Source organism: Phalacrocorax carbo, chromosome 15 (assembly GCF_963921805.1).
Source record: "Phalacrocorax carbo chromosome 15, bPhaCar2.1, whole genome shotgun sequence".
NCBI lineage: Eukaryota > Metazoa > Chordata > Aves > Suliformes > Phalacrocoracidae > Phalacrocorax > Phalacrocorax carbo.
The window spans coordinates 8,207,613-8,345,092 of NC_087527.1; the positions used below are offsets into that span (position 1 = coordinate 8,207,613).

The 137,480-nt window shown below is 48.1% G+C and overlaps 8 protein-coding genes across 29 annotated transcripts in view; 4 read left to right on the forward strand and 4 right to left on the reverse strand.

Annotated features, from left to right (window-relative positions):
- The first annotated feature begins 1,346 nt into the window (after positions 1-1,346).
- On the forward strand, positions 1,347-17,099 carry FOXN4 (forkhead box N4). Its single transcript, XM_064466313.1, has 9 exons — positions 1,347-1,500; positions 11,616-11,779; positions 12,643-12,758; positions 12,856-12,969; positions 13,136-13,263; positions 13,624-13,720; positions 13,808-14,015; positions 15,037-15,420; positions 16,039-17,099. The coding sequence occupies exons 1-9, from the start codon at positions 1,418-1,420 to the stop codon at positions 16,287-16,289; spliced, it is 1,545 nt and encodes a 514-aa protein (XP_064322383.1). The 5' UTR covers positions 1,347-1,417; the 3' UTR covers positions 16,290-17,099.
- A 1,548-nt stretch (positions 17,100-18,647) lies between these two features.
- ACACB (acetyl-CoA carboxylase beta) lies at positions 18,648-45,815 on the reverse strand. 11 transcript variants are annotated; one of them, XM_064466211.1, is made up of 53 exons: positions 45,606-45,815; positions 44,689-45,111; positions 41,227-41,359; positions 40,579-40,717; positions 40,188-40,297; positions 39,930-40,011; positions 39,360-39,458; positions 38,932-39,041; positions 38,562-38,672; positions 38,181-38,390; positions 37,753-37,923; positions 37,287-37,448; positions 36,879-37,042; positions 36,253-36,403; positions 36,071-36,174; positions 35,333-35,414; positions 34,669-34,814; positions 34,441-34,591; positions 34,179-34,313; positions 33,512-33,658; positions 33,206-33,394; positions 32,797-32,897; positions 32,625-32,713; positions 32,422-32,546; positions 31,899-32,012; positions 31,700-31,813; positions 31,212-31,301; positions 30,993-31,111; positions 30,633-30,770; positions 30,073-30,172; positions 29,874-29,981; positions 29,618-29,674; positions 29,152-29,193; positions 28,859-29,074; positions 28,603-28,758; positions 27,821-28,024; positions 27,126-27,281; positions 26,623-26,745; positions 26,135-26,404; positions 25,724-25,821; positions 25,436-25,556; positions 25,121-25,231; positions 24,427-24,570; positions 24,223-24,343; positions 23,962-24,058; positions 23,673-23,769; positions 23,294-23,429; positions 22,800-22,977; positions 22,219-22,331; positions 21,400-21,554; positions 20,974-21,144; positions 20,209-20,345; positions 18,648-20,079 (listed from the first exon to the last, which is right to left on the reverse strand). In XM_064466211.1, exons 2-53 carry the CDS (start codon positions 45,051-45,053, stop codon positions 19,953-19,955), a joined length of 7,089 nt encoding a protein of 2,362 aa, XP_064322281.1. In that variant the 5' UTR covers positions 45,054-45,111; positions 45,606-45,815; the 3' UTR covers positions 18,648-19,952. The 11 variants fall into 11 exon arrangements, 9 of the variants coding, with proteins under 9 accessions (XP_064322281.1, XP_064322280.1, XP_064322282.1 ...); XM_064466210.1 differs by having other exon boundaries at positions 44,689-45,116; XM_064466212.1 differs by lacking the exon at positions 27,126-27,281 and having other exon boundaries at positions 44,689-45,116.
- A 368-nt stretch (positions 45,816-46,183) lies between these two features.
- UNG (uracil DNA glycosylase) lies at positions 46,184-51,023 on the reverse strand. 2 transcript variants are annotated; one of them, XM_064465998.1, is made up of 7 exons: positions 50,838-51,023; positions 50,012-50,212; positions 49,843-49,938; positions 48,960-49,057; positions 48,442-48,530; positions 48,012-48,190; positions 46,184-47,500 (listed from the first exon to the last, which is right to left on the reverse strand). In XM_064465998.1, the coding sequence occupies exons 1-7, from the start codon at positions 50,925-50,927 to the stop codon at positions 47,360-47,362; spliced, it is 894 nt and encodes a 297-aa protein (XP_064322068.1). In that variant the 5' UTR covers positions 50,928-51,023; the 3' UTR covers positions 46,184-47,359. The 2 variants fall into 2 exon arrangements, with proteins under 2 accessions (XP_064322068.1, XP_064322067.1); XM_064465997.1 differs by lacking the exon at positions 50,838-51,023 and having other exon boundaries at positions 50,012-50,381.
- Positions 50,706-53,201, forward strand: ALKBH2 (alkB homolog 2, alpha-ketoglutarate dependent dioxygenase). 2 transcript variants are annotated; one of them, XM_064466000.1, is made up of 3 exons: positions 50,706-51,418; positions 52,043-52,098; positions 52,385-52,516. In XM_064466000.1, exons 1-3 carry the CDS (start codon positions 51,205-51,207, stop codon positions 52,388-52,390), a joined length of 276 nt encoding a protein of 91 aa, XP_064322070.1. In that variant the 5' UTR covers positions 50,706-51,204; the 3' UTR covers positions 52,391-52,516. The 2 variants fall into 2 exon arrangements, with proteins under 2 accessions (XP_064322070.1, XP_064322069.1); XM_064465999.1 differs by having other exon boundaries at positions 51,056-51,418; positions 52,043-52,241; positions 52,385-53,201.
- A 759-nt stretch (positions 53,202-53,960) lies between these two features.
- Positions 53,961-67,667, reverse strand: USP30 (ubiquitin specific peptidase 30). Of its 3 annotated transcripts, none has more exons than XM_064465990.1 (13): positions 67,541-67,666; positions 67,232-67,341; positions 66,089-66,271; positions 64,741-64,844; positions 63,787-63,885; positions 63,002-63,041; positions 62,651-62,745; positions 61,839-61,898; positions 60,755-60,841; positions 60,052-60,132; positions 58,826-59,045; positions 58,041-58,149; positions 53,961-56,952 (listed from the first exon to the last, which is right to left on the reverse strand). In XM_064465990.1, exons 1-13 carry the CDS (start codon positions 67,615-67,617, stop codon positions 56,688-56,690), a joined length of 1,530 nt encoding a protein of 509 aa, XP_064322060.1. In that variant the 5' UTR covers positions 67,618-67,666; the 3' UTR covers positions 53,961-56,687. The 3 variants fall into 3 exon arrangements, with proteins under 3 accessions (XP_064322060.1, XP_064322059.1, XP_064322061.1); XM_064465989.1 differs by having other exon boundaries at positions 63,002-63,044; XM_064465991.1 differs by lacking the exon at positions 53,961-56,952 and adding an exon at positions 56,990-57,153 and having other exon boundaries at positions 63,002-63,044; positions 67,541-67,667.
- A 2,432-nt stretch (positions 67,668-70,099) lies between these two features.
- SVOP (SV2 related protein) lies at positions 70,100-97,452 on the forward strand. Of its 2 annotated transcripts, none has more exons than XM_064465957.1 (16): positions 70,100-70,202; positions 75,610-75,770; positions 77,366-77,451; positions 78,546-78,644; positions 80,685-80,756; positions 81,012-81,136; positions 83,826-83,889; positions 85,115-85,240; positions 86,295-86,423; positions 87,773-87,846; positions 88,162-88,238; positions 89,356-89,463; positions 91,030-91,141; positions 92,441-92,522; positions 92,753-92,842; positions 93,506-97,452. In XM_064465957.1, the coding sequence occupies exons 3-16, from the start codon at positions 77,374-77,376 to the stop codon at positions 93,710-93,712; spliced, it is 1,443 nt and encodes a 480-aa protein (XP_064322027.1). In that variant the 5' UTR covers positions 70,100-70,202; positions 75,610-75,770; positions 77,366-77,373; the 3' UTR covers positions 93,713-97,452. The 2 variants fall into 2 exon arrangements, with proteins under 2 accessions (XP_064322027.1, XP_009511848.1); XM_009513553.2 differs by lacking the exon at positions 70,100-70,202 and adding an exon at positions 70,215-70,885.
- Positions 97,453-98,953: 1,501 nt separating this feature from the next.
- On the reverse strand, positions 98,954-111,505 carry DAO (D-amino acid oxidase). The gene is made up of 11 exons (XM_009513554.2): positions 111,385-111,505; positions 109,999-110,204; positions 109,754-109,868; positions 109,328-109,404; positions 108,822-108,887; positions 107,932-107,986; positions 107,049-107,153; positions 106,381-106,463; positions 104,365-104,482; positions 103,358-103,456; positions 98,954-101,817 (listed from the first exon to the last, which is right to left on the reverse strand). The coding sequence occupies exons 2-11, from the start codon at positions 110,190-110,192 to the stop codon at positions 101,686-101,688; spliced, it is 1,044 nt and encodes a 347-aa protein (XP_009511849.1). The 5' UTR covers positions 110,193-110,204; positions 111,385-111,505; the 3' UTR covers positions 98,954-101,685.
- Positions 111,506-113,147: 1,642 nt separating this feature from the next.
- The window catches only part of SSH1 (slingshot protein phosphatase 1), a 41,217-nt gene continuing 16,884 nt past the window's right edge, over positions 113,148-137,480 (forward strand). For 2 of the 7 annotated variants that reach the window (XM_064465958.1, XM_064465964.1), the window contains exons 1-5: positions 113,148-113,303; positions 118,326-118,366; positions 134,427-134,530; positions 136,349-136,413; positions 137,181-137,302. In XM_064465958.1, the coding sequence (XP_064322028.1) occupies positions 113,238-113,303; positions 118,326-118,366; positions 134,427-134,530; positions 136,349-136,413; positions 137,181-137,302 (398 nt within the window). In that variant the 5' untranslated portion in view covers positions 113,148-113,237. The other 5 variants (XM_064465962.1, XM_064465959.1, XM_064465960.1 and 2 more) reach the window with 5 other exon arrangements.

Genomic DNA, 137,480 nt, shown 5'->3' on the forward strand with positions numbered 1-137,480 from the left:
CCCGCGGAGGGGCGGGGGGTGGAGGCCGGTGCCAGACACGGCGGGCCCAGTGGCGGGGAAGGCGAGCTCCGGCGGCGGGCGGGGAGAGGCGGACCCAGCCGCTGCCTCCCCACCCCTTCCCGCCGCGGCCGAGCGGGGCAGCGGGGTCTGTGAGCACCGGCCGCCGAGGGGGACCGGCGCAAGCTCCCGCCGCGGCGCTGCCCCAGCACCGGCGGGCGGGCGGCGGCTGGCTCTCCGCCGGGACCGCGGCGGCCTCAGCGCAGCCCCCGCCTCGCTCCCCCTCACGCACTTATCCCCCACCGCCTTCAAGCGCCCGTTTGAACGCGCTGGGTGGGTCCCCCTCCCCCTTCTTCTCTCTGGAAAGTTGCAAGAAGTTGGGTTGGGTTTGGTGTTTTCCTTTTTTTGGGGTTTTTTTTTTTTGGTTTTTTTAAGTTCCCCCGCCCAGCCCCTTCGCCCTCCCCACGGCCAGGTCCCCGCGGGCGGGGCGGGGGCGGGGGGGCGCGGGGGGCTGCGGCGGCTGCCGGGAAACGCGGCGCTCCCCCGGCCCTGCCCCGGCCCTGACCCTGCGGGCGGCCCCGGCCGCGCATGCTCCAGGCTGGACAGCTCCTGAGAGGGAAATTTAAAAACGGGCTGGAGCCCGGCCCCGCCGCCGACTCGCCGCGGCTCCATCCCCCCGGGGCCAGCTCCAGCACACACCCACACCCTCACACCCCCTCAGAGGGAGACCCCGCCGCGCCGCAGCCGCGGAGCTCCGGCCGGGCCCCCGGGCCCCGGCCCGCCAGGTTTGTGGAAGGAGCCTGCCCGGGAGGTGCGGGCAGGCCGGGGGTGCGGGGTGTCGGGGCGGCGGGCCGCGGGGACCCTCCTTCGCTGCCGGGCCGCCGCCGCGAAGGGCTCGGGAGCGCCCTCGGGCAGCTCGGCGGGCAGCGGGGCTCGGCTCCCCCGGGCTCCCCTCTTCCCCGGGGACAGCCTGGCCCCGCTTCCACCACCGCACGCTACGGCAGCTTGCTCTTCCTACACGCTGTGCGGGTGCCTTCATGGCAGTGTAAGAGCAGCCCCGAGGCGGGAGCGTTCCCCGGCTGGCTCCGCTGCCCCCGGTACTGACGGGCTCCGGACACCCGAACCGCCCCGCCGTGCCCACAGTCGGTAGATGCTCCCTCCATCAGGGGCCAAGTTCCCACTCTGAGCTGGTTTTTTGTTTGTCTGGGGTTTTTTTGACCCCCTTAAAACATTTTATTGCTATGCCTGGCCCAAATAAAACCAGTGCACCTGGAGGTAAAAGTAGTATAAGTCGGGCTTTACTCTCCCGTAGTCCCGGGATTCAGCTGGGATTTTGCTGTGTCCTGCCCGCTGCTGAAGTGCTGGATAGCTACTCCTGCCTGAGCGGCTCCTGTCTGTTTTCTTGTCTTCTGCCAAGGAGATGATAGAAAGTGATATCCCGTCCATCATGTCAGGAATCATTAGGAATTCAGGGCAAAATCACCACCCTTCACAGGAGTACAGGTGAGGCATTTGTCGATTTCAAAAATATGCACTGTGCTGTCGCAGCCTGCTAACTGATGTTTTCTCGTTATTTCCTAAAAAAAAATAATCCCTTTGCATATAGAAAACCTCTTTTCTTTTTTTTTTTTTTAAAGTTACCTGCATTACTTCTCTGCTCTAAATTAGATTTCTAAGCTGGTGACTGGTTACAATGCATTACTTATTTAGAAGCATTCCTGTTTATAGTATTTTGATACTAACCTATGTTTGATAAATACACTTTCAAAGCCCTGGGTTGACCTCCTAGTAAACTCTCTCTGCAATATGAGTGTTGCCAGAGAAGGATATTCTTGTTAAATAATAATTATTTAAAAGTTCCCTTTCAGATCGCATTTTACATTGTTATGAAGCAGTCATGGAGAGACTAAATCAAGTGCAATAGACACTAGAAGAGCTTTTCATTAAAACAAGTACTTATGTAGCACTCCAGAGCACTGAATTTTGTCAAAGATATTCTGATATCAAACCTGGATTTGTCAACTGCCTTTGATAATTCACCTGTACCGCTGAGCATCGATTTATCATTTAAAAGTATTGTTAGAAGTCATGGGATAGTTCTGCATGAAATACAGTGCACTGGGTTAAGTTAGGTTACATCTTGTCACATGATGCAAAGTTCCAAGAAATACACAACAACAGAACATGATCCAGCTCTCACAGTAAAAAAAAACAACCCTTGTTTTAAAATGAGGAGCGACAGACTATCGCCTTCCTCCCAGACTGAGGGTGCTTTCACCCATTTCTATGGGTAAAATTGGTCAGCCGCAGGTATTCTTCTATCAGCCTCTCTATTCAAAATGCAAACACTGCACTGAAGCCTCTTGCAGCTCAACAAGTGATTTGTTATACTCTCTGAAGCCACTGTGGAAAAAGGTTTGTGGAACTCTGTTTTGCTGTTTATTAAAGCACTGTTTGCTCTAGGCATTTTTGTTGGCTGTATAAATATTTGTAAAAATATGATTCAGTATTTAATGAAGGGTGTGTATGAGAGAGACTTCTGGGTATGTATATTTAAGTCTGCATCTTCAGTGCCCTGAAGAACGTACCACCTTAACAAAGACCCTTTTATGGAGAGAACTATTCTTTAACTCATAGCTGCAGAGAAAAACACTCTTTTTTGAGAAAGATAGGATTTATCTTACTGCCAGTAAAGGAATTGTAAGAGTTTCTTCTTTTATTCAGAAGTCAGCTGCTTTTTAAAACTACTTTCAGTTCTCTGTTAAACATTTTGAACTCAGAGATCCCAGTTCTCTAAAGTTTCTAACCCACTTGTGATTTCTTTAATGCAGCTTTAAAATGAATTATTTGACCTCATTTAATAGTGTCAAATTCTGATAAAAATGCATAAAATCTGAACTGCACCATAAATGCAGAGCAGTATTTGTCCTACTTCATGAGAAAACACTTTGGATTATGTAAAAGAAAATCTTTTAGACTGAATGATTTTAAGAAAAGAATAGACCTGTCAAATTCTATCAGCTCTGTTTACTCTCCTGCTGTCACCACAGTCCAAGACTGGAACCCACAGTCCCGAGTTCTCCATGGGGGAGCATCAAGGCTCCACAAAATGGGGAATGGCCTCCAATTAGTGAGTCCGAGGCTGGGGCTGTGCTGAGAATACTCTTCTGTCTCACTTGGAATCTTTCAATGGGACAGTTGGACTTGGAGGAGACCAGGCTTTCCTGTGAGTGTGCAGGAGGAAACACTGAAACGGGAGGGAGTGCGTGGGCATGTAGGCAGGGGATCAAATCAGCAAATACCGATAAGTTTTCACGCAGCTTGTGCTTACAGTTTGCAACTATGGGATTTTTTTCTTTTTTTATTTTTTCAAATGGACAAGGAAAAAAAATCCCCTGATTTTAGCAGATCTTTGATTTCTGTGGATCCAAAACATCTACAGTAAATTTGATGTAGCACGTAGAATAGTGATAAGGATTAGACTGCTGTGCAAAGTCCAGGGACTATTTGCACCATAGTAAAATGATTTTAGACAAATACCTCTTCCACTGATGCAGCTGTGTGATATGAAACATCCTACTGTCCAGGAATGATTAAGGGCCGTCATATCTTCTCTGATGCCAATGTTTTTATGGCACTGTCACTGCCTGGCTACCAATGCAAAGCAATGCTTCCTATTAGCAGATGCCTTTCACTCTCCCAAAGAAAATACCACTACCTTCAATATTTTCGTAACTGTAGTTGTAACAAATATTTCTGATGATTTAATTTTTCATTTCAGGGAACAAAAGTAGAGAGTTGGAACACAGTGGGATTTTTTAACCCTTAACACTTTATTCTTGTTAATGATAATTAATAATCTAACATTATGTTTCAGTGTAAATATTTTGATGTTTAAATCAAAACAATAAGCAGACTACAAGTTTACTATGCAGTGGCACGCTTGTGCTTATTTCAGCACAAAGCTATGTAAATTATAGGAGCCAACTCAAAGGCTACTAAATGAGTGGAGAACTCCCATGGTCTTCAGCAGGCTTGGAGCTGGTGTCTGAGAAACAACGTTCTTCAGCTCATGAACTCCAAGCAGTATTTTTATTTGAAATCTGCACTCTATCCTTTTGCAGTCTAATTTGATTTAACATACATAACCAGTGCAAGAGAAGTAAAAGTTCTACTGTGATGTACACAAGTGCAGAATGAGATTTAATATGCAGAGCTTGAGCAACAGAGGCCCCGGGGAGGCAGATGCAAGAGCAAGGTGGGCCTGGACTAAGACTGTAAAACCACTTACAGACCTGTAAGTTGTCTCCTGAAGAAGGCTCAATATTATCCTAATTCAGTGTTCTGGGTTTTCAAATGCAGCAGCAAGCTTATTTCTCTCAGGGACTATGCCATTCCCAAACTAAGTACAGTTACATGTGGTTTATTAGATATCATATAATAAATCATGACATGAAAAACAGGCCATTAGAAGGTAGGCAGAGAGTAACTTGCTAAGGATTATTTGGAATATGTGAAAATCCAGATTTAAGGAATCAAATCATCACTCTAGGTAACAATGTGGCATCTATATTTTGAAAGAAATAACTAAAATGTGTAATTCTGTTTGAAGAAACAACATGGCTTAAGATGTAAGGCTATCCCTAGACCAACAAGATAAATTAACTTCATGTTTTGCAGCTCAGTATTTTGTGTAAGGACCATGTTTCTATTTTTTTATATTACTACATATTTCCTGTTGATAGGAGCCTTACATAGTATTTTGAAGGCCTTGCAATGCATTTTCTAGATATGTTAAACAGGAATTCAGTTTTAAATAGATGTCTTTTTGATGAAAAGTTGTTACTCAATAGTTAGTCATTCGACATGTTAGTAGACTATATCCTCCTTCACCCCATTTTAGCCGTCCCTTTGATTCTTAAAAAATTGGTTTATACTCATTGAGTCATTAGATCGCCTGGTGAAATTTTTGTTGTAATAATTATTTTATGCTAGCAGAGTTTAGCGTAAAATCATATTAGAAGCACAGAGACATAAACATGCAACCGCTGTATTCTGTACATTCTGGACGTCACTGCATTACAGTGGCAAAAAAGGTGGAAGTCTTTATCTTTATGACACACAGTGCATTTTAGCTCTCCTAAGTGGTCGTCTCATATCTGGTTTTGCACTTTGGTTTCTGGAGAGCAAGCTACAGCTCAGGACTCCTGACTGTCACCACTGGGGATGGATGGAGTCTGGGAGTTTGTATGAAGGAAATTTCTGCAGACAAAAGGTTACAAATGCATAACTAACGAAACTGTAATTGCTCCTGAAGAAAATGTCAGTGTCCATTCCCTTGACACCGTGTGTGTCTGACAGGGAGTGAGATAATGACTTGATGTGTCGGAGGAATTTCATCACAGTAGTTGCTTCATTCTTTCAAAAAAATGTGAGAAACCTCCTAGGAATCAGTCAAACTCAGGCCACTCTGGATTGATTTAAGTGGATTAGCTCAACTGTTTCCTATACAGTTCCTGAAATGTGTTAATCAGTATTAATAAAAAATTGTGGCCCTTGCTCCTCAAATTGTCTTGCAGTTGCAGGCAGAGATGGGAAGGACCGGTTTGTACCCAGGCAATATCTTGCAGGTTTCTCAGGCTCATCTGCCTCCAGTGAAACCAGAACGGAGTTCATATCTTACCTCATAAATGGTGCTTGACCTCCTGTTCAAAACAAGGAAACAGAAAAGGAATCTGGACTTTTTCAGCACTCCCATGAGATCTCAGATGCTGACGGCACATAGCTCTTATTTTGCCGGTACTTTAACACATTTTTGCGTCAAGGAGAAGCCTATTTGGACATTAATCAGAGGTTTGGTTTTCTTTTTTGTTTTTGTATAAAACAGATTGCAGAGGCAGATACCGGCTGCATTTGGCAAATCTGAACCTAGGGATGGTTATGTGGGCAAAGCACAGCAGGGAGCAAGTGGCTGTGAGTTCAGTGCTGACACGGCTGCTAACTTCCTCTTAGGCTTAAGCAAATCATGTAGGTCACTTGTAATTCAGTTTCCCTTCATCCCATACCAAAATGATGTAATGAGGGGTTGTGAAACTCAGTGCTGAATGTATAAAGGTCTCCAGGAGCACATCTACAGCCTGTTCTGTTAGTGCTAAGTACCTTTCCAGAAGGTTTTTGGAGAATCATCTTCTCTTCTGAACCATGGTGTAAGGAAAGGAGACCAGCAACACCTGACAGGGTAATTGTGTTATTTGCTTTTTCCCCACTGTCTTGGTTCCTATACTCCAAAGTTTCTTGAGCCGTAGCTGAGAATTGACTTTCTGGTTGTCCCTGGAAAGCTGCCTAATTTCTGTTCTATTTCCAGCAAGGCCAGAAATTACTCAACGAACTTGAAGACAGGGAGGAGAAAGACAGGCTGGTGGTTTGGGGCTGGATGGGTGGTGGTGCCTTCGAGAGGCAAAAAAGAACCACAGACTGAAAGCAGCAATGAGAGCTGCTGGCTGAGGCAGGAGAGGAGCTGGGGTAGGAACAGGGAGGAGAGAGGTAGGTGGGTGTGGAGTGTGGAAAACAGGACCCAGTGCGGGGAAAAGCACCTGCAAGGGAGGAAGATGGGAAGAGAAGTGCAAAAAGGGAAAGAGCAGAGCAGGTGGAGCGGGGAGCAAAAGGAGATGGTGAAGCTGACTCCTTCAGCAAAATGGAGAATAGTTCTCACCATGGAGACCACTGAAGAGTCACAAAACATAAATGTTTTCCTTGTGTTGTTTTACACATGAGAAATCACCACACTTGTTCTGAGGACATTATGTAATCCCATACAAAAGAAAAGTTTCTCATCACCACTTCCAGAAGAGTTTTTCTTAGGACTCTTCCTGTTCAGTTGTCACTCACACTGGATAAACCATTGCAAACAGTTAATTAAGAATCTATCACCCCTGATTGCCCCTACTTGTTGAACAGTTGTATTACTTAAGCATAGGCAAAAAGCTCCAGTGTCAGTGCTGGCAATGGTAATAAACATTGCCCATTGAGTGAGAGACATCTTAAAATTATGGTTGAAGTTGAATATGCCAAATGCAACGGCAATGTTTTGGTCTGACTTTGTTTAGAAGGGAGGCAATGCAATGATGAGTTGCCACCACACATTAATCCCTATGAGAGAACCTGTATCATTAGGTTTGCCCTACAACATGAACCAGTTGAGTGCTTTATATCTTTTTGTGCTTATATCTTTAGACTCCAGAGCAAACATGCAAGCAGAGTTGTCTGAAGTGTGAATGGTGCAATATGCACAGAAATATATAACCCTGCACATCATCTCGTAAACTGAAACATGCAGTTATTGACTAAACTATATGGAGATAAAATATCTTAAGGTATGCTTATTATCGCTGCACCCCCCTTTAGTCTTGACAAACTTGTTTGGTAGACTATTCTATGATGATGTTGAAGAGATGGTCCCTATAGTCTCCAGTGACAGGTTCACCATGCTATGGCATTTGCAAATGTAGATGTGGCTAGTTCACCTTGACAGCGGTTTCTGCGGTGATGAACTACCTTAGATCCAGCTCGTTAGAACAATTCAATGTGAGGAAGGATGGTAAAGTTAGATGTATGAATATAGATTCAAATTCAACTGTTATGTTAGTTGCGGATTCCCACAAGGTTATGCCAGGAATGTATTTCATTCCATCTAGCTAGCTGTTGTGCCAGCAGGATGTAATTGATAGGGGAAAAAAAGTAGAGATATCTTTAGGTACACCTAACCAATGAATCTGCAGTGCTGACAGGCTCTAGTGAGCTTTGTCAGATGTGCAACCAGTGCAGGAGTCCCATTTCCCTGGGACTGCAGGCAGGAAGGTCTGGAGCTCAGTATTGGAAGGTCTGGGAAGGGGTTTCATTCCAAGGGGTATTCTTCTTGATTCTGGAAAAGTAAACTTTGTGCATGCTGGCTGGTGGCCAAGATCTATTGCCCTGATTAGATAAATATTTTGGGCAGTGCATGATAGAGCAGATAGCAAAGACTAGTGCTACCACTGAGCATTTCTGTATAGTGCCTATCATAGCTCTCAGGGCACTTTTCACAGGAGGCCAGCATCCTCTCATACACAGAGGAGAACTGGGGCTTAAATCCTCAGCGTCATGTGGATTCTTACCCATGCAGGTGCCTTTCTAGGATAGAAGCACGTAGAAACAGAAGGGTGCTTTCCTGCAGAGATTTGGAAGGAGAGGGGTAAAAACAGAGTTGCATAATTTCACCACACCTTTAAAAATAATATCATGTTTGCAACATACTTGGTGTGACTGTAACCTTTCCTTCAAAGGGGTTTAGTAGTTCAGCGTATATACAGGCAGCCCTGGGGAATGTGCAGCTGGGGACATTTTCAGTAGTGTGCATTAATTATAGCGTATCACTATTTATCTCATTTACATGCATTGAAAGGAAATGGCTGCTTTTACTACAGTGCCCCATTGTGCCAGGGGCTGTGAACACCCATCTAAAGACAGGATCTCTGACTCCTGAAGCTTACCCTCAAATGTGAGACAAAACGGGTGGTGGAGGGGAATAGAATCAAAGTACACACAATATTAACAGTATGTACTTATATATTTGTCATTGGCTTGGCACAGGCAATTTTTCAGGTCAGAAAGATTGAACCCAGTGAGATTAAAGTGTTAAGTATTACTGTGCATAGCTCTCTTTCCAGAGGCAGTTAGATTAGCATTTTTCACTAAAAGCAGGACACACATTGAGCTGTGTACTGTGAGATAAGCTGGTTTTATGCTGCAGAATATATATGGGCATTTAAAACACCTCAGTCAGACAACGATGGGCATACTTTAAGCAGTTTCACCCTCTTAAAGATGTATGAAATTTCAACATTGGTTTTGAAGACAACCTGAAGAATAATCCTTAAATGGGAAATATTTTATTCTGATTAAATATACTTCTTCCCCCATTATTAATGAAAAGAGTTATTCTGACAACTAACAAATCCATTAAAAAAATGTGTAAGTGAACAGCCAGAGGTGATTTTAAAAGAACTGTAAACTCAAATTCAAACAGCCATGCCATTGTAGAAGGGAAGAAAACATCTTTATCTTGGAAAAAGAGCTGACTTGCACACCGTGTCTAGTTATTATGTATTATTGCATCTTCATATGTGTTTAAAATGGAGCTTAATGACTGCTATATCAACTTAAAAGTTCAGTCCTTGCCCCTTCCTTGCCCCCATTTGGATCCACAGTGTTAGTGCAAGAGGGAGAGAGCTATGTGGGCCTGCATCACGAGGACGCTGATAGGGGTACGCTGCGCGATGCTAACTGGCAAGTGGGAGAGTTGTAGTTCAAGCTTCTGATGGCATCCAAACGTGCCCAGGGTCTTGCCAGTCATTCCCACGCCCAGAGAGAGCACCAGGATGAGTGCACCTAGGGTGGGTGTGAAGCAGAGGCCTTTCTTTCCCAAAAAGCTAAAGCCTGGAAGGCTGCTGAGTGCCACTGTGACTCCCGCGGTCCTCCGGTGCGGAGATGCTCGTCCCGTGCAGAGGAGCGGCGAGGGCATGTGGCGGATTCATTGCCTGACAGGAGGCGTGTGCAGTGGGTGCTGACCCTCGCCGCCCATCTGACCCCGTTATTTGTTGAAGGAGCTGACTTGTCTGGGAGGACTGGCAGGGACCGGGGTGCCAGATGGCATGTGGATGTGTGTTGTGTGTCGGCTGTCATTCAGCCAGATTAATGTGAAGTTTGTAAAAAGGAGGAGGGGGGGAAAAACAATTAAGCAAGAATCTCAAAAACAATCGAGGCCACGTGCCGCTGGGCAGCAGTCGTTGGCGGCACAATGGGTTATCGGCCTCCCGTGAATGGGCCCAACTGTTGCAAACGACATGAGCCTGCCCAGTTTTCAAATCATTTAATGCTCTTGTTTACTTCCAATCCAGCCAATCTCCGGGCCAGGAGAGCCGTCACCTGATAGTCTTTTTATGTATTTAAGTCCCAGGCCTCACAAAATAACTGAACAGCGGTAACCATGGTAATGCTAATTATTGCACTATAACTACAGTAGGAGAAAGAAAACAGGGTAGGCTGGGAGAGAGATTTGAAGATGTTTTTTGGCCAGGATTTGAGCTTTTGGCTCCTGGTCAGGTGTTGGGGTTTTTTACCCCCTTTTCTTCTTTTCAAAATCTCTTTACAAACAAATAAGTTACATTCTGCTTTAAAGATCTCCCAGATAATAGTTGGGGGAACTTTGATACGTGTTTCTGGAAATCATGAATAGAGGAGCTGAAAGCTCCTGGGCAGCCAGGCACTAGAGTTCTGCTGTGTTCTTTTAAGCTGATTTAGAATAGTGTAAAACATAAAAGATGCTTCAGCAAGAGACCAGATTTATTTAAGGCTTCTGAATTGTCATTTGGCAACAAATACGTATTAGTACCACACAGCTGGCTTTAACGTATCTATGAGAGAGCTCTTTAAAGCCTTTGTTTTGAAAGCAAAATCAACTACATCCAACTAAACTATGTTCTTCTGAAAGAGAAAGATGTTTTCCTGGGCCTGAATGCCTTTGGATTTACCCTGGGTATCTAACAATAACTTCCTGATGTGTTTTAATTACTGCTTTACTCCTCAAGATACCCATGACTTCTGTAATGCTGTTTAACATAAGTAAAAGTAGTTTAACCCTTCGTTTACCATAGTTCTTTTATTGGCTTTAGTTGGAGTTTTGACCACACATAAATACTGTAAATATAATTCAATATCTCAGTTTTGTACCATGCATTCTACCAAAAGCAAAATAAAACAGGTGGGGTGGAGCGTGCAGAATGTATCAAACGCAGAGCTTTAAACCAAAAGCAGCCTGTCACCATTATGCCTCAGTTTTGTCAGCTAAAGGCAGGCTGGGCGTTACTGTGCGTTCAGTCACTAGTTTTTCATTCTGATCATTTAGTATCTCAAAAACTGCCTAAAAAATTATTTCATATGCTTTGTGGTTGCTTGTTAAGTATCCATAACTTCATATATCCAAATGGAAGAGATCACCAGCTCGTTCTGTAAGGTTTTGTTTATGCAGCAGCTCTCCTCTGATCCGTCCCTCCGTCCCCACTGACGGGATGCAGTGGCTGGGAAAAGCCCTCTCCAGGTGTTCAAGCCAGCAGCACACACAGGTCCTTGAGGAGCGAGGCACAGAGACTCCTTCCAAGGCTGGCTGGTCACTGGATTTCAAGGTTATTGCAAAACTGCCAGGTTAAAAGTCCTTCTACATCAAGGCCAAACAAGTACAAATTTCTGACAAATGTGAAAATAATGAATCAGCTCTGGTTTTGTTTCTAGGCAGTTTCTTCTCCCTGGTTCTTATGCCTTCTTCCCCTACAAATACTGCACAAGAAGTTTTCTTAACCAAAATTTTCAAGTTGTGTGAAGGAACACATGATTAAGTAAAGGGCGGCAGTGACCAGCCAGCTGTGAAACCAAAGTTCGCATCTGAATTCTGCAAGCGGAATTACAGCCTGACATGTTCTCCCTGCTGACCTACGTGAGCTTGGGCATCCCAGTCATCTCCCCTCTTACCAGGGACAGTGTAGCAGCATCTCTGCTCGCCGCTAACCTTTCATGCTATTTTGCAGACTGTTAGCTTCTGACCCCTCCCAGCTGAGTGAAGATGACCTCCCCAGTGACTTACAGTCCTTGTCGTGGCTGACATCTGTTGATGTTCCTCGGTTACAACAGATGGCCAGTGGAAGAATGGATTTTAGCCTTGGTGTCCAGAATGCAGTGCTACAACAGACAGGTAAACTGTTACGATGTTAAATAACTGCTCTTTAAACAATGCAACCTACTGCCTTTCTTTTCCCTCACGCAGGCTAGCTGTCCTATTAGTCGATCCCTTTTAAATGCATTACATTTTGCCTCCCGTCAGAGGACCTGGAGCCTGTTGTCTTCTGATACGGCTATTGCTGACACATTTCTTCAATTTCAAGAGGCAGAGAGCCCTAGCAGTCACGACAGAGATCTTAGGATCCAATTGGCTTTTCTGCTCAGTGTAGTTGCTGGTGTCTTGTTGCCTGAACTTGGGCCAAGGTATTTAAGACCTGCATTTCAGAGGTTTTCAACAGCTTTGAAATTAGGTAATTAGTCTTTCTTGTTTGTTTCATCATTGATAAAATTAAGAGTACCCTATTTACCCCATACCTGTTTGCTTCATACAGACTTACAGCATATGTTCATTGAGCGCTTTTCTTTCCTTTGTGAACATCCTTTAGGTAAATACACTTGTTCCCTAAGGCATTCTGCTGAGAGAGCTCAGCGTATCATCTTGCTTGCTTTAGAGCAGAAATCCTTCTGGAGTACAGATAGTGCTGAATATGTTTTTTTTTTCTTTTGTAAGATACTGTGTCTGTAACACCACTGTGGACTGTTAAACAGCTGTCATCTTTCATTCCCTGCATAACAAGTTTTAGAAGCAGCTGATGTCATCTTTGCAATTTCTGAAATGCTCTGGGTTCTTTTGGGATGGAAAGCCACCGAGAGGTGTGATTATCCACTCCAGAGCTTAGCTGTGTTCAACTGCGTCTATTAAAAATAAATGTCAGCTCTCTTTTCTGAAGTGTACTTTCATGCGAACATTCACTGCTTTTGCTTTTTCCAAAATAGGTCCCGTAGCAAGCAACATGCACTCGACAGGAGCACCTGGAGCGATGATTCATGTCCAGGCCAGCCTGCCACAGGGAATCCTGGGACTGAATTCTATTTCAACACACGGAGCAAATGTAAGAGCAGGCCTTGATGGCTTATTATTGCAACACTTTTTAGGAAAAGATGTTGGTAATTTCAAGACTGACACGTCTGTTGTCTTTTTTTCAGCAGATGAGCCAGTACGCTGTAGGTGGGCAGCCATCTCCTAGTTTACAAACACAGCAACAACTCTTTCCTCCTTCTCATTCACAGCAAGTGTTTGCCCTAGCACAGAACACTCAACAGGTACTGTTATTTGTTTGTTGTCTATGTCTTCAAGTACCTGCCAAGTTCATATCTAGAATTCTTTTAAAAGAAAAACAATAAAATACCCCTAAACCTACATACCCACAGACATTTTGCATCCGACATTTTGCATCCAACATTTTCCTTCTTTTCCTTCTGCATACAGTGTAACCCAGCAGCAATCTACAACACATCCTATGGGACTCAGCCACACTATTCTCAGCCACGCCTGGCTCCTCACTCTGCCCAAGAACTGCATCCAAAGCATTACCCCAAGCCGATCTATTCATATAGGTAAGTAGGGAGCAGAATATTGTATTGCCTACAGCCTGCATTGGGATGACTGTAACGCTGTAGGTGTGGTAGCACGAGAGTGATTTCTTTCGAAGGGAACAAAAATCCCATCATCTGCCCAGGAGTTCTGTGGAAGCTGCCTCTGAGGGGTAGCAGGAATGAACAAGCAAACTAGTTCCTGGACATCAGCGTACAGGTAGAGTGATAGCAGAGAGGAGTAAAGTCTGCAGGATCACAGGGTGCCTTCTGAGCACTTGAGTACAGTAATCCCATGCGCAGCCAGCTGAGGTGGCTAGACCAGAAGAAGGCATGATGGCTAAGTATATGCAATCTGTTATTTCCTGTATTTCTGTCCTCTAGTTGCTTGATTGCAATGGCGCTGAAGAACAGCAAAACAGGCAGCCTCCCAGTGAGTGAGATCTACAGCTTCATGAAGGAGCACTTTCCCTACTTCAGGGTACGCGTACACCTGAAAGGTGCAAGTAGAATATCACAAATACTTTGTTCAGGGCTTATTTCACTAATATCCTCCTGCTTCTTTCAGACAGCCCCTGACGGCTGGAAGAACTCTGTGCGCCACAACCTGTCTCTGAATAAGTGTTTTGAGAAGGTGGAGAACAAGATGAGTGGCACCTCTCGCAAAGGGTGCCTGTGGGCTCTCAATCCTGCCAAGATCGACAAGATGGAAGAGGAGATGCAGAAGTGGAAGCGGAAGGACTTAGCTGCTATTCACAGGAGCATGGCTAACCCAGGTAGGGCTTGTAGTACGCTTTTGTTATGTGTATGAGAGGCAAGGGGCAAAAATGGCTATTTGGAGAGGAATGCATGAATGTGAAGAAATAAGTTATATGGAACAGAGACACAAAGCTCTCATGCTTTGCAGCGGCCACCTCCTCTGAGCTGCTTGGCTGAAATATCCCATGCTCTGCACTGAATGAAGTTATTGCTGCTGACCCGAGGTTGTATGACAGGGCAATACACTACAGCAGGAGGATGTAACTGGACTGACAGCTATTTTTGGAGGCCCTCAGTGCAAATTGGTCCCCAGCTTCAAAATAGATTGTCTTTCCCCCCCCATGCTAAGCTATCTACCACATCTAAGGCCTTCTGAGGTGTTACGCTGCCTCCAGTGTTAGTATTTAGTGTCACATTTTAATGCATTTTTTTGCCTGCTTCTCTGCAAACTCTCACTTTACTAAGATGTTCTCGTTCTTATTTAGAAAGACACATGTTTCTGAAGCTTTCAGAAGCTCAACATTGGCAAAATCAACTGGAGTGTTTTTTGCTGCAAAATCTGTAACATACAATCAATGATGAGTTATTTTCTCCTTTGCTTAAAAACAAAAGTGCCATTGAAACTGTCAGGAGTCTCTTTCCAAATCTTACTTGAGATACAAGCAGAATTCAGAGCATCTCCATGAGCAGGAGACCTACTGAGGATGCTTAGTTCTGTGACTGTGTGCCAGCTGCCACCAGTGGTGGCTTGGTTGCTCAGGAAGTCTCATGTGATCATTTATTTCTTTAGCTCAGTTAGGGGTATCCATGGAAGTCAACAAGGGTAAGGGCTAAGGGTAGGGAAGTAGATGGCATTTCTTTGCTCCCTGAAAGCTTGCCTCTGTGCTGCATCTCCTATGGTGACAGACACTGCCTGTTCGGCTTTATGGCAAAATCATGTGGCTGTGCTTACTTATGAAATTATTTGGCCAGGCTCTGCTTGAAAAAATGGGTTAAACTGTCTCTTTTCTTCCCTGGGAATGGCTATCGCTTCTGCAGAGGAGCTAGACAAGCTGATCACTGACAGACCTGAGAACTGCAGGCGGCCCAGCAAACAGGCAGAGCCTGAGGTCTCCACCCTGAACCACATGGCAGCAGCCCAAGGCCGAATCTCCATCTCCCAGCTGCAGCCTCAGCCGATCATGACACTTTCGCTGCAGTCCATCCCCCTGCACCATCAGATCCAGACCCAGGCCCGCATCGCCCCAGACTCACCAGCACCTGCGCAAACACCTCCTCTCCATACTCTGCCTGACATGAGCCACAGCCCTCTTCCCCACCATCCCATGGGGCGCGCGCCTCCGGACTTCCTGAACATGACAGCAGACATGAACACAGAGGTGGATGCTCTTGACCCAAGCATTATGGATTTCGCATTGCAAGGTATGGGAGAAGGAAGCTGGGGTAGGGGAGGGCACGATTTATGTGGGTATGTGGTCACTGACTATATAACCAGGGTCCTCAGCAGGATGCTCTGGGGTGGGATGTAACCAAGCTAAAAACTTGCGCTGGGTGCTGGCCCTGGCAGTGCGACTTCCCTGGCCTTCCTCGGTGCATTTCTGCCCTGCGCTAGATGGGACAGCAAACTACCTCATGGCTGAAGTGCAGGCACTGCAGTGGATGTAGGCAGGGATGTCCAACGAGCTGGATCTGGGACACACATCCCTCTGCTCGTGGGACACCATAGCTCTACTCGTGCCTTGGTTTTCCCCTTCTGTAAAAGGAGACCTTTCCTGGCTCGTGGTGGTGCCTAGCACGGCCCCTGGGTTTCTGGTTAGCACATAGTAGATAGATGCACCCCAGAAAGGTCTGGACTCCCGCTGGAACCAGGGGGATTTGGGGGGAAGATACTCTTTCTGCCTTTGTGCTACAAGTGGTACCCTCTGCAGGCAGCACTGGTCCTAAGCAGTGGGTGAAGCCCTTTAGTTATGGGCTGAGCCCTGCGTACAGTGCCCGGGTGGGTTGGATGTGTTGCTGTGACCTGAATTTAATCTTTTAAAGGTAATATATGGGAGGAAATGAAAGACGACAGCTTCAGCCTTGACACCCTGGGTGCCTTCAACAACTCCCCGCTCCACCTCTCAGACTGTGACCTGGGCACCCCCGGCCTCACTCCCGTCTCCAGTGGCAGCGATCACTCCTTCTCAGACTTGCAGGTCACCGGCCTTTACACCACCTACACGACACTGGACAACGTAGCGGCAGCTCAGTATATGAACCCCCAAGGCAACAAACCCATCGCTCTGCTCTGAGATTTGCACCGTTCCACGGACCTGACTCAGGGGCTGGTTTCTCCCAACCGTTAAAATCCAACCTGAAAGCAATAAAAGAGCTCCTCCTGCGGACACTTGGAATGTGTTGGCTATTTACTGGGGCACAGCATGTGATGCCAAACTAAATCAAACTGTTACTAGTAGAACCACTCTCACCCGTGGCAAGGCTGAGGAAAGGGCACGGACACTTGTGTTGCAGGACTGGTGAGCTCTCAAGAAGGACCTGGAAGGCATCAGTCAGCAGGAACTTTCACTAGAATGTAACTGAGCTAAAAAATAGCCCAGTTAGGGTAAGTACACTTAATCATCACTGTGATCTCGGCTTACATGCAAACGCTCTTTGGTCACCACCTATACGGAAGCCAACACAAGTCAACAGGCTGGTCAGTGCTGAGTCGGAGTCCAGAATGGTTGTTCATGTACCGCGTATATCTTTTTTCTTAACTTGCCAAATAACATGGGACAATGACCCCACACAGTTTCTGGAGACACTTGCACCACTAACTCTTTCCTGATGTAACTATTGTTAATTTATTGTTGTGAGGTAGGAAAAAAGGAGCAAAACCACTAAAAATGAAAAATCAAACCCATAGCAGACAACTGCTCTGTCTAGGTTTAAAAACAAAGTCCTTACCCCGTGAAGGAAGTGGTACTACTGAATTATTAAACTGATCGCTGGCTAGAAGATTTTAGGAATTATACCTATTTTTAGGATTTTTTAAAAAAAGATTAGGTTTGTTTATAGTTCTGTGTATTGTGCTTCTGTTTATTCTTGTGCTAGGCAGTATTACTATTTGTAAATTTATTTATATTTATTGTTATGAAGAGAAAAGAAATTATGTAAACTGAGCACTGTTCAATTTTTTAAAATGCTGCAGTAACCTGTTTTACATCCACTAAATTATTCATAATCAAAAATGCAACAATTTTAATCACTGTTGTTACACTACATTTCTTTTAAATAAGCACTTTTGATACTGTGAAACTCATGTTTTTAAAAAAAGAATTCAGAGACCAAATATTGTAACTGTACCATACCAATTCCTAATAGTCTTGCTTTCCTAATTAACCACGTAAAATTGATTCTAATGTAGTTTTTAAAATTTTCAAGCTCTGCTTTATACTTGGCAACATACGTTGCAAAAAAGGTGATGAAATCTGAAAACACAAAAAGCAAACTGTATGTTGGAATTTAGCATTTAGTTTACTTATACCTCTGTGACTATGAAGTAATATTTATATCTCATGTTTTGTCTGTTCCTGTGCATTAATAGAACTTCCCGGCCTGTCCGTTCCGGGTGCTGTACCCAGTGCTCGCAGGCTCCTCTCCCCCACACTGGGCATGGCCGGGGCTGGTTGGAGGCAGAAAGCCTCTCCAGCTTAAGCCCATGTACTAAAAACCCGGAGGTCGCAGGGCACTGGAGCTGCCCAGCTGAAAATCACTGGTGTGAAGATCAGGGGCTAGAAAATATCTGCGCCTGTATCTTCCCTGGTGCGTACATCCACAGCGACCTCTTCCGAAAGGGCACGATCCTCCACGTCATAATTTATTGTTCTAGAACAAATGTGATTAATGATCATTTGCTGTGATGGGTGTCATCTACGATGTCTTCATTTTTTAAAAATAAATATTTCTTAGCACTAAGCCTGGGTCATTCTAGATGTGCTGCATTATGACTGCTCTGGGGTCAGGCACGCCCCTGGCACACGGCATGCTGCAGCTCAGCATGAAACAGTTATTCCGAGGCATCTGCTAATGGAAATCCAACCCAGCGAGGAAGTCGTTTCATACAACTTACGGATGTTGACAACTGGACAAAGCTCAGGCACGTTTGACTCCAGCCGCAGTGTCGGAGCGTGCCGAGGAGCAGGCCCTTCTCTTGAATCTAAGACTTATGTGTCTGGGTGCCGCCACTATCACCCATCCCATCCAAGCACGAAGCATTTGTGGTGCTCACCGCAAATGGAAGCGAGGGCTTAGCTCTAAAAGAGCAGCTTTGCCCAGGCATCTTTGCCATTACAGACATAATACTATGTCCAAGTCGGGGCTTTGCTGCTGCCTCAAATCCTCCAGGAAAATCAGAGTTTACAGGCATTTACTGTATGAACTCTTTATCCGTTCTGTCAACCTGTTCCTGAAAATGTCTGTGCTGAAGTGTGTGGAAGAGCTGTGGTTTAGGGACAGGCGTTCGCAGGAGGGCTGCTACAAGCTGCTCTGTACTAAAGCAGTTTCTGTGCTGCAGGGAGGGGGCCGCGCAGCAGCAGAGGCACCGGCCCCTGCTCAGATCCACCGCGTTTATACAATGACAAAAGAAACAGAGCTCAGTAACACTTTATTGACAACTGTACTCACTTTATTGGTGGTAGTTTTGCTCCTGTAGAGAGAGAATCAGCACCCCCCTTCCCTGACAAAGTGCAGTGACACCTTTCAAACCAGCAAGCGTCTCATGAGGCCCTTTCCACCCCAACCCCAGGACAGGGAGACCTCCCCGCAGACCCCGGCGGGAGCCCCCAGCCCAAGCATGACCAAGGAGGTGTCCAACACCTCCACACCACGGCAATACCAGCACTGCACTTGAATCAGGCGTCCCACCTGCCATCACCCTCCTGCCTCCCGCTTTGCAAGTCAAAGCTAAACCTGTGCTGGTGAAGTGATGCACCTGTGCAGCCAGAGGAACACACATATTCAGATTTCTCTCCATGAACCAAGCTGATTAAAGGCCACCTGAGGAGCAAGGGACAGGGCCGAGCAGACAGAGAGCTCACCCTGGCTCCTGTGCTTCAGCAGAGGAACCGGCTCTTGGGGCAGGAGCACCCAGAGCCGTGCCCTCTCTCCTGCCCCCACTCCACAGGAGCCACAGGCTGAAAACACCCGGAGGAGCTGTGGCAGGAGCCAGAAAGACCATGAGATGGGCGAGAGGAACAGCTGGATCAGTCAAACCGTGGTGGCTCCGTTGACGTTCCTGCTGCAGCAGCTCCCAGCATGGCTCACTTATCTGGGCCATCAGCTACTCATAGTCACATCTACTGATCGATCCCTAACAAGGGGAAGGATGAGAAAAATAGCTCCTCACAGTTCCTGAGTTTATTATAAAACACCAGTTTGAGACTGCTTCTTAAGCAGGGTTTACATTTCCTTGTGCTGGTGCCTGCTCAGCTGCAACACAGCCGTACGGAGACCTCCTCCTTCATCCTGTTCCCGTGGTGCCTGGGCCAGGTGGTTTGTACTTCCAGCTCCATCGGTGTCATGAGATGTGTCTGACATTGGTGCTTGTATTAAAGACTAAGGCCAGGGCTTGCAACTAAAACACGGTAAATTATTTTAAATTCTTTTTAAAACCAACTTCTGCACCAGGTCTAGACTCCAGACTTGGCTTGGGCCAAGTTTATCTTCTGCCAAGCTGCCCCAATGATGAACACCACCAGTGCCAGAGGGAACTTTGCACGGGTGGAGAGATCATCTTCATAGTTTAAAAAACAAATACCGGCATCCTTTATTTAGGCACACAAGTAAGAGTCCCAGGCTTCAGTTCAAGGCTGACAAACCAGGTGGGGAGGTGAGGTCTGGCCTCTGAGCAGCAGCGTGCCCCGGTGCCCCCTCCTGCGGCGCGGCGATCGCCCTGCACGCCGCCGGCCACCGGCTCAGGATGGGCCGTCATTATCCACTGTCGACAGGAGACGGGCGACCTGGGCTTTCTGCGCACGGGGGATGTGCTGAGCCATCTGGATGATGCAGTCCATGGCCACCTCGGGGTTGGCTTGGACCAGGCTGCAAGGCAGAAGGGAGAGGGCAGCTGCCGCTGGAGCCAAAGCAAGAACGGCCTCGTCTCCACCACCTGCTGTGCCCAACCTAGGGGACAGCATTGCCCTTCACATCCCAGCTCCCGTGGCCGCTCACCTCCGGATCTGCTTGAGCACATAGTCCCGCTTCAGGTACTTGATGTTCTCCCGGATAGCAGACTGGGTGCCATCATCCTCTTGCATGTGCTTCTCCAGCCACTCCACCACCACCTGGTTGTTGTCCCAGAGGTAGCCCTGGGGAGAGCAGCATCATGGGTAGGGTGTCCTGCTGCCTGCACAGCCTGAGCCCCTCCTTTCTGCTGCATCCCTGGATTTTTCCTCCCATGACACAACCAGGCAATGGGATTTTTCTTTTCAGTCCCGCACATATGGCACAGCATAGCAGACTCCCCCGCTCCCACGTAAAAGCCACTAGCGAAAAGGTTCAATCTGGAAATAGAAACTGGGGAAAGCTTTGTGGACTCTTTAAAATGCAAAAAGTTAAGGTAAAATGTGTTTCCTTTGCATGCCCTCACTTCCCAGCTCAGCAAGTACAGGACTGACATGGTGATGTGCATGTCATGGCACTTGCACTTAAGAGCAGTTCAAATGCAAAGACCCCAAATCATGGTAGAAAATGGAGGCCCGTGTTTATTTGGGGGCCACCTTGCCACTGCTGAGCACCAGCACCCAACTGAGGTCACCCGCTTTGAAGAGACAGCCCCAGTGTCAGGGCTGCTCGGCCACCCACCCCGGCACAGGCTGCAGACTGGTAATTCCCATCGCACATTAAACCAACAAAATGGCCGAGCAACAGGAGAGCAAGGTGACAGCCCTTGGGGCCTCCCTGGCTGCAGGGACGCCTTGGGAACCCTGGGGATACCTTTGCAGCTCCTTCCGTCTCCATGAACCAGCGCCGCAGCATGGACTGGATGTGGATGTGGCTTAGCTCGCTGTTTGCCTTCAGGACCTCCGCCTTCACCACCTCCTCCAGCAGCAGCCGTCGCAGCCGCCAGTAGAGGAAGGAACGGGCATTCTTCCACTCCAGGATGTCCTGCAGAAATGGGGGCAGAGCCCAGGTTAGGCTTTGCAGAAAGAAGAGCTGCTGATGGGCCATGACTACTTGCTCACAGCTCCTACCAGTGGGTTTGAAGGCAGCTCTGCTGGGCTGGAGCAGAGCAGCACTCGGAGCAGGAACAGCACACTGAGCTGCAGCACAGACCCCCGGGAGGGACTCTGCCTCCCACCTTTGTGCTTGCACTGTGAAACTCCCAGTGCCAAGCCTCTTCCCTCCTATGCCCTTGCTCACCGTGATGACACCTTTCTCCTGCATGCGGCCTGGGGTGTCATGTAGGTCGGCGAAGTGCATGGCCACCTGGTAGTACATGGGCAGGAGGAGGTCCTCGCGGGCCTTCAGCTGCTTCTCCAGCTCCCTGCGCTGCACCTCGGACAGCTCGGGGGTCCCTGCAGAACACGCCATGCTGAGCAGCCCACCCACCGCCCCTGTGACGGGGTCCACAGGCCACTGCTGCGTCTGGGCCCTGCTCTGTGCTCCTACAACAGCCACCCCCACCCAGTGTCATGTCCCTTTGCGTTGGCACATGGGCACCCCTGCCCAGAGCCACAGAAAGCCATGGCCACGAAGGGGCTGCACCGTGTTCAGTGCCTGATGCAAGAGAGGTGGGAGGTGGCATTTGCGAGGGCTTTGTGGGACTGTGTTTTAGTAGGTTGGAGGTGCATGGGGACAAGGACCTCCCAACACAGCCCCACCATCCACTGTGGGCAGGAGCCGATCACAGGGTGAAAGGAGACCCAGCACATTAAAGGCAGTCTCTGTACAGCTCTGTAATGACTGTCATCTCATTAGGTACTGATTCCGCATGGCCATTGCAACTCTTCGTCTCAAAGCATGGGAGAAAAGTCCAGCACCATTTACAGAGCCCTCAGGAGATACAGGTGTCTTAAAGTACCGGAACATCCCTTTGGCAGGCTGCACCATCAGAAAAGCCGTAAAGAATTTTCACAGAGGAACACTGAAGGATTCCCTGATGGCTGCCACCATGGTGTTTGAGCCTCATGTTTTAACTTACCACTACCAATGCCCACAGCAGAAATGCCGTTCCCTCACCTAGCTGCTCAACAAGCTTGGCATAGACGGTATCGATCCTTCTCATGGTCTTCACCAAATCTTTCTTTCTGAACTTGATCTCCACTGTTCCTCCAGGCTCCAAAATGCCACCCCTGCAAGGAAAGTTTGGTAAAGCAGGGACTGGTCTGCACAGGAGAATAAATCCTGGGACAAGAGGTCCAGGCAACTCTTTCTTCTAAGAATCAGGGAGAAAGAAAACCTAAAAGGGTTTTGTTTCCAATCTGGGATTTTTCTCTATCCTCCCATTCCTTACAGCTTACTCCAATGTGCATTAATTCAGATTAGAGAAAAGGCCTCCTGACACCCAGAACCATGTTTTACTTGCCCACAGCCTTTGCTGTACACAGGAGGATAACCCCAAGGAGACACCTGCCATGCTGCTCCGAAAGAGCCCTGGAACTTTTAGCTGATAGCTTTTATTAACTCAAGGGTAAAAAACACACATCTCAAGTGACTGAACATCTCTACCAGCAGGACTATGACTCTGCAGACTCTAAGCACTGGCTCACATTTCTCTGCACATGGGCTGCGGAGGATGCACATGTATTTTGGTCGCTGACCTGCTCTCCTTGTCTGCGTAGAGCTCCACATACAAGGGGTTGATGGTGGGGTCGATGACCACCCAGGAGCCTCCCCGCAGCTCTGCGTGTGGCGGGATGTAGACAAGGACAGGCTGCTTAAAGTCCCGGAGGCTATCGACAATGAAGGCACCAAACTTCAGCATTTGGTCGTACATGTCTGAAAGCCAAAGGGACTCAGTGGCTGGGCGCCCTGACTGCTGTGGGCATGGCTGTTGCCCCTTGCCGCCTCCTAGCTGCCCAAAGCCACCTTTGGAGAGACCACACAAGCACCCCAAAACCAGCCCAGCAGGAAGTCACCAAGCCCTGGGACCTGGGTCCTGGTGAAGCCCCATCACCTCCCCAGACTAACCCCACATTCCGGAGTGGTGTGGTCAGGACCCTGGTAGGCTGGGTCATCCCAGGACCCCATGGGGTGGCAGGAGTGCTGGCAATATGTCACGGCATGGGTATCTGGGAACCTCAAGCACAGGTACCTTTCATGCCACTGGAGAAGCCTCGCCAGTTGGCAAATATCATCAGTGGGAGATGCTCCCGGTTGAAGTCCCGAATAGCCTGGGCTGTTTTAAAAGCAGAATCTGGAAACCAGACCTGCCCAGCCTGCTGGATTATCTGCAAAAGATGGCAAGTAGCAGTGCTGAGACGAGTGCCGGTGCTTCCTGGCACACCGCACTGGCAGGTTGGTGGCATGTGGTGTGCAAGAGCCAGAAGAAAGCAAACTGACCAAGCACCCTTGGTTTTAGCAGTCTTTAAGGAAAATCAAGACATGCCAAATGATTACACTAAGCTTTTTCCCTGCTCTCCCCTCCAGCCTCCCCCATCTGCTGCTCAGCCACACTAAGGTCTCCCACACACCTTTGCCTCCGAGTCCGGGTTGGCAGGGTCCGCAGGTATCGTCACCTCCACAGGGCGGGTCTCAACAGCGATGACACCCACCGGGAGACCTCCCAGCCTGCAATGAGGCAGGGTGTCTCAGCAGAGGCCAGTTCCCCTCCATGCTGCACCCCAGCCCCATCAGAGAGGTTCTCCCCATCACCATCCCAAAAGCACTGCCACGGCCAGGACTTGAGTGTGCTTGACCATGCATGCAGCCCCCCCACATCACTCTCTTCCCTAGGGCTCCATCCCCTGCTCCCAGCAGTACCTCGCTCTGCCAACCACAACTGTCTGAGCCCACAGCCTCATAATCTCCAGGAAGCTTCCCTGGTCGAAGAAGCCACTCTGCCAGGTCCCCTTGAGAGCTGCAGAGCACAGGAAAAGCGGAGCTGTGCAACAGTGAGCACTGAAGGGCTCCCTGTGCACCAACCCACAGCAACAAGCACCTTCTGCACCAGGGTGAGGGGTTTGCACCTACAAGATACGTTTGGGAGCATTGCTGCAGAGGTCTTGGGTTGCCCTCACTTACTTGGATTGGGTCTCCCTGCCAGCATCCACCTGGGGTCATAGGGGACTTTGGAAGGGACAAAATCAATTTCTCTTTCAATGGGGTCGCTTATGGCAATGACAGGCACTGGGCTTCGGTTATCCTGCAAGGGAGCACCCCAAAGGGCCGGTCATCAGCCATGTATGGGGTAACACTGCACATCGCTGTCCTGCAGCACCCTCCTACCTTGGGCATGTACGAGAGCCACTGCAGGATGGTGTAGACCCCCTCAAAGTCATCCGGGACGGTGACATGGGAAACGCCGTTATTGTGCATGATCTGCACGCCTCCCAGCTGGTTATTGGATGTGTAAACTTCACGTCCCAGTACCTACCCAGAATTAACAGAAACACAGATTGGTCTCTGGTAACACAGGAGCTACCCTCTCCTCGCTCTGTTGGTTAAGTCAAACCTCTGTACAGGCACATTCCCTCTGGTTTGAGGCTGAATGTCCATCTCTGCCTACCAGGGTGATGTTAAAGCAAAAGGACTCTGCTTTAGACACCTAAAGGGACCCACAAGTGCATAAGCTTAGCTAAGCAGGTTTCAAATCAGCTCAAACCAGTGTTATTCTGCCCAGAGGTGGGTCCTGCCCCTGGAACCGGAGCCAAACAGTGCCCATGCCTGCTCTGCCATCCGGCCCTGCTCCAGGCGCAACGCACCATGAACTGGCCCCTAAAGCAATACCAAATAGCTGCAGGGTGGCGTTCTCTCGATTCTCAGCGAGACCAGTTGCAGTTCCCCTGCATCTCCTCCAGAAAGACGCCATGAGGTTATGTGCAGGGAACTGCCACCTCTTCCCATGGGACAGGGGAGGACCCCACGCATGTAGTGGTGTGAGGGACAGCGCCAGGGAGGACGTGCAGATGGAGCATAGTACCTTATTGAGAGCTGTGACGCCGGTGAGGATGATGTGGGAGTTCTCCACCTGGATGACACGCTGGCCCAGCCTCACAAGGTACGCACCGATCCCGATGGCGCGACAGGTCACCTGCGCATACACACAAGGACACACGGGGTTACTGGGGAGAAAGGGCTGCAGCAATGCCCATGAGCACCAGGAGGATGATGCTCCTTGACTCTGCAGGAGTTACACCAGGTCGCTTGTTGCATCCTGTTATACCCCACATGGTGACCTCAAAAGCAAGTAGGAGACAGGGGAGGAGTGGAGCAGGGGAAGAACCCATGGCTGTACCATGCTGATGGTTACTATTTCATCATAAGCACGAGAGGACTCCCCAGCGATGGTACCGGCGGCTCTCAGGTTTTCCACCCCAAATCCATTGTCCTTCCCGATGATGTCCAGGAGGACATACCTGCAGGAAAAGCAGAGCCATGGTGGTGTGGGCAGGACGGGGGGAAGCACTCGCTTGCATGATGTGCCTGGCAGGATGCTGAGCCAGCACTGGGAGCTGCATCCTAGCGGTGACGCAGGACAAGGCTTGGGGTGGCTCGGTGTGCCCCATGGCATAGCAGGGCTCACCTGGACTCGCCCCCTTCCTCCACGTGCTCACAGTGCACCGAGTTCAGGGCACTGATCCTCGTGTAGTCCTGGGGAGTCAGGTACAGGTACTTGAACCCCTGGAAATAAAGAGGAGGATGAGTTGCAGAGCCCCCCATGCACATGCTCACATGGGCCACTGCCCCTCTCCAGGCCCAACCCCATGCATCAACAGCAGCTCAGGGACCAGGGCTGGACGGAGCAGCCATGCCCCAGTGTGCTCTTGCCACTGGGGAAAGCAGAGGGAACGATCCCCATAGCAGTGGGTGCATGTACATGCTCACCCCCCAGCATTGATCCCACAATTTTATGTCCCAGTTTAGCTCTGGTCCTTCCTTCCCCAAATAAGAGCCCTATTATTTTCTGTGATGGCAGGAGGGAAGCTGCCCACACCTTGTAGGGATCTTCAGGGTCCACCCAGGCCACCTGGAACATGTGCTTTATCTCATCAGCAAAGCCGATGCGGGCACCGCTGTTGGCGGCGATGTAGATGCGGGGGATGCCTTCAGCCCGTGCCAGCTCTGAGGCCCGCAGGAAGACCAGGTCCTCCTCCGGCCCAAAGGAGCCAATCTTGTGCGTGATGTCATTGCAGATGAGCACGATGTCCCGGCCTTTTGGATACTCAGGTGTCTTCAGATTCATTTTGAAAGCGACCATCCCCACCTGCCCCAAAACAGCACAAGGTCACAGGGCAGGCTCCTCCAGAGAAATGGGGTCTGAGCTGCAGACTGCATTAACCAACAGACAAATGCTTGCTTGAGGAGCATCTCCCAGGCTATAAAAAAAGCTGCACTGGGGAAACCACCAGCTAGTCCCACCTGCCGCAGCACAGTTTACCCCACCCCTCTCTCTTGTCCCATTCCCAAATCATCCCCCAGTACCTCGTTCCCCCCAGGGACCCTGTTCATCTGCACAAGGTGCCCCTGTGAGTCCAGCACCAGCTCAGTGTACGTCAGGATGTCCTTGGGGTACAGCTCTGAGGAGCCCCACAGCTTGAAGAGAGCCTGCAGAGACACCATGCACAGGACGAGCTGAAAGCACAGGGCTGCAGCAGCTCTGAGGCTATTGCTGAGCACAGACGCACACTCCCACAGCAGGCTGGGACTTGGGGCGAGCAAAACTTTGTATTAGAGCCCCCACCCTGCTGTAGACCTTGCACAGGGCTTTCTGGTTCGCGTCCTTCTTGACTGTGACTACAGCAATTTGCTAGGAATTGGTTTAGAAATGTTTCATATAACGAAAAATGTTGGGGCTTGGGCTTTCTTTTTCCCATTTGCTAGATGAATGGAGAGGAGTCTCTTCCCCAGGTGGGAATATCTGGGGAGGGTGGGGAAGAGAGGCGTATGCAATAATTTGGAGCCTCTTTCTGCTCAGACAGACTCACCTGCCTGATCATCTCAGGGAAATCATACACATAGGTGGTGCCCAAGGACTGTGCCTGGAACCGCTTGGCCTGAAGCAGGTCTTTGGTGACGTAGGGGGTGTTGATGAGCATCCCGTGCTGTGGCCCTTGCTTGTCCCCATATGACTGAAACATGATCTGGAGAGAAGGGCAGAGCGTTGGCTGCCTTCCCTCAGTGGGCGGGCGAGTCCTCTCTGCAATGCTAATGTGCGAGAGCCCCACAGGGCTGGAGCACTGCTGAGCTCTGCCTGGCCAAGCTGCTCGTGCCTGTGGCTCTACTCAAACAAAAATATATGATTTTTCCACCCCACTTTTTGTTATTGAGGAGACAGAGGGCGACACTGCCGTGCTGCAAGTACCAGTAACACCTTAACACTGACCTTCACCTCCCAGACCAAAAACTGCGTGACTACACACCATCAACACCGCTGGGGCTCAGCACCATTTTGGAGCAAAACATCACCCCGAGGTGCCCAACTGGATGCAGCACAGAGGGGACTGAAACTGGGCCAGCCCTGGGAGCGCTGTTGCACAGTCACAGGGGCTGTGGGGCAGTCCTGCACTGCAGGTGCATGAGGATTTTTGCAGAAACCACCCCAAAGCTTCACTATAGCTGATAGCTGCTCAGGCAGTTGTGGTTGGGTTCCCGTTTGCAGCTGCCACCTGCAGTTACTCACGCTGCCAGTGCCAGGGTCTCTCACTTCCTTGTAGAGGCTGATGTCCAGGTAGTAACCAGACTCGTTGGTCAGGAAGAGTCGGATGGGGATGGCAGTGGCAGTGGGTGTCAGGCGGATGTTGATCTTCACCTCAGCCTGCAGGACCCGCAGCTTCCACAGACGGCTGCCGTAGCGCATCACCATGGACCGCACCGACTCCTCGATCTGGGCACGGGACAGCACAGGGATAGGTCCGTGGCCCCGGGGACACCATTGTCCCGGATGCCAAGGCTGGAGCAGTCCTGTTGCATCATCTCCACCCCAACAGCCATTTCAGATTTGCTTTGGGCAAGCCTCTCTCCATCCCTCCATCCCTGGGGGCTGGTGATGCCATCCAGCCTCTACACTGGGGAAAGGGAAAGATGGTGCGCCACATCCTCCTGAATGGACACAGCCCTACTTCAGACTGCATGCTGCCCAGGGGAAGAGCCTGCCACCCACCCTCGTGCCCTCCAGTGAACTGCCTGCTTGTCCAAGTCCATACAAAAAGTGTGAAATCTCAGCATCTCCCCAGAAAACAGTCCGCGGTGAAGGTCTGACACAGAAATTAAGCTGCAGGAGCCTCTGGGGCTGCCAAATCCAAGCCCCATCTGGGGTTGGGTGGGCACTGGATGGGACCAGGTCTGACAGCCAGCGTAGGGCTGCCTGTCTGTGCAGTGGCACCAAGCACAGGGAATGACGCAGCCTCCATCCTCAGATCAGCACCACACTGGCGGTGGGAAGCAGGACACTGAGAAATGCACCTTGGAAGGGTCCATGACGACTGTCGGGACAAAGTTGAGGAAGATGTGGTTGCAGTCGGTGCGGACAGTGGTGTTGTTGCAGGCCACCTCCAGCTCATCCATTGCCTCCAGGAGCAGACGCTCACCCTCATTCTGCAGGTACTCAAAGGAAGCCTCCTGCGGTGCAGCGGGTGGCTCAGAGGTGGCCAGAGCAACCCCTGCACCTGAAATGCACCCGCCTCTGCCCATGCACCCGCAGACCCCGGCACCGCCTTGCCTTGGTGATGAGGTCCGAGTGGCGCACGATGGCACGGATAAAGAAGCGGTTATCGGTGGCCTCGGCGCCTGCCTGGACCTTGGCAGCCCCCAGGTAGAGGTGCATCTTGTGATTGGCGCAGGGAATGGCCGTCAGGTCGAAGTTGCGCATGCGGCTCAGCTCCAGCTGGAAGGCCAGCGCTGGCTCCAGGTGCCGGTAGATGCGGTCCTCTGCAAACTGGCGCAGCATGGAGCGGTGAGCGAGCGGCTGGTCAACCAGCACCGGATGGGCTCTGCTCTAACTGTGGCTCTTACCTCATCCCTGGCTCTGAATGTGAAAAATTTTGGGAATTCTCTCTAAAACAAAGGGGAGAGAGAACACAACATGAATAATCCTGGCACACAGAGGATTTTTCCAATTTTCAGTGAATTAATTAAAAAGAAAAAACCTTGCAGGCTTCCTACTCCCCCAAAGGGAAAAGAGCTGGGAGTAATCAATGTCTTTTAAAGGCAGCTTAAAGCTATGGAGTGCCCATGCAGGAACTACATGTTATTGGAGACATTAGCAGCATAAAGGATAATACAGGACATAAATCACTCATTGAATCCCTTATTAATTAATTCCCAGATTCTGATGAGAATTACATCCCATCATGAGTCGGTACATCCACCACTCAGTGCTATGTCTTTAAGGTACTTACAGATGGTTTTAGGCATTTTAGGGAGGCAAAAGCACGTTTCTAAAGTCACTCTGCCTGTCTGTGGCTCAGTCTACACTCACCTGCTGGGCAATGAGAAACGTGATTCTCCGGAGACCACAGTCAACGAGGACATTTTTCTACATGGAAACAGAAGACTCCACCAGTCACAAGAGCGTACACATCTCCACTGAGGGAGCAACCAAGCCAAGAAGCTGCCACAGGAGGCAGCAAAACAGGCGTTTTGGGGAGTGCCGCATGGAGATGATGCAGCACCTTGGGGTACAGTGCCCTGGCTTGCAGTGTCTGCAAAAAGGGGTTCCAGCCCCAGTAACAGACCTTGGACTGAGCAAAGGCTCTGAAGATGGGCACCAGCTTCTCGTCTTCCACATGGTCAGCCCAGCGGAGTGCGATGTTGAGGATGTGGATGGGCTCCTCGCGGACATTCTGGCAACAAACCCCCCCAGTCAGCCCTGACCAGAAGCACCACTGCCATCCTGGCACCACCCGGGGGGGACAGCAATGGCATCATGCCCACCTTGGTGTCCTCCTCCTCATAGATGGTGGTTCGTGCCTCGCTGAAAAGCACACTGTCTGAAGGCGGGTTGGCGAAGCACGAGATCACTTCATCGAAGTTCCTGCCCAAGCAGTGGGGATGGGGCGACAAGTCAGCATGTTGTGCCAGCCCCCTGCCCAAGGGGACAGCACCGGGGATGCACTGTGGCAGGGACGTGGGTACCAGTTCAGCACCCTGAGGGCACGCGCTGGCCCAGCCGGGCTCCATCAGCCCACAGCAAAGTCATAGCTCATGGAACGCAGCTCTGAGCGCTGCTGTGATAATGTGTAGGGATGCTTAACCTGTGCCAGACAAGCTTCCCCCGGGCTCCACATGTCCCCAGACACTTGGCATGTCCCAACAGGTAACTGATGTACTGAAAATACCCAGCCCCAGCCTCTTGCTGTGGGAGGAACAGGAGGTGCCCCGAGTGCTGCCCAGCCACCGCCAGCTTTAGCCTCCACCCCCTTTTGCTCCCTAAGGACTGCAGTGGCACCAAAAGGCATGTGCATGACCAGCCAGGCACATCCCTGCACCCCCACCTCGTGAAGTCCTCAAATCTGTCGAAGGCCACCATAGCTCCCATCCGCAGGCTCAGGGGGGAAAAGCCACTGTCCATGAAGAGCTCGGTGCTGTGCCGGGCCAGGTCAGGGTTGGAGATGCTGATAGGGACAGACATCCTGCACAGGGGAGCAAGGCAGCCATCAACCATGGGTGAAGGTACCAGTCCTGGGTCCAGCAGGGGCCATGCAGGTCCCACACGGGACCCTGACCGAGAGAGGGCTCATCCTGCTCTGCTGGCAAAGGCCAAGCACAGCAGGCAGTTCCCTGCATTTTGCATGGAGGAGGTGATATGAATGCAACAGCTTTGCAAAAAGGAGCATGGCCAGGGGGTCCCATACCTGTTTGGGTGGGAGGAGGGCAGCATGAACTGGAACTCCACCAGGCAGGTGCCATCTGAGAGCTGCCGGTGCTGCAGGCTGTTCAGCTCGTAGGCAATGTACCCACGCCGCACGTACACCTGGGAGGGGGGTGGCAGGAGGTACCGCCGTGCCCCTGCTCCCACGACACGCATCCATGCCACCCCCCAGAGCTCACCCACGGCCCCCCCCACCCCTCACCTCCAGCGCTGCCATGCGCACCACCTGGTTGGTGTGGTAGAAGAAGATGGGAAGCACATCGAAGATGGTGGTTTCCGAGAGGATCAGTTTCTGAGGGAAGAAAGCAAAATTTAGGGCAAGGATGAAGGGGCTTTCCTTGCCTCATTGCAGGATGGGGGAGGCACGTTCCAGAGGGGTCTCTCAATGTGAGGCTGTGCAGGACTGGCCGGCAGGGTGCTATAGGACACCCAGCCCACCATGGGGACACCACCGGACCCAGATGTGGATCCACTTGTCAGCCCCCCACCAAATGGGGTGAGGACCAGGGGATGGGGACTGGCAGCAACAGGGCGCACCCCCTCCTCTGCTCTGCACAGGCGCTGGCACCGCAGCAAGGCTTTGATTGCTTTCTCGGCTATTTTTAAGGCCAAGCCATTTGCAGCCAGACCTCCTCACCAAAGCCACCCGAAAGCCAAATTCCCTCTGCAGAAAAATGCGTGATTCCCAACCTTCAGGTTTTCAGGGCAGTACTCGTGTCCATATATGTCGATAGCGGAGAGGAAGATGGACTCCACCTGGTTGTGCCGTAGCTCATAGGAGGGCAGGTGAGAGGCAATGAGCACCTGCAAGGGGAGAGGCAGCTGGGATTGCAGGGGACAGGGATAGGGAGTGCAGGGACAAGGATGGCACAGCACTGCACTCGCTGACCTGCCGGGCTCTCAGTGCCACTTTGGAGTGCTCAGTCTTGCTGAGCTGTGTCAGCTCATGGAGGATGGCTGTCAGCTCGTCCGTCAGTGTGGGGTCGCGGCCGCACAGCTGGTCCTGCAACATGCACACCACCATGGCTCGGCTCAGGCCCCTCGCTGCGGGATGGCTTCATCCCACACCCCCAGCCCCGCATGAGTGACGGGGACAAGGCCCGAGGCGCTAAAATGGGCAAAGTGTTGCTCTTTGAACCAAATGCAGTAACGCAACACTATAGAAGGGAGATAAAGTCCCCTAACAAAGCAGGAATGGATGCAAAACCCAAACCCTGGGGATGCATTAAACAGAGGAGCAGAAAAGTGGCTTCTCAGGTGTGTGCCCACTTTCAAGGAGAAAGCACAGGGCTGTGACAACCACCCACAGCTGCATCCCATCCTGCAGTGATACAGAGCTTGCCTTGGCTTATGGGCTTTTCCCCACTGCCAGCCTGTACTTCTGGTGCCTCCGGGGCATAGGCTATACTCACAATTAACATGGTCACTAGCAGGTTCTTCTTTGCCACCTGGGCATGAGAGAAGATGCTCTCCAGCACAGGGGTCATGTCAGGTTTGCACTGCTCCCGCAGGCTGATGACGCACTTGTCATAGTGAGCTGCAGGACATAGCATGGTGAGCTGCAGACCCACCAGAGAGTCCCACAGACCCCTCCGGAGAGCCCCCGAGCCCTCACCGTGTTGGAACTGTGTCTCCACTTGCAGGTAGCGCCTTAGCAGGTCCAGCACCACTGCCTTCATGTAGCCCCGGATGCCACTGCGGTACCTGGGGAGCAGAGAGCCCAGCGTGCTGCGAGGAGGTGGCAGTGGTGGGGAGACCAAGGGGGCCACAGACAGTGCAGGGCTCACCTCTGCACCAGCTGCACCACACTCTGTGTGTTCATGAAGAAGACTTCCCGCTCAGCCTTCCGCTGCAGTGTGGCCGCGTGGGTGTCCAGCACATTGGCAATCTGCAGGGAGAGGGCACAGGGTCCAGTGCAGCTCGGGGCCAGCGTGGTCACAGGGCTGCCAGCTCCCTGGCTTGCCTGGGGACAATGCTGCTGCACGCAGACCCTTTCATTTGTGGGTTTTTTTTCCCCCAAGTGAAAAATGCAAAGTGAAAAATAAATATAAAAACACAAGGATAAACCCACAAATGTTTCCCTCATTTAATTTTTTATGTCTTTTGGCAGGACAAATTCAGGCAGAAACTCCTAATTAGCTCTAGTTAAAAGGAAGAGAAGGCCAAGGTGGGGAGTGCAGCCCCTGCATCGCTCACCTGCTGGCTGGGGAAGCGGCAGAGCACGGAGGTGATGTTGCTGGCGTACTGCGCCATCACCTTCCGGATCGCCTTCTCCACAGACAGGGGGATTCTTCCTGAAATGCTCGTCATGATCTCCTGCAGCTCCAGGAGGGGTAGGGCGGGGTCCCGCAGGGTCTTCATCAGCTGTGCCACCCACTCCTTCACCTGCGGGGAGCAGAAGCTGGTCCTGCCCACACCCACCAGCGCTGCCTGTCTTGCCATTGTGGTAAACACGAGGCAATGGAGCAGGACTCTTGGACCGCCTTTGCCCCCGGCACCCACCTTGGTGCTGAAGTAGGGCTCAGGCAGGCAGTACCCATTCATGACATTGATGAGATTGTCCAGCACATTGCGGAGAACCTGATGCTGCTTCTCACCGGTGATGGGGAGGGTCTGCTGGGCTGGGAGCCCCCCTGTGAATGGCTGCGCCTGGAGAGAGCAGAGAGAAGTGGGCTGGCCCGGGTCCTTGCTGACATGGGACGGAGCCCCCTGAGAGCTGCAGCTGCCCCAGAGAAACCAGCACAACTCCTCCAGTGTCTGACTGTGGTTAGATACAGGGGAAGCACCTAACATTCAGCTTCATTTCTCTGTCAATGCCCCATCATGAAAACAATGCAGAAAAACTGGAGGTATAGACGAAGTGCTATAGATACACTGAACACTTGCATGTGAGCTTCTGCACACTAAGTAAGCATGCATGGGATGCTTACGCAGGGCGGCGCTGCAGCACACAGAGCAGCCACTCAAGCCCCAGCGCAGCTGGCTGGGGGATGCGGCATGGCCGTGCAGATGCCACCCTGTGCCAGCATGGGGGCACATCCCTGCCCATGCCCCAGTCAGGGCAGGTCCTCCATTTTGTCCCCCAGCGAGCATCCCTGGTACACTGCGGGATGCTGCTCAGGCATGGACAGGAGGGGACAGCGGCGTGGCCAGCTCCCGGCAGACTCACAGGCTTCACTTTGGTGGGATCGTCCAGCTCGAGCCGGGCTATGACGCAGCCCGCCTCCAGCAGCGCACCCGGCCGCTTGACATAGTGCACCCGCCCAGCCTCCTCCACCGCCAGTGTCATGATGATCTTCATCACCTGGGCAAGGACAGGTGAAACGGTCACAGAGCGCCTTGAGCATCATGGCAGTGTTGGTGGGTTCCATCTTTGCCATCCACCAGCATTGCAGGAATGGGTCTCCTCCAGGCTTTTCTGCAAAACTCACCTCAATCTCTGCAAAAACATTGCCCTCGGCTACGTGGCCACCATCGTCCACCGTATACTGCAGCAGCTTCCCTGCGGAGGGCGAGCGTAGCACTGTCGGGTCCTTCTCCTTCTCAAAGTCGCAGGTTTTGTTGCCAATGGTGATCCGGTATCTTATGGAGGGGGAAAGGTGTCACCAACCGGCTGCTGGTCAGTGGGGAAGGCTGGTGGGGGCCCAGGAGGGAGGTACCTGTCGATCTCCTCCTTCATGTAGGTAGTGTAGCTGTTGCCGTCATAGGAGAGCAGCAGCCCGCCGTCGTTCAGACGGTGCACGTCTATCTCTATGTGAGTGCGGTTCATGATGATGACGTACGTCGTCAGGGACTGGCGGGCAACCTGCGGGCAGTGGCCAGGGAGAGCTCTCAGCGCAACCCCCTGAAACGTGCAACGGCCTTTCTGGGGGCTGGTGGTAACGGTGGGGGGTGAGGAGCATCTCCCCGCTCTCTGTGCAAGGGCCAGTGCAGGAGCAGCATGCTGCCACGGGATGGGGCTGCGCCGGGGAGGACAGAAGGCAGCAACCTCAGGCTGCACCGAAGAGCTGGTTCAACTTGCAGGCTGGAGCTGGATTAACTCACGGCTCACCTGCTGCTTTCGTTGTGAGTAGGGAGTTTTTTTAGTTCAACTAACTGGGTTTAAAAGCAAGAAAAGGAGGTCCTTTATTAAACTCAGGGCAACAGGATGTATGAAAATATCTGTCTAGTTAAAAGGAGGTTATTCACCTCAATTTTATGTTGCACATTTTTAAAGCACAACCTCATATTATTGCATCTTTGTCCTTCGGGAGGGGAGCACACATCCCTGTCCCTGTGAGAAGCTCTGAAGCTGATTCGGGAGGAGCGCGGCCCACCCCTCACCTGGAGAACGTACTTCACACCCTCATAGATGAGCTCCACGTCAACGATGTTCAGCAAGGAGGCTGCTGGAAGCACCTGCCCCCTGAAACACAACAGACGGGTCAGGCACCACAAGTATGGCGTGCCTGGCGTGCTGGTGGGGAGCCAAGTGGGCGAGATGTCAGAGTGCTGTGGCATCAGGCTGCATGGGGTCCGAGCTGACTGCCGGAGGGCACAAAGGTGACCGGTGGGGACAAGCATCTGCTTTAAATGACCCATGTGATCGCCTTGTAAAAATGATTCCGGAAGCAGGCCAGACACCAGCAAAACACACTCAGATAAGGGCGCAGGGGAGAGCCCCAGGCGTCCTCCAAGGCCGGAGGAATAACCTTGACATTCAAGTGCAAAACCAAAAGTAAGCTGCATTCAGCAACCCACTTCCCCTTGAGAGCTGTTTTCCCAACCCTGCGACACTTTTTCCCCTCTCCAGATAAAGAATAGCCGAGAAGCCAGAGCTGTGAGTCACAGCAGATACCCCTGTTTCCCAGCTGTTGCAGTGCCATGGGCACTGCCTCTGGATTTGCAAAGCTTTTGCACCAAAAGGGGGAAGAAATGTGGCCCAGGGAGAGAACAATTCAGGTCTCTGTGCTTGCCGGAGCCACACAGGCTGCTGGGAACTGCCATTTAAGACATGCAATCCCTGTGCCCCCTCTGCCTACGGCACGGCCGAGCCCTCATCGGGCAGCCCCTGCTCCGCACCTCTCCAGTGAGTGCAGGAAGTCGGTCATGCACGTCCTAAAGGCGGCATCCGCGACGTTCAGGGCACCACAGACGACACCCAGCATTGTGTCTGGCTTCTCTGCCTGTGGGGGCAAAAATAACAGGGTTTGGGTCTTACAGTGGAAGGGGAGTGGTGACCCAGGGCAGCCAGTCTCCCCCACCTGCACTTTCTCTGCAATCAGGTGGTCCAGCCAGCCGGTGTCTATCTCGTTGTTCTGGAAGCTCTCTGTCTCCAGCAGCTTAATCAGATACTCCACTGTGGTCCGGAAGTCCCCACGGATAGACAGCTCTTTCAGGGCGACCACCATGTTCCTTTTAGGGAGCAAAACCCTCCATTAATGACCGACAAGGTGGCACTTGCCTTTCAGCAGAGGAAACTGGGGAACTACAGGGACCGGCGTGATGAGCTCCCGCGTCCTGAGCACCCTCATGCTTGGATTAAACAGCCCCACAGTCAGCACTGACTTAATAGAACACTTAAATACCCAAGACAGACTTCTTACATGTTGCTCAATTACTGAATGAATATTGCTGCTCACTGGCACTAAGCACATGCTTAGCAGATCACTACGTGTCTTTAAGGATCTGGTTGATGCACTGGGGCCATAGCACCACTGCAGTCTGAAAACTTTGGCTTTGGCCAGACAGTCTTTGCAGCACAAACAAGGTGCTCAGCACAGCGGCATCATTCGGGTCCTTTCAGGTAAAAGCCACTTTTCCAAGCTCGTGCACTGATTACGAGTCTTCCCAAGGACACCCGCTTTCCACTCTGTCCTGCCACACTCACGAGATGGCCTCCTCTCGGTTCTCTCCCCATGAGAAGCAGTGCCCAAACTGGGAATCGGCAAATTCATGCAGCCCCCCAGCTGCTGCCACGCTGAAGTACCCCCAGACATTCTTGCTGCTGCGGAAGTTCAGCTCCTGCACCGTCCCTGAGCTGGGCTTGAAACCCTGAGCGAAGACAGAGCAGGAGACATGGAGAAACCAGGCTTGAGACTCGTGCAGAGTAAAGAGGGAAGGGGAATCCCTGTGCCATTTATCAGTCTGCACGTGGATCTCACCGATCCCACGGGTTCAATGCCCATGAACATTGTCTGGCTGGGGAGGACTGTGCCCAGTTCAGCCCCGTGAGTGGCAGGGTCCCCCCATCCCCATGCATGGGGCCAGTGCATGAGAGCCCGTCCCCCAGACTCACCTCCTCGGGATTCTCACTGGTGATCCGGGCAGCAATGACATGGCCCCTGGGCACAGGGGTGTTGGCAGGGCTGTGGAAGCAGATGGGCGTATCGCCCCAGGGGCTCTCCCCATACAGCACCCGGATGTCTTTTATCCTGTGCAAGGGGATGCCCATTGCAATCTGCGTGAGAAACAAGGAGGACTTTAGCTGCCAGAACAAGACTTTAGCATCAAAATCACAACTGGAAGACATTGATAGGTGGTCTGAATGAAGAATAAGGGGAAGAGGTACCAAACCGCAGGGAGCTGCTTCTTGCGGGGAGTCAGAGGCAAAGGAGGGATGCTACATTGCTTCCACCTGCACCCTGCATGCTGGTATATGGGACAGCTTCCCTCTGCCAGGCTCCAGCCCAGCTCTTATCCCTGAATTACAAAACTGCTTCATCTAAGATGCCTCGTAAAGTTGCCCATGTGTGCTTAGATACCTGCAGCTGGGCAGCGGGGAGGTTGACATCTGCGATCATCTCCGTGCAAGGGTGCTCCACCTGCAGGCGTGGGTTCAGCTCGAGGAAGTGGAAGCTCCCGTCCTCGCTGTAGAGGTACTCGACAGTGCCCGTGCTCACGTAGCCCACCATCTGGGCCAGGCGGACCGCGCACTGCGGGACAGGGCGAAACCACCACGGGGAGTAATGACCCTCTGCTCACCACAGCAGAGTCAGGGTGCCCCAAGCAAAATGGCAGCAGTGTCCTTGTATGGACCCAAGGAGACAAGCAGGGCTGGGGCTCCCTGCTCAGCTCTGGGGGTCCCTTCTTCCTTAGGAGCCTCAGGTGCCAAAACCCACACTAAATCCAGCAAGGATCAGACCAGTTTCTCACTAAAATGTTGTTCTGCCCTAAGACCAGGGCCACCCACCTGCTCCATCACCTCAATGACGGAGGGTGCCGCAATGGTGGTAGGTGCCTCCTCGATGATCTTCTGGTGCCTGCGCTGGATGGAGCAGTCGCGGCCGAAGAGGGAGATGGCATTGCCGTATTCATCAGCCAGCACCTGCACCTCCAGGTGTCGTGCATGCTGTGCCAGCTTCATCAGGAAGATGGGGGAACCAGGTGCCTCTGCCTGCACCTGTGGAGAGAGAGAAGGTCTTGCTCCAGCATCACCCCCCAGATTCATCCCAGGACAGAGGTAGGTCCTGTGGTAAGCCCAGATGGGAAGTACAAGACACCCAGAGTGGGAGCAGGACCCTGCTGCATGCTCCGGGATGGGATGGGGATGGGGGCTCCAGGCACCTCTCACCTGCCGGAAGCAGGTGCCAAATTCCTCCGCTGCCTCCACTTTTCGGATGCCTTTGCCCCCACCACCTTCTGCTGCCTTGACCATCAGTGGGTAGCCAATCCTCTTGGCCACCTGAGGGGGGACAAGGACTCAGGTGACTTAAGTGCTCTGAACCCCAACCCATCACCCCAACAGTCCACCCTGCCCCAGCCTTATACATCCCCAAGCAGGATTGCCCCAAGCCACATCCATGCAGAGGGATGAACTGCTGCTGAAACATCCTTGCACTGTTGTCACTTGTGAGGGAAGCCAAAAAGGCAAGGGCATGCAAGCTCCAAGGAGAAATAATGGTGGACAGGAGACAGGCGGCTGCCTGCAGTCTTGGCTTTACCTCCAGGCCTTCCTCCACATCCTTCACACAGCCCTGCGCGTACGTCTCAAGGGGGATGCTAATCATCTGCTGATTCTTCTGGTCCTCCTCGGACCACTGGGCCACCAGACCTGCAGGCACAGCCAGGGCTGCAGTCACCACCGGCGTGGCATGGCTGGGGTGGCATGCTGGCTATGCCCAAGAGAGCTGGGAACCCCGTGTTGGCACATGCCATCTCCCCCGTTTCCACACACCCCTTCTCCAAAAACCCCTCTGCCTGAACCAAGCAGCTGCTTGGCTGCAGTGGGGTCCCCAATATCTGCAGCCACTCTGCAGCCAGACGGGCCATGGACCCCAACCCCGGTGCTTGCTTTGGGGGAGAGGAGAGGCAGGGAGGAGAGAAATGGGGGAGTGGGGAGAGCATGTGGGGCTGGGAAGGAGGTGCTTACCACTACCACTCCATGGCAGCGTGGGGATCTGGACTGTCTGAGCCACAATGGTGGAAGCGACTTTGTCTCCCAGTGCCCACATGGCATCGCTGGGGGGACCTTCAAACAGGGAGGGAAGGGATGAGCTGGGCCAGCCTGGCCAGCCAGCCTGTCCCCATCACACGGATGCTGCAGAAAGCTGCTCCCCACTGAGCCGGCACCATCAGCTCTTCTGCTAAGAGGGGGGGTGTGGGAAAGCCCCCCAAACCCACTACCCAGTTCAGTGACCCTTCTCCAAGGGGAAGCCCATGCTGTCCCCTTGCTGGGCAGCCCATGAGGTCCACTCCCACCCAGCGCTCCTCCATGAATGCTGCATCAGCATGAGCATTACAAGGAAAACCCAGAAAACAGTGGGATTCCTGGGACAGCTCAAGGAAACTGGCCTGGGGACTGCCACGCCACAGGGTAGACATGCCGGATGCACAAAATGGGCATTGCCCAGCACAGTGTCCCTCTGGAGCGAGCGTGCATGCACACACTAGCCTGATGCCCACTGCTCCCTACAGCGCTGGGAAGCCAGCGAGACCTTACCTAGGAAAGCTATTCCATTTTTTTGCAGCAGCTCTGGCAGCTTGGGATTTTCTGAGGCATGTCCCCAGCCGGCCCACACCGCCTGGCACAAGAGAAGGAGCAGCACAAGCCGTTACCTCCCTACTCCCATCCTCTTATTGCCCACAGCACCGCACCCAGCTCCACCACACAGAGGGACATCACCCCATTTCTGAGGGCCCCTTCTTCCCCATCCACTTCCCTCAGCAAAGAGGTGGGAGGCCTGCAAGTGGCTGCTACCTGGACTGGGATCCGTTTGGAAATGTCCACGATCAGCTCCACGTTGGCATAGTTGTTGTTGTTGGCCCCTCCGGGGACGGGCACATAGTGATCTGCCATTTTGATATATTCTGAAAGACAGCACATGGTGGCAGTGGGAGCCAGTACCCCAAGCTACACCCCATTTACATGATGCCCCTTGCACCCCCTCCCCAAATCCTCCATCCCAGGGAGGCTGGAGGGGAGAAAAATTATTTACTCCTGGATCTGACTACACAGGAGGAAAGTGTGTGACCCCAGGCTGTGCAGAGCCTCCCATGTCCCAGGCAGCAGCACAGGGCGAAGGAAAGGGCTGCCCTGGCTCAGCCCAAGGGTGGTGAACATCCCTCGATGGGATGCTCTGGGGAATTACCTGCATTAGCCTTGAGGTCTTCAGGGGTCACCATGACCACGAACCGAATGGCACGCTCATTTCGGAACATCTCGTAGGCCCACCGGCGGATGGAGCGCATGCACTTCACAGCGGCGATGCCGTTGTTGGCAATGAGGACCTGGGGGGACGGGGACATGGGGCATCAGGCTGAAACCTCTCCTTGCTGCTGGGATGCAGGGCTAGGCGTGCAGCCCCGAGGGATGGCAGCCCAGAGGCAAGGGCTGAGTGCAGGCAGTGAGCAAAGCAGGGCAGCTGTGCTAACATGGGCACTTTGCAACAGCTGGTTGTCCGTGCTGGGGGAGCAGGAGGCTCCTTAACACCTTTGATGCCTGGCACTGGGACTAACGAAGGACAGGACATTGGCCTTTGTTTGTGCCAGTCATGCAAAGCCGCTGCAAGCAACCACTGTGCAAGGGCAGCGTTGGGAGGGTTTCCCACTCCCAGTCCGCAAGGGTGGGTGAAGCTGGGGGACGAACAGCTCTGGACTGCTCTGGGCTGCCATCAGTCCAAGCCTGGCAGGAGCAGCAGACTTGGGCAACGCTTGAGGATTCCACCATGAAAAGCAAAAACCCACCACCCAGGCAAAGGCAGGGATGCCTTTGCCCCTTTCCCTTTGTGGGGAAAGACCTTTTCAATGACGCGGTTGCCCCCGAAGCGGGTGACAAACTCTGCTGGCGAGGCGACGGTGAAGTCCCGTTGCAGATCCATCTTCCTGTGCTCACGGCCCCTCTTTACCAGGTGCAGCCCGGACATGCTAGGCCTGTGGCGGGATGCAATGGCTGTCAGCGAGCCCACAGCTGTGCGAGCAAACCCTCGCCAGGTGCGACGTGCACTGCCACTGCCTGGGGCTTCCCTGGGGGGGTCAGATCTGCAGAGAGCCCAGCAGCTCGCAGCAGCAGGCACTGGAGCCCAGACTGTGCCCCCTCTGCGGTTTCTTCCAAGGAAAGTGATAAAGCCCTTCACCCTGCTGACGCACACAGGGAACATCAGCATTCACCTTCCTCACTGCCAGCTCCCTGTTGTGCACCAGGATCTCTCCAGGGACATTTACCACCCGCTGCAATACCACAGACAAAACCAGCTTTCAGTCTTGGGTTTTCGGGTTTTGCAATTAAAACACCGCCCCAGCACCTGTGGGTGCACATGCATTCAAACGCCACAACAAGCAGATTTGCAACCACAGGGCCTGGCTCACGACCCCGCTGCACTGGACAAAAGCCCCAGGGTTTGTATTTCAGGGAGCAGAGAGCTGCTCAGATTTTTTGGCCAGTACATGGAAGCACACATGTTTCCAGAGCACCGCCACCACCACAGCACGGCCATTCCCGCTTCTGCACCACTAACAGCTCCCAGACTGGTTACAGCTGGAAATGCACCACGCTGTGCTCCAAGGGATGAGGAATGGGGAGGCTCCCACAGGGCCAAAACACAGCACTGAGCACGGACCCTCCCTCCCACTGCCAGGATCGTTACATGCACAAATACCCTTTGCAGTGGACGAGCAAAGCCCCTGAGTTGTATCCATCACCCGTGCCCCCAGAGGACACATGGAACAGCCCAGCTGGGTGTTGTGCGCAGCAGGAAAAACAACGGGTACATGGGATGGCACAGATCATCCCTTCACCAGTGTCTGTGCAAGGCAAGCTGGATTGCTGCCTGCAAGCCCCATGGCATGAGCACCAGGTCTCCAAGGGACGCGGCCACAGGTGCCCCTACAAGACCACCCCGAGCTGTGCTAGGGTCACAAAGGGGGAGCAAAGAGCAGGCAGTGCTCTGCGAGAAACCTTGCAAAGAGCATCATGCCCTGCTCCCAGCAGCTGGCTTGGGAATTTGCTCTCACACAGCCTGCAACGCCAGCAGCTACGGCTCCTTGCCACATCAGACCCCATCCTGCCCACGCTGCCTGCTCCACAACCCCAAAACACCTTCCCAGGCTCACCACACTGCCAGCCAGACTCACCCCTACCATGGTTTTCCACTGAAGGCATTTCCATGCCCTCCGGAGTCTATTCCCCTTTTCGCAGCCCATCACACAACCCCAAAGCGGGCAGGTCGGAGCAGGCTGCGCTGGCAGCCGGACGGCCGGACCAGCCCCTCCGCAGGCCCTGGCCCCAGCAGCGCTATAAGGCAGCCCTCGCACCTCCCACCTCCTGGCACGGCGGCGGCCGGCGCAGGAGGGTCTGGCAACGCCAATAGCCCAGGGTGGGCAGGCAGGGACCTCCCCAGCAGCCGGACACATGCCTTCCTGCAGCTCTGCCCAGAGTTTTAAGCAACTTTCTATTTTAATTACCAGGTTCACCTTCCCCCCTCATAACTCGGCCAGATTTTGAACTGTTGATTGTTATTCTACGGATGTGCTATAAATAAGCAAAGGAAGAACGACCAGCCTTCTTCGAATGAGCTGATTTCACATAAGCAGCACTTGGCACATTTATTTTAAGGGGAAATATGCTGAAACCCCCTGGGAGGTTGGGAAACATCCCGATGTCTCTGCACACTCAGGGTGTTTTCCAAGTAGCTGGAGCACTGCATCAAGCAGTGCCAGGTTTATCGTGCTGCAGTGCATCCCCAGCGCAGCTTGGCAGCTCTGCTGGGGCAGGACACACTGCCCACTTCCCTCCTGCAGCCCCGAACCCCACCGCAGACCCTGTGCCAGCACATACGTCCCATCCTGCAAACTGCACCAGCCACGTCTACAACATGACTCGGGTGGCAACATAAGGAAATTCCTTCTGTGCTGGAGCACACATGAATAGCTGCAATACCCTGACAGCAGCACAGTGCATGAAATCGCTCAAAACCCCAGCTAGGCAAGAAGACACGGTCGGGCTGTGCTCGGTGAGCGGGCTGTCAGGTTTCATAACACGTCCCTGCAGCCAAAGGTCTTTTATTTTTAACCGGAGTGGAGTGGCCAGGAGAAGCTGGGCAGCAGTGCTTTGTTTTCACTTACTTATAATGACTGTCAGCTGTGCTTGCACGGGAAGCTGCTCTGCAGAAGCCAGCAGGCAGCAGCGAGCTGCCCCACAGCCCCACTGCTGGGCAAAAGCCGCTGCAAAGCTACCTACAGAGCAAAGCTCATCCACTTTTCATCAGCTCATTGCAAAACCACCAAAGAGCTACTTTTCCACCTTGGATAGTTTATCTCAGAGGAAAGGCAGAGTGGCACAGGAGAAACCCACGTAAGCCCCTCCTCCTGGGAGGCTGTGCTTCCCCACGCAAAATACTGGGAGCGTGTCAGCGCTCCCCCTTCCATAGCACAAGCAAAGTAAACCTGGCAGCAGGAGCAGGTCCTTGGGGAATCCAGCCCTTGGGGCACAGGGCAACCTTTGCATGCACAAGTGCATGTCTGTACACGTGCACGTGCAGGTGCCCTGTCAAAAGGCTCAGCTCAGCTTGCTAGTTTACACCCCATGAAATGGCCCAAGCAATGCTCACGCACAAAATGTGCACCCAGAAGGACAGCAAGTGGAGGGCAAACGCCAGAAGCGCCTGCTGGTGCCCACCTGCACGGTCACCACCTCAACTGACCCTAATCTTGTCTTGGCATGCAAGAAAAGCCCCACTCCCCAATGCACCCCCCTCGGGTGCCAACCACAGCTGTGGCCAGTGCATCAGCACAGCCTTTCCTGGCACTGGGAGATGGTGCAGGGACAGAGAGAAGCTGTGAGAAAACGGGAGCAATTGGACAATTTGGCTGCAGCACTGGGGATTGTGTTTGAAGGAATGCCATGCACACTAAAAGCACTTCCATCCCCATTCTTTGACATCCAAAATCCCTGTTACTGCGCAACCCCTGCCCCAGTCCTTGCTGCACTCGTGCATGTGGCACTGCTGTTACACAGAGCGCTCAGACGTGTCTGCTTTTCCTGGGGTTCTGCCATTGACCTTATTATCAGGATTTTTCATTCAGCACCAAGTCAAAGGGGGCAGGACTAGGGCATTGATCTGGGACTCCGAGAAGCACCCACACATGCACACGCACCCTGATTTTAGCAACAGGTCCCCGAGAAATACACCCATGAAAAGCATGTGCCTGCCCCAAATGGGGCATCTTTGTACTGCCACCACTCCTGACCCCACATGTCGTACCTTATGCCAGCGGCAGGCTCCAGTGGGGCGGTCACAGCGGGGGGCTCAGCACCGGTGCCCCCCGCCCCAGCCAGGCTGCTGCGGCGGCTGCCCACCCTGAAGGCCGCAGCCACCAGCTCATCGTCAGACGAGTTGTCCTCAAAGGAGCCCAGCACGAATTTGGCCAGGGCTGGCCGGCGGAGAGCGGCAGGGTTGTACACTGCGATCTGTTCCTGCTCCCCCGCCGCAGCTTTGATGGCCCGTGGTGGCTGGTTGGGGACCAGGGGGCTTCGCTGTGCCGGCAGTTTGGCTTTGGCGGGAGCCACCGGCTGCTCCGCCGGGGTCTGCTCCGGCTTCTGCTCCTCCCCAGGCTGAGGGTCGGACATTTTGGCCCAGACGAGCAGCACCAGTACCAGCAGGAGCAGGGCAGCTGCCAGTGTTCACCTGCCCTGGGGAGAGGCACAACGTTCTGTCGGGGAGGACCCAGGGCCCCCCATCAGCTGGGGCATGGGAACAGCCCCCCCAAGACACCAAGGCCCCTTCCTCTTGCACCCCACACTGCAGCTCCCCACAACACCCAGCCAGACCCCCCCCAGCTGCCTGCAGGCTCAGCCGCAGCTATTTTTACTCCACAAAACAGGAGCAGTGCTGGTAGGAGGCATAACGGGGGGCACAGCCCCACTCTGCCTCCACACAACCCTAAGGGGGCTGAAACGGGCCTCCCCCCTCCCCAGCTGCTCACAGCACCTGAAGGGCGGCGGCGAGGCCACCCCACCAACGGCAGCCCTGACCCCTCACAGAGCAGGGGCCCCTCAAACCAGAACCCCCAGTCTCTACAGGCACTAAAAGCCAGGTATGGCTGGCAGGGGGGAACTGCCACCGCCCCACCATGCTCCCCTCAGCCCCGGCCCCTTCCTGGGGGGAAAGGGGCCACTCACCATGGGTGCCCAGCCCGGCGGTTCCCCCCGCTCCGCACCGGCAGGGAGGAACGCCGGCGGCGCCTGCCCTCACCGCGACTCCCAGTCACGCTTATCTCAGCCCGTCACTCCGTCCACAGCAGGCCGAGAGCCGGCACGGTGCCAGCCCCAGGGTGAGGGCCACGCCATGGGGGGAGCGCGTGCCCCGGCCCCCCGCGTCCCCTGGCTCTCGCGGTCGTGTTGCAGTTGCGTTCTCACACGTGACGTTAACGTCAAGCAGAAATATTTTCCCGCTAACGTGCCTGGAAAACTTCTGCTAGAAGCAAGGGTGGAAATCGGGGGGGGGGGGGGGGGGGGGAACCTTTGGCATAGGCAGCTGGGGACATCCGATCCTTGGGGGACAAAGGTGCCCTGGCCCCACGCCTGGCCCTGGGGACAAGGACAAGGAGAAGCTCTGGCACCTGTGGTTTTGCTTCCCCAGGGGGGAGCAGGGACCATCCCCCTCCACCAGGCCAGCACCCATTGCAGAGGCAGGGCCTCGCCTCATGCACCCTCCCCTCCCTGCACTGTCCCCACCCATGCAAGATCACACCACAACATAAACAAAAGTAATTTTTATTTAAAAAACAAACTGGAGGAGAGGGGGAATAAACACAAACAAAAAACCACAATGCAACTACAGAAAGGGTGAACTTCACTTGCACTAGTGTTACCTATTGGAGCAAATACCAAAGAAAGGTTTACAGGGATATTCTACAAGAACTGATGTAATTTCCAAACAAACAAGGCACTTCACTTCCACTGAAGGAATTAAAGTCAAATATGGACTGGAAACCCAGAAGTGTGAAGTCCAACCTTGTCTTCATCCTGGAAGTCCCAAAAGTTATTTTCAACAGTGTCTAGAAACTTCCATTTGCTCCTATGAAGGCAAAGCACAAAACTGTTTTAAGATCTTAAAAGATCTTAAATAATTTGCAACCATCAGCCCATATCTTGATGGACAAACCTTCACTGTTGCCATCAGCGGGTACCACAAAGTTCACAGTCATCACAGCTCACCTGTCATCCAAGTGATGAACACACCCAGTAAGAATTTAAAAACTTAGCAGTTTTCCTCTTCCAACGCCAACAAAAAACTCAGAGCATGACCAGAGCCTCGGTCGCAATCTCCCCTCAGTCACCGGGGGGATTTACCCTGAAATCTTGAGTACAGGTACACCAAGGAACACTTCAGACAGCGTACAGTCTTTACAGTGTCAAGAGGCTGCATTTCTAATAAATCTCGTCATATGTAGCGAAAAGCCAAAACCAAAAGCAACTGCCTTTTCTCCCATGGAGTCAGCTCCACACTCCCCAAACATGAAATCTGGGTTTGCACAGCATGAGGCAAAGGAGTGAGAGGGGGTGCAGCAGGGTATTTACAAAAGCCAGACAGCTTCACCTGTAAGAACTGACATCCCTTTACAAGAGCCTGAAAATACATTCCCATTACAACAATGTACAGAAATTAATAGAGAAGACTTCTTTTTTTTTTCCCCTCTTTGCTTCAAACTAGGCTGAGACCTGTTCCAACAGCAGTTATCCACATAACACTCCAATCTGCTCTTTAAAAAAGATTTAAAAAAAATATAGCATCTCTGAAAGTTTGGTCATCTGTTCCTTGATCAACATCCAAAGAAGAATTCTCAGGTCAGCAAAAGTTTTTCAGAAATGAGACAATCCCTGAAACAGGGGCTATTTCCAACCATTAGACCCCACCAGCTTCTACACGCAGCTCAAAGTGCTCTCCAGTCAATGGGCTTCTTGCCAGATTTCTTGAGCAATTCATTTGTCTTTGAGAAATGCCGACAGCCGAAAAACCCTCTGTTGACAGAGAAAGGTGAGGGATGAACCGTCTGCAGGACGTGGTGGCGTTTCTGTAAAGTGTTAGAGGAAACCGCTCGTTATATTTGCATGCTTTCAGCTCCCTAGACAAGGCTGGCTGCTTCTGCCCCAGCTAAGCAGGTGTGATTTCCTCGCTACACCTCCTCAGCCACCAGCCTGAGGACCCAAAGAACTGGCTATGAGGACTGAGACTTTTGTTCCACTGAGCAGAGGAAGGACTATGTAAAGCAGCTGTAGTACCCTGGCCATTTTTCAATTGCTGTAATCCTAACAGCAAATTTTATACTTGTTCATAAGCCTCTTCCTAGAAAAAACAGTTCTGTCCTCAACTGGATGCTTTTTTTGACAACAGAAGGTTACACTTGTTCCACTTTCGTTGCTTAATTCTGGCAAAGGCTAAGCTGGAACACAGAGGCAACTAAAGACAGCAGAGTTCAAGTGGAGAGAAAACCCCAACTCTGTAAGGGAAGTGCCCTCTAGTGTCCACCCAACCTAAGGAAAAAAAAAATCAGCGAGAGGGAAGAGATGATGAGTAACCTGTACCCTGTCAATGGAGCTGCCTTTCCTCTGGGCATACGCTCCCCACAGCATGAAGACAACCCCGTGCAAGTTCTTGTTGAGCCAGGACACCACCACGTCCGTGAACTGCTCCCAGCCTCTCTCCTTGTGGGAGGTGGCCTGGTGAGCTCGCACCGTGAGGACAGCGTTGAGTAGGAGCACTCCTAGGGAAAAAAAAAGAAATAGAGGGACAGGGGATGAAAGGGAATTGAACGTTAACTGCTTTTTCTTGCTTCCCCTGAGAAGTGATAAATCAAATGGAAGATTTTCATTCTAAGGTACCCGCTAAGCAATAGGCTTCTCAGAATTTATGTTCTCTTTCACAGATGGACTGTTTCCAACCATGGATCCATCTTCTAGACAGGCTTCTTTATGACCTACAGTGGACACATTACTAGAGTGTCTATTCACTCACCTTGCTTAGCCCAGCCCGTTAGATCACCATGACCAGGATGAGTGAAGTCCTCAATATCTGTAGACAGTTCTTTGTAAATATTTTCTAAACTGCAAACAAAAACCATCAGAAGTTTTTTTAATATGCATGTTTAAAGATAAGACCAAACAGCACCACTACGGCACCTACCTCTTATACTAGGCAAGAATATTGATTTTAATCTCATAATTTAAGATAATAAAGCGATTTGTAGAAGCGGGGTACACAAGGACCCCCCGTTGGGTGCCTGGATAGAAGTTTCATGATAAAGCGTGAGCACAACTGAAAACGCAAGCTGACGTCCAGCATGCCCTTCAGAATACCAAGCTATATAGAATTATCCATATTTTTGCTGTGTTTTTCTATGCAACGCACAACCCAAATTTCAGTAGTTGCAACACAGCTCCTATCACTTACCTGACTCACAGCCGTAAGCAACACAGAACAGCAAAAAAAAAATTGTAAACAAAGGGGATTTGGCAAATTGAGTGCTGTCATACCTGGGGGGAGGAGGAACAGGCTTCTGGACACTGAAACAGAGCCCATGGGCTTGATTAGGTCCGTGATACGGATCTTGTCCCAAAATAACAACCTTTACCTGAAAGCAGACCTTAGTTAGCACAGTATTATTCCCAAAAGAGAAAAGGAAAAACAAAGGGAAAAAAAAAAGCTTATAAATGAGCTTTGTCCTAAAACAAACATGTAGACAAAACCAAACCACCCAAGACCACCAAATCCTAGAAACTGAAGTTAAATCACCGATATCTCATTATAAACAAGTTCAAGAACATAGTCCCCACCTAATGCTAAGGATTAACATCAGCAAAGCTCTGCTGCTGTTATGAAAATATTTTGAGTGCCAAAGACCAACATTTTCAAAGAGCCACAATAGAACACCTTGTTAAGGTGTTTTCCAAGTAGATTCCCTCACATTTTAGCTTTGCGTCACACTTGCTGTGCTATTTTTGACACATCTTATTGGCAATGGGATTATCTTAAATACTGTTAGGTTTTTTTAATTTCAGTTTATTATAGATCAATTAAGAAGAACCAAGAGACATATGAGATAAAAAAAATCAAGCACTATATTATATATATATTTATATTATTATAACACTGAAAATAAGGTCAAGAGTCCAACTGAAGGATTAAAGGAAATTCTGTGGCCAATAAGGGTAATAAAACAGTAAAACCGTGTTTCAGTATCAGAGATCAAAGACAACCCAGGATTTACAAGTTATGTGAGACAAAAAACAGCATCTGCATCACAGGGGATCGACGCTTAAGACACCAAACATCAAATGAAGACGTCTGTGTGTTCACCCTCCCCGCTTCTGGTGGCTTGTGCCCCCTCCTCTCCCCCACACCCGCAGCGCTACTCACATCCCTGATGTCGCACATCTGCGTCCAGGTGAAGACCTGTTCGGGCGGCGGATAGACCGTGTAGCGTTTCCTCTCCTCTGCTACAAACGCCATGAGCTGCGGAGGGAGAGGGACCGGGATGAGGCCGGGTTGAGGCCGGGCAGCAGCCGCGCAGCCCCGCCGCACTCACCTCTATGAAGTAGGGCTTGGAGAACTCCCCGGCCAGCTGCTGCCGCCAGCTCTCCCCGAAGCCCGGGGGCACGTTCCGCTCGGCCAGCCGCTGCCGCGCCGCCTCCTTGTTCTTGCGGATCCGCTCCAGCTGCTCCGGGCTCAGCGGCGAGGCCTTGCCCGCTTCATCTCCCGCCGCCTTCGCCTTCTTCGCGGCGCTGACCTGGGCATGGCGAGCGAGGGGGCGGCTGCAGAGGAGGCTGCTGCTGCAGAGCGGGCGGGGGCCGCTGCGGCTCAGCCACGGGACAAGCTGCAGTAGCCGAGCGGCCGCCGCCATGGCGCGGCCACGCACCGCCCTCCTTTGGGCGGCTCCGAGAGCGGCCGCGCCGCACGCGGCAATTTCGCGGCAAAACAACGGCGGGCGCGCCCCGATTGGCCGCCGCACCAAGAGGGTCCCGCCCACAAGCGGGAGCCCAAACTCCCGCTCCCCATTGGTCAACGAGAAAGAGCACGCTCCTCCCTATTGGCTTGCCACAGCTGGCGGAGAGCCATTCAACCTAGCAACCGTGACGCAGAGGCGGCGCTCAGCGCCCATTGGTCAGCGGCGGAGCGTGGCCTCGATTGGCAGGTCAGTCAGGCGTGCTAGGAGCGCGGGTTTTTTCGATCTGGCGGCGCAGAGGGTACCCTCCTCACTACACCCCCCCCCTCCCCCAAACGGCCGCTAGCGCCGCGCGCCCCAACGGCCACCAACGCCGCGAGACCAGCCCCCCACTCCCGAAGCCGCCAGCCCCCCGGCCCCTGTCCCCCCTCCAGGGCCGCCTCCAGCCCCGCCAGCCCCCGCTCGCTACCTCAGCATCGCCGCCGGGCTCCGGGGAGCGGCTGCGCTTCTTCGCCGGTGCGGCGCTGAAGAAGGAGTGCAACGTCTTCTGTCCGATCATGGCGGTGGCGGAGCGGGCGAGGGGCTGCTGCCGTAAGCTGGGAGCTGGCGGGTGAGTGAGTGGAGCCAGCTGGGGATTTGGCGCCAAAAGCGCGCGCGTGCGCGCGGGGGCGGTGCCTGCCGGAGGGGCAGACGGCGCATGCGCACATGGGCCGGGGCGGGGTTGCCGCCGCCGCCGCGGTCCCTCAGAGGGTGGATCCCGTCCCTCCCGGGAGGAGGCGCCCGCGCTGAGGCGGCGTCCCCGCAGTTCCCCCGCCGCTGTCGGTGCCTCCGAACAGATGCTGATGGACCGATATGTGGTTAAACGACCCCTCGGGGAGGCGGGGGGCGGCGGCCCGAAGAGGCTGCGGGCGGACGAGGCCGCCCCGGGACAGCCCCCCTGGCAGGAGATCCGCGCCGAGGGCCTGAGCTGCGACTACCGGCTCCTCTTCGGCAAGGCCGAGGCTGACGAGATTTTCCAGCGGCTGGAGGAGGAGGTGGAGTACTTCGAAGGTACCGGCCGCCGGGGGATCCGCTCGCAGCGCCGGGTCCCCCACACCCCCCGTACTCCCGCACGGTGAAGCGTTACCCAGCCCGGCCCGCCCGAGGGGAGCCCTGATTCCCGTGGCCTGGGCAGGGCTGCCAGGAGGAGGAGAGGTTTCTGCAGGCGCCTGGTGTTTGCCAAGTCAGGCCCTGCGAAGGGAAGTGCAAGCACAGGTCTGGTCCTGCAGGGTTAGTTTTGCTCAGCTTGGAGCGCGTGCCAGGCGGTTTCATTCACGTTTTAATGTTTCCAAAGACCCGGGGTAGTGCTGGAAGGGTGACAGGAGTTTCTTGGCAGATGTCATATATGAGATATCCCTGGTCACGTTAATTCAACAACAGACTACGATGGGGGTGCTAGTCCCGTTCATCCCATTCAAAGGGAATAGCACAGCAGAGTCAAACTTAAGTGTTAAGTACTTTGTTGAGGCAGAAACACTTGAACGTGGATGACAGCGTTTGGGTTGTCATAAGTATCCTCATTTCTGTTGTCCCACTGGAGATTGACAGAAGCTCCAAATCAAGGAGAATGTTGAAACTCTGAACTGCAGAAATAATGGAGTCGGTTTTGATCCTTCTTGTCTCTTGTCTAAACAGGCAAAATGACGAAATTGCATGTGTTTGGCAAGTGGCATGACATTCCAAGGAAGCAGGTAACCTATGGAGACCCTGAGTTAACATATACTTACTCGGGTGTTACCTTCTCTCCTAAGCCATGGATCCCAGTTCTCAACCATATCAGAGACCGCATCGCTTTGGACACAGGACATACTTTTAATTTTGTTCTTATTAACAGGTATGTCTGATTTCCAGTTGCATTAAGCGACTCATTCAAATGAAAAATTGCTTGTGCAACACTGTTGACAGATTACTGAGGAGTTGTTTGACATTCATTTAATTGGATTAGTAGAAGAACTAACTGATCTATTCTGTGTACAGATATAAAGATGGTGGAGACCACATAGGTGAACATCGAGATGATGAGAGGGAACTGGTTCCACGCAGTCCAATTGCATCCGTGTCCTTCGGAGCTTGCAGGGACTTTGTTTTCAGGCACTGTGATTCCAGGGGGAAAAACGCAACGCGCCACATTAAGCCCATCAAACTGCAGCTAGCCCACGGGAGCCTGCTGATGATGAAGTACCCCACCAATGTGTACTGGTACCACAGCCTGCCCACCCGCAAGAGGGTCCTTGCCCCAAGAATCAACCTCACCTTCCGGAAAGTGATGACTATAGCCAAGAAATGAAATATTCAGCAGTCAAGCATCAGGTCTTTTTCTCTGAAAATAGCAGCTTTCTTCCCCAACATAACAGTCAATTTCTCATTCAAACACTGTCTTTGATGATCCAAGGTACCGGATGAACAATTTAAACCAAAAGAGGAGATAGCGTACTTGGTAACTTGCTAATAAAGACTGCGAGTACTGATCTTAAATGCCAAGAATACTTTTTCTCCCTGAAATGTTGCTGTAGTCCTGCTGATATGTATTTTTAATGAGTAACACCCTTGTTCCACTCAGGAGGAAGTTTGTTCTCAACTGATATTAATCTAGCCAGTTTTCCAAAAAGATCAAAATACTCTATATCCTTCAGATAGCAGTGAAATAGTTTATAAATACTATAAAGTGCAAGATGTAATAATTTAGAGTCATCCTGGAAGCTGGTACTGTTCAATAGGTGACACTATCTTGTATGTTCTGTTGGTGAGCTATGGTTTGCTTGTTTTTTTAAAAATAAAATACGAATGAGACTGACATGAAAAAGAGGAGCACTAAGACATTAATATAATTAGAGTGCAAAATGGCTGGCTGCATGTTTTACGGTCACTATGACTTTTGTCTGCTTATATACCTCTGCTGCTCTACCTCCTCTGCTGAGACTGGGTTCTTTCGGTCAGTCTCCTGGTGGGGCAGGAGGAAGCACAAAGTGCTACCAGGCAGGGAGAGGGCCTTGTCTTCCTTCGATCTTTTGTACAGAAACCAGGGCCCTAAGATGACCTTTTTGGGAAGGACGGGGTTGGAACATTTATATGGGCAACACAGCGTGAAAGGCTGTAACTTCTGAGAGTGTCTGTTTTTCTAAATAACTATCCCCAGGGATTCCATTCTGACTACCTGAAACCATCGCCTTCTGCACTCGCAGTGGGTCCTGCTGAGACAAGGAAAGAGTGTCCAAAGGTACCCACAGGTCTTGCGGAGTCAAGCAATGGTAAGTACTGAGAACATGAACTGATCCCCATCTAATCAGGCTACAAGCATCCAAATTAGCGATGGGCTCTATTCTTCACTGGTAGGTTATTAGGGCCATGGAATTAATGTCTGTTTAGACAATTTGGAGTTGGTACTTCCCACCCTCTGCCATGACCAGAAAATGCTATATATAGCATGAAGAGCTCCTACATGAACACTTCTTATCCAGAGAATGTGAAGTGCTGCTTCCATCAGATACAACTAATGTTGTTTGGCTTATAGCTTGATCTTGGTTTCAAGATGTTACCACACGTGAACAGCTACTTTTTCTAATAAGTTTGTTCTTTTATTGCTACTGTACAGTTACAAAAATACCCTGAAGTGAAAATGCAACTTCAAACAGCAGTGCAGTGGTTTGACTAGAATATCATACATTTTTAAATAACGCACAAAATAAGACAAGAATAATCCAAACACAGAGGTGTCATCTTGGAGGTCTTATCTGATGTTTTTTAACCTTTTACTTTTTATTAACACCTTCTCTACAAGTCACAGCATTTGATGAGCCTCATGTGCCTGCACAGAGCCCTATGACCTGAAAAGGTGAGGGTTGGGTGACAAACACCTGCAGAGGTCTTTGATGCTCACAGTAGGCTGGGAGTATCAAGCACAGCTTAGGACCAGGTCCGAGGTGCTGAAACTTGCTTCCTTTCTTGCACTGAGGGCTAAGCCAAGACCATCTACTCCTTCCTAACAATGAAAGCTAGAAGACATGCTGACTATGCAACCCTCATCTTTATAGCCCTTGAGGAAGCTTTCAGAGTAAATTTGCAGCTGAGTGAAACCGAGCAGTTTCTCAGCGTTCAAATCATTCTCATCAAACTGGCCCCTGTTGGAAAGCAGCTTTATGCAAAGGGAAAAGAAAAATACATTGACCATGCAAGCTTGCAGTAATATGTGCGTTTATGTCACTGTTACAAGCTGATGAGTTCAAGATTTTGTCCATTGTGTGCGTATGTCCTGACCCAGCATAACTGCTTTCTAAACAGTGACCTGCTCAGATGAACTTCACAAAAACTCGAGTTAAAAACTCTAAAACAGGCCCTGTTGAGAACAGGTGTTGCAGAATATACACTGCTGGCAGTGGAAATGTTTTGAAGTTTGGAGTTACAAACGGTAGACGGGCTGGAGCTGGATGCTTTGTATGATGTTTTCCTTAGGTGACACCCAGCACTGCTTTACAGAGCTACTGCACACCCATGCTGCCCAGAACAGAGGGCTTTCTTCTCTTAGCTTCTGCAAGTCCATTAGGTCTTAATTCAATGGCTAGGGCGTTTTTGGCATTCTGCAACTTTCTAGGTTTTGTTTTTCTTGACAGATGGGGAGACTTTTCAGGAACTACTATGCCAGTGGATTTATAAATACTATGTTATGTACTATGTGCAGTACTTGGAGCAGATATTGTGAGCCATACTCTGGAATGACAAGTTCTGTAAATATATTTTCATATACATCTATTACCACGCCTATTTTGGCTGGCTTTAAGCATCCCATTAAGGAACTCTGAATGCCTATGAGCTTTGGGCAGCAATATGAATAGATGAGGTACAAAGTTGCCCTAAAAACCTATTAAGACCATTGTTACCATTTGAAAACTTGTGCTGTTTTACACTGAAAAAGCTTGTCTGATGAATTAGTCTTTTTTTCCTCCAAGCTTACAAGGATAGAAAAGAGCTAAAAATAGCCTACATATTTTATTCCTGGTAATTTAAAAGCAGTCAAAAGGATAATTTTTGCTGATTCTCCCTCCCTTTGCTTGGAATTTTTTTAACACATCAAACAATCTAGAGCAGCAAAGTACACCTTACTTCTGTTTTATGGCAATCTGTGTATCTAATGCAGCAACACCGATCTCTTCAGCCTGCCATACTACTTCACCAGACAAGGAAGTGCCCACCAGTCATGATGCGATCGAGTATACTCTAACTTCACAAGGATGCTTGGGTTGCTATACACCTCGGCTCACAACCGGAATGGGTACAAGCTCTAAAGCTCAGTTGCAAGCCCAACAGCATGTGTCTGAATGGTTGGTGAGAAATGGCGGTTTTCAGCATTAGAACAGGAAGGGCAAGTCTAGAACCCCAATTACAGTAGCCTTGAAATCACAGCATTAAAAGTTGTACTCGATACTACAAGCAACCATATTCAACAGTTTCATAGTGACGAAGGAAATTACAACACTGATTGCTAGCAAACGCTTCTGTCTCTTGGTTTCAGCTATATTCCAAAGATAAGAAGCAATAAATCAGGGTCTTGGCTCTTAATAGATTAAAAAAAAAAAAAGTATCTTTTCTCCTGGAAAAAGGAAACTGCTCTTTGAATCAGCAGAAGTATTTCTATGATGTACAAAGAACTAAAGTATTAGGAAAATGACGTGAACAGGGAAGTAATTTTTTGGATTGTGCTTGTTATGTAGAGATGCCTTCCTTTATTGATTAGCTGGGATATCAAGAGAGATCTGATTCTGTTAGTAGTTCATCCCATCATCCTGAGACACATATCAGAATGCAATGGACATGCAGTGGACTCAGACAATGGTAATGTTACTATTCAAATAAGCTCAAGGCACTTTGTTTCTTAAATCATTGCCTTTGATAACAGTAGCTTCTGGGGCTCCCCTGCTCAGAAACGTCTGCAGTGAAACATACAGCATTAAGCATCTCCCTTTGAAAATTTACATATATGTCAGAATACAGAATACAGCCTTGGGAAGTCTGTCTGAAACGTCTGTTTCAGAGCTGTGATCTTGACAAAATTACTACCTAACAGAATAAATGCTTCTCTAATACAGATACTTTGGACTGCACAATGTTAGCAGACCAACTTTGGGTAGCATAATTTTGGTACAAAACACAACTCCCAGCAGGAGCCAGCTGTTGCCATGGATTGGGGGGGAAGTTAAAGGGCCTGTGGTGGGTTATTTGCATAACAGACAGGAGGTGCAATGTAGATCTCAGAGGAATTTTGTCACTTTTTGTCCTGCTCTTGTAATCACTCTTCAGCCCTCAATTCCAAGCTTTGGTGCTGTACTCTCGAGGGAACACGCTCATAAAAAAGCAAGTAAGCACTAGAAGAAAGGACTTCCTGCAAGCTGGCTTTGCGAACGGTATCATCTGAAATCCATAGCCACTGGCTGCTGACAGAGTGTGAGTTCTTAGGAGAAGGTGGAGAGCGGCGGTAAGTCACAAAGTGTCCAGAATGCATGTCTCCATGATGAACTACAACTGCCATCAGACGGTAAAGGTATACAGGGGAACTGAAGGACAAATAAGAAGGAAAGGGTCAGCAGCCCTCGTGGATCACACACATACCAGGAGCAGCCCCACTTGATTTGTCTTCAGTTGCAGTTTCTTTTTAGAGCAAAGAAATGGCTCCATAAGAGACGTACTGCCTTGCAATTACTTTTCAGTGTACCAAGTCTTCGCTGCAGTGCTGCCTTATTCTATTATGGACAAAACTGACCATTTATTTTAAAAGTTTGTGCTACAGAGGACTACTACATTTTGTACAGCATAACTGATCGATTTTTGCAGCAGCGTTTTCCATCAAACCTAACAATATGCCAGTATTTAGTTCTTAAAGTGCTGCTATTGGACAGAAAAAGCTATTCTAGAAGAACGTGCTTTTAACTGAAAAGAGGTAAAATTGCAGCAGGTGACCTGCAGATAACAACAGTCAGGCTTTCAGGGACCTGCTCTACAACTGTCTTCATAACAAATATTTGGCACAAAATGCTTCCAGGCTTCTTATTTCACACAGTGATTGTGGGAATTGTCTTCCCCATGGGGCAAAAATGCAATGGCAGACAGAAGAAGTGGTACAGAACTAACTATACATTGGTCATCAGCATGAAAAGAAGTGAGAGTGTTCTCAAAGGCCAAGAAAACAATTATCAGGAGAAGCATCAAGGCTGATTTACTAAGTAGAATCATGGCAGCTGCAACTTAAATCAAGCTTTTTAAATACAACATTTGAAAAAAAATCTCTTAGGAGGTTTATAGATTTCTTGCAATCATTTTAAAATCAGAGTATGAGGAAACATGAAAGGAAGGGGTAGAAGAAAACAGCAAGAATAAAATTATGGCTGTTCAGAAGGATGATGTACTGCATCATGAACCAGAGAAAGGAGATTTTGAGTTTTGCTTGTAATATGCTCTGCTTCCTTTTCTAGTGAGAAACGGAGCCAAAGACAACCACTAAAAATCAGCCAAGAGAAAGGCAAAAAATCTCTGCACAGGAGCTACGGTAGATGTTAAATTCTGTGACTATGCAGTCTCATAAGAAAGACAGAACAAAGGAAGACTGGGACAGGACAGAAGTTAGGGTACAAATCTCTTAACCTACCTGCTTTCAGGGAATACAGCAAGTGGAAAAGTCCCTGAGGACATTAAAAATGAAGACGAGCAGGCACCATTCATGAAGAGCGGTTTAGTACCAGATGGCCGTTCTGCGTCTGCAAGAGAAAGCAGACACTAAGTAATTTAACCTAAATGCTACTATTAGTGTTGCTAATAACAGTGCTTCTGTCCCTCCAGTAGTTTTCATCACAGAATATGAAGGTATTTTACTTATTTTAATTCATTACATATCACAAGCCCTTAAGAGATGCAGAGGGCTCTAATATCCAAGACAGTGCTAATTGTTTTTACATGACGCAAATATGAAAATGACCATGGTTACAAAATCCCAATTAAATAGAATATTGAGCTGCCTAGATGACAGACCTACTACAGTAGATTTTCTAATTGGTTTTTAAGAAGTCACCATTCCCAGCATTCTTTCTATGCTTGTCCTGAAACCTTAGAAGAGATAACTAACAAGATAATCCCTAGGACTTCCCGAGTTCAACATTCTTCCATCCTTTGGACATAAAACATGTGAGTACTATACTATCTAGGATTTTGTTTGTAAGGGTTTTTTTAATATTTAGTAGGATCAAATTAAATAATCAAAACTGAACTGTAAACTTGGAAGAGGGTATCCTAATGCTTGCTGGGAAAGGGATTTCTACCTGTCGTCTTTGAACAGATCTAAATAAAGATACTGCTCTTATGTTCATTCTGCAGATTAAAATGTTTTATCACTGAAACACAGAAACACCTGATAGATTTTATTTTCTAAATAAGTACCTGAAGGTTTTACTGCTATCCCATCCTTTGTTCCAGGTGTTGTCTCTTCAGAGTTTTTCTGATTCAGCTCCTTCTGTCTTGATTTATGAACAGGAATGCGGTATTTGTAGATGTCCATGATCAGGAACTCATTGAACTGTACATGTTCATGACGTTTCAGAGGAGTGCCTTGGTTTGACCAGCTCAGTCTTTGCAGATGGATGCAAAGACACTGAGGGAGCTGCAGCAGTATTCCATAGAAAAGGAGAGTCAAAATACATTTTAAATGAGGAGAAAGTTAAAAGCATACTAACCAAACTGGTAAGTCTAGTGGGTAAGGAAATACATCACTGTACTGTTGCCTTAAGTGCTGCTATATCTGAAAGTAAGCTTATTGGCAACAGTATCCCTAAGACATGACACTAACTCACTACTCTCTTGAGACTTCTGCTAATGCCACTACGGCTCACTCACTAGGCAGTAGGATAGATAAGTAATGTTAATCATTTTCTACAAACGGAAGAAAAATCAACAAAAATACATGCGTGTTCCTAAAAAGCCCACCTGTCAATCTCGGTTAGCTTGTTGATCTGTGAGGTAGAAACGATGACCGGAATTCGTTGGAGCGAGTCGTTGTAAGACATTTGCTAATGCTCAATAAGAAATGGCTTTGCACAGCGAGAGTACCAGGGGACAAAAGATCAGGTAGTTACAAATACCTGACATTCCAAGTCATGCCAGGGTTAACCTCTATCAATAAGTCCACATTATTAGTGGCACCTAAGGCTCCTGATTACAGACCAGTGCCCTGTTGTCCTCTGCATTACGATTACAGAGCAAAAGCTAATAAAAGCTTCTAATAGAAACTACCCCTGATGTTTAGCACCATATTCACTTGTTTAAACCAGTTCTATTAGAACATTTTAATTTCTTTGAATTGCTAGAGATCCTACATTGTATACATGAATCGCTTCACTTACCAAGGAAATCAAGGATTAAGGCAAGACATATGAACTGCCACTGAGCCAAACTCACGTTTAAGTGTACTCCCATTCTTTAAGCTACAGAGTTTGATGTTTTGCTGAATTGAGGCCTCAATGCCTACAAATATTTGACAAATGAATTTACGTTTTTAAGTAAAACACTGAAGTCGTCTACTACCAAGGGGTGGACATCAAGCAAAGAGATTGAAGAAATTACTGTACAATAGGATTTAAGAATAGATTTGGAGAGTTAGCTTGCCTCACCTTTCCTAATTTTAACTGCTTAACAAATGTTGTTCTCTGGTTTTCTATGCTCTGTCCATTCACAGTGCCTTCTGCCTGAATCTGAAATAAAAGGGAAAAAAATAAAGCCATTTGATTACCTGCTGTATCAGATCACACGTAATAGCGCAGGTCTGCACACTGCCGACAAAAGCAATCGTCTGTCTAGACCTATGCTCAGTACATTAATTCCACCTACAGTTTTCCAGGAACTTTCTTAAGAATTGTTGGCCTATCCTAATGGATCAGAATTCTAAACCAAAATCAAGCAGAATCAAGTATTTACAGAACAAGCCCAGTCTCCAGGTTTATGTAGTCATACGCCATTTCTGTTGGTTTTCTAACAAGCCGCTTTGGCTCTGTGCTGTCATCAAATTACAGGCAACTAAAATCTGTTTAAAATACCAGAACAAAAAAAAAATCCCAAATATCTAAATAATACCTGCAAATATCTAAATAATACCTGGTAATTACGAAGTAAAACATTTGTAAATTTTGTAGTATTAGTAATAAATAGAGCTTCAAAGTATTCTGTGAGATAAAAACTACATTTTAAATACAAGAAATCCAAGGCAGGCCAGAGGCTTTCCTGAAGTCACGAAGAAAGGAATAGAAAACTGAAGCCATAATTCTGTCAGCAGGCTTAAAACTGAACTAGAAGGTTATATAAATTAAAATTACATACTTTAGTGCAGTTGTCACACACAACATCCTTTACAGATTCAGAGGAGATGAAATGATGGAGGCAGTGGTCTAGTGTCATAGGACGACCCTTAGTATGAAAAAACAAAATTATTTGCGGTAATTTTAGGGTGCATACTGCTTACCTTTGGAAAGGATTTTTCACAATTTTTTCCATAGAAACTAGAGAATTGCAGACTTATTTCTTGAGAAGACTGACTACATGGCTGTGAGTACAGAACACTGATAACATAACTGACTATGGGGATCCTTCCTTAGCCTGGCTTAAACATGGAAAACATTGCAGCATGTAGATACGAACAATAGCTGTGACTCCCTGTGCGACTCCCCCAGTGGGGTTTAAACTACAGACTCCTGGCTCTGTTACTATATATCTCTAAAGTTCCTGCACATCATGGGTCACTTCATGTGCTCTGACCCTCTACGCAGGAGAAATATAGCATTTAATTGTATTTAGGCACTCCTTCCTATCCTTCCTTGTAGGCTGTACTACATACTGCCAAGTATGAAGGGCATAATCTTCAGTGATGGTATAAAATAAAACACAAATAGCAGAAGATGTGTCCAAATCCCAATCTTAGCTGTCCAGGAGTGCATTCTGTAGGTACAAGTCAGAGTTCCCATGACTGCAAGTAGTTTTTTACTTGTCTGGAAACACAAATCACTAGCAGACATTAAATAACATTTCCAGTTGAAATCACTTGATCCAAAAGCCTGTGTTGGGTAACTTGTCACCTTCCAAGACTGCCAGAAACAGCCCTTGGGATACGATCCAGTCTGTTCAAATTACACAGAAAGGACCAAATACCCACCAGGAGAAAAAGAAAACTCTATTGGTGTCAACAAAGTTGTGCTTGCTGTACTAATTGGTAATTTGCACCAACACATTAGTGATAAGGTACTGTATTAGCACAACACAATCACTTATAAAAAGGTAAGAAAATAAACTGTAGCTACTCATTTACACTTAGGCTGCAGTATCTTAAAAAGAGACTAGTGAAGATAAAGCTCTAATGACAAGGCAACAGGCAGAGTGGCTGGATCACGCGTCAGTGAGGGATACATACCCACACAGCTGCTGGAATACTCAGTGAGAGACTGTCAAAGGTATCATACCTCACAGGACTCTGCAAGGAAATATTGCACATATCCAGTGAGCTAGAATTTATGATAGTCCAGAAAAAAAAAATCCTGCCAACCTCACAAAAGATGAGCATGTGCCCTCTGCTGTCCACGATTATCTGGTGGAATAGGGTCAAAAGCACGCGCTTTCCCAAGCACTGCTAGGGAACGCCAGGTACGCAACGTGCTGCTTAGCCTGTTTCTGCTGAGGCTGCCCCTGCTCACTTGCTTGCAAGGTTTTGAAAAGTAAAAGTACTAACTGTACTCTTACAGTTTGATCTACAAATGAGATTTACCTTCTGTATTTTTTCTATATCCAGGTTATCTTCATCTCCTTACTCTGGATAACTGGACTGCAACTTAAATTTGGCTTTGCACGTGCAATCTCAGCACTGCGTGCTGAATGAATAGCTCGTCATAAAACGCTACCCACGTGAGTGGATTTTCAGTATATGATAGCTGTGGTACTGAGTACTAAATATAATCAGACAGCTGTTATTCTGTCTGCTAAGACAGCTATTATCCCCACAAAGTGGATCATGCTTAATTTTCTTCAGTATATTTAGTGATATACTCTTATTCATCACCAACGCCGTAATAAGTGCCTGAAAAAGTAACAGTCTAAGCTGTCAGTTCTGCAAACCTTTGAGGCTTAAACCAACTATGTCAGAAACAAGGGATGGTGGTTTCGGAATACGCTCTGAGCGTCAGACGTCCTTTTTCACGTATCCATATTCCCAGACACACATTCTTATACCTGGTGTTCACAGTGTTTGCAAACCATGTTGCTGGTCAGCCTTCCGTGAAAAGGATGCTGAGATTTCCAGTGATTTGACACAGGGGGAAGAGACCCTGAAACACAAAGTTGAAATTGTCCTTTTATTTTCAATACATCTGTGCTTATCACTGCAATTCCACACCTTTGGCCCACAATAACAAAAGTAACTGCTCTAAAACATGTTCTGTCCTACTTAGAAGTAATTAATGGGTTTTTAACAACTGAAGAGATATATTTTGATCTGATACAAAGATCAATTAATATTATCCCTTTAATAAACAAAGCAACTACACTATGAATATTCATATTTCAGAATGGAAAAAAGCATACCTCTTGTTCTGCAGCTTATTTGCTTTTGGGTTATTTCTGGCTGCTACAGAGGAAGATAAAAGATTTCATTAACCCTACCTCAGAAACCATTTAGTATTAAATATGTTTTTATTTTATTCCTAATATGCTTTTCTGACATCAGAAAAATTGTTGGAGGGACTTTTAGTGTCTCTTTATGTCTGAGGAAGGCCAAAAAACGTGGTATGCAACAAATCTATAGTTGACAAAAAGATCACTTCTAATAAAATGAATAATTAATCTGCAGAATTCTCTGCCTCAGAGTACTAAAAGAAAAGCGTAACAGATTTTATAAACCTTTTGTATATATTTCAGGCAAAAAAAAAAAAGACAGAAACTTTCCATCTGCATGAAGTTTACCACTAAACTGGAGGATAAGATAAATTTCACCTCCAAATGGACTATTCCATAAGTGTCCATTTTGCAGTTTTCAAACCCCTTTAATGTGTCAACTCTTACAGATAAGAGTTAACTGCTCAGAGGGACTACTGTTCTGTGCTAGTATTTCAGTCCCTATATTCAGTGGATTTAGAAATGCAAAAGCCCTCATGAAAGTGGGATCACTGTAAATTCAAATACCTTTTCTTAGGAAAAACATTCTTTAGATTGCCTGACATTCATTTCTAGCAGAGTACTACAGAACAGCTTTGTAAATATCACGAAAATATCTTCGTTTTTTAAACAGCCAGTTTATACTTGACACACTTAGGAATCTAGGCAGGCTGCAGAAACTTCTGATAATGAAGTAACATTGGTAAAGAAGTCACCTCCAGCGAGTGCACATCGAACAAATGTGTCACACGAGGCTGACGATCTCGTTCGTCTTCTAATGAAGAGGTAAGGACATGAAACAGTTCATGAGCATCCTATTAAATAGAGGGATAAGACTTAGAGGAAGTGAAAACAAGAGACATCAAAACATACACCAGGAGTACTGATACACTTGCGATTACATCATTGCGGTAGGAAATTAAAGGAAAAATTACTGCTTAGCACCCATCTTACGTATTAATAGTAATTATTTGCGCATCTGCTGCAGTTCTGCCAAAAAGCTTTTTCTATAAAGCCAAACTTCGTAACAGCACACATTATGAAAAATGTCCTGGGCTACGTAAGCTCAAGGGAGACTAAAAGACTTGGAGAAAAAAAAAATAAATAAAAAAGAATGCACAAACACCTGCTTTCCTTGATTTCAATAAAAGAGTAATTGAAATCTCTGCTCTTTGCTTTGGCTCTGAAATATTAAAGATAGAACCATATTTTATGCACAAAATAATTGGTTGAGTTCATCGGCCAGCTACACTTACTTTGGTGCTGACAATACTGAAAACAAAGAGTTAGAAATCTTCTGTTACATGCAACTAAATTTGGAAATGTTAGTGAAGGAGAGTCCATCCCTCAAAGCAGCGTGGCATGTTAGCACAAACCCGTTCTCTATAGCGGCCTTAGGGCTGTATCCGTTCTGTTTCGATATTCCTGGCCCCACTGTACCAAATCTGATGGTAATTAAGTATGAGGTTTTGAAGCAGCCACAGTTTCCGTGACAAATACCTAAGGAAACTGAAAATGCCATTCATCAGCCACATGGCTGTTTTCCTTTGCTTTTTAAAGAGAACTTTTCACCACAGCAAAGATTCAGATTTGGACTCAGGGCTATTGGTGCCATAGCTTCAATGCACTGAGGTGTGTATCAGGCAGCCCGACTTGAATTCTGTCATCACCTGCTCTTCAAACGATGAGATCTGCCACCTGTATGTCCTTAGAACTTCTAACAGGCAGCTTGCATCCAGGACGTCATCTTCTGTCACCTCTTGGCAGGATAAAGCTGGAGACATTGCATTTAAAAATGTTAGAGAGAGGCACAAAGGTTGGTTAGGACTCAAATCTGTTTATTTTAGGCATTATGTTACTTAAGCATCATATAATCCATTACAGCAGTTATTCTTGATTAAGACAGACAATGACAATCAAACTAGTTAGTATGTCTTAACTACCATTCTCATCTGCCTGAGGCTGACTGCCTGCCTATGTTCTCCCCATCTAATCCATACACAGAGCTAAAGGTTTCTCAACTATCTGACACAGACAGAATAAAGATAAACACTGTCTCAAAAGACAAATTTTTACTAGTGGATTGGGTAGAAATTGGTACTTTACATGTCCCAGAAATGCCCCATCATCCTTGCATTAGTTAAATGTACACGTTTAACTGGCACAATTTTAGCGTGAACAGAATCCTGAGACAGGACAACTTCCTTTAAAAACAAGCCCTGTGAGGAAAGCGAGGGAGAGCCAAGAAATCGCTTAAACATTTTGAGTGCTTAAATAGGATGTAACTGATGCATGAATTTAGCACAGGGACAAGTCTGAAACAGGTTACCAAGTTGGGCTTAGAGGCCTTAACATTTGTGTCCAACATCATACAAAGTCTCATTTCATAGTCCGTATTTTGGGTAAAAGAGGAAGCTTAGAAAAATAAAAACTTATTTTATAACACATTGTTTTTCTGTGTAGAATTCTAATGGCCCATCCAATTGTGATACTGTTTTTCCTATTTCTTCAATTACACTGGGCCCATATTCATGTTGGTTTAACCACAAATACTCTGAACAGCAAACGCATTAAAGCCTGCGGCAGCCGGTGCCCTGACCACATTTTCAGCACCACTGTTGCCCTCTACCTCCGTTTGTTCAACCTGCTGGCAAACGGCTCTTCAGAGCGCCGCACGTGATGCTGGGTTGGCTGCCCGCCGCTTCTCGACTGCCAGGCAAGTCAAACAAAACCTGAAACCTTTCAGCTGTTGGCCAAGGAACAAACAGCTCTGGGGACACGTGCCGCTGGGCCTTGCCTTGTTCAGGCTCGGTACAGGAACTTAATACCTTTGGATGTCTACCCCTCTGTAAAATTGGGTTGGACTTGGCCAACAAGTTCAAAGTTAGTAGAGAGAAATTAAAAAAGAGGAGAATGCAAGACCACATGATCTTCCTGTCTTTAGGAAAGAAGGCTACGAACGATAACATGCTATATATTCTCTTCTAAGTTTATGACAATGTGAAAATGTTAAAGTACCTTTTAGGAGATGCAGCAAAGTCAGGGACAAGTATTGCTGCTCCGTGGGCTGGTTCGGGTCTGTCTTATATTGTGCTGTAAATTCCTCCAGCCACTTGATGAAAGACGGACAGGAGGATAAGCCTTGCAGCAAGGAGTTCATGAAACAGGTGTTGCCTAAGTTCAGGAGGCCAGGTACAAGCCCTGCAAATAGAAGCGTAAGAGTTACACCATGAAGTCTAGCAAAACCTTGCTATTTTTCAATAGCAAGTGTTATGTTAGGTATTAAAATTAAATAAAAATTCAGTTATTTCCATTTATTTGGTACTTGCAGCCAATGAAAAGGAGCCGCCCCTGGTACACACAGCTGGCAGCGTGCACAGACATGGTGGCCCCTCAGACTTCCACCACTGAAAAATCTTAAATTTTCTTCAAAAAAATACCCTTCATTCCCCGATAGGAATAGATTTCTACCAACAACCCCAAGGCTGGGGATTATCCACAAGTCACCATACAGACGATAAAACTCTTGGTTCCAATGCAGTGTGCAGGAGTCCCGTACATTTACAGGACATAAGTTTATAAGGAGTTTACAGCTCCTTAAGTTTACAGGAGCCCCTGGGCTCGGCACTGCGCCGTCGTGTGCTGCAGCTCGGCTGGGCGAAGCGTTCCCTTCTGCTCGGATTAGGGCATTGTTACGAAAACTCCTGGGCTGCCAAGGATTAGTGAGAAGTATTTCTGTGCGGCTCTGCTTTGCGAGAGACTTTCACTTCTCTTGTCCTAGTGTTCAATAGGACACATTTATTTTGCCATCCAAAATGCAAAATAAAATCCGGGGTGGTTTGGTAACGGGCTTATCACGCGGCACAAAAATACGTCTACTGAGTCACAATTTTAGAAAAATGTCAATCGATACAATTAATACAATACGTAAGTAGCAGAGGTCCTGGCTTCAACGCATAGTTTTTTAAATTTGGTACAATTCTAAACAGGGCAGCGACCAAAATTTCACCTTTGGCGACAGAAAGCGATTTGTAGAAGCTGCTGCTGCTGAAGGCCAGGAGCCGCGCTCCCCCCATGCCGACGGCCGCGCCCGGAGGAACGAGCTCCCGCGGCCGTCCTCCCGCCGCCCGCCGCCCGCCGCCCGCCCCCCGCCGCCCGCACCTTTCCTCCGCCGCTTCCTCTCGGTGATGGGACCCCACAGCACGTACATCCCCGCCGCCAGCGCCGCCGCCACCCCGCCGATAACGCCCCAGTTCCTCATCGCTTTGTACCTGAAACGGGAAAACAAACAAACGAACAACCGGGGGAGTCGCTCCGTCCGGCTGCAGAGAGGCGCACCGGGCACACGGGGCCTTGGGGAGGGGCGCGGTGCCGCTCCCGGTGCTCGGTGTCTGGGCTCGGGGAAGGGCCGGTCTCGGCCGCTGGCCCCGCCGCACCGCCCGCCCGGGCCCGGGCCGCCCCCGCGCTGACCTGGCCGCCGCCCCGGCCCGCAGCAGCCGCCGCACCGCCCCGTCCGCCCCCGCCTCCGCCTCGCCGCCGGGCAGCATCGCCGCCCGCCGCCTCGCCACCGGAACCAGGGCCCCCGCGGGCAGGCGGCGCGGCGGACGGGCCGGCGGAGCGCCGGAAGTGGCGCGGGGTGCCCGGTTAGCGGCCGGACCGCCCCTAGCAACGGGCGGCAGCGGCCTGCTCCGGGCCGGCCCCTCAGCCGGGCCCGGCCCCCTGAGGGGGCACCGGCTTCGGGAGGTGTGCCCTCGCCGGGGGAGGTTTATTTGGGTGTTAAGACAAATTTCTTCACCGAAGGGCTTGTCAAGCGCTGGAACAGGCTGCCCGGGGAGGGGGTTGAGTCAGCGTCCCTGGGGGTAGCCAGAAGCCGCGCGGCTGTGGCGCTTAGCGACATGGTTTAGCGGTGGGCTTGGCAATGCTGGGTTAAGGGGTGGGCTCGGTGATCTTAAAGGTCTTTTCTAACCTAAGTGACTGGGATTCCACAAACCATCCAAACCCCACAGAGAGAACAGCTCTCGTCGCTGCATAGCACGCACCAGCCCCGAGGCTCCTCCGTACCGCGTCGACACCCTCTCCCTCTGCACCCGATGTTTGAGGGCCCTGCTCTGTTTGCTCTCCACCCCGTGCTGTTAGCGTTTGGCTTTTAACTGATGGGTTTGGGGGATTGTTTAGAGAAAGCAGCGTTTCAGGTCAGTGCCAGGGGAGGAGGCATCCGGGAGTGCTCGCCGGCAGAGTGACACATGCAGCTTTTGAGAGCACCTCGAGATGGCAGCTGCTGATCGTGTCTCTGGGCCCGGCAGGTAACAGCCTCCCTCTTCACACCTCCCCAGATTAATTCTAACGACCTTCGTTAGCAAAGTGGCTGGTACACCCTGTGTGCCTTTCTGGCCGAGTCCTCAATCGCCTGGTGTTGCTCCACGGGTGCCAGAAGGCTGTTTGTGAGGGGACAGGAGTCTGGAGAGTGGGAGAGTAGACAGTAGGAGGCTGAGAGAAACAGGGGAGCGACAGACAGAAGCAAAGAAGGATGTGAAGAAATAAAGTCATCCTGACAGCTGCAGCCGCAGTGTGCAACGCACCATTCTCATGGCTGTCTCACGCACATTAGATACGTGAGACAAAAGAAACAGTGTGCTTAGAGGCCAAATCTCACACCCTTAACTTGCCGGAAAATTGGACCTTATTTAATAAAAAAGTAGTTTAGCTGCTGTATGCTAAAAAGAAAGTTGTTGCTTATGCAATGAACATACAAGCTAAAACTCTGCTTGAAAAATGCCGTTTTCTGGCAAGTTTTGGGGAGAAGCAACCTGCGAACTCTTGTTTGGTAGATAATTCTCATCCTGGAACTCGGTGAGGCTGCTCCTGAGCCGGCTCTGAAAAGGGCCCTGTTTTAAAATGACTCCTTTCTTCTGGAAGTTTCAGTTCAGTAACTCCTCCCATTGTACTGACTTTATCTGCAGTATTTTACCCAGTGAAACAGAACAGACTTCTTGGATCATATAAAACATTGGACTGGTTTCTTTAACCCACATTTTCTGAAGAGGAAACATAAATCTTGCAAATCAGGAAGGTGTTGGTAGACCAGTTTTATCTACTGAGGCCTTTCATTCTTTAATTGCGCTGGGCCAGGCTGCCTTTCATTCCAAATAAACTGCTGAGCTCCTTTATGGTTACAAATAGCTGGAACGACGCCATTCTTCAGCCCAAATGCATCACCACCCAATTCAAAGGCAAGTAAAAGGGTGCACAACTGAAGAGTCGTGTTGTTTATGGAAATCTGTGTGTCTGAGAAGGATAAGCAGAACATAGCAAGAGGTGGCAATGCATAGAGAGCAGAGGGAGATGCCACACGTATCCTGAATAAGTTCTCAAGACTTGTTCTCTGAAAAAGCTTTTATTTTGATAATATATTACAGAACACACATGCATTTAATGCAATTAAAATTATTTTTTATCACACTTTTAGGGTAGTATTCGATTGCCTAAGCACAGGCGTCTTGATCCATGTGAGAGAGCCCCAAGGTGCCTGAGAGAGCCACGTGGTCCTGTGTGATCCACCATACAGTCCTGTGCAAAATCCACAGCTGGAGGCCACAGGAGATACTCAGTTACCTAAAAGGGGACCGATGCCTGTGTGTAGGTATCTGGATTCCACTCCTAGCCACAAATACTTCATTTAACAATTATTCTCACTATCTTTAAGGAAGCTGAAACTCTACTAAAATCTGCTAATATTTTCAATATTCAGTGTCACAAATGGGAGTTGAACAACTCCCATTCACTAAGTGAAGCAGTTTTAGTTTGTCATAGCTAAGCCCAAGCCTCTTGCATCATCCATTGTTCCCTAACCTAAATTTGTATGACTTAATTCTTTTTCCTCACTGTAGCGCTTTTCACCTGTCTTCATTTGACATCATCTTGTTGATTTCAGGCCATTTCTCCAATTTGTCAAATGTATTTTAATCACGTCAAATGTCTCCTAGTCATCTTCCTGGCATATATTTCCTCTTCATTTTCTCCTGCAGGCCTTTCTCTGCAAAGGATTCTTCTGTAAATGCAGGCCTATGCACAAATAAACTGTCTCTTCCAGGGGAAGGAGAAGGCCGACAGGGGTAACAGCATATCTTTTTGGGTAAGTAACTGAGATTTTTACAAACTAATCTCATTCTGCATCTGAGGAGCGCACGCTCGGAAACCCTACCAATTCGCTACACGGGGTCACGTACAAGAACTGTCCTTGCGTTCCTGAAACGTTTTCACTGTAAAAATATAATTTTCTGCGAAGCCCCTCGCCGAAATTCAGCAGTCCTGCCGCCCAGCGGGCTGGTGTCCTTCCTCCCTAGAAGACCCTTTGCTGTCCTCCTGGGAGCGGAGGCACCTCAACCAGCTTGGCTTTCCCCGTGGATGTCTCCATCCCGTCCGCTCCATCTTCTCCTCGTCCGCGATACTCCCCGAGGCTGCGCCCTGCCGATGGGCCGGTCCCCAGGCGCTGATCCCCGAGGGGACGAGGACGGGCGGTGACACGGGAGCCGAGCCCGGGGCTGGCAGGTGGCACCCCCAGAGCAGGGACGGGAAGGGGAGGGGGCCGCTGTCCGGCTCTGCCCGCCGAGCCGAGCCCAGCGGAGCGCAGCCCCGCCGAGCCGAGCCGTGCCCGCGCCGCTCGGTGCGGGCTGCCGGCGCCGCCGGAGCTGTCCAGCCGCCCGCGCCCGCCCGCCCGCAGCTCCAGCCGTCCCCGCCATGCGAGAGCGATGAGAGCAGCTCCTCCAGACGCAGCCCGGCAATGGAGGATGATTTATTCCAGCTGAGACAGCTGCCGTGAGTAGCACCGATAGGGGAGCGGGGACGCACAGGATTTCTTCTACACGGGCTGCAGGGATATTGTGCATCCTGGTGATTTCTAAGGGAATTATTTCTAGGAAGTGTCTTAGGCCCAGGGAAGCAGGCCGTTTTCCTGGTATAGCTGCCTGGTTTCAGCATCCTGGGGGCCTGCAGTGATCCATTTGTTATGTAAATTCACTCAATTTTTATTTTTTGCATGAACTTGATGGTGGTAGAAATAAGGAGGAGTGGAATAAAACCGAGGAAGTGCCAAAAGATTTTTTGAGAGGAAACGTCACTATTGCATTTGCAAGGTGGATTGCATCTGTAAATAACGTTGTGCTAGGGAAGGCATCTTCCTCAGCTTCCTCCTTCATGCCGCGGAGCGATTGCAGATCAGAACCCTTTTTGCAAAGGTGTGCTTGCAGTGAGTATCATCGATATTTGCTAACTGCCTGTTTTGGAGAAGCAACATTGCTGCACAGGGAAAATGCTGTTATTTGTGAGGAACTCCTTGCTGTTGGGATGTGGTTGCTGGATCAGTGCAAAAAGGTGATGAAAGCATTGCTGCCTTTTAACACTAGTATTTACTTTCCTTTTCATGAGTGCAAAAGGTTTCCTGTAAAAACAAGTGCATGCCTCCTAATGCTCCATTATCAGGTGCTCTGAAACATATTCCAATTTATAAATCATTTACTCTGCAAGGCAGGGAATAAATGCTTAAAGCGGATTTTAAATATTAATGAGCTCATGTCAATGACAGAGCAAACTGTCCCATAACGTTTCTAATAAGTTGGGAAAATGGACATGAACTTCAGATATTTTTAAATACTTAGTTCGAATGCATTCAGCTTGTCAGTAAAAAGAATAAGACATGATTTCATTAGGCCATTTTTCCCAATCTTTAAAAAAACCAAAACAAACCAGAAAAATGTTCTAAAGTACCTTTCAATGTAGGTGTAATTAGACTTATTCAGTGCTGTGAGACCTTGCAAACAAATGCAGCTCTCTGAGTTGTCTCAGCTGTGAAGAATTTTGCAAGTATGGAACAGTAAACATCACTGTGTGTTTTTTTCTTCAGTTGTGTCAATTTGTTTCATAGGTTTCTAAGTGATAAACATATTTTTATTTGCTGTGATGAGGAATGTGGCCAGATAGCTCTCTGTTCAGATTGCCATTGAAGTATTTACAATCTTCAGATCAGTCACTGCCTTCCTATAGCGTCTGGAACCATCATCTCCAAAATGGTCGGTTCTGAAAGTCTACCTGAACAAATATTACAAAATAAGAAACAGTAATACAGGGGGGTTGTGATCAGGTACTTTAAATTCAGGAAGGCTTTTATTGGTATGTTTATTTTGCCTGTGGTTTTCTAGGACACTGAACAGTTACCAGCATAGGTTGTATTTGGTTATGATTTGCAGTCATAATCCCATGGAGTAATGGAACTTCAGAACTCCTGAAATCCAGGGAAAAGGTATCCATATGCTTCAATGAACTTTGCGCCAGGCTTTGAGGCTGCTGAAGTTATAGTAATAGTCCTCCCTTAAAAAAATACAAATATAAAAGTTTCCTTCCTGTGTAGTTAGCCCAGGTGCTTGTAAAGCTGTTGCAAATAAGACGTGAATGGTACCATGATGCTAATTGCCCTTTGTAATAAAAAAGTAATCTCATGGGCATACGAATTTCAGTGTGTGTTTGCTGAGAGTATGTATTTTGTGGGTCATATGAGGATTATATCTTCAGTGACAATGTTAACACAAGAGTAATAATTGCTTGTGTTTGTCCTGTATGGTCAGCAAAAGGAAATTCAAGCCAAGACAGTTGTACTGAGGTTAAAAACCCAATCAGATTAAGAGAATTTAAAACTGGGTTTCTCAATGGAACTAAATATGAACCTGAATTCAGATGAGTTTCATTGATCCATTTGTCTTTTCTTAAAACTGAGTGAAGTATACTTTGCATACCTCAAATCCAAAAGTGAGATAAACCCTAGTTTTGTTGCAGTCAATTTAGTTTTCTCATTAATTTCAAAGAGGCCTGGGGTTTTGTTCTGTGTTCTTCTGTTTAAAATGTTGAAATGTTATCTTAGAAAACAACATTTGTGACTCTCTTGTTTGTCAGTCAAGACATAAAGGCCAGAGAAAAGCTTTCAGTTTCCTGCTGCAGATGAGAACATTACTGAAATAGGACATTTGTGGTTTAGCCAGGAACTAACCCTCACCCAGCCGCTTGCTCAGTTTCTCCTGGTGGGATGGGGGAGAGAATCGGAAGAGTAAAAGTGAGAAAACTTGTGGGTTGAGATAAAGACAGTTTAACAGGTAAAGCAAAAGCTGCTTGCGCAAACAAAGCAAAACAAGGAATTCATTCACCCCTTCCCGTCGGCCGGCAGGTGTTCAGCCATCTCCAGGAAAGCAGGGCTCCATCATGCGAAGGATTACTTGGGAAGACAAACATCACCACTCCAAATGTCTCCCCCTTCCTTCTTTTTCCCTCAGAATATCCCTTGCGTCAGTTTGGGTCAGCTGTCCCAGCCAGGCCCCCTCCCGGCTTCTGGTGCACCTGGCAGAGCACGGGAAGCTGAAGAAGTCCTTGACTAGTGTAAGCACTGCTGAGCAACAACTAAAACATCTTCACATTATCAACATTGTTTTCAACACAAATCCAAAAGATAGCCCCATACTAGCTACTACAAAGGCAATTAACTCTATCCGAGCCAAAACAAAGAGAGACAGTCAAGACATAAAGGCCAGAGAAAACCTTTCCATTTCCTGCTGCAGATGAGAGCATTACTAAGATAGAACAAGGAATATTTGCCCCATACACATCTTGGAATTCCCTGTTTCCCTGAAAAAATCATCCCAAAACATTTCGACAGTCTGCAAAGCAGGCTGTCCTATAGATGAGTGATAACCTCACAAAATGGTCAATGTACTGCTCTCTCCCTTCAGGTTCCTGCCAGAATATCAATAGTGAATTGAATATGTGCAATTCCCCAGGTGGTATGTGGTCAGGGAAATACTACATGTGCCAGGGCTGTGGGAAAAATAAATGTTTTATGTCCCTCTGCTTTATGTTTCTACCACAGTGAAATCATAAGCTGGACTGAGTGGCTGGTCATGGTCAGGACGCCTCACTTTGTAAAAAACCCCATGGGTGACTGAGATGTTCTTTCCTTCATCCCCTTGTCCACAATGGACCAAAATCTACTTACAGGAGTTTTTGTAGGTTGCCCATCATTTTACCCGTATATTAAGTATTGATTGTGTCATCAGCACTTGTAAGAGAAGATAAGAGTTGAGGTCTTGCCAAATATGAAAAGTCTTTCAGATCACCTTTAAAAGCGTCATACATGCTTGTCAGTTTGCTGCAGCTGCAGTTGGCAAGGATCCTGATAGCTTAGTTTTGCTGACCGTTAAACCAGAAGATTAAACTGAAGTTCAGGAGGCTCTCTGCTAATCTTTATTGCAGTATTAATATGTTCAGGTATTGGAAGTCAGAAGAGGTAGTAGCAAGACTAATCTATTTCCAAGAAACTATTTAACTGAAGTCCAAGAAATTGTCAGTTGCCAAGATGAAAAAGTTACAGTGATGTTGCAGGTAAAGTGAAGGAAGCTTGAGGAATCTGTTACATTAAGGTCTGTTTCAAAATCCTTGCTTTTGAAGATGGACCTCCTCTATGTACGTTAAGCATTGCACAAAATCACTTTAACCAAAATGTGAAAGTTGTGTCAATTTAACAAAGTTCTGTTTTCATGTCTTATTCTCTCCGTGGCCTTGCTGCAGAGATTAGGTGATTATCTCTCAGCTCGTGTCAGAAATGATATAAAAACACAGACAGCTGTGAGCATGACACTCATGTGACAGTTGTCATCTCATATGCCAGGGCTAGAGCTGGCAGGCAGGTACACTCTTCAGTCTTGACTTGAACTTAATGAAAAAAGAAGTATCCTTTGATTCACTTTCTTATTCTGTCCCACCTCATTACCTAAGTAAGAGAGTCAAAAAATGCATGGATGAACCAAGTACTGGAAATCAAATAGTTTCTTAAGATACAGGTATTTCATTAATTATATAATATTAACAACTTCAGTTTAAGATAAGAAATGAAGGCAATCATATTTATAGCCACAGAACCATCACCATAATGGAAAAAAAATTAGTCAATTCACTGAATTATCTTTTGAGTCCTACTTCACCAAGTAATGTTTAAAAATCTGACAAATTTCAGGAGTTCCACTTCTCCTAAGACAAAAAACTCTCCCACGAAAGTGATGTGGAAAATTGAATTTGGGTTCTTCCTACAAGGACAAAGCACTTGAAATTCAATGACACAGCTATGTTATTTGCAATAAAACTCTAGGCACACAAAACATGGTTACCATTAAATATGTATGATTTAACCATATTTATATAATCTGTATGTTTTTATAACTTTGTACATTAGCACGATAACACCCTCTTTGTACAAAAATGATGATTATATCACATAGCAATGTACCTCTGCACTTTTTCCAAAGCCAGTAGCAACCAACAGGACACCATATCTAAAAGCAGATACAAAGGAAAGTCACAGCCTTCTCCCTGAATGTGAAATGGAGACAGGAGGGTGGGGAGAATCCTGGCCGCTGTTTGACCAAATAGGGCTTGAAGACTAACCAACACAGCTCCGACGTGGAAAAGACCCACCAAAGTATTAATCCATGTTTCTGTATTCTTAGGGTGGTCAAGTTTCGCCGCACTGGGGAAAGTTCAAGGTCAGATGAGGATGTTGTTTCAGGAGAACATGAAATTCAGATTGAGGGTGTTCGGACAGAACTAGAGCCTATTGAGCTAGAAGATGGAGCTGCAGTGCCAAAAGAATTTGCCAACCCAACTGATGGTGAGTAGGTTTCCTGTTTTCTTGTAAGGAGGAAGGTATGGCCTCTTCACTTCAGTCATGTTGCAGCCAGGCTGAATACACTGGGCTTAGAGAAGCTAAAGACCCTCAGATAAAAGAAGGAAACAATAACACAGGCAAATTATGTTACATCTGAAAATCATGATTTAGCTACCTTGTTCTCTGGGGGATGCTTTATGTGTTTTATATTACCTGTAATAAGAACCTTTTAAGGAGTTGTCTATCCAGTTGTCACCACCTATTTTATACAGGAGGTTTGTCTTAGTTTCCTTTAGAAGTGCTCAGTGCTCCTAAAACATTGCCAAGTTTACTGGAGCAGTTACACGTGGCTCACCTTCAAGCCTGAGCGTGAAGCCTCTGCAGTGCTCCTGCCTCCTCCTTGCCTAGAGGACAGGAGGGACAGAAGGAACGCACATCCCAGCCTCTGGCTTCTGCCTAGCAGAGAAGTTCTGCCTGCCCTGAAGGCAACACCAATGCAGAAGACATGAGAAGTGTTGTTTTTGTCTTAGTGCAAGGCATATAAAATTTTGTAGGATGACTATTTTCCCAGGGACTTACTTATTAACATATTGATGGAATAGGAAGCCAGAACACCATGGAGTGAGCTCAGTGAGTTTCTCAAAAGACTCAGTGCATCAGTGCAAGTCTGCAGATATATGTAGAATTTCAGTTGGCACGTTGCCCAAGAAAGTGCAAGTGATGCAACAACCCAATGTGCTGAGCTTCAGTGTCATCACATCAGATACCTGGGTTGAAGTCACAAACTGAGGCCTTAACCATATCTCTGCTTCATTTTATCAGTTAGATTTTGTTTGATTTTCTTCTGGTTCTGTTTTTGTCTTCTGCTTTGTGAGGATGTCCAGCTTTTAGCTAGATAAAGCTTTTCTGTGGCAAATGTACTTTTTAAACTGCTGGGATCGTTAAAACTTTGAGACTTAAATTGATTTAAACAACTTGATTATCAACATGTATTTTTGTTTTATATTTAATTTTGCACTTGAGCAAAGGAATGTGAGATATCTCAGCTTCTTCAGATAGAACAAAATGATGAGGTCCTGACAATGTGTGGGAAACAATAACCATCAGCGTTTTTAACAAAAGTATGTTTTAAGTTATATGTGTCTTGAATGAAATCTTGATTCAAATAATTACAGTTTAATTCTCCATGCAATAGAATATTTGTCTGCACTTTCCATCACTTGCATACTCTTGCTATGTGCTGTTGAACAGCTCATATACTTCTCACCAGAGGAAACTGCAATACAGTGGCTGGTGGAGTCACTCCCAGGAGTAATAGGCTGAACATGTGCTGGAGTCATTTGTGCCATGCTTCTATGTGAATAAAATATTCTAGAAATATTTAGAATTATTTTGGCTTTAGCACAATTCCTGAAGAACACAGAGATTTTCCTGAGTAGGAACTGTATAGAAGCTAAGTAGCTATCTGTCATATATATTTTATATCTCAGTAGGTTACCCAGTTAATAAGTAATTACATTCACAGAAAATGCTGTCTCAAGGGATAGCTTTTACTAGGAAAGAAATACACTTCTGCACTAGAATTGTTTTGTTTCTAGATACTTTCATGGTGGAAGATGCGGTGGAAGCCATTGGATTCGGAAAGTTCCAGTGGAAGCTGTCTGTTATTACTGGATTAGCATGGGCAAGTAATTATTATCAAGGTCAATTGCATGATCATCAGTTAGAGAATCTCAGTGATTTCAAATAATGTAGCCATACTCTGTTGACAGAAAGTCTCCAAACAGATGACTGTACAATAAAGAAGGAATTTTACCTGAGGTTCTAAGTTGATAGCTGGACTGAAACTTGTTTTGTGGGGGTAATGAACGAGTGATCAATTTCTCTGTCTCTGAAGTTCTTATAAATCAGGGTTTGAAAAACCATTTTGATTCCCTACTTCCAATACTTGTTTCAAATGGAAAGGGTGCCAGGCAATTCCTACAGAAGCAGATCTCGGTTTTCAGGCAGTGATTTTACCACATTCATCCCATTAGTTACAATCTCTATTTTCTGTATTCGTCAGTATTATTGTAATCTTAGTTTCAGGTGAACAGTAACCCAGTACTTCTAGTTTTAACCTTGCTATCAAGAACAGAAAGACAGGCTTTGTTTGTACTTTTCTGCTGTTTCTGAAGCACTATATGTTACATCTACTGAGGTATATTTTAGGGTAATGATGCCTGGAGCCTGTATTTACCAGCTGTTGTCTACATATAAGGTTACGATCTGCCATGGTGTAGATCCTAAATCAGTAGTGGAATTTGGTCTGCAGATGATCTGTCAATATATTGGATACATATACAGAAGTTGTGTATAAGAGAGAAAGGGAATAAGTTATAAGGCAATAAACAGTTCTGACTGAATCTGTCTCTTAAAGGAGCTGAAAGCTCATCCCTGTAATATGCAATATGGAAGTGAAGGAACCTGGATGACTGACCAGACAAGCCTCTTCAAAATCACCCACCCATAATCTTTGACTTGTCCCTTTGAATCCTCTCTGCCAGTGTTACTAAACATTATGACAATCAGAAATCAGTTTAAAAGCACACCTGTTGCTCTTTTCTTTACACTGTGCACATCCACTGTACCTTGCAAAACATAACTGGTTTGTTTCACCTACAGGGTGGGAATGCACCAGCAGAAACAAGGTTAATTTCAAGAAGGTGTATTATTGACTGCTATGTCAATCTAATTTTCAGGCAGTTATTTATTTTTGTTTCTTTTTTACCTTTCTAGATGGCAGACGCTATGGAAATGATGATTTTAAGTATCCTAGCTCCTCAGCTTCATTGTGAGTGGCGATTACCAAGCTGGCAGGTTGCATTGCTCACATCGGTAGGAAAAATAACTGACAGCTCCTGTATTCTGTAAGGTTTTTCCACTCATTGTTATTCAGACGTTATGCTTTATATCCCAAAGTTAAATCTGTTCATGGCCTTTGCAGATTGCCTTTGGCTCAGAAGAATATATGAGTCTTTTTTAAAAGCCAGAGCTTGAAGAAGTGAAAGTCAGTGACAACTGAGGAAATTTTGCAAGTTTCAGGTTCAAAGTTTCATGGCATTTCCAGGAAAATATATGAATTGACTCAGACTCATCCTAAAATTCAAACCATTTGATTAGTTGGAAAAAAAGAATTGGTAAATTTTTACTGTCTGTCTTGAAAATCTTTCTCTCTCACCACATTTAGGCTTGCTTGTACGTAGACAGACTGGGAGCTGTGAGAGAGAGCAAGCAATCAATTTTTGAGGTGGATCACCCAGTGATCTTTGCAAGCAGAGCTCTTGTAATGCCACCTCTAAGTATGGTGCTATGATGTTGGAAACATCCAGTGCCTTTAGGGATAAGAAAACTAGTTTTGGGACCCTTCTCTCAGCTATGCCACTGTTGTGTGGCATGCACTTTTGTTCCTACATTTCTTTTTCCTTTAGCTTTTGGTGCCGTTTGTGGTGTTGTGTAGATTGGTCAAAATGCTCAGTAGATTCAAATCAGTTAATATCATGTCCTTTCCCATACCTGGATGCAGTCAGACCATCTGAAGGAGGGTCTTATTCCTTCTTTCAGCTCAGCACAATTTTATTCTTGGTGAGCAAAATCATAAGGGGAGGGGTCAGGGGACATGAGACAAAAGCTTTGACAAACAGAACTGCTTTTTACACCACTTATTGCTTGAGTATGCACTTCTTTCTCAGACAAAATTCCTGTGGTTTTAATGAGCTGATGGGGGAAATGTGCTTGGGTTTTGCCATTACCTTCATTGAGCAGGATTTCATTTCTCTATCCATCTACGGAATAAACTATACTTTTTGGTGTCACCTTTGAAAGGGGTACAATATATTTCCTTTGACACCTCAGTATTTTTAGACTTTTCTAAAGTTGTAAGATCTAATTTTAACTCCATTCAAATCTGAGACGACCTGCTGAGAGTGGCAATAGGAGAGTGGAGGTGAGCTGGCTGAGAAGTGCTGCATCAGCACTGGGCTCCTAGAACAGCTCTATCTTGCAGACTTCAAGCAACACTGATCAGCTTTTATTCATAAATATGTTCACTGGAACTGGAGAACTCAGCATCTTCCAGGGCTGGGCTCACAATGTGTATAATACCAGAGTGCACTTTCTAGTGTTGGGCAGGTTTGTCACTGGATGGATCTTTTAATTGCAAAGCTGATTTGCCTGGTTGCTTCCCCTCTCCAACCCAGGCACTTGCTCATGTCTCCACTTGCCTGTCCCCTCAGTAATGCTAATGAAACTCTCAGTGGGGCCTTGCTGTGAAGCAGATGAAAGATTTTTTGGTGGGTTATGAAGAACCTTCAGCAAAAAAAAACCAACCCAGAAACAAGAGAACTATTTCAATTTAGTGGCAACTTCTGCTCTCCAGTAATTTCTTATAATTAATTTTCTTCCATTTATCAAAAGCTCAAAAGTATTGAGCACTGGTCTAATTCGGTAGTTCACAAATTAACAGGTAAGATAAGGATGAGGTGATGACAAGTAGCCTGGCAGAGATTTGTTTTATGACCTCAACAAAAGCAAGGCAACTACTGAAACTGGGCCCACCACTAGAAGAAGCTGAGATGCCTTGGCTTGAACAGTCTGCTGACACTCATCCCCGCTCCTGGGCAATAGCAAATCCTCTTTCAAGTCAATGGAAGTGAAGTTAGGCTAATGCTGAATGACTTTTGAAAAATCCCACTACAGGAATAATTCTTTAATAATCTCTACTGCAAAGGAACTATACCCAGAACACCTGGACATTTGCTCTATTGTGAGAGCTGAAATTTTCTAGTTTCACGGTGAAGTCATGCTCTCTTTGCTGTCATATGGAAATTTTCACTTGTCTTGTTGTTAAGGGGAAGACGTTTTTCTGGTGTTTCACAGGTGGTGTTTGTGGGAATGATGTCCAGCTCCACCCTCTGGGGAAACATTTCAGACCAATATGGGAGAAAAACAGTAAGTCTTCAGCTCCCTAGAATATATTCTAATATTTCTACAGTGTAGATATTTCAGTGCATGATGTTCACAGATGTCATAGTCCACATGCATGAGGCAGAATTAAGCCAGAATTGACCTCCCATGAAATAAAAACAGTTGAAGCTCTGCTTTACATTTTGTTAATCTGTGTTACAGCAGAGACTTTCTTTACATTTTGTTAATCTGTGTTACAGCAGAGACTTTCTTTTCCCCATGCTTGTTTGTTAAATACAGGGCCTAAAGATCAGCGTGTTGTGGACGCTCTATTATGGGATCCTCAGTGGTTTTGCACCGGTCTATAGCTGGATCTTGGTGCTGAGGGGCTTGGTGGGCTTTGGGATTGGAGGAGTGCCTCAGTCGTAAGTAAATATACACAAGTCCAAACTTCCTTTCTATTTATTTTTTTTTTAAATGCTTATGTTAAATTGAAAACAGGCCTCTGTTCAGTTGTCCCAAACCCATTTTTTCCTAAGTATTTTGGAACTAGTATATTAAACTCTCAGGAGACTTCGAAGATACCTAATTCATCACTGAGGTGAATCACATTTACAATGACTTCTAAGTGAACAAGGTGGGTTCATAAATATAATATGTTATATGCCTTAAGTCCTTTTACACTTCTCTCATTCCCTCAGGTAAACCATGGTGAAAAGGAGACGCCCAAAGAGCCCACCTAGAAGTGGGTAAAACACAACAGACAGTATTTTGTAGCTGTGCCTAAATGCTGCATTGCTAGGTTGTATTGGCAGATTAGTAAGGGATGCCATGGTCTTGTTGCAAGATAGGTCATGAGCTAAACACTAGGGTTTAGAGGCAGAGCTGAGCCCTGACTCCTGATTGTAAAACTGCAGATTATTGTTCAGTCAGAGCCTGAACTTTCATGTCTGCACCTGAGCTGGAGTTCCAAAACCACACAGCCCAAACCTGGAGCACTGAAGGTATCTTGATGGCTCAGACACAAGAAAGTAACATCGGGATATTTCTCTATTACTGTGTCATTCCATTCACTGAAGAGGGGGATCTCTAAATTTTCCACCTGGAATAAATAACTCTGCTCTAGGTTTTTAATTATAAATGTAAAAGGGAGAGTACAGCCATTCTCTCTCTGTGCAGTCTTTCATCCTTATTAATAATTGATACTTTGCCCCATGGAGGTGCTATTTCGGAGTAGTCAGAGTCTAAATTTGATTGATGGCTCATAGACTTCTTCACAAGTCAATATCCTATCTTTTCTATTGCCAGTCCCAGCTAAAAGATTCAGAGCTGAGATAGAACATCACACTATTATTAATTTTCTTTTACTGCTCTCCTGCCCACCTCTAGGAGCTGCACAAAAGCATAATGTGTATGTAAGATAGGAAAGTCTTTAGCCCGCTGTGTATTGACCAACAGTGAGGCAGTTTCTGCCATGCAGTTCCAACTGAGCACAACTGGAATGAGGCAGGAGAACAACAAAGACAAAGCATCAGAGTTAATAATGCCTTGTACTGCACACACATATTAATGATGCTTCACAGAGCCCCAGTGGAACAGCTACAGCACAGCTAGTGCCGTTTTACAGAGGGGCGGATAATGCGCAAAGGCTACGTGACTTAATGAGGGGGAAGGAAGAGCCGATTACAGAACTCAGAGTGGATTCCATTGCTGCTGAGTCTGTTTCTTGTTCTAACTGTACTCGTAATGCCTTTGACAGAGGAGTAAATATGCCTGAAGCATGAAAAGTAGCTCCTTTCTAATATCCTTTAGTAGGCTATGTAACTTTGCATTTGAGTGGCTGATTTTCAGTGGAATGACATGGATATCTTTATAATTGTATATTCTGTAATGGGTACGAGAGAGAGATTTTTATGAAAGGTGCTATTAAAAAGAAAGCATCCAGCAATAATAAATTAACAGACTATTGCAGATATCCCTCTATCTTTATGTATGTAGGAGCTGCACCTGAGAAGCTGTGGCCTCCTCTGGGAATTTTCTGCAAGATACTAACACTGAGTATGACTATTCATTCACAGTGCCAACATCCAGACTTGCAAAGATATGGAGTATTCTCTTAAGGAAGCAGTTCTGTATGGCGTTAATCAGCTCCTGTTTTCTCCTGCAATGTATAGGGGACTGCTCTACATTTCATTTCGTGATTTTACTTCCTTCTCCTCTTAATCACTGATTTAATATAATGTTGTGTGCAACTTTGTACTTCAATGAACTGAGTTTTGGGAAGCTACTCAGAGATCAATCCACTGTTTGTCAAGTTAGTAGGAGTTTTGTCACAAACATCAAAGAAAGCCTAAGGAGTTTAGAGGCAGAAACAGGATGAGTCAATGGAATGTGGAGTAGGAGCAAAGAACAACAAGTCTTACCAGACAGTTTGAAGAAGACAAGAGAGCCTTGACTGGCTGTTGGCCCTTGTGTTCATCCTCAGGAAATACTCACAGAGAAGCTGTACCATTACTCTTTGGCACAGTCATGAAACAAAGACTCTGCAGAGTTAGATGATTTCTTTTTGAATTCCCACAATAAAAGAATGCAAATTATTTTATACCAGTAACAGGATCAGACCTTGAAAGTATTCGCCTCATGGAGAATTGAAACCTGGCAAAGTAGACTAATGTGAAATTCTCTGAGCCAGTTGTAAAGCCCTGAAAAATACTTTACCCAGCAAGAGTTTGTGATGAATGCTGATGGACCACACTGAAAATAACAGGCATAATACCTGTCCCAGACCAGAGCAGGGTTGTAAAAACATATGCATCAAGAACCGCTACATTTAGCTAACAGTTATAGGGTTACAAAATCACACAAACAGAGCAAATTCTGCGCTCCATTGCAATGATGAACTAAAGGGGTTTTGTTCTGATGTAGAAAGGGGACTCTGAACCAGTGTCCACAGTCTTGCTGACTCTGAGGACTAGGAAGGGTTTTGCATTACTACTGTGGGTTTGGCAATTTCAATAAAAGGCAACGAAATGTTTGAACGTCTCTCGTTGTGCTGACGTGGCATTTTTCTCAATGTGCTAACATGACTTTTTTCTCAATGTTCACTCTTTACAGGGTAACCTTATATGCTGAATTCCTTCCAATGAAAGCCAGAGCAAAATGCATTTTATTAATAGAGGTGAGCAGTGTAGCTATGCGTACTAGTCCCTAGAGGGACAAATTCTGCTGTTGGTTACATCCATTCAATCCTACTGACTGGATCTGCCACATAGCTGCAGTCAAATCTTGATTGTCGAAGTTAGTGTGGAGTTGAGGTTACCCCCATACACTAGCACTACGTCAGGTCCAAAAGCAGCATAAAGCATTCATGTAGTGCTCCACTCTTTTTGTTGAATCTGCCTTTTTGTAAATTAACTTGCATCCGGTGCTGCGCAAGTTACTGCAGTTCGCACGAGGGGAGCCATTTGGGTGTCACCTAGTTTCATGGTGGAATTAATCTACAACTCAGTAATGGGTAGTGGAGAACTGACTGTTCAGTAAACGCAGGGCTAAGTTTAGCTCGCCATATTCAATCCAAATGTATCAAAGTCACAGAGAGCAGAATTTTGCCCTATAAATACTTCAAGGCAAAATCCACAGCCCTTTAATGGATGGTTGAAGGGTCAGAGAACAGTACTATTACTTGTCTGCATCAGTCAGTTTGGAAGGAGCATCCTTGTGGAAAACCTCACCAAAGTGAAACAGCTTCTCAATGCAAAACCAGTCTTCTAAGATATCTACTGGCTGGTCCCACATTCAGTTGATTAATCTTTCATAAATAGAGTTCAGTAGCTGAATTACTCCTTTCTGTGTCACTTTTGTTCTGCCACAGTTTGGCTGCCTCTGAGCAACCCTGGGTTAGAAATATATCCTGAGCATTAAATAATGAGCTAAGTGGATTCATAATCTAAAGGAGAATAATCCTGTATGGGTAGGATATGCAAGAGGATGCCAGCTCCATTATTGGCTAAGAAGGCATCGATTCCTTCTTTCATCTACAGGCCAAACTCTGTGGCTTTGGTAGCCTGGTTTTGGTAAGGAAAACAAATAGCATAATTGTCATTTTGCTTAAGAAGCACCATGTGATGAGTCTGTTCCTTATGAGAAGCTACCTACGGTTAAACATAAGTGTCTAGAGAAAGTCAGTGCTAGGTTTTCAGGAATTAACATTTTAACTTCTGCAACATTTAAACAAATCCCTTTAAAATGTCTGGACTCTATCTCCATACAATGGTGCATATTTGAAATGTCGCGGGCATTTCTCTCTCCAGCTGTCCCTAGAGAGCACATCTTGGAATGACATGAAGAAGGAGGCCTTAAGAGCACTCCTGATCTCATTTGTGACTTTCTTTTCCCTTTGGCAGGTCTTTTGGGCCATTGGGACTGTGTTTGAAGTCCTTCTAGCAGTGTTGGTGATGCCCACTCTTGGCTGGCGGTGGCTTCTCATTCTTTCTGCCCTCCCACTTTTGCTCTTCGCTGTCCTATGTTTTGTAGGTATTCTTTCAAAGACAAATATATGTTCCATTAATCTACCATTTCTCTACCTGATTCTGTAACCTGAATGAAGGAAATTGTGACAGTTTTGAGCTCTCTGTTGGTGTCTTCTTTGAAACATCTGAAATCATGGCAAAAATGTGGTTGTTTCAACAGGGAGCTAGTAAAAACATTCCAGTGAGAGCTGCGTTTATGTGACTGTAATTGCTGGAGGACAATAGTGGGCTGGAATTTTGTGAAATCAAATCAAGCCTGGGAACCTCTCCAACTTAATGACTTTGTTTCAACTAAGCTCAGTGGAATCAACATTTCATTAAAAGCTGTTGCTATTTCCCTGATTGGTATTTAGATTTTTTAATTATTTTGTCAAAATCATAACTTTTATAATTACTGTTCCCTTAAAAAATCCACCCAAACCAGGGGCAAAATCTGCATAGTGCAGGTCAGATTCTAAAATAAGACATATATGAGTTAAACTTGAGCTTCAGTGCACTATTAGGTAATATATTTGCCGATCACTCAGTCTCCTCAGAGATGTATGTCCTTGTCAGGTTGTTTAGCAGCTCTTGTTACTCCTTTAGTCACTGATATTGTTTGTCAGAAATACCTCCAGTTATACAGGTGCTAACATGCTTGGTTTTGAAAGGAGCTTAAAAATGCAAATTTTGGAATGCCTAAAGCATCTTGTTATCTGTCCTGGATGTTTTGCCTTTCCTACTGAGAAGGTATAATGTAAAGAACCTGCAAAAATGCCTAACACTTCTCATTAATAACACCACAGTAACAGAAGGAAAAGATTTTTAGACTGGAGTTCTGGCTTTACGGTGAAAGTGGGGTTTTTCAGTTTCTTAAAACCTAATGAGGAATTTGACATTTGGCAGAAAGGTGGTTCTCTGAATTGTTAAAGATTAGTTCTGTAATCCTTTCTTACATGAGTAGTCTGCTGGAGTCACTGAGATTTCCCACTGTAAGCCCACAAAGAAAATCCCCAGTTTGTTTATTGCTGTGTTTTTGACATCGTTGTGCGTGTGATCTGCTTTGCTCTCTTAGTGGCTGCCAGAAAGTGCCAGGTATGATGTATTATCTGGAAATCAAGAAAAAGCAATTGCCACTTTAAAACGGATAGCAACAGAAAATGGAGCTCCAATGCCTTTGGGAAAATTAATTATTTCCAGACAGGTATGTACAGGTAACCGGCACATTAATAATGTGGGATACAATGAAACTGTGCTACATTCATATGTATTTTTATAAGCAAATAATCAATGTTAAGACTAATTTTAATCTCTCAAACGGTAATAAAAAAATGAGAGATGATCATATATGCCGCTTTCACAGTGAGGAAGAGTTAGTTTCTCATTTTTATTTACATGAAAATCCTGAAAGTGAAAAGGACCTTTAAAGTGGGCATTAGTGTTACTTAACCTCAAAGACCCTATTATTAAAGAAAATGAAACCTTGAGGCTACCGAAGAACACAGATCAGAATTCTGAGATCTGAACTCATGAGACAAGATGGAGTTTGGCTCTTTCGCTGTACCTAATTTTTAATCTAATCCTGATTTTCTGGGGTGAGAAAGCTGCAAGCTCCTACTCAGTCCTAACGCATGGAGTAATTCAGGCTGTTACTTCTGAGCTGCATGTTACTGTATGAATTGCATTGGGTTTTTTTTCATTTCAGCTTTATGCGGCCAACTCTTCAGCACCCCTGTCAACATATAAAGCAGCTCTGTATTTACAGAATAGAGAGCAGACTTTTATAAGAAAAGAAAGTTACAAAGTTAGCCAGCAAGGAAGGACAGCAGAGGGAGACCTGTAGATTTAACAAGAGCAAAATTGTAAAGCTAGGCAGGACTGTGTTGGTACTGGAGGTTTGATTTTCTAAGGTCTGGATCAGTGAGGATTTGAGCTCTTGTGCATTTCACAAATGCTTGGTTCAGTAATTTTCATGGGCTGTGCAGGAACACTCTCCCAAGTTGTGGGTGGTTTTGTTTTCAGGGTGGGGTGGGAAAGTACTTAACCACGAGTTTATGGGCTGAGCCCTCCACTGTCTCTCTCTAAGAACCATGCAGTTTAAAAGGGGTCTGCTTGCAGGAGTGCTGCTTGTAATTCCTCAGTACCTTACCCTACATCAGAAGCCCTGAGGAGCCGCTCTAATTTGCGGGAGCTGGCTGTGGGTCATGTGAATCATATGCCACCTGTAGATTGGCAAAGTTCTGCTCTGCCTTTTTCCTGCCCTACCTTGTTCTGACAGATCCTCACCTTCCATGTGGAGGAGTAGTGTGCCCTGTGCATGAACTGCTTTTGATATCATTATGCTCCTAGAGTATTCCCCTTGGCAGAGGAATTCTTTACTTGGATCCCAGCTCATGTGGCTCCTACAACCTGAAGAGCCCTCAGCTGAAACCACACACTCATCTGAGATGTAGTACATAGTACTGTGTATTGTATTATCCCTTGCCACTCTGCATCCTCCAGTCCAGGACCAGTGAGTGCCCGGATCATCTGACTTCCACTTGTTTTCAACAGGAAGACCGAGGAAAAATGAGGGACCTTTTTACGCCCCATTTTAGATGGACCACATTGTTACTCTGGTTTATATGGTAAGAGGAAATATAAATGGCTCGGTGCCAGCACAATTCTATTTGGTTTTTAATGGAGGTATTTTACAGTGTCACTAAAATACAACAACTTCCTCCTCAAAAAAAACCCCAACCTGTATAGATTTGTAATTTATTAAAGCACCCCATCACTAGCATTCTCAATCTAATTGCCCATTCATTTTCTAAATACTGATAGGAAATAGCTTTGAGGTAGCATTTAGTGGAAGTCCTCACACAGCGGGTTCAATTTTGATTCATATTGTTTACTATAGGTTTGATCAGCTAAGACTTCCTCTCTCATTTTCTTCCTCGCAGGTTTTCCAATGCTTTTTCATATTATGGGTTAGTTTTATTAACTACAGAGTTCTTCCAAGCAGGAGACGTCTGCAGCAGTGAGTACTAGTCTGTCTTTTCTTTTTAAATAGACCCTCTTAAGTGGTAGAATTCTTTTATTAGATCACCTTCTGCTGTTAATTTGGAAAGGACTGTGGCTGCCAGCCTAAATTTTAAGGCATCCACTTAAAGGGTTACTTATTTTAAACATTTTTGATAGACTGTTCCTCGACTCCTGTACAATGCAGAGAGGTCCTGCAGTGTCTCTGAGCCCAAAATGTAAAACAGCAAGACAACCTTCAAAGGAGACCTGTTAGAAAAAGTATCTGTCCTTCTTGAGAAAAAAGTGATTGAATAAATGTAAGTTTCCAGATTTGACAGACCTAATTAGTTCTGAGATATAGAGATAGCTGCTGCTGCTGTGGAGCTCCCAGGTTCTCAAGCTGTGAAGACCTGCTGAGAAAAAAGATAACAATGGGAAACCATCACCCTTTTTGTTGCAGATTTTTGTGTTAAAAATAAAAAAGCTTTGACTGCATTAAGAAGAGGCTTGAAAAGTTTGATTCCCCAGGGGAGGCATGATTGTATTCAGAACGCTGGTAATTAGTGAAAACTGTCTGATAGTTGGAAAATTCTGGAAAGAGGATCGGTAGTATTGGGAGAAGACACAGATCCCAAGCTAGTTCCGCAGTGTATTAGCTATGTGAGAGGTCTAGCTCTGGTTAGCCTCCACAAAAGAGCATGCATCCTTTAAAAATACTTGATTTTACACAGACATGGTATTATTCAATCTTCTCAAAGTATAGATTGTTAGTATCCCAATTTACGTAGGGAGAAACTGAATTATTGATGTTAATTCTGTTCACTGGCATGAGCCCTGGACTGAAAATTAAGCCTATGCAGCTGATAAGGAAGTGTAAGTTTTCATTCTGATAGTGATGATTGCAGAGGTAAGGCATCCTGCCATAAATAAGATTATAAACTGTTCAGTTTCAGCAATATCTTGCAGGTAGAACATACCTGCTGGGCAGCAGGGTCTTTTCAGTACACCACTTCTATCAGTTGAAACACTAAGAGTGATAAAGACATAGCAGGAGTAAAGGAAGGTAAGCAGAGAAGAGATTACTTAAAATATATTAAATGTTTGGGTTTTTCTTTTTCTTTTTCCTCCCACAGTATCCAGTAGAAGGAAAGAAGTTAAAGCAAAGTGCAGCCTGACCTGTGAGTATCTGACAGAGGAAGACTACACTGATCTGCTCTGGACAACCCTGTCAGAATTCCCCGGTAAGTGGCAACAAGAAGCACCAGTTCTTCACTGGCAGTGGCTCAGCGTGACTGGAGTGGGCTCTGGTACAAGCAAAGAGATAGGCTCTTCTGTCTGGCCTAATGCCAATGTATTTCCCATAGCACTGGAGCTCCTTGCTTGGGCTGCTTCATATATGCAGTGCACACCGTAGCTGTAGCTCTCTTCACTGCCCGTGTGATCACTACAGAGAAAATCACTAGTAATTGCTTTGTGAAGCTGTAATGGTCCCTCTGACTATGGATTCTATCCAAGAAACATATTAGGCATTCAGAGGAAGAGTAACAATTGAATCAAATGGGCAGAATCACTTGAACCTTTATCCATAAATGACTTTTCAGAACTATTTTAAAGAATCATGGGTATAGTGAATCAATGGAGAACTTGCTTCCTAAAGTTCTGTGTCCAACCTCAGTCATGATTTTCAGACAATTCCAGTGAATTTCAAAGAACAGTTTGACACAGGACAAGCAAGATAGTATGTAATAGCTGTTGCTTCTTCAGATGTAGAAGATGATTTCTCAGTATTAACCTGCTTGAAATAATACTGTGAGGCAGCGGTTAAGTTATTTTCACTGTTCTAGATTATAGTTTCAGGGACAAATGCTCAAAGAGAAGCTATTTAATAGGTGAAAAGTTGTAAGTTCATGACTGTTAAATATGTGACTGTTAAGTATATGACTGTGCATAGTCCCTACCTAGTGGGAGGACGGTCCTGCATATTAGTCATTCTGGGCAGGATGTCGGTGGACAGTGGACACAAAAGAGAATATGTACTCTTGGACTGATGCTATAGCTGAAAGGAGTGTTTTGATCCTGAGACATACTGAGGTAAGAGTAAGAAATGCTAGCAGGGATACCTCTGAATGTGACATTGGCAACTCTGATGCTCAAATAATCCCCACACTTGCTGTACGTCTGCTTCTTAAAAGGATCTGGAAAACTTGCCTAAGAGAGAATATTAACGTTATTGAGACTTGCAGAGCTTGATCTATTTCGTTTAGCAAAAGCAGGTGAGAAATAATTTGATGGCAGCATATAAATAACACAATGTAAACAAAATACTAAGTCCTAAAGAGTCCTCAAATCTAGCAGTAGGAAGGTTAGCAGGGAACAATGGTCAGAAGTTGAACAAAAGATATTCCAGTTGAACAAAAGATATTCCAGTGAGACATAAGGCAGGCATTTCTAGCATTCATGTTGATAACCACCACAATAACCAGTGGTTAACAGATGTCAGAGTTGATTGCTCACTCCTACATCAGCGTGTAGCCCCTGAGTGTGTGGGCGGGTGGATGTGTGAGCCGGTGGGGCTGTGGACATGGAGCAAGGCTCACCAGCTGGGACACAGAGCTGCTGTTTTCATGTGGTACTGATGGCTGGGGCAATCCATTCTACACCCCTGCCTGATGCCTCTGCCAGCAAAGTATTTCAAAGAAAGAGACAACAAAATTTGAAGCCTAAATAACCCAGCCTATGTTAAAAGCCAGCTGCTGCAGCCTCCACCTTTGCTCAGTTCCCAACAGTCAACTTGTCTCCTTCTACAGGTGTGTTAGTGACACTATGGATTATTGATCGGATAGGCCGCAAGAAAACCATGGCCCTGTCCTTTTTTGTCTTCTCGCTTTGCAGTCTTCTGCTGTTTCTCTGTGTTGGAAGGTAAGTAAAATATGGTGAACAACTGGTATATCTGATTCATCCATGTTCTCTCTTGATTATGGCAGGAGAACTGGAAGTGGTGGTTTGAAAAGCCATGAGATGGTCATGCTCAACTGGAGAGAGAATTAAGGATGGTGTTAGGTTTTCTCACCAGAGTTTGGAAGGAAACTAAAAGAAGCAGGAGAGGAGAAATCCTTCACTATAATCTTGCAACAGAACAATCCAAAGAGGAAAGTAAGAGCTTATGTCTGAGTAGGAGGTAACCATTGGACAATTTTTAAATCAGATCTGATGTCATGAGCCTCAGTAGCTGGTTCAGGTGCTGCTCTCTGCCATTCAGTACCTGTGCTTCCCCAGGCTGACTGTACCAGGGCAGTCACAATGAAGGTACAGTCTCTGCCTCCCATCAGCTGCTCCAGCTGCTTCACATGTCCTGGGCTCTTGGTGGTCTAAGTGCTATGGCACAGTTACATGAGAAGCAATAGATGCAGACTGGCACAACCTCAAAGTTGTGTGCAGTATGGCTGGTGGAGCTTGATGCTGGGATTGCAGGTACATGGGGCCCGATTTTCAGAAGAACTTGGGTTCACATTTTTGTATTGTTCAGTATCTGTCCTTCATGCAGATTTTCCAAAGAACAAGTCAATTGGCAGCTCTGCCCTTGAATCTTAACAGTACCAAATTTCCAGCTGAGGTCTGAGAGTCTGCCTCTGACTCCGTGTGACCTCCATGCCGCACGCGTGCGACAATGTCTGTACCTTGGGGCTGACGAACAAGGAAATGACCTAACAGCCAGAGGAGAGCTCTCTGAATGTAAACCTTTCCAGGCTCTGTACAAAACAACCTCATAGTACGGAAGCCTTGTAATAAGAATCTTACAAAGTTGCAAATATCGAGGCAGTACATAGGTTCGTGTCTTTTAAATGTCTTTTAAAGTCTTTGTGTCTTTTAAAGCTGCACTCTCGTTTCCTTTTCACGTGTGCCATTTTTTTGTTAGCACCATTCATAACGTGGAATATATTTTCCTTATTTAGGTAAGCTGAGGCATTTGCTGCTTATTTCAATAGGCCACAGCTGTCAGTTGGAATGGATACACTTAGAAAACTGATGTGATTGTGGGAATGCAGATTGTTTGGCATCATTGTTAAAGTGAAGGTCCAGAAAAAATACAAAGGGTTCATTAAAAAACAAAAGGAATTGTTCTAACGAATTTAGCATTTTTATTGCACTTGCCTCCAAGTTAAACAAACAGCTTGTACAGAACAATCCCAAACACTGCTCTCCTTTTTATTCTCACAGAAATGTTCTTACTGTGCTGCTCTTCATTGCAAGAGCTTTTATTTCAGGAGGATTTCAGGCTGCTTATGTTTACACTCCTGAGGTAAGGAGGTTGTTTTTGTAACGAGAATATTTAAGGGGAGTGAGCACATGGTGGGAAGTCATTTTTATGACCTCTTCACAACGGACCTTACCCCAGATACGAGTTGATTATCTCATTGTCATTGTCTAACAGAACTTGCTGTAGTACCACTTATTAATTTCCATTGATTTAGGAGACTGGAGGGGGGAGAACTTCCCACTAGCATTAATGGGCCGATGCTTTGTTCACAGGTTTATCCAACAGCCACACGTGCTTTGGGCCTGGGAACATGCAGTGGAATGGCCAGAGTGGGAGCCCTCATAACCCCGTTCATTGCACAGGTAAAATCCCTTCTTCTGAGACTGAGGGCACAAGAACCTGCTTTTCTGCTCTAATGGCCAAACCAAGGGCGATCTGTGCATGATGTGTTGAAGGAGGGTTGTTGTGTTCCTTGAGGAGAGTTCAGGCTCATCTCTGGATTTACCTCTTGCTCCAAACCTCCATGTGTTGGGGATAAATAACCAAGAAGCAGGCTGCTGGATGGATGTAAGGACACCTTGGAAGCCATCACCTGGAGATGGGATTTGTGAGAGGCAGGGAGTTTCTGTGCACGGTGCAATGCTACCGTTCTCTTGAGATTGCAGGTGGAAGTCCTGGGGGCTACAAACCTTCAGGGTTTGGAAAAAAGGAAAGAGCTAGGCAGGGAGCTTAGGGGAGCCAGGCTGACTGTGTCAGAAGCAGTGGCTCTGCAGATGGCTAGGTAGGAAACTTGTGATTTGCTTAAGTCCTGTCTAATACATAAGGGCAGCAGCACCTCATGGCACTTGTAAACCAGACTGTTTTGTCAGTGTTTAATAGCTATGTGTAGTCACAAGTACGCAGCAGCACATTAAACATTTTTTCCAATACTGTAATTAAAATTTCTACTACTACATTAGTATTTGTATTTCTTTCTGTGATAAGGCTCAGGGGTATATTTTGTATTTTCTGCCTTTTTTCTGCAGGTGATGTTGGAATCTTCAGTCTATTTAACACTGGTAGTTTACAGTGGCTGTTGCCTGCTGGCTGCTGTGGCTTCCTGCTTCTTGCCCATTGAAACAAAAGGTCGTGGCTTACAGGAGTCCAGCCACAGAGAATGGGGACAGGAGATGGTTGGGAGAGGATCTCATTCCCCGGGGGTCACCAGGTCAAACTCTGGATCACAGGAATGATGGGACATGAATGATACGAGCAAGATCACTTTCACGAAAAATCCAACCCTGAAGCATAGAAAGCTGACCATACTGTCACTGCCAATGTCACGTGTCAAACTGCAGGAACTTTTGGGTTGAACCTAAGCAAATTGTGTCTCTGCTGCTCTTTGCTCACACTCATAAATACTTTACTTCTGTATTGAGAGGCATTTGATCCAGACATCATCTGAAGTTTAGCAGGAAGGGTTTTTCTTAAGTCTGCTGTGCTTGCATGGTCAGCTGTTCAGCTTAAAATGTCCCGTGTCAAGCAAATAGCTAACTGAATGCAACTCAGTATAAGCTGTAATTAAAATAATGTACTCTCGATGCCTAAAAACAAAAGATTAATATTTATTGTGTACATGGCATAGCACACGGTGGATTCCATGCACTACAGAATAGGTTTTATGAATTAGATGCCTGCCTTGCACTTTTTAGCCATCAACAACAACAACAAAATGTGATAACGGCAAATCAACCAATGCTTTCTAGTTCCCTCGCTTATGGGTTCTGTTTGTTGAGAATTAACAGGCACTGATTGCTTGGAAACGATTTTCTGACTGTTTCTCCCATCCAAGGCAGGTAGTTTGAGTCAGTGAGGAGGGGTATTAGCCACAGAGATGGAACCTTAAATAAGAAACATAAATCCTCGTGGTTTGGAGCAGAATTTGACTTTTCTAACATTGCCAGAATCATTGAGCACTCTTTCTGTTGCTTGGTGAAGACTGCTTCAGCTGTACTGGTGTCTCTTTGTGTGTGGAGATGCACGCTGTGGTTTTCTGCATGGTTCCAGGTATGTTTCTGCTCAATTTGCCTAAGTATGTTCTCACAGTGGTGTAGCCAAAACCTTTGATAAAAATGCCTCTGTCTGAACAGCTGCATGTAGCCGTTTGGTTGGAGCTGCTTTCAGGTGTCTCCCAACAAAAGCTGGCCTCCTGACAGCTGGGCAGAACTTTTTGATAGCTGCTGGTTGTACGTGGACTGTAACGTCAATCTGGTGACGAAGGAACGTAGCTGGCATTATGTCGTAAACGAACAAAAATCATGGGAAGAGCCGAACCGCAGTCATCCTTAGGTGAGGAACTTCACTCCTTCAGATGTCGCTCCTCGAGGTTGATGGTTCTGCTCTTGTCAGAGAATGTAACAGAGTTCAGGTGAGGATAAGTTTGTCTTGTTTGTCAGAAACCTGTCACTATACAGGAATTCAGATTTCAGAGTCTGTGCATGTGCAGCGAGGAAATGCATAAGGAAGCTGAGACAAGTCTCACCCGCGTCTCAGTTTTCAGGATTCCAGACTGCGGAACACGCAGCCAGATGTAAGTGAGATGGACTAAATGGTAATCACTAGGCTGTGGGAAGCAATAGATTTTTATAGTACGTGTGGCCAGTTGTCTCCTGTAAGTGTGCAACAAATGTTTGCACAGTAGAATATTTTAAGTATTCTGGGAACCAGGCCCCTTTTCTGTGGGGCAAGAATAGGTTACTGAGTCCGTGTTTGGGTGGAATACAAATGAACACATTTGGGGTTCACTTCACTTAGGGTTTTACAGCACTGTACTGCAGTATAATGCTCCAAGACATGTTAGACTGTTTGTTTAAGGTGCTGAAGGAAAATTAGACGTGGATAATTCCTTAAAGAAAATGAGGAAACTCAGACTAATAAAAAAAGGCCAAAGAGGTTATTGATATTCTGTGTGTGGGTACCTTCTGCTGAGAAAAGTTAAAGTCTGACAAGGCACCAAAATGTCTGTGCATTCGTTTGCCACTCTATGATGGTGACTGCAATGAAAGACTCCAGACGCAGTTGGTCTAAACAGGCAAACTTTCCTTTTCACAGTAATATGAAAATGAATTCAGCTCACAGGGGGTCCCACTTTAGATGTGGCTGATGACATAGAAACACACTGTCTGTCCCAGTGGCTGTTGCTGTGTGCTGGTTTGGTTCTCTCTGTCTCTGCTGTCTCTGTACCCCGTATACTCCATCTCCAGCGAGCTCAAGTTCCAGTCGATCCCTGGTACACAGACAGGGCTCTCACGGTGCCGACAACCAGTGCAAGTAATTTGTTTTCACCTCCTTCTGTCGGGCTGTAGTTGGATAATTCTCCCTATTGCTCTGCAAGCCGGGTAGCTCAGTGCTGCCTCAGAGACAGACTTGTTTCCCTCGGACTGTCCCTCCGACGTGTGAGAGATGGACAGGGCATTGGCAGCGAGGAGGCAGTTCCTGGATGGGTTTAGGGCAGATATTAGACCACACTTGTGACCAGTGAGCTAGAAAACCTGCTTTGCCTTTGCATAGTATGGACTGTTCACCCTTTAATGACAGTTCTGACCACAGTCGTCTTTCTCCTGCTGGTTAAGGCACTTGAGAGCGTGCCAGTGACACCTGACAAGGGCACATCCGGACGCTTACGTGCCTTTCGCCGTGTGGGCTTGCCGTTAGCTGTGTTTACAGTCGGGGGACACCCCAGAATTGGATGGCCTCTGGGAGAATTCAGCGGGGCATTAGCCTGCATTAGAGGTGAGAAAGAATATAAAGTGCGTGACATCCGTGGCCTGAAGGCATGCCACCTTACAGCCTAGCTGCTAAGTTTGTGTGTCTGTTATTGAGCGCCTTTAGTTAAAATTCTGCTTTTCCAGTGCTAATGTTCACACATCATTTTCTTTGAGTCAATATTCAACAGTTCTAAAGGACTGCACTGTGATGGCCTTCAAAGTGTGCATTCAGAGAGTTTTAGGCAAAGTATATATCTCATAAATTGCACATATGTATATTTCAAATAAAATATTTCCCAGGTAAAGATTTATAGGTAATGCAAAACCTTTTGATGCCGGTGAGTAGTTCTGTTTTAACCTGTGACATTTACAGTATTAAAAACAAACTGAAGGCATTTTTGCTTTTCTCTTTTTATGAATTCTGCGTTGAAAATGTATTTACTGATATAACTACCAAGATTGGTCCTGCTGAGACATCTTCATACTCTGGGTCTTTGATTTAGAGACAGCGATGCCTAAGGCGTGATCCAAAGCTCACTGAAGTCTCGGAGAATCTCCCACGGACATTCATGGGCTTTGGATCAGCCGAATAGAGAAAGACAGGTAGGAGCTCACCGCAGCTGATCCCGCCTCACTGAAATCAGTAGGAGCCTACCGGGCACTGAAGAAACAGAACTGAAGTTCAGGTTTTGCAGGTCCTTGCATATAATTAATAATGGAAGGACATTTTAGATTGTTCACTGAAAAACTGAAGAACATTTGGGTTGATACACAATAGCCTATAAATACTCACAAGTCATATTTTGTTAATATGGCAACACCATTAATGTATATAATACACTTCCAAAGATTGTTTTACACACTGTTGAGTATTTTTCACTGATGAAGGAATTAATATAGCTAGTTCATTTAAAACAATAAAGTGAGATAATTTTGAATTCAAATCGAGAGCAAACAGAATAGTGGGATTCAGAGATTTGCCAACTGTCCAATATATTAATGTGCAAAGCTGTTGTGGGAAAAATAATTCTCCAAGTGTGCTTTCATGGGATGATTTATTATTCCTAAATGCTTGCCGAAAGAACATTGAATGTTTTCCTGTGTTTGAATGTACAGTTTCTAAGCTGGGTACATTTTAATGTTTAAAAACTTTGTGTATATCAAGCTTGTTGTAAAATACTCCTTTTGTTCCTTTGTTTGATGCAACATTGGATAGTTTAAGTCCACACTAGATATTTTATGTTAAACAAATAAATAGTTTTTTCAGTAAAGATGCTTTTGGCTGTTCTATGGGACTTTTACGAAGGGTCAGTCTTGATGTGCAGGGCTGTGAGGCTGCTCTGTGGCCTCAGCTGGATACGCACGGGCTCAGCGCTTTGCAGGTCTGACTCGTTTCGTGTGTGTGTTTTGTGTGTTTGGACATAAAGAAAAGTCACAGGATTCATGTTTGCATTATAAATAACCCCACAGATAACTACAGCTAAGTATTTCTAAAGTTATCTTAAGATCTTTCATTGCTTTTCAAATTTAATTCAGTTTGGACAATAAAAAGCGGTCGGTTTTGCTTCTTGCCTATAGGTAATATCTAGCAATGCCTTTAATGCTGCACTATGTGACCGTAGGTCACAAAGCCGTGTCGGGAGGAGATGGCTTGGCACGTGCCTGGACTTCAGGGCATGGAGGGTTCCTTCTGTTTATTTACTTTTTAATGTAAACTTTTCTTCTACCTATCTTGTTTTTATAAAATATAATTAAGCGCATGACCCTGACGCTGTTCCTCTACCCTTTAAATGATATTCTGATGTCCAGTAATTTCCAAACATAAGGTTGTTCATGTCTGAGTCAAAATGACTAACGATCTGCAAATACTTTGCATGCTAATACAGTGTGTTCTCATCTCAGCGTGCATTAATCTTCCTTCTCACAGCCTGTGCAGCCGTTGACAGTCCACGGGGTGGAGAGTCTTATTTCTGGGAATGGAAACAGCTGGTAACTACGGAAGGGTTTGTATCGCGGAAGCAGTTCTTAGGGAGAAGATTCATTCTTCTGTGTTTTCTGTGAACTTTTTGGCATCCTCAGCCATTTCTAAAGCTCATTCTGTTTCCAAAATGCCAGAGCTGCTGTTTGCTTACAGAGGATAACTTTACTGATACTTGATGTATTTCCAGCTTTGTTCTGTGTCACAGGCAATTGTTGTTGAGAACTGTGAGTTCGTAAAATGTGCTGATGCCGGCGCTGGAGATGGCGTTCTGTGCTTGTCGAGAAAGTATGTGCAGTAGCTGTCCAGACATCCCACTGACTCTCTCTTCCCTTACCCTTGCCGCGAAAGTGAACGCCAATCTCATGGCTCTCCTGTCCCACAGCGTTTCATCTGTGGCTGCCAACAGTGTAAAATACCTTTCCTGTTGCTCCAGTCTCAAAGCGGAGTGATCAGCTGAGCTGCACGAGAGTGTCCCAGACGTTTCTGTATGGGAGCGTGAGTTCTTAATGGGCCCAGGGCTACTAGCAACAACACGCAGGCAACCACAGAATTTCACACGATGGTATTTCAGGTTCATTTGTCTACTCAGAATCTGAAATTATGGCTCTTCCGCCTGCAGGATGAAGTGTTCAGGAAAAATGTGCGGGGAGGCATGGAATGAGGATCTACTGGGATGTTTCTGTGGAATTAGCATTTGAGGCCCTACCCATGCCATCATTAAGAAGAGCAAGCATCACGCGCGACAAATTTGAATATTACCTTTATTGTGCACACATATTAAATTGTGGTCTTTTAGAAAATAAGCAAAGTTAGCCTGCAAATAAAATTACACATTAATCATTTTTGTTTGTTTTCTAAGAGGTGTGTGAGATCACAGGACAGCTGCTCCTGCAGGATCTAAGATCAGAAGAATCAGCTGCTTATTGCAAGCTATACAATGGTTTGCTACACCCTTGCTAATGCAGTGCAGCTCTTCTGAAGTCAGATGAGTGGTTTTGGATTTACAGCAGTGCCCACGGGAGGACAATATAGTCCTTAAGATCTCGTAGTTGGAATAAGTGAAAGCGGGTGGATGCTATTTCACTGAATGGCTTCTGCTGAAGTGGTATCACAGACCATTATGTTTAGCATTAATCAATGGTAAATTTTCCCCAGCTATTGTCTTATTTTTTACTATCTGTTTCTTGATTATACCACTCTGAATGTGGCTGCAGTGTGTCAGGTGAGCTGCCAGATGAAGTGGGAAACCCTTTTGACAGACAGACTGGACATGACAGGAGCTCCTAATTTTCCTCAGTCTACCTTTGTTTTTTAAGCACCCTGCAGAGGTGCCTCAGCTACCAGACAACAGCCGCCTCTCTAATGCACACCCACGCTCCGCTGCCTTCTGAGGACGGCCACTGGTCTGCCCTAGCCTGTGCCATAACTCCATAGCAGCTAAGAGAGTTTCCTGCACCTCTGCTGCGGTGGCAGCCGGACAGGGCTGCCTAAGAGACTGTGCTCAGCCAGAAAGGACAAATGACCATGGCTATCATAATGTGTTTTATACTTCGCAAGGATGTAAGAAGCACCGATGTTAGGCCAAAATCGCAGTCAGAGGAACTTCAGTACCTGCTCTCGTTGGTGCCTTCAACAGCAAGTTGTTGCCTTGGACGCGAGTGCCACAGGCGTGAGAATTCCCATGCAGTGTCACTTTGCCAGCACTGCAGGTGTCATAGCAGAGGCAAACACAACCATCCCGCACCTTTACAAAAGGAAGGGAGGAAGAGGAGGAGACAGGGCAGCAGCTGCTGAGAAATTCTGGCCCTCATGGTGAAAGTAACTGCTATTGCTTTCCTAACCGGGCAGACAACTAGCAGATGCACTCAGCAAAGCTCGTCAGAGCTTTCTGACAGCTCAGGGTGCATAAGCTGGAGAGCTACACAATGGTCACATAGCATTCAGTGGAAAACAAGGTTGCTGGAAGGTCTCCCAGGGCCGCGGCTGTGCTGGCACGGTAACCTCCGTAGCACTACTGAAAATGAGACCAGTTTCACATGCGCTCATGGGGCATCAGATCTCGTGTGCATGGACCATCTCCAGCAGCACGGAGTGCTCATCACTTCCTACAAAGCCTTCACAAGTTCTTCTTTTCCTTGGTGAAAACAAAGCAGCATGTCAGGAGACGGGTCCTTCAATGGGGGCAACGCTGGTGCCAGGCTGTGGCCAGGAAACGTGCACTTTTCATGGGACTGTTTTAAATCCAGGTGCCCAGGAGGTAAAACGAGCCCAGCTGCACTGCAGCATCTCTCATTCACTAGGTGCAGCTGCCTGGTACATCACAAATCAGGTTGATGAGCTATTTCTGGCACATGGAGTCAGAGGGCGGGAGAAGCTGCATCACAGATGAGTAAGAAACAGTTGGCTTAGCTGCAGAGGAGAGCGAGCCAGACGCTGTGTGCCAGCCTTGGGATAACTGCTAGCTTTTGGATTTGAGACTAATGCTCCTTGACCATTCAGTACCTTGTCTGTGATGGTTTTTAGAGCAGGAAAGACAAATGGCATGGAAAAATTGGCCAAACTGTACCTTCAGAACAGTGTACAGGGTGCCTAGCCATGGCACAGAACACCCTCAAAAAGTCATGCTCTCCTGGGAGCTGTCCCCAACTCCTTCGGGAGGCACAACCTACCCTGAGTCAGCTCCTCTCTCAGAGCTGCTGCTCCAGCCATGGCTCATGGCTGGAACAAATGAGAAATTGAAGGGCCCGTGGGAGTTTTAGGGACGAGAACAGCTATTTTGCGTATGCTCACTGCTATATATAGAGTCTGGCAAGTACACAGGGCTGGAACATGTTGCTTTTGTTGCTAAAAACATCATTTGGAAAGTCCATTTTAGGCAACTGCTGCTGTCTATTGCCAGATACACTAACCAGGTGCTGCAGACCCGTGCTTTAGCCTGGCATGAACATAAGAAAAGCTATTGCAACTGAAGCACGTGCTTTTAGAGCTGTTGTTTCTTCCCTGGGAGCTTCAGAGCTTCTTCCTGCTAAAGGATCTTTTGCCTCCTGGGGGGAGCTTGCAAATCTAATTACATGCTGGGTGTCAGAGCAGTCAGTGACGACCTCAGGTGGCACCAGCTCAGTTTCAGATCCTGTCCCGTCATGCAGATGAACTGTAGGACTGTCAAGGTTTCAGCTGAACCCTGCCTGCCCTTTGCAGGCTGATCCGCAGGACAGAAGTGCACTTTGCCACAGATAATTAGTCCATATTTTAAAGCACTTCCTTTAGGTAGGTTGAGCAAGGCCGGGCTGGAGGGAACTCGGCCGCCTGGCAAATGGCAGCGACAGAACTGGCAGCAAACTGAAAATGAGAGACTATGAACCAGCGCTGGAGATGGCGGGAGGGCTGAACAGCCCATGCGTATCACTGTGTTATTCACATCTTTCTGCTGTGATTTCTAAGCTACTGCTGTCATGATACTCCCAGGTGAGCAGGCAACTCACAAGCGGGGCTGTGGTGGCCTGGCCAGCTTCTTCTCCTGGAGGATGCTCCCAAAAAGCCTGGATGCAGCCATGGCACAGCCCCAGTGGATGGTGATCCCGAACCCGCCATGGCCATAGTTGTGTATCACCTGGGGGAGAAGAGAAGGGATCAGTGTTGGGAAAGCTGCGCTGGAGCCCTCTGGGTCCAAGGGCAGCAAGGAGCCACAGTACAGTGGCTGGGAATGTCCTTAGTGTCTTTAGATTGACCCTTTGATCTGGGAGCTCCTCGCGCACAGCTCAGCAACCCACTGCTCTTTCCCTCACTCCAAAAGCTGCTGGAGAGGCAGGAGACACTCTGCATGGTTCAGCGGGGCCCTAGAGCATCCTGTGCACCCGCTGCCACCCTGAAAGGCAGCAGCAGGGCTTGCAGCTGTGTTCCCCAGAGCACAACACGTTACAGCCTACCTAGTGTTTGTTCCTGCCAAGGTAAATTACTTTGCTTCAGCAGGATCAATAGCTGGGATCAATAGCTGGGATCAATAGCTACACCTCTCAGTGCCAAGGCAGCATAGATATGACGTGCCGATAAAGGAACAGAGTGATCCGGAAATTAATTCAAATACAGCATTGCTTTGAACCATGCTCTGTGCTTTGCCTAAATACATCACTTTCTTTCCAAGAGTCTCCAGTTAAAAATGGAATATATTTTCATTACATTTAATTACATTTTGCAGTCGCCATCCCTTTTGGAGCTTTAGTCTCTTCTTTCAAGCTGTACAGAGACATATGCATGCAATCAAATCAAGGATTCCCTCTGCAGGTCTGCTGATGAGCATTCAGGCGACAGTGCTAAGGAGTGATGTGGTCCTACATGGAAAGGTGCTGTGCTGAGGGTCCAAGAACAGATGGCACACTGAAACTCATGCCACCCCGGTCTCCTTTCTCTTAAAAGAGATATTAGCAGTGGAAGCCAATTTAAAGAGCCATCGCACTGGGGAAGTTTGACACTGGACACCCACCTTTACCTACACAGGCAGGTGAATTTTTCAGAGCCCCGCAGCAGATACTGCCCCACCAGTGTTGCTCTGTGCCTTCACCATGGTTCATTTCGTGCTGCTGCTGAGCTTCGAACGGGAAGAAATCTCAAGAAGTCCAATCTTTTCCACCAACAACTTGGTGTCAGTGCTGGAGGCCATGAGCACTTCACTAAAAGCTGCATATTGGGTTTTATTATACAGAGATGGAAAGTTTGCATGCACCGAGGTGTACACTTATAGGCTCCCAGCAGAAAACCACACTACTTTAAATTATGACACTGAAACATGGTTCACATGTGGCTCTGGGAGCAGCAGAGCCCGTGGCAGAGTTTTTCTCTTGTATGTGTTTTTTAGTGTCTATTAAGGACTAAGATCCAGCTGCAGGTTTTCCTTTGGCAGGAGCACTCCCTGCCCACTCTCCCCATAAAATCCATCAAAACTTAATATATTTGATGTTCATCTCTGCCACTGGGCTGAAACTGGCTCAAAGATCCACCCGTTACTAGAGGGGAGGTGGAGCGAGGACCCATGAATGCGGGGCAAGGCAGCTGCGGGCTAGCGGGATGTTGGTGTTGCACCGCCAAGGTCGCAGTGGCTGATGCACAATTAGCACGGTTAGTGGCACGCAGCACCCAGGGGCTGTGCACGGTACCTCTGCCTGGAAATGCCCGTGGCGGACAGTCTCCCGCTCCAAGCGAACCCAGGGGCGCGCTGGTCTCAAGCCGCTCCACTCTTGAATGATCTTTGCTTCCTGAAAGCAAAACCACATCAGCCCCGGCACAGCATTTCTCCGAATTACAGCAGCCAAATGTCACCCCAACAACCTTGCTAAGCGAGCTGAGATAAGGGCCCTTGGAATGAGCGGGGACAGAGGCTCCCCCATCCCTGCTGCCGCACCGGCTCCTGTGATGCTGGCAAAGGGCGACTGGTCAGAGCAATTTCAGATCACAGCTCACACATTGCCAGCCTGCAGCAGAGCCAGCATGAAACTGCTGTGCCAAAGCCCCGTGCTGCCTTTCCTGCTAGCCCAGCGTGCAACAGCAGTGTCAGGCGTCGACACAAACCAGCCTCACCACACACCAGCATTTCTCTAATGCAGCAGCACCAAAAGGCAGGGTGGGGGGGACACCACGAACAAAGGGCTGGGGCCTCCCAAAGCTTTTGTTCTTCATTTTTTACCAGCTATATCAGTAATTTCTTTTTCCTACAAACCTTGTCTCAACAGTAATGCCAGATCCTGACCCTGCCTGTGGATCAGCCAGGTGTACAGAGCCCCAGATGTGCACGATGAACACTGCCGGGCATGCGCAAACACCGAGCTGTGCCAACACCCCGCGTTTTACCCCCTCGCAGAGTACTATGTGCTGCTGTGGGGTGCACGCAAAAAGCCCGGGGTTACTCTGTGCGCACACTTCACCCATCACTGGTGTGTTTCTCTGCGTGGTGGCTTGCACTGCATAAGCAACGGCCGCTTTGCAGAAGCCCCTCCAGCTCTCCTGGCCTGCTGAAGGCAGGCACCGCCTGTAACTCATATATTCAGATTTTGTGGTTTGTCCTCAGTGCCCATCCCCGGAGCCTCAGCTGCGCCTGAGCACCCAGGCTCTCCATGCCCCTCCTTCCCCACTTCCCAGTGGTGGGCGCTGGGTCGGGGTCACCCACCTGGAGAGCAGGGAGCAGCCTGCAGCAGTTCTCCCAGATGGTTTTGTGATCCTGGGCGCTGTTTTCTTCGTTCCAGTTGCCATGCTGACAGATCCCTCCCAAGACTGTGAACTCACTCCTGCACCAAGAGCCAAGGGAGATAAATGGCGGTGAGTGTCCCCAGCTGTCCCTTGCTGGGCCCTCACGCGGAGGGACTCTGCACGTGTGTGATTTATGGATCCAGCTACGCCCTGAGCCTGCAACATAGTCCTGCCAGAGAAACTCTCACCCCAAGCAGGCAAGAGAGCAGTGCCTGCATGTCTGCTCATGAGCAAGTAATTAATTCAATACTACCAGCACCCCAAAGGCTCTTGCCAGGGCAAACCAAACAGCTAATTTAATCTTCTGTCAAACAGGTCTGCTCCCACCTGGCTGGGGAACAGAGTTGGAAGGAATGGGATGCCTGCAGCGGGGAACAAAAAGAAACAGATTTCTGTTGCTGCCACCCCAAAAATCCTGTGGATTAACATAGGACAAGAGACAGGTTAAGGCTGGGGGGAGCTGGGGGTGTCTGTACCTGCTGGACCCTTCTAAAACCTTGCCTGAGCCCTGGGAAGCATGAAGACAAGAGGGCTGAATGCCGGAGCATGCAGGAGGGGAGTCCCCCAGAGCAAGGTCTCCAGCATGGAAGAGATGTCTTCCACGTGTAAGTGCTGGACCCGGCTCCTTCAGGAGCCAGCCTGGTGCCCAGCTGTGACAGCTAAAGCTAAAACAAACAGAGAGAGAAGAATTCATAAGTAGCTGGGGCTGTGATCAGAAATTGCTTCGAATACTTTGCTTGGGGGCTGTAAGCATTCAAGTTTTCTATTTACATGATGGCTTATTGCCTAATCCTGAAATATTAGCACAAGGTAGGAAGTGCCAGAAATGTAGCATTCAAATTACAGCTTAAAAATCCCTCTTCATTGAGAAGGCAGGGTAGATGGCTGCTCTCGGGAAGAAACAAAGGCAGGACGAACAGCAGACAAATTTATTTGACCTGCAATTCAGCAACCTGGGTACACACAGACGCTGCCATCTCAAATAGATCCCAACTCCCCTAAGAAAGCTGCTGGTGGGAAGCAGGTAGAAAGTGCAAGATAAGTGCTGGAAGCTGGGCTCTGCCTGGGCACAGCCACTGCCACTCGCTGAGCTCTGGGGATGGTGCTTTTGGGGCCAGGATCTCATTTCAGCCCTCTTCATCCTTATGGGGACACAGAAATAAGGTTTTCTCCTGGGATTCCTCCTCGGTTCTTGCAGGGAGGTGGCAGGGAGCCCTGCATGGGTGTTGAACCAAACAGGACGCCCTCAGGAGATATCTCACCAACAGCCGCAGGCAGATGCACCTGTACTGGGGCTCAGGGTAACAGCGTGGGGAAGCCTGAACTTTTTAAGGTAGGGTTTTATTAAAAAGGAGTCCTGCCACTGGTTTTAACGGGAGCATGAATCAGAAGAGCCTTTCCCCACAATGGGCTGCTGTACAGCAGTTTTGTCAACACTATTGACAAAAGAACTGGGTATAAAGGTGAAAAGAAAAGATCCCTTCCAAAATGCTTGCTCCACTGCCAGTGTTTGGCTCTTTTGAGGACCTGGCCAGGACTGGTGTTTTGATTTGGAAGGATTTGCTCCTTGGAAAAGGACAGGACCAGGGACATTGAAGCCCCATGGCGCTGCCTGATCCGAGAGCCCAGGAGCACAGGACCAGCCCGGATCCCCCTCGTGTCTGAGTACCAAGCCAGGCTCTGCGCAGGGAGCTTGCACTCTCTGTGCTGACCATGGGAGCTCCCTCGCTTTCCTGCCCATGCCCTTCTGCTCTCCTCCCATGCAGCAAATAAAAGCGTCATCAGGCCAGGTATGAACCCAGGCCCGGGCTGCTGCAACAGGGGTGCTGCAGGGCAGACGTCAGCAGGGAGCCGCGTCCGAGCCGGTGCTTTAGGAGCACCGATAGCAGAGCATCACTAACACCAGCCAGACCCAGTCTCACCCGCTGTCACCTACCCTGGTATGATGTACGGCGAGTTGTAGATACCAGATTCCATGTCATGAGTGATGATGAAATGCTTCACCCACGGGGCCAGGACCTGGGAGGCGAAGGGAAGAGGGTCAGGGAGAACCGGAGACCAACATCCCTGGCTCAGGGAGGCAGTGGAAGGGACATGGGCAGCTTGGTGAATGCAGATGGTGGGGTCTGCACGTGGTGCCCTCCCTTCTGCTTAGGCTCTACGTACACCACAGCGCTGGCTCCCCTGCACTGCCACCATGGGAAGACAGCGAGATGGGAGGGCAGGCAGGCAAAGAGAGGAGCTTCCTACCGGGTGTGAGCATGTGTTTCCCAAAATAATCATCCTCTTCTCTCAAGGATTTTATGTCTTTTTATTATTAGCATTATGCCTCTGGCCTCCCCACACCTTCACCCAATGAAGAAATGGGCTGGAGACTCAGGGCACCCCCATGGCTGAACCAGGAACAGAATCCAGGTTTTCTGCTCTGGCCCACACACATCAGGATTTTACATGACCATCGTTTGCTGGGAATGAGGACCTGACCCCAGTGTGGGTCCAGCCCACAAGCCCGTGATTTGCCCCAGAGGGCATATCTTGCAAGGTGGCTAAGGAAAGGCTCCCCTGGAAAAAAGAGGGGAAACAAAAGCCCTGCACCCATCTCACCTTTATGACCTGGCCACGGCCAGGCTGTAGCTCCGGGTCAGGCTGCAGCTCCCCCGCACGCACCCCAGTGCAGTTTATTACAACATCCACACCCTGGGCAAACATCTAATGAGAGACAGACATGGCACGGTGAGCAGCGCACACATAGTGATGCTTCCGAGGGCGCTACCCACGGGGGGCACGAGATCCCTGCAACAAAGCCAAGCCAAATACTCAGTCCAACAGTCTGGTAAGGAATAAACCATAAGAGCTGGATCCAGAGCAAAGCTTCCCCAGCACGGCTCCCGCAGAAACCCCATGTGTGCAGGCAAGGAGAATGTTTGCATCTTGAGGGAAAGCTGTACTGCTGATGCGTGGCTGCATCTTTGCTCAGTGCTGGCCAAACGTGCAACCCCGTTCCCTCTCAGCCACCTCTTGATGCCCAAGAGCCTTACAGAATCATAGAATTATTAAGGTTGGAAAAGACCTCTAGAATTGTCAAGTCCAACCACCAACCCCACACACCCAGGCCTCCTAAACCATGTCCTGAACTGCCACGTCTACATGTTTTTTGAACACCTCCATGGATGGTGACTCCACCACCTCTCTGGGCAGCCTGTTCCAATGCCTGACCGCTCTTGCAGTAACGAAATTTTTCCTAATATCCAATCTAAACCTCCCCTGGCACAGCTTGAGGCTATTTCCTCTCCATCCTCATTCCTTCATCTTTCCTAGTAGAATTTGTGCCCTAGTTCTTGGCATAGTCTTGCCGCTGTCCCCTGGCCCATCACTCATGCCAAGGGACATCCCGGAGCAGCACGTGCCTGCTGGATGCTGTTTCTCCATGCCAGGACAGGGCTGTGCCAGCTGCTCCACTCTGCCCTGGCTTGACATTGCCACTCACCTCCTGGAAAGATTCAACCTTCTTATGGAAAAACTTCACTCCTCTCTGCGTTAACCTGGGAAGAACAAGCTAATTTGTTACTGGCAAATTAAAAGCAAATGTACTGTTCATATTAGCACCTGTAATTGATACCCACAGTAGGTACAGCTTGTGCTCCTTGTAATAAACAGCTGTGGTCTTCTCGGTAGTTCCTAACGGTCTTCAGTCATTAGCTCATTTCGCTAATGGCCCAGAGCTACCGAGGGTGAGCAGTCCTGCTAAGCCCTGCATCAGAGTCCAGGCCTTCTGCCGTGGATAGGGCACGTTAGAAATGGCAAGAACAAAACCAAGCCCCAAGTACTTCCATAGCTAAAAGCCACGAAGTGCTCAGACACAGCTTTAAGCATCCCATTACTTGAAGTTTTATCATGCGAAAATACACTATTGGGTTAACTGTTAAAGTGGGAAGTCTATTACCCCACTGGGGCAATAAGCTGGAATTCCAGACCCTTTTCCCCATTTCCCAGAGGTGCATGCCTGCCTTCCCTGTCCTTCAGCTCGTCTTGCCATGCCCTTGCCCCTGTGCTGCTGCAGGGCACAGGATGAGGGTTGTTGAGAGCAGCGGGGGCTGCTCAGGTCCCCTGTGAGTGCTGTCACTTGGAAGCCACCAGCATCAGCATTTTCAAGCTGAGCAGGTCAGAGATGCAGCAGGACACGGGACGGTCACCTAAAATCAGTGCCGCCTAGACTCGGCCACCAGCTCGGTGTGAGAGAAAGATCTGGGGCAACACCTGATGTGCAGGATGAAAATCCACACCCGCCTCCCGTGTCCTGCCAGCCAGAGAAATTGGGGGCAGCAGCAGCTCTCCTGCACTGGGACAGCCCCAGCCCTGCCGCAGCTCCGCACTTACCTGTTGGTGAGCCATGGGAGATAGCTCCTGCACTCCAGCAACAGCGCCGTGTTGAACCAGCCGTAGCTGAAACCAGATGAGGAGAGGAAGCCATAAGGACCCACAGCAGCGTTACATGAGCAGCCACCTCCTGCCCCAGTGTTCCCAATAGCTGTTGCAGCTCTGGGACCCCAATTCCCCCTGGCACAAGTGCATAACTTTTTTCCTCTCTTTACAGCATAGACCATCTTCTGCTGATTTGCTTCCCCCAGTTTGACAATATCTGGCCAAGTAAAAGAGGAACTGGAATGGTTTCCATGCTGGGCTGCCACTTTTTTGGCTTCTTTGAGGTGTTTCCTATTTATTTTATGTGAAGCAGCTGTAACGAAGCATGGCCACTTGTGCCCCTGCAGTTTCTCATCCTTGACACTCCTTGCCAGGGAGGCATCTGAGACCATCCAGCCATATCTGTCCTGCCTGCGGGGGAAGCACATCAGTGACTCTTGGGAAAATAGACTGAAAAATACCTGTAACCAGGGAAGAGTTCAAGCTCTTTTGGTGTCAAGTTTCTGAATCCCAGGACAATGTTCTTCCAAGGCGGTTCCTGCAGTAGGGAAAAAGGTCTGAGCTCATTAATGAAACCAAAGTGCTGTGCTGTGTGGGACAGAAGCTGTGGGGGGGGACACAGCCCATCCCAAGGGAGCATGGGCGGGAGTGCAGCTGCAGCACACCACGGCCTGTGAGACTGCCAGCTCCCACCCTCGGAGGGCTCAGCCCTTACTTCACCCAATACTGCATCAGGGCCACAGAAAACACTCTGTCCTGGGCAAACTGTCACAAGACAAACTTGGAAGGATTCAGAGCATCGTCTGGGAAGAAGTACAACCCTGCCCACCACTGGGCAGCCTCCAAGCTGGAGCCCTTCCCAGCCCTGGCTGTGACTTGCTCCTTACCGGCACCGGCTGCGTAAACAGGTTGTAGCCAGAAATTAGGAAAAGTCCCATTTCCTTCGCTGCTGGTGAGCCCAGGTGCCCAAGGAGGTAATCAAATGTCTCTTTATTCCAGAGCCTGTGATGAAAACAGGAGAGCTGTGGCTCTGCCAGCCCCATGGAGGTGTGCCTGGGCAGCTCAGCCCTTGTGCACTGATGGGCACGCTGGGGGGGGACAGGGCACCAGCCCCCACCTCATCCTGACTTACGTCTCCTGCAGGTTGCCGTGGTCGCTCAGGTAGGGCTGCCACAAGCCGGCCGCCCCGTCGCTGGTGGTGCAGGGCGTGTAGCGATCCGCATAGACCTCCATCTCCAGGGAGGGCACCAGGCTGTGGTACTGCTCATGGATGCACAGGGCAGTGGAGAGGCCAATCACCCCAGCCCCGATGATGGCCACACGCATGGCTCCGGCTCTCTGCAGGGTGGGGAAACGCTTGAAGGGCAGTGCTGGGGCCAGGGAGCTGCTTGGACAAGCTGGGGCTTCCCGGGAGGGATCCCCAGCTCTACCCTTGGACACGCTGTAGCTGCTGGTGTGCAGTAAAGCCATGGCTCAGCTGCCCACGGCTGCGCTCCTCTGCCTGGCAGAAAGAGCTGCGGTTGTTTCATGCCCTGCGGCAGCACGGGACAGAGTGGCACAGCCATCAGCACCCTCCTCTCTCCCTCTTCCAGGAGTCAGCAGGCCGAGGGTGGGCAGCTGGGGAGGGGTGGGTGCACCCACCCACGCACACTGTCTCCCACAGGACGGTGTGAGCCCTCCGTGCCCAGCAACCCAGCCCTGTTCCAGGGCACTCCTAATCCTCCCCAGCCCCTGGCACAGGCTGGAGACAAACGAGGTGAGCACATACAGAAGAGATGGGAAACAACTGGTGTTTTCCAGGGAACAATGCCAGATGTGATAAATGCAAGGACAGCTCCTCGGACTGCTGTTGCCCTTGGGGCTGCCTGCCTGTGGGGGCAGCTGTGCCACCACCCCAAACCCTCCCCAGCACCGGCTGGGAGACCTGCTGGTTGTAAACACCAGCTACAAAGAGGATCTGCAGCCCCCCTTGGTCCCCTGGCTCTTCCCTCTCAACAGAGCTTTCCTACCTTGCAGCCTGGAAAAAGCCCTGTGGTCACCGTCTGGGCAGAGAGTGGCCAAGGACCGATTTGAGAAAGAGTTGGGGGTACAATGGGGCAGATCACCTCACCTGGGTCGCATCCCTGGATGCTCAGCTGCCAGCGTGTGGGTAGGGGGAAGGATACCAGCAACATGTCAGACTTGATTCTGGGCAGCTTGAGTAAATTCTAGCCCATGGTTTTATTTGGACGAGGTGAAGCTCAGCATCTCTGCTGTGAAAGGCAGCCCCCAGTGGGACTGACATTTGCAGGGATGGAGGGATGAGTCATTGGGATGGTGAAGCACCAAAAGCAGCAGGAGAGCTGTGCTCCTTCCCATCTGCTGTGGTTTTATAACCCACAGCCGGCAGGAACTGGGGCTGCCTCCTCTACCTGCAGCCCCGGGGACTTGCCCTGGGCTGCCCCTGCAGCACCAGCCAAGAAGGTATCCGCCTCGCTGGTCAATAAATAGTGGAAATACCCGTTTTTCACCAGCTTACCTGCAGAGTGTGTGGTCCTCAGAGCAGCTGCCGTGGTTTTCAGAGACTTCGACAAGAGCCACCTTCTCAGCGCGACTTGTTTACAGCCCAGTGAACCACCCGCAGTGCAAGGTCTAAGTGCCAAGGGCAGCGGGATCACAGCCCACCCCCAGGCAATGGGGCCAAAGTCTTCACTCTGGCCCCGGGGAGGTGGAGTCCCCCTGCCGGACCCCGCACACTGCTGGCAGCCAGCCTCGGAGTCATTTCTTTGAAAAGAAAACAGGGTCACCACGGTCCATGGCAAAAGGCCATCATTGACACTTGTCACCATGGTGACTGCTGGCTGTCCCAACGGGTCAGGACGGATGGGGCCATGGGGACGGGACTCCCCGGCCACTGGATTCCTGCGGAATCTGGGAAAATTGAATGCTTTGGTGTCAGTTTTCACATGGTAAGAGGGAAACAGCATTGCCTCCCTCTGATAGACCCCAGGCTCTGTGCCGCACAGCTTCCCCCTCTCAGAGGTCAGATGGCTTTATTTCTCCTTTCTAAGCTACCTCTCCCTTCACAAAACCCACAACTTTGGGTTCTGGACTGAAAAGCCAGGTTTCTATTGGTGCAGATATTACCAGCAGCAGCAGCAGCCCTGGAAGCAGAGGTGGTGCTTGGGCAGAGTTGCTACAGTTAGGGATTTTACTGTGCCTAAAGCTTCTGTAAGAGAGGTAACGAGGATAAACTAAATGGGAACTCGCCTCCCACACAGTCAGGTTGCAGACACATCTCTGGAGTCCCAGGCCCAGGGTTGCAGCCACACAGCACAACCCGCCGCAGGTGACAGCACTTCAGCTCTACAAAAGGCAGAGGAAAGGCATGGGCAGGCGTACGCCAGCCTGAGCACAAGGATGCTTTACCCTGGGAGGACAACAGGGATGGCGCAGGAGGGTCAAGTCCGCCGGTTCACAGGGCTTAAGCACCTGGTACCTTTAATGCTCGGTAGCACCACTCGCACACATTTCCAACCCTGAGCATCATCGCGGGGGCTGCTGCCATGCCTCCCGCTGCCGGGCAGGAGCAGCATCGCCAGCGAGTGAGCGACCCCATCCAGGCTGCCTGGCCGACTCCCGAGGGTGGCGGCTGGGAGGCCACGGCTCGGCATCCCGCTCTGGGTGCCATGAGGGAGGAGGCTCGTCCATGACATGTGCTGCCTCATCAACACATCCTCCCATAGTGTATCAGGGAACACTATGGATGCTGCCAGGAGAAACCCCCTGGGGCAGAGGGTGTCCAAGCCCCGGGTGACCAGCCCCTCGGGCCCCAGGGCACTTTGGCACAACTCTGCAGCGTGGCAGGGATGGAGAGGGAACGGTGGTCACACACCAGCCTGAATTATTAAGGGCTTTACATACAACCAGCAAAGCCTCTTACACTAATTACCCCATTACTCGTCTGCCTCTTGCTTTTGGCACCCCTGACCCCTCGCACTTTCTTCCGTCCGCTTTGAAGGATGCTCCTGGCTGCTGCGTCCCGAAGCCCTTCAGGTGCTTTAGGGGTGAAGCTCAGTCCCTACCGACGCTTCTCGGGGCGGTGGGGACCGCGACTCCCCACCCGTGCCGAGGGGCCGGACCCCCCTCGGTGGGGTGGGGTGCGGTGGGGTGGCCGGTGGGTGCCGCCGCCTCGCCCCGCGTGGGGGGTCCCCGGGCCCGGCCGCGCCCCGGCGCCCGCCCCGCCCCGCCCCGGGGCCGCCCCCGCCGCCGCAGCGCCCTCGCTCCTCCCCGCGGCGCGGCGGCCGGGCGGGCTGCGCAGCCGCCGGGGCGGTGGAGGCGGCCGGTGCCCCGCAGCCGCCGCGGTAACCGGGCCCCGCCGCCGCCGCCGCCATGGCGCTGGTCACGCTGCAGCGCTCGCCGACCCCCAGCGCCGCCTCCTCGGCCAGCACCAGCGAGGTGAGCCTGGCCGGGCGGCGGGGAACGGGGAGCGGGGCGGGGCGGGACGCGGCCCCGCAGCGCCTCGGCTGGGCCCCGCGGCGCTTCACGGCCCCACGCAGGGCCAGGCCCCTCACGGCCCTGCCCCACACGGCCCGCGGCCCCTCACGGCCCCCACCCCCTCCTGGCCCAGCTCAGCCCCTCACAGCACCCCTCTCACGGCCATCCCGGCCCCTCGCAGCCCCCCGCTGCTGCCTCAGCCCCTTGATGCTGCCAGGCGGAATCGGGCCCGGCACCGTACAGCCCCCTCCCCGCTCTGCCCCACGGCACGCTGGCCATCCCCCCTCGCCCCCACGCAGCTCCCTTTCCCCCACAGCTGTCCCCAGCCGCAGCCCTCCCTCTAGCTTGGCCTAGCTAAACCCCGGCCCAGCTTGCTCCGCTGTGCTCTGCCAGGTAGATCCCGGGGCAGCGTGCTGGGCCTGTGTTTGTGGAGCAGCTGGGCTTGCTGCCCCCTGACGCTCCACAGCCACCACCACCTCCTGCCCCAGGGATGCACTGGTGAGGCCGCACCTCAAATCCCGGGTTCAGTTTTGGGCCCCTCAGTACAAGGACACTGAGGTGCTGGAGCGTGACCAGAGAAGGGCAACGGAGCTGGGGAAGGGTCTGGAGAGCAGGTCTGATGAGGAGCGGCTGAGGGAACTGGGGGTGTTTAGTCTGGAGAAGAGGAGCTGAGGGGAGACCTTATTGCTCTCAACAACTACCTGAAAGGAGGTTGTAGTGAGGTGGGGGCTGGTCTCTTCTCCCAAGTAACAAGTGATACGGTGAGAGGAAATGGCCTCAAGCTGCATCAGGGGAGGTTTAGAATGGATATTAGGGAAAATATATTTACTAAAAGAGCGGTCAGGCATTGGAACAGGCTGCCCAGAGAAGTGGTGGAGTCACCGTCCATGGAGGCTTTCAAAAAAACATGTAGACATGGCACTTACGGACATGGGAGCGTGGTGCTGGTGGTTGGACTTGATGACCCTAGAGGTCTTTTCCAACCTTAATGATTCTATGCTCTGCTATACACCCTGTGTTAGCTCTGTGCCTCTGCAGCCTGCGCTGCAATGGCCTTTCCCTGCACCTGCTGTAGCTTCTTCCCCATGAGAAGCTCATGCTGGCCCTTCCTTAAGGCAGCCATGGGCAGTTCCCTGCCGCCGGAGGGGCTCCCATCCTGCTCCACCTTATACCTGTGCGACATCCCCGTGCTGCGCTGTCTGCTGCCACTCCTCGCTGCAGCGCAGCCTGCACCATGCTGCTGCCCTCTCCTCAGCTCTGCTGCTCCGGTACTTCTGCCCCCATAATGCTGTGCTCCACATCCCTGCCCTGCTGGGACAGGCACCCTGTGTGGCCCAGCTCTGCCTCATGGCCCCTTCACCCTCGTACCCCGGACACATCTTCTCCTGCCTCTGCCCAGCCTTGGACTTCTGTCTTCCCTCACTGTAGCTCCTGCACGCAATCCAAAGACAGCTGCACCCTCCCAATTTCTTTTTCTTCTTCCCTGTGCCCCTCTTTTTTCCTTCTAACGCATGACTTTTGTGACCCCCAAAGACAGGCCCAGCGTTTCCCTGCATATCCACCCTCTGCATTTGTCTCCCCCCACCCCCCCCCACCCCCCTTTCCTTTGGTGCTCACTGCCCTTGGCTTTGCTTTGTCCCTGCTCCCGCCAGGTAAACAATCCTATTTGTCACCTGTCAGGTCCCTGTGACTCCCCCGATTAGCCAGTGCGATGGGGGGGAGGCAGGAGGGGACAGTGCTGCAAGGCTCACAGTTCTCCCTCTCCCAGAGGGGCTGCAGGGTTCCCTTTGCATGGCCCTCACTAGAGACGTGACTCATCCCTTCCTTTCGCCAACTGTTTTGCCATAGATCAGTGTTGTGTGGTTTGGGCTCCTGAGGCTGCAGGGACCTGGTGTCTGGATTGTGCTGTGTTCATTGAGAAACTGGGAGACAGGACTTGTGCTTTTCCAAGGGCTTTTCCAAAGGAATTTTGTTGGGTTCTGGTTTAGACAGAGTCTTAAATGAGACCTAGTGGCCACCTCACCACACAGCTGTAAATGAGCTGTAACCCTGTTGCAGGTAGTGGAATTAGACTGGGTTTAACTGGTGCGGGTGGGAGAGGAGTCAAAGCAGTACACCTCTCACCTTGCCGTGTATGTTTACGTTAGACATTGCATTGTGTAGGAGCTATGTCTTCACTATTATTTTTTTCGGTGGGTTGACCATATGAGTCTCCCTTTCCCTCTTGAAAATGTTGCCCCAAAGTTGCCACCTGGCTTTGTCCATGCCAGGGCACTTCTGCCACTGATGTCTGTGGCTCAGGTGTACTTGGGAGGCTCCCAAAGGAAGACATCAGCTCCCGTTCTGTTTGAATGGTTCCTTCTGGCATGAAATACCATAAAAATATAAATCGTCCTTTTCCAAATTCAGCATGTTGTTTTATAGAGTTCATTTGAAAGAAAAATCCCGTCAGAAAGTGCCAGCCTGTTCCCTGGTCTTTTATGATCTTGCAAGGAAAACCATGGCTTTTCAGGGCTTTTATCCTATGTGAATAATTATTACAAGATTTTTTTTAATGGAAAATGTTGTCCATATGACCTTGCTAATTGTGCGTACGCTGCTGCTTAGCTCATGAGCCTGAAGGAATTTATAAAATGGATGGTGCCGCCGGCAAGAGGCTTGTTGACGTGTTAACGTAGCGTGCTGTAAATTCTTAGGAGGAGTGAGTAGTTCATACACACTTGCAAACTTGCGTGCACTTGTTAGCTCCGCTGCCATCTCCCTTCCACACCACCTCCTGCTCTGTGCCAGGTCCTCCAGCCTTGGCTGCACTCTGCACAGCCCCCAGGGAGGGATGCGGATGTAGCTGGTGGAGGTCTGGCCCCGGCGCTGGTGTCAGTGCTGTGGTGGGATCCATGGTGCTGGCAGCTGCGGGTCCATGGCATCATGTGTGGTGCATCGTGAAACCTGCCAGCTCAGAGGGATGCTCTGACCAGAACAAGGCAGAAGCACTCAGCGTGGCAGACAGCAACCTTGTTGTGCTTCTGCCTTGTTTTGGGTTTACTGCAGCTTTTTAATAGAAAATACAGGGAGAAACGACTTTGAAAGCAAGTCAGCTTCTGCAAAAGATGAGCCTGGAGTGGATTCAGGGGCAGGATCTGCTGCAGAGCCTCAGCTGGTGACAATCATGACTTCACAGTCACATTTGTTTAAAAAGGAAGAGTTTTCCTCCCCCTGGTTGCTACATGACAGACCCAAACAAACAGGGAGGGTGACCTTACAAAGGCCAAAATGCTGCCAGTCTTTCCCAGGGCTGGGGTGTCTGCTGGAGGGGGGCATTGGGGCTTGGGGTGTTCCCAGGGCTCTGCCTGCTGCCCCAGCCAGGCTGGCTCTGCGCTGCCACTGCACAGTGTAAACAGACTAAAAATAGCGATGGTATGTTTCTTGCCATCGGCTACAGTCATTTTGGATGGGATTTGTGTATCGCTTTTCCTCCAAATGGCTATATTTCTCATATCTGGTCTGTGCGGTTGCATTTGGGTTTTTTTCATGGCATTACTTGGTTCTTGCAGACTGTAAACACAGCAGCTCCTGTGCTCTCTGGCCTCCTGAGCCTTGACTTGGAGGCGTGGGGAACAGTCCAGGCCTTACACACACACAAAGCTTCAACCGTGAACATTTTACATGAAACTATTTACTTATTTTTTTACTTCTGTGAAGCCACCTGGAAACAAGTATCCCTTACGGTGACCCTTACTTGATGTGGGTTTTAAGCATTGTTGTAGTAAATAACAAAATGTTCCCTGAGTGTTGGCACTGATGGAGCATGATTTCTTAAAGGTTTGTGTCCTTCCAGGTTCATTAGGCACTTGTGTGTTGCAAGTTTGAAGGCTTTCCTACTGCAGGGCTATCTGTAAGATCCCTGCTTTGTTTCTTGTGTCCAAACCGTCAACCATCTCCCTAGTGCAACCTTGACCTCTGACTGGATGCTCCTGGCCCTTCCTCTTCTGTCTATTTACACAGGACCAAAGGAGGAGAATTATCTTTGAGCCTTTTTTTTGGTCATTTCTGGATACAATTAGCCCCAACTCTGTTTTTCATTGATATGGAATTTTGTCCAGAAGCTAATAGAGAAGTTCAAGGTGCTGGCTGGAAAGCATGGCAATGCAAAAATCTTTCTCTCAGAAAGTAGCTTAAGTCAGCTAGCACACTTCTGTTTTAAGGAGAGTAAATAAAGTGAATGTCACCTGAGCAGCCAAATTTGCTACCAGGGGACTTTCTACCAGTGTCTGGTAGAAAAGTGGCCAGTTTAATACATGCCTGCTATCAGAGAAGTGTGTTTAACAGGAAGGCAGCAGATGTAGGACTTGTTGATGACTGGGCAACCAGGTGGGCATCGTCCTAGCCTCGGGACATGTCTTCTGCCAGCGCCCAGATGGAGGTGGCCTTGCTGGTGAGGTGGCAGCTCAGAGATGGCAGAGTGGTCCTGCCGGTTTATGTGGTGGAGTTCCACCTCTGTGCCAGGTTGGGGTTGAGGTGCTGGAGGCTGAGGCGGTTTTGGCTGCAACCACTGGAGGGCACTTGTGCTGTCACTGCACACCCTGAATTAGAGCATTAATTTGTGCCCAGCTCTTCGTTAGCAGTTGTTCACTCGGAACAGGTTCTGCCCTCACGTGTGTGCTCAGTGGGAGCGATGTGTGTGCGGTCTTGGTGACGTCGAGGTTGGCGATCTTCAAACCGATCTGCGCTCTAGGACCAGCTTGCAGGATTAGGACCTAATAGCTCTAAAATCCCCTTTGTCACCCGGCACCGGGTGCTGATGGCATATCTGGCCAGGGAGCCTCATTTATCCCAGCACTGAAAGAAAAAAGTGCGTGGAAAGCAACCACCCAAAACCTGTTACTGCAGGGATGGCTTTAACAAGTGTGGAGATTTTTTTTTAAAGTTGTAGTATGGAAATAAGCAGCATGTAACTTTCTCTGTATCCTTCTTTTCTCCCCTCAGCTGGAGGTTGGCAGTGATGAAGAACGTAAATTAAATGTGAGGTAAGCAGAGCTATTTGGCACTAAACATTGTTTCCACTGTTGTTAATTGTCTGCCATGTAGCTGAGTCCTGATTCCACACTGGACTCCGGCCTTGAGCATGTATGCTTGCCTGGAGGGGATTGCATGGTCTGCAGAGAGCTAAGCACTGGGGATGCTCTCTGCCTTATCAGTTCAGTTTTGAGATGAGCATTTAATGAACCGAAAGCATAAAAGAGGGTTTGTGGGTTTTCTCTTGGTGGGAAGAAACTGGAAAATGGCTCATCAACTCTGACCACAGCACTTAAACTGTTATCACAGCATCTCTGTCTCTGCTGCTGCGCTCTGAAGTTGGGGCTCTGGGTTGGGAAGGGGGATACGCTCCTAGGGTGGGTAGGGGAGAGCTCTGCTGATTCCTGGGTATTAACCGTCAGGAATTTGACTCCTTTGATATTGGGGTTGTGTGGAGCTGCTTTCTTCATGCAAGGGGGAGGAGAGGGCTCTAAGATATGCTGCTGGAGAAGAGAAAGGCTTCTCTTGCTGACGTTGTGCAAAGATCAGAAGTAGTAATGATAAAGCTAGTTTGGTGGGACCCTGGCCTAATGGGGCTCTGGGTAATTATGTGGATTCTTCACTGTAAACCCAGCTGTTGCAGGCAGCTCTTGCCCTCTAACCTTGTAAACCACAATCTGAAAGATAAAGTGTAAAAACACAACAGTGGTTCAGCAGGCTTGGTCTCTTCTTGTTACAATCTTTCTACTTTAATTATCCTGGTTTCAGGTAAAAGCAAAGCCACTCATGCTGCTGCTTGGAGTTTGATCTTGTTGTTTCTGTCCCATTTTATGTTTTGAGACCTGCTGTTGCAGAGATATAAAACTGAGGCACTGGTGGCAGTGGGTTTCTGTTGCAGTCTGATGGAGTGAGGTTAGGACAAAGTGGAGTTGATCTGAAGCCTGGTTGATCTTGTGGTTTTGGGAGCAGCAAGTGGATTTTAGGGTACAGACTGTCTTTACCCTGCAAGTCAAGTCAGAGACCAGAAAAGCAAAGCTGCTTCTTTACAGGAGAGTGTCAGGCCTTGCCATTTCTGTGTCCCGGGGGTGATTTGTCATGGCTGCAGCCTGTCTGGGAAGCCTGGCCTTTGGTAGCTGTCCTGCTTGTGTGCACGTGGGTCAGAAGTGTATGTTTGATTGCTCTGTGGTCTCCTGTGTACAGGTATTTAATGGCAGTCTGTAATGTAATTCATTAGCTTATTTTGTGGAGACTGCATTTTGTATTGGTTAAAGCAAAATTCAGGATTCCTGGTTCTGCTCCCAGCTTGGTTGTGGGCTTATTCCACAATTCAAGGCTGAAGCAGAAACCTGCTGAAGTCATGAATAGCAACGCATATCCTTAATTCTTGTGCTTTTTCCCATGTTGTATTAAATAGTAACACTTAAACAAGCAGTATGATAGCCTCTTCTTTTGTGTTTATGGTTCTTGTGTTGAAAGAAGAAATACAGCTTTATCCCTCTTCATTACAAATGAACTCAGTGATGTACAGATAAGTCATTGGGAGATCATTGGGTCTGTGGCTACCTTTGGTCTGTCTGGCTTTTTGCAAGCCAGGTGTGTACATCCATCACTGACCAGAGAAATTGTGGGGGTAGAAGTAGTGAGACTATGCTTAAAGGCTGATACTTTTCTACTGGCCGCTGGAAAATGCTGCAGCACTTAATTTAGATACGGAGATCCCAAGAGCTTCCACTGTCCTTCAGTCTCCTGGGGCTGCTCTTCCATATATGATTTTCAGGATAAGAATCTGGTAATTAAATCGCTAGGTAGACCTTGAGAATAGGATGGCTCTTGTGCAGAGCCTTTGCTGTACTCAGGGTGAAATGCTGCCAAGGACTGAAGAAAATGTGTGGGCACAGTGCAGATGATAAATGAAGCTCCGCTTGTGGGGAGGTGGGTAGATCCTATCCCCTTCCTGGTGGCAGCTGCTCCGGATCAGTTTGCTGAAACTTCACCCGGTGCCCATGGGGTGGCAGAATTGTTCAACTTCATTCTGCTGCTTCTCCAACAGCTGAGTTCAGATGTCCTCTGAAAAAAACGCAGGAATGGGTTATGATGATATTTGTGAATCTTTTAATCCTGGTCTAGCCTTGGTGCAGACTTAGGTGACAGCTGTGCTTTGTCACATGTGCCCTGAGTGCAGGGGTCTGCAGTCCAGCACCTGACTTTGCAGACCTCAAAGATCCTAATGGTTAGAAAAGGGAAGGGTTGTTAGAAACAAGACCCCATCTTGCTGCCATCTCGAACTGTGTTACGTCGATACAGGATGAATGTGCAATTACACATTTATGACAACCTGCTCATCTGCTTGCTGAACAGATTATTTTCATTCATTCAAAAAATTCCAGGATTTTAATTTGAGATTGCATACTTGGATCTGGTTATATGAGTTTTCTGATATTTTTCTTGGAGGAATGTGTCCGTACCATGGTTTTATAACGAGCCACATGTCTTGCTGCACTCTGGTCTAAGAGTAGCAGCCCTTCCTTATGGCTTCCGTCATTGCAAAGTGCTTTTCTTTCTGTTTTCTCCCAGAAACAGCTTCTACCCTAAAATAGACTGAGGGGACATGTTCTAGGTTCAGCTTTTCTTTCAAAGATATTGTTGCTGTCTGTATTTTCTTAGACATGAATGCACTTTAAAGTCTTCCTTTTCTTTCACTTTCCCAAAATTTTGCAGAAGCCTTGATATGGTAACATCCACACTGTTTCCAGCAGACAGCAAGGAGTCCCTTTTGCTCCCCAGTGGGTAAAGATTCATAGCAGAAGAAGAAGTAAGAGCAGACTCAGATCTAACAGCCCAGTTGGGCTCGGTGCAGCTGGTACAGACAAAAGCTTGCATGTCTGATTCTCTGTTATCTGTGTCTGCTAAAATATTCCTTTCTGAATGCCTGTCAGCTGTGGGATGTTGTGGCTTGATCCCTTTTTTTCCCTGATGACGCAGCGCACCCGCAGGACCTTGAGACATCTCGCCCAAATCTTAATAAAACTACTGGCACAGTTACATCAAGTCCATGGGAGTGTGCATTAGCTTAGAGTTAAGCACAGCCTTAAGTTTTACAAGATTGGGGTCCACTGAGTTCAACACAAGCCTTGTGTGCACGGTGCCTGCCACCTTATCACGGAGCCACGTTGTGCCCTTTTAGCTCAGAGCAACCTCAGAGAAGATGATATCAAGTGCGGGGGAGACAGAACAGAGCTGAGCTCTTTTCAAGGAGACTGCTCTGGGAGCATGGGGTATGTGCTTTTTGGTGCAACCCGATTGACTTTCATCACTCGCCGTTGGCTGGCTCTCTAGCACCAGGTCAAGGGAGATGTTTTACAAAGGCACTCACGTTGTGAGTGTTGGCTGTTTCTCAGATGTAGTTGGCAAATGCAGCAAGATAATCACTGGTTTTAATTACAAACACAAGTAAGTTTGTTTAGCCAGTCATTCTGTAATCTCTGCCATTATTGGCTTTCCAATAGCAATCTGAATGTGGTCAGAAACAGGGCTGGGTGAGTGTTTTCGGGCACTCTGCAGGAAGATGGAGGTTGAACTGCTGCAGAAAGGCCTGGGAGTTAGTCGTCTCCAGCCTCTCTGATCAAGCCTGAAGATCGTTATGGAAAGAACTGTTCTTGTTTGGCACCACTAAACCCAGTTTTAAGAGCTGGCAAGAGCAGCTGTGGGAGGTAAAGGTTTTCACGCTTGGGCTTATATACATTTGCAGAGTCTTCTAATGGCATATGCTACTCTGCTGCCTTTACGTGCTGCATGGCCACAGCCGAGCATAGAGACCCTGTGTTGAGAGCACTGCTTGGAGCATCCAGTGTCCTGCCAAACAGAGAGGTGGTAGAGGAAGAAGAGGAGACTGGGTGTCTTCCGCTCTTTGCTGTTGCCATCCTGTGCGCCCTTTCTTCCATCTGCAGCCTGGCAGAGGACTATTAGCTCATCTTTTGAAATGCTCAGAGTGAAGTGTTAGGTCTGTTTGGTTTTATTCAGCATTAAAATGTTTCAGCTGTAAAAGTCACAGCTGTTGAGCTCTGAGGAGCCTTTGGTGGTTTGTGATGGGTAGAAGATGTCCCCCTTGCTTTTCTTCTTACTCACCTTTGCGTTTTGCATGATTACCTGGCCAGGAATGAACATGTTCCACCACACTTGGTTTGATAACCAGCTCTACCGTTCCTTTAGTTACTGCTTTTTTGTTGTAGTTTAATGAAGGAAATAATCTCTTTTGAAGGTAGTGGAGTTACACTGGGCATTGGTTTGAGTTGTTTTTGTGTTTGCTGCAGGAATTAGGTGGAGCCCTCAGGTTGATGAAAACAACCTTTGCAACTCAGGAGGGATAATTGCTGCATACAGACTCTTTGCAGAGCATCATCCTGGCTGGCACATGCAGAGGACTCATAAGGAGGCTGTTCGGTTAAAATTGCTGTAGTAAACCAGATTCCTCGCTGGTGCTACAGCTGGCCTCTTCAGTATGGAAACTTGAAGAGCAAATGCAACTGCAGCCTGCTGTTGGGGCTGTTCTCCATGCAGCTGTGTGTTTGCTCCGCACAGCTGTCCTTCTGCGCTGCACTGAGTGCCCACCACAGCTGGGGATGTTTATACATTATACTTTATTGCATATTATATTTTAATGCACCAAAAATTATTTATTAACACCTTGATCTTTAACATTTTTAGGGATTCAGAGCATGTTTTGCTGGAGGTAGCATTGAGCTTGTATCCACAGCTTTGCATGGCCACGTTTGTGGTACTGGGAAGATGCACGGAGCTGGGGCAGCTGTCTTGAGGATTTATTTGTGGGGACAGCAGCTCAGTACATACTTGACAAGTCCTGTTTGCTGCAGTATTTATTGTCTCCCAGTTATTTGGTGGGATATCTTGGGGCAGAAGTTGCTGACTTTATTAACTGTTCAAAACAGGACGCTGAATCACATCCTGGCAAGGCTGCAGCATCCTGCCTTAGCGTGCTCCATACAATGGAGAGGCAAATTCACAGCCTCGTGACCCTCAGTAACTTTCTGGTCCGTAGGTGTGGCCATCGAAGCTGATGGAGATATAATTAGGCCTTTACATTTTGTGGTGGGTTGTGTGGGGATGTTCAAAGACTGTGGAGCAGGGGAAGCATGCACTTTTTTAAGATCTGGCCTTTCCAGGAAACTGTTGCTGACTTTAAGTTGAGCAACGCGAGTTTACTTGGACGTAGGTAGAGTAACAGCAAGAGGTCTGCCAGTTTGAAGGTGTGGTGATCAGACTCTTTTCAGAATTGAATATAAATCTCCTTTCCTTTTTCTCTCCCCCCCCCCCCCCCCCCCCCCCCCCGAAATCTTAGCAGTTTGGCAAAAAACCAAAACTGGCCCTGTTATCAAAGGTACTGGCTTTGCACTGAATTTTTTTTACTGTAAAAGGCCAGTGTGGTTACTGTTTGTTTAGGTGTTAGAGCTGGGTCAGAAAAATATTTTGGTTCCAAATGCCTCTTGATTTTAAATACCTTAATCTTTGATAATCACTTGCCAAGATCTGTGAGTCAGGGATTTCTCATACAAATCAGAGCTGTGGTCTGCCTGACAAGTGCTCTTAAGACTTTTTTGGAAAATGTGAAATGGACAGAACCCCTTCGTAGTCATGGCTTTACTTTTAATGAAGAGAGTGTTGAGTTTATTATTTCCCAAACATTTACACATCCCTCTGCAGCATTTGAATCCCTGATGGTGCTACACAAAAAAAATCAGAAAGCAAAATAAGCCAGAAGTAAGCCCAACCTCAAATGGATTAGGATGCAAACTGCATCCGTTAGTTGTTTAGGTTTATCTAGGATCAGAAGGACTCTCCTCTGCAGAGCTTGCTTTCCCAGTCTGAAAGTTTGAGTTGCAGTCCAGGTAGAAGTCAATGACATTGAGCTTGTGCAGCCCAGACAGATCTGCATCAGCTCTCCATAACTTGAAGTATGAATATCCATAGTGGTGTGAACTGGCAGTGGTTAACGGCTTTGCTGGAGCTGTTTGTGCATGTAGATGTCTTCCCCTTGCGGCCATTGCAAAGGTTTATCTTTTGCTACACGAGAGGTAGGTTTCCCTGCCTCCTTCCTGGGACAGGAGCAGGAACACAGACCATGCTTGCAGAGGAGCCGGTGTGCTGTGTGCTTGTACCCACCTCAGCTGGTTCTTGCCGTTGGTATGGCAAGGTATTGCCCATTGCACCCAACTGTCCCCAAAGTCCTGGTACTGATGTAGCATTCATTGTAGGACCCGGAGTCTGTGCCTGACGCTCATCTCGCTAGCACAGAGACCCTGTGCAGAGGGACTCACCAAACCCACAAACCTGCCAAAACCACATCAGCTCACCTTGAAGAAGTCCTTGCTGCAGGAATTGCTAGTGAAGGCAGCTGCTGGGGGATCTGTGGTGGTGTGCTGCTGACTGCTGGGCAGAAAACCTCTGGGGCTTAGGATCAGGGGCCAAGGCATACAGAAATGCAGGGAACGGGACAAAACGTCCCTTTCAGATCTTCCGGAAAGTTGCCAGGTTGTTTGCCCTGTCTGCCATCGAAATGGTCACGTCCAACACTCGCATCCCTGTGGTGACTGCTGCCCGTGGGGCTGCTCACAGTGTGTGGGCATCTCCCTGCCAGCCCTGTAAACCTTCTTGGACTTATGGATATCTGCTTCTCTCTGAAACACTGATTCTTCTTGTAAAAGATGGCTTTGGAGTGGAGGGGAAAAAGAAGGACGATCCTGAGGTTTTTACCAACACTTTTCTGTCTTGAAGTAGCTTTGCCCCTGGTTGACAGTATCCTAATTTCTGGGGTGCACCTCCTCCCCATGGGACAGTGGCTGCATACCCTCGGCGGAGCTGGGAAGGCATGCTGCGGTCTAGCTAAACACTAGAGGGGGTGTCAGGGTTGAGCTAGAGCTTTTCTCGCTCTGCTTTTACCCCATGTGATCTATCTAGATTTATTTTATTTTATTTTTACACATTACCAATGTGTCAAGTACTCCCTGGTCTTTGCTGCCTTTTTTGGAGTCATTCTGAAACCCTGCAGCTAAGCTATTTTTTGGGTTGCTCTGCTACCACTGCCTGCAGGGTTCTCAGTCATGCTTCCTATGCCGTTGTCTGTGTCCTGGCTGACCCTCGTGCACACCACTTGGAAGCTGCTTTCTTAATCCTTGAAACTATTATTCACCTTCATTTTCTTTTCCAGCAGTGCTGTTGGAGAGTTTCCACTTGTTTCTCTGGTCTGTCTCTGGGAGACACCACTGAGTGGGTGAAGTGGGATGATTTAAGAAAATCATTTAAAGGATTAAAACAATGAGTTGGTGGGAGGAATGCGGGAGGATCGGCCCATGTGCTGACAGCTTGGCTGGGGAGGAGGACAGGAGCAGGATTGGTTCCTGCCCAGGAGCGCGGGCAGGAGGCTCTGCCTTTGGTGTGCCCTCCACAGCAGGACCCTGGGGGCTGGCATCGTCACACCTCTCCTTTAGCTTGCACCACAGCTCCAAGACACCTCCCCAGCACTCCCAGACCTGTGATCTGTCCTGCTCCCTACCTGCAGTCCTGGAACAACTATTGCAGTAACATGGCAACCACAACATCCATAAAAGTGACCTGTAGGAAAACACAGGGTGTCTTTTGGGTCTTTTAGTGTGGGGAAAGAAGGGAGCCAGTGTTTTGGGTGGTCTGAGGGAAGTCAGCTATTCCAGGATGCTGCATGGCAGAGGGTGCACTAGGCTGGAAAAACAGTGTTGTTGCTAGTGCTGGGACCTCTGTATGTGCCTCTCACCCTGCCCTGGGCTGGCTGCCACCTTCCCTAGCCTTGCCCTTTGAGCCTGTGAGTCTAGGCAAGTGTGAGGCACTCCGTGTAGCTGTATGGAGCAGCACTGCTCAGCCCTCGCCGCAGGGTGGGCCGTTGTGGGGCTGCCACAGAGGGCTGAGCCTCCTGAGACAGTGGCTATCACAAAAATGACATCATGTTTTGGTGGGAATCTCAGAAATGCTTGTTGTGATTCAAACGGTTAGTTCCAAGCGCATCGCATAGCTGGGTGATGCTGTGATCAGCCTCGTGCCTTTTTGAACTCTGCGATTAATGGGATGAGCAAAAAGGATTTCTTCTTCCTTGTGAAACAATCTCTTATTTTATTTGGCTTTTCACCATCCAAGTACTAGGGCTTCCTAGAATTTTCTCTTTCCTGGCCATTTGGGAGCTGTTCTGCTAACTTACTTTGTGCAAGTCTGCTGGAACGAGGAATGATCCTGCTAATTTGTTTGCTTCCCTCTTCCTGCCCTTTCTCTTGGACGGTTTATCTGAGCTGCTCCTGTGTTGCCTGTAGGCACAGCCTCGGTTGTGCTCTGCCCTTGGAGCCGTGTGCCACCCCAGTGTGGGGTACGCGTGGCTGACCCGGTTTGGCTCCGTGCAGAGTTGGGGCAATTGCTGCTCAAGCCCAATGCATCGCTCACCCGGTGCGCAGGAGCGGCTGGAGGCACATCATCAGCAGTCTATTTATGTTAGGAAATTAGCTTTTGTGGGCTTCATGATTGATTTCATTTTTTTCTTTTTCCTCTTTGTGCTTGAGGAGCGTTTGTATCTGGTGCTGTGAATGACCCGCAGTGTCTCAAACCCTTCTTAGCATTCTTGCACTGTGGATGTGGCCCACGCCTTTCAGCTGAACAATACATGCTCAGACTCCCCTTTTGTTGCTGTGCTGCTAAAAACACGAAAGTGAAGCCTGCTGGGTCTTCCTGCCTGCCTGTCTCGCTCTTCTTTGAAATAGATGGGGAGATGTTTGCCTCTGTGGGGAGGCATTACAAGATCCCCCCAGTGGGGGCTGCTGCCTAGCCCCCTTGCAGGCAACTTTTTGCAGTTGTGTGATGGTGCCCCAGCTGCCTGTGAGGAAGGGGAGATGTTCTCCGTGTGTCTGAAGGAACATCAGACCTTGCTGTGGTTCGCAGCTTACGTTTTGGGTTTCTTCTTGGGGTGACTTGTTTTCAGCTCAGGAAGTCTTGAGAGTGGTGGCTTTCTAACAAAGCCACACCCTAACATAGCCATAAGTATAGAAAGAGCTTTCCTGCCTCACGTATTTTTGTAATAAAATAGTATTTCAGAAGACAAACATTTCCAAAAGTTGCCCTGAAGGTAGCTGCCTCCGCCTGAGATGCATCACGGAGATTTTTGGCAGAGCACCGCAATCCAAGTGATGCTGGCAGCTCTCGCCAACTTTAGCAGGTGTAGTGGGCACCTGCAGTTCTGATTACAGGTCATTTTATCAGCATATCACAAAGTCTACACATGTATGCAATAGCACTTTGTTTTAAAACAGCATTGCATGTGTTGAAACTGGGTCATTCCCAGTCCTGCTGCATGGGGAGCACTCTGCTCATCCCTCTGCTCCGCAGCCCGCTCTGTGTTAAGCAGGGATGGTTGTGGTGATACACTCAGCAGCTGTATTTGTAAAGGTAATTCCTTTGTGTTTCACTTAATCTTTCTGTGTCACTGGACTCTGCATGACTGGTGTGTGACACAGAGCAAACGCCACGTGGAAACACACAATGCACTTTTTTAAAAGCATGAGAAATTACTTGGGCTGCTTTTAAAGGGTCTCATTTCTGTTTCTCAGGTTGTACAGTAACATGCAAGCGAATAGCTTTGAAGTTCATTTTTCCCTGGTGCTGTTTTGTGTTGCTCAGACAGACCCCTTCCGAAGGCCCCTTTCTTGGTCAGGAAGCGTTATCTGATGTGCCTGCCATCAAGCCAAAGCAAGCAGTCAGTGTGCTTTAATTGTTGGCTTGGCTTGGGAAGCAGGGGCCACGCAGCTGCCGCCTTGTCTTCCTGCTGCTACTTTCCCCGCATCTTCCTTTCTATTTGATGTGCTCATTTCCAGTTTCATTGATGTTGCTATTTTGGTGTGACTGTGCGACAGCCCTCTGGCTCACTGCAATGGTGTCCTGTCTTAAAATCCACCCTCTGGCATGTTGAGGGCCTGGCTGGGCTGCGGGAGCATCCGAGGGGACTGGCTGGGTCCTCGAGCTGTGGCACCATGGCAGAGAGGTGCACCGGGAAGGCCCCTCTCCAGGGCTGCATTTTGTGTTCTTGCTTAATTGCTTTGAGACAGCTGGGCTTTTTCCAGACTGAGCAGAAAACATGGGGGGAGAATAGGGGGAAAAAATCAGTTCTCTTCCTCCTTATCAAAGGAGCTGTGGAAAAGGGAAGTGTGCTTAGTTTTGTGGAGCTTGGGAGGCCTGTTTTTTCCTCACCTTATCAATTTGGAAATGTTTTGAGCAGAAGATGCCATAAAATGCAAGGAACTGGGAGGCACTGCTATGTTCATGTCTTCATAAAATTGCGACCAATTTTGAGAGAATATTCTCTTTTTTTTTTTTTTTTCCCTCCTAAAACACAGACCTGGTTGCAGGAGGGCACAGAGAAAGGTCTGCATGCAGTGGGTAGGAAGAGCAGCATGAGCATGTCTGCTCCTAACCACGGCATTGATGGATGTTCGGGTGAGGGGTTTCCTGCTCCAACGCTGCATCTGGGCAGCCTGCTGGGCAGATGAGCCCAGAGGCCATTGCTGTCCCCTGAGTGCTCTGGCTCAGCCCTGATGGATAGATGACCTTCTCTGCCCCCGCACCATGCGTGAGTTGTGTTCCATTAATGAGGGGGAAATTAAGAAACTTAATTTGACAGAGATTTAGTGCCCAGAGAGCGTGATGGTGTGGCCCTGTGCCTGGGCAAGGCTTCACTGCAGAATTTTTCTGGAACATGGAGCTCTGTGCCTGAGCTGCACAAGTACATGGTAGATAAACAACACGGGAGTTGCTCAAGATAAAAGGTGAAAGAAGCAAAGAAAGCTCTAGGTGGGAGTGGATATCTTGAAAGAACATCTGGAATATTATGTCCTTGGGAGAGGAGGATATAACTTAAATGTAACGGCCAGGCAGAGGTGACCTCTGGATGTTAGCTGAAGCAAGCTTTGACCCATCAGGTACATGTGCCTTGGTCCTCTGTGGTGCTGGGCTGCTCCTGAGGACAGCCTGTGCCCGGGTGTGTGAGGAACAGCTCCCCTTTCTACTCCCTGAGCTCCCTACCCTCAGACTTGCCTCTGGCTGGAGTGTGGGACTGTCTGTATCCCCGAGGAAAATGCAGAGCAAGGCCACACAGAGTGGAAGTCTGCTCGTGTTCACTACGTGAACTCAGCACTAAGATATGCTCTAAGAGTAGAGCTGTAAGCAAGCATATCTGAACAGCACTTGCACTAAACGGGCTTCTCGGTTGTGGTCAGTGGCAAACACAAAGATAACATGTTCATTATGGCTCCAGAAATACTGAGGGTCGTTGCAGGTGAGGTGATAAGCCAAGTTCCTTGGGCATCCTGTGCACTGAGAGATCCTGCAGCAGTTGTGGGAGCAGCAGGGATACCCAGCCAGACGCAAACTGATATTTCTGTGTTCTGCCTTTTTTAGCTGGATACTATTTTTTAATTCTTAGACTAGCAAGGGACTGCTGAATCAGCCTCAGGCTTGGCTGTGTCTTCCCAGGGAAAGTGGTTTTCTCTACTGACTTCTGTGTATGGATATTTATTTTGAGATGAGTTACATAGCTATAAGATATATTAATAGAGTGTTTTCTTGTATCCTGCAAGATGATTACATCTTATGTGAGATTTCCGGTTAAAACAGGGAACTCAAAATACCCAAGGCACACGAGGTTTCTTCCTGGGACACACCACAGCTTGAGCCACAACAGCAAAGCAGGCTGCTTAGGGAAAACTATTCTGTGCCTGGCAGCTGGCTTCCAACTCGCTCTGTCTGTCCAGTAACGCGAGGAGCTCTGCCTCTTGTTGCGAAACCCGGTATTTTTAACAGACTGCTTATTGGCATTTGTAGACCCGGGGGGCGGCATTTTGTAAGAATTAAAAGGCACTGCCTATTGTGTTCTTGAGCAACTTGAAATGTAATTGATGTGTGTTGCAGCCATGCTCTTCTGGAGCTTTCCCAAAGGGGAAGAAATATTTCCTTTTCAAGTTGAGCAGCACGGAGCCAATGGATGGAGCAAGGGACAGTGAAGTAGGAGATGCTGGAGCCTGCTCTCAGCGGTGCTGTGGCCATTAAGCACCCTCTCCTTGCCAGCCCCTGGATGCAGAAGGGCCCCTGCTTTATACAGTAAAGCACCACAGCTGTCAGTACGCTCCCAGTGACACCCTCAGCATTTCCCAGATGCTTGTAAGCATAGGTTTTTACCCGCCTTAGGGGGTTAATGCTGTTAGTTTGGTAAGCTGAGTTTATGGAGTGGCAGTACTGATCTGCAGCTGTACTGGAGCACCAGGGTCCTGGGGTTGTCTCAGAACTCATGGGGTCTGCATTTATTTGAGAGTCTGAAGTGACTCCTGTAAAGTAGCTGTGCTGCTCAGGGTTCCTGGAAGGACATCCAGGGAATGGGTGGTTTCAGTTGTGCATGCCAGTCAGGCCAGGTAAAAATTGGACAGAAAGCTGCTTCTTCCCCTGGTTAGGCTAGTGGTACTGGTGAGACGTGAGCGTGTGGTTATGGCTTATGCCTAGAGAAGGAATTAATCAGAGATCTGTAAGAAACATGTGTTCAGTGAATTTGATTATAGCTAGCCACTAAAAAATACCAAGCCACCTGAAAGACTTTCTTGTTCAGTAGTAGCTCAGTAACTTGAGACTCACTCTGAAAATCAAACCATGGTAGCCACACGGTAAGCGAAGCAGCATTTTAATTTGACAGCTAATGCCTTTGTCATATGTATATTACAGTGGTGGCATGCAGTGTTTTAATTGTAATGAAATGAACCGGCATTAAGTCAGTATGATACTTATTATCTAGTCCTGTCCCAGGGAACATGGACTTTCTGTGGCGATGGGCTGCTTTGCTTTGGGGTTGCTGATGGGCGCTGCGTTGCCTTCAGAGCATGTGGGAGGAAGCAAACAAACAAGTCTGGAGGAGGGAAATGATTAGACAAGCCTCAGCTGGTTTTTTCCCCTCTTGAATGGCCCTCTTTCATCAGGATATGTTAGGACAAGTGCTTTTTCAAGCCAGGATATCAGTTGAAGACAGAGTGTTCTGTAAAAGTCATCCAGTTCCTGGGTAGCATCAACAGGCGCAATTTCTCTGCTCCGCACAGAATATACGGTCAACCTTTTCTTTTCCTTCTTTTTTTTTTTTTTTTTATGGGTTTAGAAGCAAAAGGATGTGAGTTTTACAGCTAGTTATGAATCTTTTCGAATTTACTGACTTCTGTCTGACTCTTGGGCCAGCACAATGCTTCTGCTGTTCAAAGAAAACCAGTCCAAATTAGTATGTATAAACCACTCGTTTTTATGCTGCTAACAAATGCTGCTTACTAGGGCATTTATCACTGCTGCTGAGGGTCAAAAGTTGGCAATGTTCTTTAATGATAGGATTTTTCTGTTCTTTAGGAGATTTTTTTTTTAAAAAGGCTGGAGTTTTAATCACGTACTGGAACTGCAGGATTTAAAAGGGTTTTTTAAAACTGGGTTGGAATATTGTGCCTTGCCTTTTTCTCACTTTTATTTTGTTAGTTGTCTTTTAGAGCAGTTGTATGAAGTGACTGAGAGCAAAGAGTGTTCCTGGAGCAGAGATAAGGGACGGCGTTGGGTAATGTTGCTGTTTCAGTATGGTGGAAAATATGAGATTTTTCAAAGAGGTGCTTGGTTGTGTTGCCTCTGTACGACACCGTGCTGGTTGTATGGAAATGAGAGCTTACGTGGAAGCTGGGGAGTGCTGGGGTGGTATGGGCAGTCTGAGTCACGGCAAGCCGCGCTTTTTAAGGTTAGTGCACAGGAAACAAACATTTAAATTAAAAAATAAGTCTTGCTCTCAACAGGTTCTTTGGCTTTGCTTTTCGGTTCACTTCCATGCAGATGAATACATGGTGACAAAAATTTTGCTCTGTGGGTTGTCCTTTTCCTGCAATCGCTTTCTGCTCCTGCAGTGCAGCTTTCTCATTTGCCTGCGTCTGGGAATATTCTGCTTTATTGTAAAAGATTTCCTGGCTGCAGGAGAGGAGAACATCAGGTGAGATGGACTGTCCGAGCAGGAGTTACCGATGCCTTTGGGAAGGAGCTCTGTCTCTTCCAAGGTTTTTCCTGCTGTAGAAATCCCAGTCAGTAGTTTATTAGGGATAAAAGAATATCCTTTGGAATATTTTTTTCAAAGAAAAATTTCCCCAAATTCTTGGGACAGGAATACTGTGAATTAACTCCCTGTGTGTTATCTAACCCTTCCCTTCCTCTTGCTGAAAAAACCAGATGAGTGCACGTGAAGCTGGTATCTATCTGAATATCCTATACATTGTGTTGGTGTCACTGCTTTTGTGTAATTTTTGGCCTTTTTTAATGCTTTCCTGTGAGATCTGGTGTGCGAAGGAAACAAGACTCTTCCTGGCTCACTTACAGAATGAACCAAATTCCCGTTTGCAGAAATTCTTGCTGTTAGCTTGTGTGCCAGGCAGAGCAGAGCCGGTGTTTCGGATCGCAAGCAAACTCTGCGTGGCTCCTCTTCACACACAGCTTGCTAGCGAAGTGAGTGGTGAGTGCTAGAATACTGAGGGAGTGTAAATGGAGAAAAGCTTGTTTTAATTAGAGCGCAGTTGTCCTGCTGGCATTTTGTTGATCTGATATATGACTTGGAGAGCCTGGAACTTAGGTGGGAATTTTAGTTCACTTTTTAAAAGCAACTGAAAGCTGAAACTTAAACCTGATCCAGATTTTTCTGGGAATTTTGCATCTTGAAGATTCAGTTGGAAAAATGAGGAAGCTTTGCCTGGGAACCTTGGTTGTGTTCTCAGAGAAGGGAATGCTGAACTTGCAGTAAAAGCTGAGAAGATGTGAAATTCATGTCTGTCATTACAAAAACACTAAGGTAGAGTGGAGCATTAGTGTTCACTTCTGCCCAAAGGCAAAGACCCCAGATGAAGTACAGAACAGGCGAGTGCTGGGAGTAGTAACTCCTGTGGGACCGTTTTCTGTAGCATAAGTAACTCCCGTGTAGTACAGTCTCGTAATGGAGCATTTCTATTTAGTAGATAGCAGACAGTAATTAATGATGATCTACGTTTGGAAGTGTAGGGTGGCATAAAATTGGGCTTTGTAAAAAGGATTGTCTCTTGTGATGTTCTGAGCGGTGTAGGAAATGCAGTGTAAGCAGTTACTGTGGCAACTAAAAGGTAGCTTAGTAGATGTTCATTTTCAGCCTTGTGGGAAATGCGAACTTTACCGCTTATGTCCAAGTCTATTTCTAAAATGCTCGTGAGTGCATTATGGTACTATGTAATTAGGCTTGTGCTGGTGCTTACTGTAACTACTGATTTTGTTCAGCCTCCTCTTTAGTTATGTACTGGGGCCTGTGTGTCGTTGACTCTGTGGAAATATCATTATGTATTTGCACATATTGTGACCTGCCTCCTTATCAGTGGTATTTTCCAGGATGGCTGTGTAGCGTTTCTGTTTAGCGAGAGCAAAGCAAAATCTTTGCTATTGTGTCAGTTGTTTTTCTCCCTGAGGTTTCAGTGCAGTTTCCTTTCTCTTGTGATGTGCAGGTTTCATCTGCCCTCCCTTCCTCTTTAAATCTACAGACAACTTATGGTTGCATGTTCTTGTTTTTGCATTCCAAAGAAATCTCAAGAACTGAAATTAGTAGGAACTGATTGACTCAGAACCTGATCTTCAGTTATTTTACAGGTCTAAGCCTGTAAAAAATCTTACCCTCTACTGTTTTTAAGTTGCAGAATTTGATAATCAAATGATAAAGTCATTTCCAGCCCATGACAGCTCAGGCAAGTATCTCCTGCTGTGGCCAAGTAATAAAATGTTGGTGGAAAATGCCACATGAACAATCCATTAATAACCCTGGAGCCATGCCATGAAAGTGGCAGGATCAAACTTTAGGAACAGCTTCTTATGGCAAAATCCTACGATGTTTTAGTGAGGGGAAGCCCTTCTTCGCTAGACATACACACCTGAGCGTGCATTTTACTGATATTTCCTTTCAGTTGACTCCCTCTGTCATTTGTTTTCCAGCCTAAGCGAGAGCTTTTTCATGGTGAAAGGCGCAGCCCTTTTCTTACAACAAGGAAACAGCTCCCAGGGCCAGCGAAGTCTCCAGCATCCTCACAAACATGCAGGTAGTGGATTAAACCACCTACTGAACTCCTTTCTCCCTCTTGCTGTGCTGCTCATCCCATCCATGAGGACTGGGTGATAGCATGCCTGGGTGGGTGGATGGCTCCTCAGATTGTCATAGTGGGCCTTGTACAACCTGCTGAGTAAAACCAGGTTTTCAGCCCACTTGATTCGAATGGGAATGCATGATTATTGAGCCTTTGTTTGAACTTTTGTTGTTATCTTGGCACTGTAACTGGAGTAGAAATTTATTCTCTGCGGACGTTATGGTATTCAGCATGGCATTCTTTAGGCAAGGAAGCCTGCTGAGCCAGAAGGTCTGTGCTGAATATGTATCCCTGTTTTCTATAGCCGCAGATGAAGAAACGTCACTTGTGCTTCAGTGATTTGATCTTTGCCTTCCCCTTTGGCCTGTGGGGAGGAAAATTGGATGGGCTGAGTCACAGGGCCTCTTCTGTAGTTATCGAGGTACTGATTCAGCACGGCAGGGACATTTCTCCGAGTGTTCTCCCAGCTTCCAGTAATCTGAAGCTTGGGACTTTCAGTGCCAGCTGACAGCATTTGCTCTTTCGAAACTACCTGTTGCTGGTTTTGTTTGATGTTGCCGATAAGAGTGAGGAATGTTTTAACAGGATTTGGGTCCCTGGGTAGACATGTATTTCTTAGCTCTTTATATACCCTTTCCTGGTTTCAGGAAAATCCCCTTTTCAGTTAACTCATCACAATCTGGCCTGAAGAGTTTATTGCAGTTGAAGAACAGATTGTCTTTCTTCCCCCAGTCTGCTCTAGTGTGCCAAACTGTTGGGAAGAAATGGTAGGGAGTTGTATGGTGAACATACATAAGGACTGATAAGCAGACAGGGGGTTCAGGAAAGTGGATTCTACTGACCCAGTGGTTTTATGCCTTTTGTGTTTGACAGTTTTGGAATAAGTGATTACTGAGAAAGAAGAAATAAGATCATCGGGGCATTTTGAGAGCAGGAGCATGTGGGAAAGGCACAGTGTGGTACTGTGTGTCTGCTGCTTAGTAAACACTCAAAGCACAAAGAGGGTGTTTGAATGCCAAGCTTGGCTTTGGGTTTCTTTAATTGTCAGCAATTTCATATATCCAGCAAACATCCTACGGAAGGAATTTTATCTTGTATGGAAAGTTATGAGTGCATTACCAAGCTATTAGATGTGAACTTGTTTTGTTTTCTTGTAGATTCCTTGTTCCTTTCCCTTGCTTTCACCAAACAGAAATGTACCCATTGCCCTAGAGCCTAAGGGACTTTTTGCATGAGCAGCACTTTGAGTTAGAAGGGATCCATCACCCAAACCAGGCCACTCCTGCAGCTCTTCCTCTGCAGAAGTTTCTCATGTTCAGATATACCTTCCATAAGGCCAGCGGGCTGATCCCATGATACTATGCGTGTTTCACAAGTCAAAATTTTTCGTTTCTCCTTTGTTCCGTGTTTTTTTTTTTTTAAGTCAGAGTTGTTCCTTCTGCTTCTTCCTCCCATGTCCTCAGTGCCCATATCTTTCTGTCTTCTCTGAGATGCTGTAACAGGAATAGTATCATCATTTGTGCCAGTTACAGGTGGTCTCAATGTATTTGGTAGCTTCTAAATACCATACGGTCAAGTTCTCACACAGCCAGATAATGCTCATCCAAGAACCATATTTCTGTTAGAATTCTGTGGGATAGCAAAGTTAATTGGCCTCCCTTAAATGGTATCTTTTGACTTAGAAACATCCCATTTCATTAAAGGTCAAGACTGCTGATGCTTAGTGCAGCAAGTGAGAGACCCTTTACTATTATTTCTCTGCTTTCTCTGCAGGTGATTTGCCCCAGCACCTCCAGGTGATGATCAACCTCCTTCGCTGTGAGGATAGGATCAAACTGGTAAGAAAAGATGTGTTTTCCTGCTCTCCTTTCTGTTGGAGGCATCTGAAACAGACCTGCAGAGGTTCATGAAAAGCCTTGGCAAATCCTAGGTTTCAGAGTCAGCTTAACTCTGTGCTGGTTGCCAGCCCTACCGCATTTTCCTGCCCACTCCTTTTGCCCTGGTCCTTATGTCCAGGTAATGAGTTGGGTCAGGAAACTGACCTGTCTGAAGTGTTTGTTTTGTTAGATTTGATTTTCCAGTCAGCTGGCAAGTGCCAGGAGAAGAGACAGGAGCTTGCTGATGCTAGTGGACACTCTTAACTCAGTCTTGAAATTGCATCCAAATGGGGCTGGGCTTTCGTTTAAAATCTGCAGAAGCTGTAAAAGCCACTGCAGAAAAGCCTGTCAGTTATCCCCTCCAGCATGACTAACATATTTCAGTGAAGGCTTGTGAATGGAAGAATCCTCTGAGCCTGCCTCTGTTCTCAGTTCAGTGCATGACCAATATTTTTACCAGCTTTCTAGTTGAACCTCTTTAGAACTTGAGGTTCTGTTTTGTATTTGTCCAAACTGGGCAGGTAATCTAGGCTAATCTTCTCCCCACCTGATGCCAAGACAAACTGGCAACTAGCATTGCTGGAAGATGGACTGTCTCTCCCAGTGTCTTTCATACTGTAGCTAAATAAAGCTTTTGGGCAGAAGTGCACCTTAAAAAAACACTAGGCAGCAATGGAAGTAATAATTATCCAAAAGCTAGTTTGCAGAGCTTGATGACCTTTTTCTAGGCTGTCCGTTTGGAAAGTGTGTGGACAGACCGAGTCCGGTACATGGTGGTTGTGTACAGCAGTGGACGACAGGACACGGAAGAGAATATTCTGCTGGGTGTGGATTTCTCCAGCAAGGAGAGGTATGCCTAAGGCGAGGCTGGGCTTGGCAATCAGGCAGGCTGGGTTCTCTGGAAAGCCTGTCAACACCAAAGCATCCCCAAGCAGTTAGTTTACATGTATCTGCAAATTCTAGCAAGAAGAAGGACATGTATTGCGTTTTCTGACCAATTATGAGGGCGAGAGGGTGATTTTTTTTTT

What these genes read in the sequence shown, in the direction of transcription:
- FOXN4 (XM_064466313.1), top strand. Translation starts at nt 1,418, where the DNA reads ATGATAGAAAGTGATATCCCGTCCATCATGTCAGGAATCATTAGGAAT. An exon ending in TTTCAACACACGGAGCAAAT is followed by an intron (nt 12,759 to 12,855) that starts GTAAGAGCAGGC and finishes TTTTTTCAGCAG; the next exon opens with ATGAGCCAGTACGCTGTAGG. An exon ending in TAGCACAGAACACTCAACAG is followed by an intron (nt 12,970 to 13,135) that starts GTACTGTTATTT and finishes TTCTGCATACAG; the next exon opens with TGTAACCCAGCAGCAATCTA.
- ACACB (XM_064466211.1), bottom strand. Translation starts at nt 45,053, where the DNA reads ATGTCCGACCCTCAGCCTGGGGAGGAGCAGAAGCCGGAGCAGACCCCG. An exon ending in ATGTGGAGGAAGGCCTGGAG is followed by an intron (nt 38,673 to 38,931) that starts GTAAAGCCAAGA and finishes GTCCCCCCTCAG; the next exon opens with GTGGCCAAGAGGATTGGCTA. An exon ending in ATCCCACCAAAGTGAAGCCT is followed by an intron (nt 33,659 to 34,178) that starts GTGAGTCTGCCG and finishes TGCTCTCTCCAG; the next exon opens with GCGCAGCCATTCACAGGGGG.
- UNG (XM_064465997.1), bottom strand. Translation starts at nt 50,326, where the DNA reads ATGGCGGCGGCCGCTCGGCTACTGCAGCTTGTCCCGTGGCTGAGCCGC. An exon ending in AGATGTGCGACATCAGGGAT is followed by an intron (nt 49,058 to 49,842) that starts GTGAGTAGCGCT and finishes GTCTGCTTTCAG; the next exon opens with GTAAAGGTTGTTATTTTGGG. An exon ending in CCTGTTCCTCCTCCCCCCAG is followed by an intron (nt 48,531 to 48,959) that starts GTATGACAGCAC and finishes TTTTGTTTGCAG; the next exon opens with TTTAGAAAATATTTACAAAG.
- ALKBH2 (XM_064465999.1), top strand. Translation starts at nt 51,205, where the DNA reads ATGCTGATGGACCGATATGTGGTTAAACGACCCCTCGGGGAGGCGGGG. An exon ending in GGAGGTGGAGTACTTCGAAG is followed by an intron (nt 51,419 to 52,042) that starts GTACCGGCCGCC and finishes TTGTCTAAACAG; the next exon opens with GCAAAATGACGAAATTGCAT. An exon ending in AATTTTGTTCTTATTAACAG is followed by an intron (nt 52,242 to 52,384) that starts GTATGTCTGATT and finishes TTCTGTGTACAG; the next exon opens with ATATAAAGATGGTGGAGACC.
- USP30 (XM_064465989.1), bottom strand. Translation starts at nt 67,617, where the DNA reads ATGCTGCCCGGCGGCGAGGCGGAGGCGGGGGCGGACGGGGCGGTGCGG. An exon ending in TTTGCTGCATCTCCTAAAAG is followed by an intron (nt 64,845 to 66,088) that starts GTACTTTAACAT and finishes CAATGTCTCCAG; the next exon opens with CTTTATCCTGCCAAGAGGTG. An exon ending in GCAAACACTGTGAACACCAG is followed by an intron (nt 61,899 to 62,650) that starts GTATAAGAATGT and finishes ATTTCCTTGCAG; the next exon opens with AGTCCTGTGAGGTATGATAC.
- SVOP (XM_009513553.2), top strand. Translation starts at nt 70,851, where the DNA reads ATGGAGGATGATTTATTCCAGCTGAGACAGCTGCC. An exon ending in TCTTCGCTGTCCTATGTTTT is followed by an intron (nt 85,241 to 86,294) that starts GTAGGTATTCTT and finishes TTGCTCTCTTAG; the next exon opens with TGGCTGCCAGAAAGTGCCAG. An exon ending in TAACCCCGTTCATTGCACAG is followed by an intron (nt 92,843 to 93,505) that starts GTAAAATCCCTT and finishes TTTTTTCTGCAG; the next exon opens with GTGATGTTGGAATCTTCAGT.
- DAO (XM_009513554.2), bottom strand. Translation starts at nt 110,192, where the DNA reads ATGCGTGTGGCCATCATCGGGGCTGGGGTGATTGGCCTCTCCACTGCC. An exon ending in CTCCCATGGCTCACCAACAG is followed by an intron (nt 107,987 to 108,821) that starts GTAAGTGCGGAG and finishes TGTTCTTCCCAG; the next exon opens with GTTAACGCAGAGAGGAGTGA. An exon ending in GGCTGCTCCCTGCTCTCCAG is followed by an intron (nt 103,457 to 104,364) that starts GTGGGTGACCCC and finishes TTTTGCTTTCAG; the next exon opens with GAAGCAAAGATCATTCAAGA.